Source organism: Bubalus bubalis, chromosome 6, assembly GCF_019923935.1.
Source record: "Bubalus bubalis isolate 160015118507 breed Murrah chromosome 6, NDDB_SH_1, whole genome shotgun sequence".
NCBI lineage: Eukaryota > Metazoa > Chordata > Mammalia > Artiodactyla > Bovidae > Bubalus > Bubalus bubalis.
This window is the reverse complement of record NC_059162.1, coordinates 68,692,512-68,824,571: the sequence shown is the minus strand read 5'-3', so window position 1 is coordinate 68,824,571 and position 132,060 is coordinate 68,692,512. Positions and strand designations below refer to the sequence as shown.

Sequence of the window (132,060 nt, the reverse complement as noted above, 5' to 3'; positions counted from 1 at the left end):
TATTGGTGATGGAATTCCAGTTGAGCTATTTCAAATCCTGAAAGATGATGCTGTGAAAGTGCTGCACTCAATATGCCAGCAAATTTGGAAAACTCAGCAGTGGCCACAGGACTGGAAAAGGTCAGTTTTCATTCCAATCCCAAAGAAAGACAATGCCAAAGAATGCTCAAACTACTGCACAGTTGCACTCATCTCACACGCTAGTAAAGTGATGCTTAAAATTCTCCAAGCCAGGTTTCAGCAATACGTGAACTGTGAACTTCCAGATGTTCAAGCTGGTTTAAGGAAAGGCAGAGGAATCAGAGATCAAGTTTCCAACATCCTCTGGATCATGGAAAAAACAAGAGAGTTCCAGAAAAACATCTAATTCTGCTTTATTGACTATGCCAAAGCCTGTGACTGTGTGGATCGCAATAACCTGTGGAAAATTCTGAAAGAGATGGGAATACCAGACCCCCTGACCTGCCTCTTGAGAAACCTATATGCAGGTCAGGAAGCAACAGTTCTAACTGGACATGGAACAACAGACTGGTTCCAAATAGGAAAAGGAATACATCAAGGCTGTATATTGTCACCCTGCTTATTTAACTTATATGCAGAGTACATCATGAGACATGCTGGGCTGGCTGAAGCACAAACTGGAAACAAGATTGCAGGGAGAAATATTAATCACCTCAGATACTCAGATGACACCACCCTTATGGCAGAAAGTAAAGAAGAACTAAAGAGCCTCTGGATGAAAGTGAAAGAGGAGAGTGAAGAAATTGGCTTAAAGTTCAACATTCAGAAAACGAAGATCATGGCATCTGGTTCCATCACTTCATGGCAAATCGATGGGGAAACAGTGGCTGACTTTATCTTTGGGCTCAAAAATCACTGCAGATGGTGATTGCAGCCATGAAATTAAAAGACGCTTGTTCCTTGGAAGGAAAAGTTATGACCAACCTAGACAGCATATTAAAAAGCAGAGACATTACTTTGTCCACAAAGGTCCATCTAGTCAAAGCTATGGTTTTTCCAGTAGTCATGTATGGATGTGAGAGTTGGACTATAAAAAAGCTGAGTGCCGAAGAATTGATGCTTTTGAACTGTGGTGTTGGAGAAGACTCTTGAGAGTCCCTTGGACTGCAAGGAGATCCAACCAGTCCATCCTAAAGCAGATCAGTCCTGGGTGTTCATTGGAAGGACTGATGCTGAAGCTGAAACTCCAATACTTTGGCCACCTGATGTTAAGAGCTGACTCATTTGAAAAGACCCTGATCCTGGGAAAGATTGAGGGCAGGAGGAGAAGGGTATGACAGAGGATGAGATGGTTGGATGGCATCATCCACTCAATGGACATGGGTTTGGTTGGACTCCGGGAGTTGGTGATGGACAGGGAGGCCTGGCGTGCTGCGGTTCATGGGGTCGCAAAGAATCGTACATGACTGAGCAAGTGAACTGAACTGAACACTGAAATTACAAGTTATGTGTAATATGTATGTTCCAAATATAAATTTGCATTTACCTAAGTTAAAAAATTCACCTACATAAAGCTTCTAGACATCAATTGTATTCTAAAGCCATATAATAATAAAGTACCTTTGATAATAAGTGTTAAGTGATTATATAATTATCAGTTAAGAGATTTTAGTCACAAGTAACCAGAATGAACTTAAGCTACTTAAGCAAAATATGGACAAATGTAAGTATTTTGAAGTGCCTCATGGATCTGAAGGCTGGTATGGAGTCAGTTTTAGGAAGGGACTAAAACCGAAATAGTCTTTAGGAACCCATGAAATAGTACTTTTCTATCTCTCAGTTCTACCTTCTCTACCATGTTGCATTTCTTGATCTATAGACTAGCTTCCTCTACTTTTTTGATCTCAAGATAGAATAAAATCTAGCACTTTATATATTAGATTTCCCACCACTTAGAAAAGTTGACTGGCTAGGACCATTACAGCCTGGATACAGGTCAGATTACAAGAATGATTTTTGATTGCCTACCTCTGTGACTTGATGGTTCCTGGAAAAGACAATTTTATAAAACATCTGGTATATTTTTTTAAGATCTGGTATTTTTATGACAAGTTTAAATAATGTTTAAGGAATCTACCAGAGTAATCAATTTGCATATAGGAAGAAGAGATTGTTCCAAGACCCCTCTGGATTAAAAAAAAAAAATCTTTATATGGCTTCTAGAATGAAATCTATTGATTTGAATATATCCCTGTAATCAGATAATAAAAAGTTCTTTGGGGATTAAAGGTTGAACCCTATAGGCAACAGTGTTTTGTTTTTTTTTTTTTTAAGGTTTCATGTAACTAATGAATGAGAAAACTAAAAAGATGTTAAATTGTATAAGGGAGAACTTAAAGAACAGACATTTCTACAGTTAGAAATGCTTAAAAGAATTTGCTAATATGTGTAAAACTGGTTAATAACCTGTAGGGTGAAAAATAAAGAGAGGGTAATTTTTTCTTTACAGGAGAAACCACTTGTAGTTCATGGTTCATTTCCATAACTCTCTATTTTCTACAATTTAACTTTTAACTTTACAGAGTTGTAAAAGAGTTAAACCAGGCAATAGAAAATCACATATATATACCTGTTCAGAAAATACCCAGAGGATCCATGAGATAATACCTTTATGTTGTTCGGTCACTCAGTCCTGTCCAACTCCTTGCAATCCCATGGACTGCAGCATGCCAGACTTCCCTGTCCTTCACTATCTGCCAAAGTTTCTTCAGACTTGTGTCCATTGAGTCTATGATGTCATCCAACCATCTCATCCTCTGTTGACTCTGTCTCCTGCCTTCAATCTCTCCCTGCATCAGGGTCTTCTCCAATGAGTTGGCTCTTCCCATCAAGTGGCCAAAGTATTGGAGCTTCAATTTCAGCATCAGTCCTCCCAATGAATACTCAGGGTTGATTTCCTTTAGGATTGACTGGTTTGATCTCTTCATTGTCCAAGGGATTCTCAAATCTTCTCCAGTACCATAATTCCAAAGCATCAATTCTTCAGTGCTCAGCCTTCTTTATGGCCCACATCTCACATCCATACATGACTACTAGAAAAACTATAACTTTGACTATACAGACCTTTGTCAACAAAGTGGTGTCGTTGTTTTTTAATACCATATGTAGATTTGACATAGCTTTCCTTCCAAGGAGCAAGCATCTTTTAATTTTGTGGCTGCAGGCACCATCCACAGTGATTTTGGAGCCCCCCAAAATAAAGTCTGTCACTGTTTCCACTTTTTCCCCATCTATTTGCCATGAAGTGATGGGACTGGATGCCATGATCTTTATTTTTTGAATGTTGACTTTTAAGCCAACTTTTTCACTCTCCCGTTTCAACTTCATCAAGAGGCTCTTTAGTTCCTCTTTGCTTTCTGCCATTAGGATGGTGTCATCTGCATAGCTGAGGTTATTGATATTTCTCCCTGCAATCTTGATTCCAGCTTGTGCTTCATCCAGCCTGGCATTTCACATGATGTACTTGGCATATAAGTTAAATAAGCAGGGTGACAATATACAGCCTTGATGTACTCCTTTCCCAGTTTTGAACTAGTCTGCTGTTGCTTCTTGACCCACATATAGGTTTCTCAGGAGATAGGTAAAGTAATCTGGTAGTCCCATCTCTTTAAGAATTTTCCACAGTTTGTTGTGATCCACACAGTCAAAGACTTTAGCATAGTCAGTGAAGCAGATTTTTTTTGGAATTCCCTTGGTTTTTTTTATGATAAAGTGGATGTTGGCAATTTGATCTCTGGGCTGGGAAGTAGGAAATGGAGTAGGAAATGGCAACCCACTCTAGTATTCTTGCTTGGAGAATTCCATTAACAGAGGAGCCTGGTGGACTATAGTCCATGGGGTTGCAAAAGAGTCAGACACAACAGAGCTACTGACACAGACAGACAAGGCTTTAGTTATACAATCAATTTGTTTACTTATATCCTGGTAAACAGGAATAAATATTCCTTTTGAATACTGCCATGAAATGTAAGGAGATTTAGTAAATGTTTCTAAATCCTGGGAAACAGTGAGAAACAGATACCATTTTAAAATTCCAGTTTATAAAAGCAGAGTCTACTAAACTGAAGATGAGACAGCCTAAAAATTAAAAAGGGTTTTCTCATATATCCATAAAAATAGAATATAGCTGCTGCATGCATAAATAATATTCCAAACAAGTAGCCATGATTAAATTTCTCTCATCAGTCCATTAAGTTCTCTATAAGTGCTCTGTTGGATCTTGGGTCAGGAAACTACTTTCAAGAGGCTCTCTGCTTCAAGACAAAAGAGTTCTAGAAATCCTGATTGGATCCACTGGTATGGTGTGAAATCTGTTTAGCTATGACAACTTGAAAATGTGTGCCCGCAAAACTATACTCTGATGTATATGCTGATAGTTCAAGGTACCTGATTCTTTCCATGACACTCTGAGACTCTCCCCTCCTGAATGCACTAATTTTGACCTGTAGGACTATAGGCAGAGCCTTCAAGCTAGCATCATAATAAAACAGAAACTATCTACAAATAACTGTTGTGATTCAGGCTACTGTAACAATACTGCTGCCAACTAAAGAAATGTCACTTGCCACACAGTTCTGTTAAGAATGAAGCTATTTTGTAGGCAGCATAGAAACACAGGTATAGAGAATAGACTTGTGGACACAGTGCGGGAAGGAGTGAAGTTATGAAGTTGCTCAGTAGTGTCCGACTCTTTGCGACAGCATGGATTGTAGCCGACTAGGCTCCTCTGTCCATGGAATTTTCCAGGCAAGAGCACTGGAGTGGGTTGCCATTTCCTTTTCCAGGGGATCTTGCAGACCCAGGGATCAAACCCGGGTCTTCTGCATTGCAGGCAGACACTTTAACGTCTGAGCCACCAGGGAAGCTGGTATGGTGTGAAATCTGTCTAGCGGGAAGGAGAGGGTGGGACAGATTGAATGAGTAGCATTGACATATATACATTACCATAATGTATAAAATAGATACCTAGTGAGAATTTGCTATATTGTGCAGGGAGCTCAACCTGGTGCTCTGTGACAACCTAGTGAATGGGTGGGTGGTTGGAGGGAGGTTCAAGAGGGAGGGGACATATGTATACCTATGGCTGATTCATGTTGATATATGACAGAAACCAACAGAACATTGTAAAGCAATTATCCTCCAATTAAAAATTAATGTTGGTGAAAGTCGTGTCCAACTTTGTGACCCCCATGGACGGTAGCCTGCCAGGCTCCTCTGTCCATGGAATTTTCCAGGCAAGAATACTGGAGTGGGTTGCCATTTCCTTCTCTGAAAAGAATGTTTAAAAAAGATTAAAAAAAAGAATTAAGCTATTAGCCACTGTAGTCACTGACCTTCAACACAACCTGAAAGGAATTAGGACAGAATGAAGCACTCTATGCTTTGGGAAAACTGCCAGAACAGACCTTCAGATAGATAGGTATTTTCAGGAAAAATTTTTTATGATCCTGGATTCTTGCATCTTCTCGTATTTAGAAAAGCACTAAAGCCATTAACTAAGATATCTGTTTCTCATGACTAGCAGCAATTTTCTATGGAGATGTGTACTTGGTTGCACATACCCCTTTCACCAAAATAACATCTATACTGACCTTCCTCCTTACCTCTTCAGAACAGTTTCTCAGAGTTATTTGAGAGGCTGTCATCTGGGCTATAGTCCTCAATAAGATACTGAGTAAATTCAACTCACAGCTTTTTAAAAAAATTAATATTTTAATTGAAGGATAATTACTTTACAATATTGTGATGGTTTCTGCCATACATTGACATGAATCAGCCTTGGGTGCACATGTGTTCCCTCATCCTGAATCCCCCTCCTACCTCCATCCCCACCCCATCCCTCTAGGTTGTCCTAGAGCACCTGCTTTGAGTGCCCTGCTTCATGCATCAAGCTTGCACTGGTCATCTGTTTTGCATATGGTAATATACATGTTTCAATGCTATTCTCCCAAATCATCCCACCTTTGCCTTCTCCTACAGAGCCCAAAAGTCTATTCTTTACATCTGTGTCTCTTTTCCTGTCTTGCATATAGGATCATCATTACCATCTTTCTAAATTCTATAAATTCCATATAATATACTGTATTGGTGTTTTTCTTTCTGACATACTTCACTCTGTATAATAGGCTCCAGTTGCATCTATCTCATTTGAACTGACTTAAATGCATTCTTTTTAAAGCCGAGTAATATTCCATTGTGTATATGTACCACAACTCCCTTATCCATTTGTCTGCTGATGGACATATAGGTTGCTTCCATGTCCTAGCTATTGTAAACAGTGCTGCAATGAATATTGGGGTACATGAGTCTCTTTCAGTTCTGGTTTCCTTGATGTGTATGCCTACCATACAACCCAGTGGGATTGCTGGGTTGTATGGTCATTGTATTTCTAGTTTTTTAAGAAATCTCCCCACTGTTCTCCACAGTGGCAGTATCAGTTTGCATTTCCACCAACAGTGTAAGAGGGTTCCCTTTTCTCCACACCATCTCCAACATTTATTGTTTGACTTTTTGATGGTGGCCAATCTGATCAGTGCAACTCACAGCTTTTATGTTGTATGTTTTTTTCTGTTCACACCATGGACCAAGTGGTTTAAACAATTTATTTCTCACAGTCCTAGAGTTCCTTAATCTGAGGACTAATCTGATTTATTAGTTTACACTGTCCAAAAGTGGGAAGGTACTTCACAAATGTTCAATAAGAGGTCAAAGCCTTCCTCGATTTAATACATACACATTGAGAACTTAAAAGTTTCAGATCTACAATAACTTCAGCCATAGGCAAGTAAACTTACCAGTCCAGATCTCAAAGTTGTTGTTCACCTTTTCAGTGGGCTCTAAATTCTTAGCTGATTAGCTCTGCTTTCACACACAGACAAGAGTGGATAAACAAGATTCTCTATTGTCTCTCATCCATGAGAAAATAGTCTTCTATAGTAGATGAATGGGTCATAAAAACATTGTCTCAATCATTGCTACCAATGAGATTAAATTATGAACTATGCCTGAAACAGAAACAAAAATAAGACATAAAATCAGTAAGGCAGGCAAAACCTACATTAAGGTCCAAAACAGTTAAGGCCTTATTGCCGCATGGAGTGGCTGTGAGAGCCAAGCAAGTCACTGTGAGAGCCAAGAAAGAAAACTGCCCTGGCTTAAGTAGACATTGAGGTGTCATTCTCAAGCAATGCAGTTTACTTGGCTCTATATGTTCTGCTTACATGGGTATCAAGGCAAATGTATAATTTTCAAAATAGTAAAATCATGATGTATATAAATGTAAGATGAACACATGTCAAAAGTTTTATTTAATTATTAATAAAGGAGGGAACCAATAATATATTAAAACCAATTTCCAGCAACCAATTTAAACCTTAAAACCTAGATGTCTCAATATTTCTTCTTTTATAATAAAGGATAGGAATTTACACTTTTAAATGTTTTCATCTCCAACTTAAAAGGCTTCTCTTAAATTGCTCCAGAATTCTAGTCCTATACACCGCATCTTTCCTATCGAGAATCCTTTTATTATTGGAACTACTTAGTTAAGAAGCCCTGCAATTTTAAAACTTTAGACAAGATTCCATTTGCTTAAACTGAATCCAAAAAGGGGGGAATAAGAAAATCAGGGATGTCATAAAACGTATCAGATCAGATCAGATCAGTCGCTCAGTCATGTCCGACTCTTTGCGACCCCATGAATCGCAGCACGCCAGGCCTCCCTGTCCATCACCAGCTCCCGGAGTTCACTCGGACTCACGTCCATCGAGTCAGTGATGCCATCCAGCCATCTCATCCTCTGTCGGCCCCTTCTCCTCTTGCCCTCAATCCCTCCCAGCATCAGAGTCTTTTCCAATGAGTCAACTCTTCGCATGAGGTGGCCAAAGTACTGGAGTTTCAGCTTTAGCATCATTCCTTCCAAAGAAATCCCAGGGCTGATCTCCTTCAGAATGGACTGGTTGGATCTCCTTGCAGTCCAAGGGACTCTCAAGAGTCTTCTCCAACACCACAGTTCAAAAGCATCAATTCTTCAGCGCTCAGCCTTCTTCACAATCCAACTCTCACATCCATACATGACCACAGGAAAAACCATAGCCTTGACTAGACGAACCTTTGTTGGCAAAGTAATGTCTCTGCTTTTGAATATGCTATCTAGGTTGGTCATAACTTTCCTTTCAAGGAGTAAGCGTCTTTTAATTTCATGGCTGCAATCACCATCTGTAGTGATTTTGGAGCCCAGAAAAATAAAGTCTGACACTGTTTCCACTGTTTCCCCATCTATTTCCCATGAAGTGATGGGACCGGATGCCATGATCTTAGTTTTCTGAATGTTGAGCTTTAAGCCAACTTTTTCACTCTCCTCTTTCACTTTCATCAAGAGGCTTTTGAGTTCCTCTTCACTTTCTGCCATAAAGGTGGTGTCATCTGCATATCTGAGGTGATTGATATTTCTCCTGGCAATCTTGATTCCAGTTTGTGTTTCTTCCAATCCAGCATTTCTCATGATGTACTCTGCATATCAGTTAAATAAACAGGGTGACAATATACAGCCTTGACGAACTCCTTTTCCTATTTGGAACCAGTCTGTGGTTTCATGTCCAGTTCTAACTGTTGCTTCCTGACCTGCGTACAAATTTCTCAAGAGGCAGATCAGGTGGTCTGGTATTCCCATCTCTTTCAGAATTTTCCACAGTTTATTGTGATCCACACAGTCATGTATACAAGGTAATAAAATTTTGCAAGTGTAATATGGAGCATGGAGCATGTAATATTCTGCTTCTACATTTGCTATTTCAGAAATAAATGACTCATAGCCAAGACATAGAAGCAACCTAAATGTTCATTGACAGATGAATAGATCAAGATAATGTGATATATATATATATATATATATATATATATATGTACACACACACACAATGGAATGTTGTGGGCATGCTCAGTCAATCTCATGTTCAATTCTTTGTGACCCCATGAACCACAGTCCTTCAGGATTCTCTGTCCATGGAATTTTCCAGGCAAGAATACTGGAGTGGGCTGCCATTTCCTACTCCAGCGTATCTTCTCAAGTCAGGGATCCAAACCCTGTCTCCTGTGTCTCCTGCATTGTCAGGCGGATTCTTTACCACTGTGGCACCTGGAAAGTCCAATGGAAGAATGAAGTAATGCCACTTTCAGCAACATGGATGGACTGAGATTATTATATTAAGCGAAGTGAGTCAGACAAAGTCAATTATATGATATCACTTATATGTGGAATCTAAAAAGATACAAATGAACTTATTTACAAAACAGAAATAGACTCAGACATAGAAAACAAATTATGGTTACTAAAGGGGTAACGAAAGAAGGGGGTAGTGGAGATAAATTAGGAGTTTGGGATTAACACATACGCTACTATAGTACAAGGAACTATACTCAATATCTTGTAATAACCTATAATGGAAAACAATCTGAAAAAGGATATACATATGCATTTATATATATTTATATATATATACATACACACATATAAATATATAACTGAATCACTATGCTGTAGACTTAAAGCATTGTAAATAATTTATACTTCAATTTAAAAAATGAACAACTCAGTTACTATGTTTCATTGATTTCAAATGCATATTTTAAAATTTAATGTCTCAGAAATCTGGATAAATTTTGTTACTAGCCATTGACTATTTTTTTTCCCCTACATTTGATGTCTTGGCAATTGGGATGTTTCTTATAGTCAGTGAAATCTTAGGTAAAATATGATACTGTTGTTTCCTGGAAACGCTATTCCATGACATTATAAAAACTAGAAACAGTTTATATATTGAATGCTAAGGAAACTATGTCCATAGATGCTCCTGCATCTCCTCTGTTTCCTGCTTTGGCAGGAAGATTCTTTACTACTAGTGTATGTATATATGTATATGTGTATATATATAGGCTTCCCTGGTGGCTCAGATGGTAAAGAATCAGCCTAAAATGTGGGAGACCTGGGTTTGATACCTGGGTTGGGAGGTTCTCTGGAGAAGGGAATGTCTACCCACTCCAGTATTCTTGCCTGGAGAATTCCATGGACAGAGAAGCCTGGCAGGCTACAGTCCATGGCGTCACAGAGTTGGACACCACACTTTTCTCTGCAGGGGAGATATTTTTACTTTTGAAGAGGTAAAACATACAAAGTCTCAAAAGTATCAGATTATTCAGTGAAAAATGAAAGTGAAAGTCGCTCAGCCATGTCTGACTCTTTGTGACCCAATGGACTAAACAGTCTGTGGGAATTCTCCAGGCCAGAATACAGGAGTGGGTAGCCTTTCTCTTCTCCAGGGGCTCTCCCCAACCCAGGGGTCCAACCCAGTTCAGTGAAAAGCTTTCAGTACAATGAAAAGCTTTCCTTAAATCCTGTCTACAGCCACATATTTTTCATCCAGTAGGCAACTCTTTGGTTTGTGCTTTCCCAAATATATCCACACATTTTTTTTCCCCCTGTTTCCCACACAGATAGTAGCAAATGGTACATTCTGTTTTTGTTTTCACTTAACATACTTTGTATATCTTTCCAGAACAGTGTTTGCAGAGCTTCTGTATCATTTTTAATGGCTGCATAATGAATACACCATAGTTTATTTAACATTTGATAGTTAAAATATTTGCAATTTTCTGCTATTACAACGACTGCTGCTATGAATATGTTTGTGCATAAGTCACTTCACACCCAAGGGAGTGTATCTTTAGAATACATAGCTAGCAATAGAATTGCTGAATGTAATTTCAAGAATTGCTAGAACATATGCTCCCTATATATATTTCCATTTTGCTGACCATTGTACTCCCAAGAGCCTAGAATAGTATTTGGCACATTCTAGGCATTCAATACATATTTGATGAATGACTTTGTAAGTAGGAATAGAGGCTTACTTTTCATTATTTCAGCAGTTATTGACTCGATCTGAATGTTACTTTTTGGATTTGATGCTTGTGTTATTCTTATATTGAGCATTGCTTTTCCCAAGAGATTTGACCTCCTCCTCTCTCCCTTGGTTTCTCTCACTCTAGAACACTCCTCTCTGATCTAATTTAGAGGCAAAAGAAAGCTGGAGAAATTACATTACTATTGTGATATAAAATTCATATAATATGGCAAGACAAGAAAATTTTAAACATAAAAACATTCTTCTCTGTCCTTTGGGCTCTTCTCTCCTTTCATTGTGTTGTGCCTGTGCATTATGCCTTGACCAAACCTCCCCACCTTAGCAGGAATACCTGCTCAGCCATAAAGAGCAACATTCTCCCAGAATAAACAAGATGACTTCTTAAAAATAACATTCCTTCTTGATCTTGTAAGGGGGTCACATAACGTACCACAATGATGGGTAGACTTGGGTTGAGGAAACTGTCAATAATGTCATTTGGTGTACAGTCCTTTGTCTCAAAAAAAAAAACTTATACAACTGTGTCTAGACTTCTATCTGAGAAAGAGTTCTCAAAGTTTTCTGATATGCTCTTCCTCGCTTGTAATTTGTCTTGAATAAAATTTTCCATAATTAATTTTTTATCGGCATTATTTAACCAAGGCTTCCCAGGTGGCACTTATGGTTAAAGAACCCACCTGCCAATGCAGAAGATGCAGGTTCCATCCCTGGGGTGGGAAGATCCCCTGGAGGAGGGCGTGGCAACTCACTTCCGTATTCTTGCCTGGGAAATCTCATGAGCAGAGGAACCTGGCAGGTTACAGTCCATTGGGTCTCAAGAGTTGAAGCCATTTGGCAGGTATGCACACTATTTAACAAGGCAGACTTTTTAAAATAAAAAATATTAGGGCTAGAGACAGTCATCACTTAATGAAAAAAGTCTCAACTCACCAAACTAATATGCATTTAGTAAAGTACCCTCAAACTATAAATTGGAATATCAACAAAACTACAGGGAGAAATAATAAACTCTATTATCATAGTAGATTCAACACTCTCTTGGTTATTGATAACCCACATATGTCACTGTGTCAGGAACCCTTCTCCAAATCATTACCGAATGAAAGAAAATTTAAGGATGTGGGGGTGCCAGTATCCTCTAATGTGTGCCAAAAGTGCGTAAGTACAAGAATTGATAACAGCTGTGTGATCACACCTAGCAAACCCAAATTCTGTGGAAAGCTCGTAAAAGGAAACTAGGTGTTTCTTTGTTGAAGGTAAGTACCAAATATTTCAGATACCACTGTCTTCCTAAAGAAGTGGGAGGAATAGGTGAGAGACTCAACTGTAATGGCCAAGGCAAACAGGAGGGGAATGTGAACATTTCATGAACATTCACCCCAAAACATTTACTGAACCCTTAACTACATGATGAAAGTGAAAGAGGAGAGTGAAAAAGTTGGCTTAAAGCTCAACATTCAGAAAACTAAGATCATGGCATCTGGTCCCATCACATCATGGCAAATTGATTGGGAAACAGTGGAAACAGTGGCTGATTTTTTTTTTTGGGGGTGGGGGAAGGGCTCCAAAATCACTGTAGATGGTGATTGCAGCATGAAATTAAGAGACACTTACTCCTTGCAAGGAAAGTTATGACCAACCTAGACAGCATGTTAAAAAGCAGGGACATTACTTTGTCCACAAAGGTCCATCTACTCAAGGCTATGGTTTTTCCAGTAGTCATGTATGGATGTGAGAGTTGGACTATAAAGAAAGTTGAGTGCCAAAGAATTGATGTTTTTGAACTGTGGTGTTGGAGAAGACTCTTGAGAGTCCCTTGGACTGCAAGGAGATCCAACCAGTCCATCCTAAAGCAGATCAGTCCTGGGCGTTCATTGGAAGGACTGATGTTGAAGCTGAAACTCCAATACTTGGCCACCTGATGTCAAGAGCTGACTCATTTGAAAAGACCCTGATACTGGGAAAGACTGAGGGCAGGAGGAGAAGGGGACGACAGAGGAAGAGATGGTTGGATGGCATCACCAACTCAATGGATATGGGTTTGGGTAGACTCCAGCAGTAGGTGATGGACAGGGAGGCCTGGCGTGCTGTGGTTCATGGGGTGGCAAACAGTCGGACATGACTGAGTGACTGAACTGAACTGAACTGAGCTAACTACATGCAACTCTGTTAATTACTGTCCATTTCATATCTTAAAAGAGTCTCAAGGATAAATGAGTTCATAAAAGTTATTCCACTGTTTAAATATTACTAGCTTAGTTGCTTCAGTCCTGTCAGACTCTTTTAGACCCTATGAACTGTATGGGATATCATAATGAGATATGAAGGAAATTAGCTACTTCATTCTCATTGGTAATGATCATGACCTACTTAAAATGTAGGTCATCTCTGTCCATGGGCTTTCTTCAGGCAAGAACACTGGAGTCAGTTGCCATGCCCTCTTCCAAGGGATCTATCTGACATAGGGATCAAACCCAGTCTCTTGTTTCCTACATCAGGCAGGTTCTTTACCACTAGTGCCACCTGGGAAGCCATGTGTATATGTGCTAAGCTGAGTCAGACTCTTTGCAAGCCTGTTGACTATAGCCAGAAAGGCTCCTCCTTCCATGGGATTCTCCAGGCAAGAATACTGGAGTGGGTTGCCATTTCCTTCTCTAGGGGATCTTCCAGACCCACTGATTGAACCCAGGTCTCCCACATTACAGGCAGATTGGGAAGGGCCTCAATTCCTGGTAAGTGTTAGTTGCTAAGTCCCACTCAACTCTTTGCAACTCCATGGACTGCAGCCGGACAGGATCTTCTATCCATGGGATTCTCCAGGCAAGAATATGGGAGTGAGTTGCCATTCCCTTCTCCAGGGTATCTTCCCAAACCAGGGATGGAACCTGGGTCTCCTGTATTGCAGGTGGATTCTTTAAAGCAGTATTTCCAGTTCCAGTTCAGTCGCTCAGTCAAGTCCAACTCTTTGCGACCCCATGGAGCACGCCAGGCCTCCCTGTCCATTACCAACGGCTGGAGTCTACCCAAACCCATGTCCATTGAGTCAGTGATGCCATCCAACCATCTCATCCTCTGTCGTCCCCTTCTCCTCCTGCCCTCAATCTCTCCCAGCATCAGGGTCTTTTCAAATGAGTCAGCTCTTGACATCAGGTGGCCAAGTGTTGGAGTTTCAGCTTTAACATCAGTCCTTCCAATGAACACCCAGGACTGATCTGCTTTAGGATGGACTGGTTGGATCTCCTTGTGGTCCAAAGGACTCTCAAGAGTCTTCTCCAACACCACAGTTCAAAAACATCAATTCTTTGGCATTCGGCTTTCTTTATAGTCCAACTCTTACATCCATACATGACTACTGGAAAAATCATAGCCTTGAGTAGATGGACCTTTGTGGACAAAGTAATGTCCCTGCTTTTTAATATGCTGTCTAGGTTGGTCGTAACTTTCCTTCCAAGGAGCAAGCGTCTCTTAATTTCATGGCTGCAATCACCATCTGCAGTGATTTTTGAGCCCCCAAAATAAAGTCAGCCACTGTTTCCACTATTTCCCCATCTATTTGCCATGACGTGTTGGGACCAGATGACATGATCTTAGTTTTCTGAATGTTGAGCTTTAAGCCAACTTTTTCACTCTCCTCTTTCACTTTCATCCAGAGGCTTTTCAGTTCTTCTTCAATTTCTGCCATAAGGGTGGTGTCATCTGCATATGTGAGGTTATTGCTATTTCTCCTGGCAACCTTGATTCCAGCTTGTGCTTCCTCCAGCCCAGCATTTCTCATGATGTACTCTGCATATAAGTTGAATAAGCACGGTGACAATATACAGCCTTGACATACTCCTTTTCCTATTTGGAACCAGTCTGTTGTTCCATGTCCAGTTCTAACTGTTGCTTCCTGACCTGCATACAGGTTTCTCAAGAGGCAGGTCAGGGTGTCTGGTATTCCCATTTCCTTCAGAATTTTCCAGTTTATTGTGTAGTATTTAGAGAAGCCCTAAATATTCCTTAAAACTGTCTTAAAACTGCGGAGATAAGGAGAGGAGAAAATTGGCGCCAGAGACTTTCGGCGCAGGGAGCGAGGACACCTATGAGCAGTCGGTGGGGGTCCTAGGGCAGCCGCGGAACTGCTACTTCCTTCAGGCAAGAACTGTGGTCAGCTATGTCGGGGCAGAGAGGGGGCCTGAGGAGCGCTTCTGCGCAGGCGCTTACCTCCTAAATCCGCCCACTGACGAGTTAAGTTCTCTTTTTGCTCTCAGTCATGGTGAGTGTGGACGTGTTTTGTATTGCTGTCTAGATGTGTCCATAGGAGAATAGATAGGGTAATATTTAAGCTCTTTCGTCACTAGTGGGTTGTTTTCTTAGTGTTGGAGAATGATTGGGTTAAGACGCAGGTCTTGGAAGGTATTTTGAGGGCTCATAGACAATGTGAAGTGTTACTCAGCGTTTTCTGCTGATCTCGCGGGTGCGGTTGCGGCCGGACTTCCTGCTATCGGTCGGGACTCAGGGTTCGACGACCTTCTTTCTTAATCCCCTCGCCCCCCACAAAAGCCAGTTAGTTCTTACCTTCCATGTCGCCGTGTATATATGGCTCGAAATCTTTGGAATTGTTAATGGTATGGTTTCGTTCTAGTAAGTTTTAATGGGATATGAAGGAAATTAACTGCTTCATTCTTATTGGTAATGATCTTGAACTACTTAAAATGTAGCCTCAGTCACAAAGATGTAGCTGAGAAATGTGCCGAATTAGAGCAACAACAGTCATCATCCGGGGGCTTGTTGCAAACGCAGAAACGTAAGACTAAAGCCGGAAAAGAATAGTTAGCCTGGTAAAGAAGTGTTGGCGTGCATGGAAGGTGCTTTGCTGCTGCTGCTAAGTCGCTTCAATCGTGTCCGACTCTGTGGACCCCATAGACAGACGGCAGCCCACCAGGCTCCCCGTCCCCGGGATTCTCCTAGGCAAGAACACTGGAGTGGGTTGTCATTTCCTTCTCCGGTGCATGAAAGTGAAAAGTGAAAGTGATGTCGCTCAGTCGTGTCCGACTCTTCGCGACCCCGTGGACTGCAGCCTACCAGGCTCCTCCATCCATGGGATTTTCCAGGCAAGAGTACTGGAGTGGGGTGCCATTGCCTTCTCCGAAGGTGCTTTGAAATCGGAGTTTTTAAGATTAATGGAATCTTACTAAAGAACTCAATTGCGAATTATGGGACAGATAGGTTCTGCCACGTGTAAACGTAAGTTGAAAATTTTGATAGTTTTACTTAACTGTTCAGCCGAGATGAGGACGGTAGTTTTTTGGGTCGATGATGAGCTGGCATGTATTCTGAATCTAAAGTTGATTATTATTCCTTTAGCTCTAGAATTACTCTGAGACCTGAAGAACACCTGAAACTTTGTGAAAGCTTTAGTTCTTTTTAGTCAGCTACTTTTAAACTAGAAAGTTTCTATATGGCAAGATGAAATGAGTTCATATGTATATTGAAATATATGTTCTGGGGCCAAACATTTAAAAGATAAAAACTTATGAAATCTCTTGTATGTGAAAGGGTACACCGCAGAAAGATGTTATCATTAAGTCAGATGCACCTGACACCCTGTTACTGGAGAAGCATGCTGATTATATTGCATCCTATGGCTCAAAGAAAGATGACTACGTATGTATACTTTTGTGTTGAAAAGTGTTTATTCTGTAAACGTGTCAAATCATTTGGTTAGGATGGTTTGTGTTTCTTAAAAATGGTTTCCAACTCCTGCATACCAGGGACTGATGTCTGGTTGAGAAGCCATGGGAGTTAACCTTGATTCTTACCAGTACTTATGTAGAGGCTTTGGCAGACAGAGTAGATTATCTTCTACCCAGATATGTATGAATTTTGAGACAGCGAATAGATTTCTATTTTTGTAGTTGGGCTAATACTTTCAAGGTCAATGATGTGTTGGCATGTATTACCTGAGTTTATGGTGATGTGTAATAACACTTAAGCTCTAGAATTACGCTGAGACCTTGAAAAAGTTTTATCTTGAAGAATGTTCTCTGTTTTCATCTCTGGGAACCTTAGGAAAAACTGAATTAAACAGCTTAATTAGAAGTAAATATTTTCCGCTATAGTATAGAAAGAGCTGAATTATTTACCATATTGGGAAACATATCTACTAATGAATTCCCATGAATATCTGCAGCTATGGAGTTGTTAGAGCCATATAACAGTATGGGTATTTAGCTTCTGTGTTGAGTATCTTTAAACTGACATCAGTTCAGACTGACCCATTAATTTGTATGTTTTAGGAATATTGCATGTCTGAATATTTGAGAATGAGTGGCATCTATTGGGGTCTGACGGTAATGGATCTCATGGGACAACTACATCGTATGAATAGAGAAGAAATTCTGACGTTTATTAAGTCTTGTCAACATGAGTGTGGTGGAATAAGTGCTAGTATTGGACATGATCCTCATCTTTTGTATACTCTTAGTGCTGTTCAGGTAAATACTAATGAAAATTCAGCAGTCTTGGTAGTGTATTCTGTTACCTGAGTAAGAGAATTGAAAATAGGGATCAGTATCTATGTAAAAAGCTATCCATGTCTTTTCAAATGAGATCTGTTTCAAAGCAAGGTCAATGATGTGATGGCATGTATTAGCTGAATCCAAAGTTGATGTAAATTTTAAAATGGCACTGAGACCTTGGACAGTAAAATGTTTATTTTACGTATATGTAAATGTCTGGAACTCTCTAAGTGGAAGTTTTTTTTTTTTTGAGCAAGAAAAATTCTTTTGGTGTTAAGGCATTGAAATCTGATTTATTTATTGTACAGCATGACCTACCCTATCCCAATAGATTTATACCTTATCCGGATAGAAAACATGGCTTACTGATGATACAAAACATTTTTTAAAGCAGGTAGTGTATTCTAAAGATTTGTCACGTGAAACTTATTCAGAGAACAGTACTTAGCATAATGAATTATATAAACTGCTCAAAGCCTGTGTACAATATATGTGGAAGCCTTCTTCATTCAGCTTTTTTTGTATTGGTCAGACTTCCTGCATGGCATTTGCTTTCTTACATGGCCTGGCCATTTCCTCCCTTTAGTTTCATCTTCTCATCTAATTTCTGGAAATGTCAAGCTACCCATGGTTCCCTGCTTTTACTCTGCCATTTCACAACTTTGCTCTTTACTGTGGAGTTGACTTTTTAAAAATTAAAAAAAAAAAAAAAAAAAAAATTTTTTTTTTTGGCCTTGCTCTGGCTTGTGGGATCTTAGTTCCCTGACCAGAGATTGAACTGGGGGGGTCAAGGCAGTGAAAGCACTGAATCCTAACTGCTGAACCACCAGGGATGTCCGCCTGGAGTTAGCTTTGATTTTGATATTTGTGAAGATTCACAAATAAGGGTTTAAAGTCTGTATAAGTTTCATAAATGAGTCTCAGTGTTCACAATGGTTAAAGACTTGTTGGAAATACCTATAATTTTACTCCGTAATTGAATTGCATATTTGAGAAAAGTTTTCAAGGTTCATAGACAAAAGGACATGCATGCTTGACGACTTAGAAGGTAGTTGAGAAGAACATCATTAGGACAAACTGACCAGTGGCGAGGCATCTACTTACCATGGTTTGTTTCTGTTACAGATACTTACTCTCTATGATAGTATTAATGTTATTGACATAAATAAAGTTGTGGAATATGTTCAGAGTCTACAGAAAGAAGATGGTTCTTTTGCTGGAGATATTTGGGGTAATGTCACTTTAATCCATGGCACCTAGAATACCAATATAAAAATGTTTTGCTTTGGTGTTTATTACAGTAATAAGCTTGGTTGCAGATTTTAAAGTATAATGAGTTGGGGGCTTTGCTAATAGTTTATGAGGAGATTATAAGTTTTTCATTTTTTCAGGTCCCACTAAGCAGCTGGTCTAACTGGAGTTAATGGTCTGCTGGAAGTTCCAGCATGCACTGTGCTAGTTATAGCAGCATACAGGAGTACTGGAACAGAGAGGGCAAGTCTAAGAGATAAGGTAGGTGAAACTTTTTTCCCCAGTATTTGGTGGCTTTGTAAAGTTTTTTAAAAACTTAATTAGCAAGGGGAAAATAATTAAAAAAGAAAAAAACTTTACAAAATTACTGAATATTTGAGTGGAGGGAGGGAGGAGTATTTTACTTGATAAATCTAGATAATCTCTGCTTTAGGGCTGAATACAGTGCAGGCCGGAGAGACCAGCTGCTTCATGGGATGTGAAAATCTACTTATATAATAGGGTAAGTTTATTATCATTCTTAGAAATTAACTAGTTACCTTATCTTTCTGGGCGCTCTGTAAGCAATTAGTTCACTGTACTTTTGAGCCATTTTCTAGTACTTAGTTTCCTTAGAAGTAAAGTAAGTGAATATACACTTCAGATGTAGTTTTCCTCCTGGACAGTCAAAGTACATGTTAGGCCTGAACTTTTGAAAATGTAACTATGGTAATTGTACAGAGATTTTTAATTAACTTTATGTAATATGATTAGAAGCCTCTGATAACACATAATGCTTTGGTTTGCTTTATTTTTAGGAGAAATTGATACAAGATTCTCTTTTTGTGCAGTGGCAACTTTGGCACTATTGGTAAGTTTCAGATGTATTGGAAATGATTAACTTTTGATGATTATTCTGGAACTTAATAGGCATGTTTTCTGATTACAGGGGAAGTTGGATGCTATTAATGTGGAAAAGGCAATCGAATTTGTTTTATCATGTATGAACTTTGATGGTGGATTTGGTTGCAGACCAGGTTCTGAATCCCATGCTGGGCAGGTAATTCATTAATCCAGATTAAAATGTAGTATCAGTTTTGAAGGGATAACCGATATAACTGAAAAATAGCAAGTTAATTTGACTGAATGTAGAAAATAAGAATTGCTTAATTGCTGCATGAGGAAGGCATTTTTACAGTTGCTGACTTTGAGTCCCCTGTTGGTGAAATCCTTTGGCCCAAATAAACATAAGTAGTTTTGTAATTACCAGAAATATATTTTGATTTTCCTTTAGTTTTTATGTGTGGGTGTTAGTCACTCAGTTATGTCCAACTTTTTGTGGCCTCATGGACTATAGCCCCCCAGGCTCCTCTGTCCATGGAATTCTCCAGGCAAGAAGACTGAAGTGGGTTGCCATTCTCTTCTCTAATTTTAAGTAAGCAGATAAAAAACATTCTGTATTTCCCTATCCTGAACACCTGTGTTAGAGGATGTTGTATATGTAAACTATTGTCAAACAGTTTGCTCTTAGCCATGAAAAAACTGATGGTAGTCTTTCATTGCAGAGTTGAATCCTAGTAGTATGCTTCAGATTTGTTCAAATAACTATGTGATGTTTATGTTTGCGATTTTTACTGTCAGCAAATTTTTAGATAGAAAATGGAGCTTTAATAATTAAAGTAGGTTTTTTTTAAATCAGTGTTACTGTTGAAAAACTATTATACACATGTACTTTATGTCTGTAATTTTAGATCTATTGTTGCACAGGATTCTTGGCTATTACTAGTCAGTTGCACCAAGTAAATTCTGATTTACTCGGTTGGTGGCTTTGTGAACGACAGCTTCCATCAGGCGGACTCAATGGAAGGCCAGAGAAGGTATTGTTTTTTAAGATTAATCTTTAAATTTTATAAACTTGAGTGAGGACTGCTTTTTTTTTGCCTTTTGTTTTGTAATGCTCTTATAAATTGATCATGAGCTTTTTTATTTTACTATAATACTTTGCGAAATTTAGTTGTATCTTCTAAAAATGCTCTTGGCAAAAGTAAAACAAGAGTTGAAATGCCTATTAATCTTGATGTCCATTTAAAAGACAATCGTGACAAGATTGCCTGGTACTTTTTGATTTTCCTTGACAGATAACTCTGGGCTTTAAAATGTGTTTGTATTCATAGTATAAATTCTTAAAATTTATACTTATTTATAAAATTCCTTCTGAGGGAATCCTTCAGAATTTTGTTTATAAAAATCCATCTGAAGGCCTTCTATTTTTCACCTACATGAAACTTTGTTCTTTAAACTATACCGGGGACTCACAGTCGTGCATTATACATATCTGGGAATCAAAGGCCACTATTAACACTTGGACCTTGTACAGAAATCTCCATGCTCACTTACAGATGGGAAAGGATAATGGATTTGCCAGAAGAAAGATTTCTTTTTAAAAACTGGGTTATAACATTTTCATTTAAAATCTTGAAAGAAAAACTCAATTCTGTTTAGCTCTCAACATACTCTAAATTGGGTCTGTAAAGACCAGATAGTAAATATTTTTACCTTTGCCGGATGGGCTTGTTGCAACTACACTGCTGCCCTGAAGAACATTGTTGCCACAGACAATTAAAAAATGAATGGGTGTGGTTGTATTCCATTAAAATTACTAATGGACAAGTATGAATTTCATACTGGTTTTCCTTTCACAATATTGTTTTTAAAAATCATTTACAAATACTAAAAGCTGTTATTCGGTTTGGGCCCTTGAGCTAAAATATGATAAAGCATAGTGATGCTTTTATTCTGGATCATTGTATTTTTGTGTAATTTTGCTTTCTTGTTACTTCTGAATAAGTTTAAAAACCACAAGTGGTACCTAGTTAAGACCCATTGAAAAATCTGGGCAACTTTTCAATAATTAGGAAATGGCTGAGGGTGGAGATAGCACTTAGAATCTAGGACAGCTTTTAATGTTCTTGTGGATCACCCTGGGATCTAGTTGAAATTCAGTGTAAGGTGTGGGGTCTTCTGCATTTAAGTTATGATTTGATGAGCAAGGGTGATTTTATTTTTTTAACCCAAGTTGTATACCTTCTTGGACAGCACTTAGGAAAATGCTGCCCATGGCAGTGAAACGTATATTGCCATAGTTCTTATAAGCTTTACTACCAGTTTCTTGGAAAAGGGACTGATGTAGGCATTCATTTCATATAGAAATTAAGGTGGATAGATGGTTATCAGTGACTACTGAAACTGAAACATTTAGCATGGTTTTCTGTGGAATCAAGAATCTGCCTGCAATGTAGGCAGCACAGGAGATGTGGGTTCAATCCCTGGCTCAGGAAGATCCCCTAGAGAAGGAAATGGCAATCCACTCTAGTATTCTTTGCCTGAAAATTTCCATGGACAGAGGAGCCTGGTGGACTACAGTTCATGGGCTTGCAGAGTCAGACATGACTGAGCATGTCTGCGTACTCATATTTTAGTTCTATGGAATGAAGCATTTGATCTCTTTTCCAATGATTATCTTTTAATTCTAAGCAATTTTTGGATTTCAGTGTTTCAAACACTGCATTGTCAATATATCCCTTGATTCCCCTCCTACCCCAGGTATTTAGAAAATACATTTGTGGCAACTTGTGGCTTTTTCCTCCTAGTTACCAGATGTATGCTATTCATGGTGGGTGTTGGCTTCCCTAAAGATAATTGGAAGGCTTCATTGGATTGATAGAGAAAAACTCCGCAGTTTCATCCTAGCATGTCAAGATGAAGAAACAGGAGGATTTGCAGATAGGCCAGGAGATATGGCAAGTATATTTATGACTGTTAACAGTTAAAATTTTCAGTGTAGTTCTGTTTTACTCTTAAGATTCTAAGGGTTCTAAATTTTTAAAACTAGGAATTGGTGGGGAACAAATAGTATTTTTCAAGTGTTGCTTTGAAAGGATGCTTTTAAAATGTCATTTAAAAGTGTACTAAGGTGCTTTTCTGGTGGCTCAGATGGTAAAGAATCTGCCTGCAATGCCTGAGACCCAGGTTCAATCGCAGTATTCTTGCTTGGAGAATTCCATGGACAGGAGCCTGGCAGGCTACGGTCCATGGGGGTCTCAGAGATTCAAACATGACTGAGGGACTAACACACACACAAGAGTGTATGAAAGATCTGAAACACATTTACAGTACTTATTCCTAAGACATGACTGTGTGTGCCAAGTCCTCTGTTTAAAAAGTGCAGTTTGAAACCATTATTTCAGAAAATTTTAAGATAATATTTAAATACAGAGTGCAGTGGGCTCCAGTATAATCCCTGTTCAAAAGCGGGGTTTTAGAAGTTTTCATTTTGTAATATTCTATAAATTCTTGTTTTTTAATAGGTAGATCCTTTTCATACTCTGTTTGGAATTGCTGGATTGTCACTTTTGGGAGAAGAACAGATTAAACCTGTTAGCCCTGTTTTTTGCATGCCTGAAGAAGTACTTCGGAGAGTGAATGTTCAGCCTGAATTAGTGAGCTAGATTAGATCCCTTGATGGAGAAGTTGGTTAATATAGTTTTTATTGTGTTTTAACATTTCAGTAGTTGAAGTGCTTAACAAACTTAATAACTACCGTGTTAATATTTGTACATGAATTGTGTTAATTTTAATAAATTATATAATTATACATATTGTAAATTAAGATCTTTATTGTATCTTTCCTTCTGGAATGCTGTTGTTACTCTGATTTTTTTTGTTTATGCTTCAGTGTATTTGTTTTCTTGTATGTCTTCATAACAGCAAACTTGAACTCTCTTTAGCTGATGAAATCTTGTGTTCTGATTTTCCTGGGTACTCCCTTGATATGTTATATATAACTATAGTTAATGTAGATTGGTCTTTGTCAGTGAGAACGTTACTGATAAAGAGTTCATGAACCACATAGGAATTAAAAGATGAAATAAAAATAAATGGCTGAAATTTGGGAATATTTCATGCTTGTGGTTAATGAGTCGGGTACAGAGTGGGTTAGGTAAATGAAGAGAATTCACTAGGAAGAGGATTGCAATCTAGACTACACTTTACTTACTTTTTAATATTTTATGTCAGAATGCCAAGGGATTGTTGGCATTTTTTTTTCCTGCCCAGTAAGGAAATACAAGCTGATACTTGCCATGTGTTCTTGTATAACCTGTGTTTTCACAAAGATTAGAGCACACTAATGTTTGTGTTCTTGGTGAAAAAGTATTTTAGTGAGCATTTTTCTTGATGGAAGTTGAGATTTGCTGAAGCAAGTTTGCAATAATAACCGTAAGAGTAAAGAATTTTACATGTGAATAGTGATGATTTCTCTTAACACATTGAGCAATATCTGCTTTTATATGTTATGGAAATGTCTGGCATTGTTTGACAGTTCACTAAGTTTGGATTGAATTACCAGTGTTTCTGAAAGTTTGGAAGCCATTGGATGGAACAATTTTATTTAAGTGGTATCATTGGAAGTTTTGAGTACTGCAGTCACTGCACTTGGGTGACTGCAGTGGTTTCGTATTCTGTATCTGATTTCACAGTTGAATGTGAATTCAGTAATGGACATCTAATGGTATCTAGAGTATTTTCTCAATCCTGGTTTCTCTACCATGTTGAATTACTGTGTCTGTATTCAAGAGAATCATGGCATCTGGTCCCATCACATCATGGCAAATAGAGAAACAGTGAGAGACTATTTTTGGGGGCTCCAAAAATCACTGCAGATGGTTACTGCAGCCATGAAATTAAAAGATGCTTACTCCTAGACAGCATATTAAAAAGCAGAGACATTACTTTGCCAACAAACGTCCGTCTAGCCAAAACTATGGTTTTTCCAGTAGTCATGTATGGATGTGAGAGTTGGATTATAAAGAAAGTTGAGCGCCAAAGAATTGATGTTTTTGAACTGTGATGTTGGAGCAGACTCTTAGAATCCCTTGGACTGCAAGGAGATCCAACCAGTCCATCCTAAAGGAAATCAGTCCTGAGTATTCAATGGAAGGACTGATGCTGAAGCTGAAGCTCCAATATTTTGGCCACTTGATGAGAAGAGCTGACTCATTTGAAAGACCCTGGTGCTGGGAAAGATTGAAGGCAGGAGGAGAAGGGGACGACACAGGATGAGAAGGTTAGGTGGCATCACCAACTGAATGGACATTAGTTTGAGTAAACCTAGGAGTTAGTGATGGACAGGGAGGCCTGGCATGCTGCAGTCCATGGGGTCGCCAAAAATCGCACACGACTGAGAGTGAACTGAACTTGGAAATATTAGTACAGAATGTCCTGTGATAATGGGGAATAAGGTGTAGTGGGAATAATGAGACTCCCAAGTTGTATTTGGAGGAAGAACTTGCAACATACTCCAGTATTGAAACTTCCATGGAGGGAGGACCCTGGCGGGCTACATCACAAATAGCATGGGGTCACGACTGAGCACTGGCACACAAGTTGGATTGATGGCCCTGAATTCCGTTTAGTTGAGGGGGTCTACCTCGCATTATGAAAGTGTTAGTTGCTCAGTCGTGACCGACTCTTGGCTCCTCTGTCCTTGGGGTTTTCCAGGCAAGAATACTGGAATGGGTTGCCATTCCCTTCTCCAGGGGATCTGGACCCAGGGATTGAACCCAGGTCTCCTGCATTGCAGGCCATTCTTTAGCATTTGAGCCAGAGAAGAGATTAAGCTTGACTTCGCATTAAGCTTGACCAAATTCTGCAGCAGTTGACGGGACCGGGACACCTGAGAGTACATTCTCCAGTTCTGTCTTTAAATCATTTTAACAAAGGAAGCATTTAATCACCTGTGTGCTCGGTCGCTCAGTCCTGCCCAACTTTTTGCGACTCCATGGACTGTGGTCTACCGGGGATAAATGTGGGTGGGCGTGGTAAACGGGCTCTGCGCCTGCGCACTGCGACTCTGCGCGCCGCGCTTTCGTATTTTCCCCGCGTCGCTTTGTCCCACAGCGGAGTTGCTCTGAAAGATGCTGCGGCCTGACATATCACCAACGTTTTCTTCTGTCCCTGCGGCTTCCCCCTGCTCACTAGAGTCTCGGTCCCAGGGTCCGCGCTACAATTTCGGACTCCAGGAGACTCCTCTGAGCCGCCCTTCTGCCCAAGCCGTCTCTGCGTCTTCCCCACCAGGCACGTCTGGAGCGGCGGGTGACAGGAGCGGCAGCAGCAGTCTACCTGAGCACCCGCCCAGCGCCCTGCCGCCTCAAGGCAAGGAGTTGTGTGAACTTCTGGAGGTTCAGGGAACCGTGGTCTCTGGTTACCACAGAAGTTTCAGTTGGTGTCTGTTTGGAATTTGGGAATGGAGTGCTCTGCGAATTGAGTGGGTCTGAATGATTTAAGGGCTGGACTCTTCCTCACGTTGGTTTTCTTACAAGGCCTTGATGGTGGATGGCTCATTTCTGAGGCAGGCTATATTCATATCCCGGGTAATGTGCCTCCGCCCGCGCCCCATGACAGATGAATGAATTTGTGCACGAGTGTAGTGATTGGAGTGGTAAACCTCTTGGCTCCTGAACTTAAGCCTCCAAGGCCTTCTAGGGATCTTGAAAACAGATAAGCTTTGAGAACAGACCAGATTTAACATTTTCTCTAATGGAGGTGAATAATACATTTAGTGTGGAAAATGTCCTTTAAGGAGTATTCAACTCGTTTTATAGTCAGTGACTCTCCATGACAAAACCGTCACCTTTTGCCCACACAGCATTGCCACTCACTGGTAAGGTAACAAATGCCAAATCCAGTGGTCACTTTTCAGTTCATCTTATGTAAACTTCCCACTGTGTTTAATGTTCTTCACCAGTCTTGTCTTGAACTGACTTAATTTGATTTCCTTGATTCCACTCTTCCCTGTTTTTCACCTACCTTCCATAGAACTAGGCTTACTTTTGTTAGTTTACAAATTATTGGCTTGTCCTTAGAGGTTTTTTACTAGGCTACTTCTATCTGATTGTGATTATCACCACAGCCCAGATCTCATCTTTGCCCCTAGATTCCTGTTTCAGACTGTCTTCTGAAGTTTCTAGTAAGGAATCAGTGGACATCCTCAGACTCACCATATGATTAATTGAATTCATCTCTCTGCAGCTCCTCAACCTGTTTCTCTTATTTCAATCATTGGGTTTTTAAAATCTTTAGGAGACTTCAATGATTCAAATATTCCCTCACTCATAACATCCAAAGTTAACAAGTTCTAGATTTGTCTTTTAAATAGTTCTGTCCTTTTCTCTGTGCCATTACAGGCCCTTTTAATTTTGTGTCTGAATTATTGCCTCAAACTCCTAATGCTTCTTTCTTCTAAGCTTACTTACAGTGTCACTAGAGTTATATGGAAAATGAAAATCTTATGTCCCTTCACTTCAACCAGTGACTCTATTTGCAGGTAAAAAAATGTACTCTTTAGTAGCATATCCAAGTCCACTTGGGATATGTTTTCAGTTTTTGCAGTCTTATATCTCATAATTTCTTAATAATTACCGTACTTTCTAACTTAACTGACCTACTTGCACTTCCTTCAAGGCAACATACATGTTTATCAGTATAATCCCCTTCTTCATGAAATGTTCTGTCACCTATTTATTTTCAACAATAATAACATCCAGTAATTAATGACTGCTCCTCTGTTCTAGTTTCTTACTTAGCATGTTGTATCTCTGATCCTTACAGTAAATCTGTAAGATAGATTTTTCTTTTGTCCCAATTTAAGAGGGAGCCAAGACCCCAATTGATGATATAGTTACCTTAGGTGCTCAGTGCGTGCTCAGTTGCATCTGACTCTTTCTGACCCCATGGACTGTAGTCTGTCAGGCTTCTTTGTCCATGGATTTCTCAGGCAGGAATACTGGAGTGCATTGCCATTTCCTGCTCCAGGATATCTTCCTGACCCAGGGTTTGAACCTTTGTCTTCCATATCTGCATTTTAGATTCTTTACCACCTAGCCACCAGGGAGCTGAGTTATCTTAGGAGCTGAGGATAATAATATTCTGTGCTCTCAAAGAACTTATGGTTCAGTAGGGAAGATAGACTTAAAAATCTATAAAACTTTTAAAAGATAATTATTTTTGAGTTACTTACAGATATTGTGCTTAGTAGCTTCAGTCGTATCCGACCCTCTGTGATCCTATGAATCATAGCCTGATAGGCTCCTCTGTCCACAGGATTCTCCAGGCAAGAATACTGGAGTGGGTTGTCATTTCCTTCTGCATACAGATATTGAGGTATTTAATAAGTAGGGGAACAAAGTAACTAAAGAAATTTTGCAGAGGAAATTCAACTTGAGGTAGTGTTGAAGAAGAAGATTATGCCAACTGAAGGGAAAGAGGAGAAAAAAAAAACTGGAGAAAAAACTTTTATTTCTCTCATAAGAAAGAAAAATATGTGCAAAGGCACAGAAGTATGATATAGCATGTTGTGTTTGTAGACTACAAATAATTTCATTTGGTAGAGCAGTAGGGTGATCTATTTTGTTTCTTCCCGATATAAACTTGGAGTACTTGCAGGTATTTAATCTGGGAGGCAGATAGGTTTTTTTGCCATGCCAAAAACATATCTGGCTTTGATGATTGGAATAGATGATAGTACTTTTCCCTGATAAACCGAATTTTGTAGGAGAAGCAACTTTTAGAGGGAAAAATGGTGAGTTCTTCTGTGGACATGTTGAATGTGAAGAACCTTTGGGGTATCCATACATTCATATTGAGGCAATTGAATATATGAATCTAGGGCTAAGAAAGAAGCCTGGGAGAGATATAAATTTGAGGCCAGAGGGGAGAAGGTAAAGAAAATATAGGAAAATAGAGGTGAAGGAAATTGGAGAAAAACTAGGAGAAGTAAGTTTAAGAAGGGGATTAGAGTCTGAAAGTAACCTGAGAACAAAAAGCAGCCCTGTTTGTCTCCAGTCTCTAGTAACTATCTCCTTCCTTAGCTCCTTTAAGCCTAGGGTTAGTAACGGAGCATACTTTGTCTTGATTCTACACATTTCTTTATGATGATATTCTGTCTACCCCTTTGTAAATATTCCCTTTATCAAACACTCTTCAAATTATCCTAGTTTGAATGTGTTATCTCTCTGGAAACTATACAAAAATGTTAGATGTTATCCTATGGTGGATATGAGAGACACTGAGAAATTGTTAGAAAGGGAGACATGGTGAAATTTCTTTTTCAGAAAGATCACTAGTGATGGATGTGAAGAATTGATTAGAGAGGCATCATGTTGAAGGCAAAGAGAATAATTCAAAGACTTTTGAAAAAGGCTGAAGAAGATATGTGCTTAAAATGGGCCAGATAGGAGTGAAGATGGAGAGAAATTTTAGTGAGATATCTATCTATATAATTAGATTTGGTTACTGATTGGGTGTTTGGATTCATGAAAGAGGAGTTAAGAGTGACTTCTAAGTTTATGACTTGTATGAGGTGCAAGATGCAAGGTGCAAGATGATGTAGTTGACCAACTGGTAGTAAAGGAAGGATAAATTCTGAGTAAAAGTTAATGAGGTAATTCACTTTTAGATATTTAGTAGTTCTGGGAAAATACCTAATGGTTTGTATCCAAAAAGTAGTTTTGGATATTTATATCCAAAAATATAAGGATCTAGAGCCACCCTATCTGTTAGAACTCTCTGTGGATAGATATATTCTATATCTGTGCTAATATAGTAGCCACTAGACAAGTGTGGTTTTTGTGCATTTTAAATGTGGCTGGTGTGAAGAACTGAATTTTAATTTTTATTTAATTTAAATACCACATGTGGCAAGAAGCTCCTATACTGAGCAATGCAGCTATAGACCTAAGAATGGTTTTTGCATTTTTAAAGGGTTGGAAAAGTAAAAGAAGAAATTCATATTATAGTATCCAGAACTAAATATTGGAATATTCACTGAAAGGACTGATGCTGAAGCTCCAATACTTTGGCCACCTGATGCGAAGAACTGACTCACTGGAAAAGACCCAGATGCTGAGAAAGATTGAGGGCAGAAGAAGGGGGCAACAGAGCATGAGATGGTTGGATGGCATCATCGACTCAATGAACATGAGTTTGAGCAAATTCCGGGAGATATTGAAGGACAGGGAACCTTGGTGTGCTACAGTCCATGGGGTTGCAAAGACTTGGACATGACTGAGTGGCTGGACAACAACAAATCCAGAATTAAAGTTTCATTGGAATACACTTATTTATTGTCTTACTTACTTTTTGTCTGTAGCTGTTTCCTGTGATAATGTCAGAACTGAGTAATGGTAATAGACAGTATGACCCACAAAGCCTAAAATATTTAACATCTGGCTCATTATTTAAAAGCTTGCCACCCTATACTTTACAGTGTTGAAGAGGAGTTAGGGCTGTATATGAAGGTTTGAGAGTTGCCAGGAAATAGATATTAATAAAAGCCAAAATAATAGATGAGATGTTCAGAGGAAATGTATAATTTTGATTTGAGAGAGAAAGTAAAGTTTGGAACCATTGGAAGCCAACAGTTAAGAGGCAGATAGAGGAAAAAGGACCTGGCAATGGAAACTAAAAAGAAGTAGTTTAAAGAGAATCAAGACAGAGAGTTGTTATGGAAATCAAGGAGGAGAGGCCAAAAGAGACCCAGGATTTTTTTTTTTTTTAAAAGAACTCCTAATTTAACTTAAAATCTTTTGTACAGCAAAGAAAAGTATAAAGAGATGAAAAGATAACCCTCAGAGTGGGAGAAAATAATTGCAAATGAAGCAACTGACAAAAGATTAATTTCCAAAATATATGAACAGCTCAATATCAGAAAAATAAAGAACCCAATCAAAAAATGGGCAGAAGACCTAAACAGACATTTCTCCAAAGAAGACGTACAGATGGCCAATAAACACATGAAAAGATGCTCAATGTCACATTATTAGAGAAAGGCAAATCAAAACTGCAGTGAGGTATCACCTCATACCAATTCGAATGTCCATCATCAACAAATCTATAAACTAGGGATATAAATGCTGGACAGGATGTGCTCGAGAAAAAGGAATCTTCCTGCACTTTTGGTAGGAATGTAAATTGATACAGCCACTATAGAGAACAGTATGGAGATTCCTTAAAAAACTAGGAATAAAGCTACCATATGACCTAGCATTCCCATTACTAGGCACACACCCTGAGAAAACCACAATTCCAGTGTTCATTGTAGCACTGTTTATAGTGGCCTGCACATGGAAGCAACCTAGATGTCCATCAACAGATGAATGGATAAAGAAGATATGGTACTTGCTGGGCTGTGCTTAGTCACTCAGTTGTGTCTGACTCTTTGTGACCCCATGGACTGTAGCCCACCAGGCTCCTCTGTCCATGGGGTGTCTCCAGACAAGAATACTGGAGTGGGTGGCATATCCCTTCTCCAGGGACTCTTCCTGACCCAGGAATCAAACCAGGGTCTCCTGCACTGCAGGTGGATTCTTTACCAGCTGAACTATTAGGGAAGCCCATAGTACAAATATACAATGAAATAACACTCAGCCATAAAAAAGAACAAATTTGAGTCAGTTCTAGTAAGGTGGGTGAACCTAGAGCCTGTTATAGAGTGAAGTAAGTCAGAGAAAAACAAATACTGTATATTAACGCATATATTTGGAATCTATTAATAGAAAAATAGTACTGATGAACCTATCTGCAGGGAATGAATGGAGATGCAGATGTAGAGAACAAACTTGTGGACACAGAAGGGGAAGGATATGGAGGACAAATTGAGAAATTAACATTTATGTATATACTTTTATCATGGGTAAAATAGATAGCTAGTAGGAAGCTGCTGTATAACACAGGGAGCCTGGCTTGGCTCTCTGTAACAGTGGTTGACTTTATTTTTTGGGGCTCCAAAATCACTGCAGATGGTGACTGCAGCTATGAAATTAAAAGATGCTTATTCTTTGGAAGGAAAGTTATGACCAACCTAGACAGCATATTAAAAAGCTGAGACACTACTTTGTCCACAAAGGTCCATCTAGTCAAAGCTATGGTTTTTCCAGTGGTCATGTATGGATGTGAGAGTTGGACTATAAAAAAGCTGAGCACCAAAGAATTGATGCTTTTGAACTGTGGTGTTGGAGAAGACTCTTGAGAGTCCCTTGGACTGCAAGGAGATCCAACCAGTCCATCCTAAAGGAGATCAGTCCTGGGTGTTCATTGGAAGGACTGATGTTGAAGCTCCAAAATTTTGGCCACCTGATGCGAAGAGCTGACTCATTTGAAAAGACCCTGATGTTGGGAAAGATTGAGGGCAGGAGGAGAAGGGTATGACAGAGGATGAGATGGTTAGATGGCATCACGACTCAATGGACATGAGTTGGGTGAACTTTGGGAGTTGGTGATCTACAGGGAGGTGTGATGTGCTGCGGTTCATGGGTTCGCAAAGAGTCAGACACGACTGAGCGACTGAACTGAACGACCTAGAGGAGTGTGATGGGAAAGAACAGTAAGGCTCTAGAAGGAGGGGATATATGGATGTCATTTTATATATATATAATGATGGCTGATTTGAATTGTAAGGTAAAAACCAACTCAACATTGCAAAGCAAGTATCCTCCAATTAAAAAACATACACTTATTGGAATCCCTGGTGGCCCACTATGCAGTGGATAGGAATCTGCCTGCAGCAATCCCTCCCTCTTCCTGGAAGATTCCAAGTGCCAAGGGGCAGCTAAGCCCATATGTCAGTTACAGAGCCTGAGCTCTAGAGGCTGTGCACCACAACTACTGAGCCTGTGTGCCTAGAGCCAGTGCATCACAAAAAGAGAAGCCACTGCAGTGAGAAGCCCATGCATTGCCACAAAGAGTAGCCCCTGTTCTAGTAACCCCTGCTTGCTGCAATGGAAGAAAGCCTGCGCAAAGCAACAAAGACCTCACACAGCCAAAAATACATAAATAAATAAAAATGAACTTAAAAAAAAATAATGTCTATGTGCCCACAACATTGTGAATCAACTGTACTTCAAAGAAAAAAAAAAAAAAGAAAACAAATCTATGTGCCTAGACACTATGCTAGAGTGTTTATGTACATTCTGTCAGATTTTATGACAACCCTATAAAAAAAGTACTATCTTCACCATATTAACAAATTGGTAAAAACCATATGATAATCTCAATAGATGCAGAAAAAGCCTTTGACAAAATTCAGCACTCATTTATGATTAAAATGCTTCAAAAAATGCGCAGAGAAGGAATCTACCTCAACATAGTAAAGGCCAAATATGATAAGCCTATGGCAAACATTCTCAATGGTGAAAAGTTGAAAGCTAAGGTCAGGAACAAGACAAAGGTGTCCACTTTCTCCACTACTATTCAACATAGTTCTGGAAGTCCTAGCTACAGCAGTCAGAGAAGAAAAAAAAGGAATCCAGATTGGAAAAGAAGTAAAGCTCTCACTGTTTGCAGATGACATGATACTGTACATAGAAAACCCTAAAGATAGTATCAGAAAATTACTAGAGCTAATCAGTGAAATATAGCAAAGTTGCAGGATACAAAATCAATACACAGAAATCACTTGCATTTCTGTATACTATCAATGAAAAATCAGAAATAGAAATTAAGGAATCAATCCCCTTCACCTTTGTAACAAAAAGAATTAAATATGTAGGAATAAACTTACCTAAGGAGACAAAAGAACTGTACACAAAATTATAAGATACTAATGAAAGAAATCAAAGACAACATAAACAGATGGAGAGATATTCTGTGTTCCTGGGTAGGAAGAATGGATATTGTGAAAATGTCTATACTACCAAATGCAATCTACAGATTCAATGCAATCCCTATCAAATTACCAATGGCATTTTTCACAGAACTAGAACAAAACATTTCACAATTCATATGGAAACACAAAAGACCCCGAATAACCAAAGCAGTCTCTTGAGAAAGAAGAATGAAGCTGGAAGAATCAACCTTCATGACTTCAGATTATACTACAAAGCCACAATCATCAAGACAGTCTGGTACTGGCACAAAAGCAGAAATATAGACCAATAGAACAAGATAGAAAGCCCAGATATAAACCCATGCACCCATGGGTACCTTATTTTTGACAAAGGAGGCAAGAATATACAATGAGGCAAAGACAGCCTTTTCAAAAAATGGTGCGGGAAAAACTGGACAGCTACATGTAAAAGAATGAAATTAGGACACTTCCTAACAGCAAACACAAAGATAAAATCAAAATGGATTAAACGCCTAAATGTAAGACCAGAAACAATAAAACTCTTAGAGGAAAACATAGGCAGAACACTCAATGACGTAAATCAAAGCAAGATCCTCTGTGACCCACCTCCTAGAGTAATGGAAATAAAAACAAAAGTAAACAAGTGGGACCTGATTAAACTTAAAAGCTTTTGCACAGCAAAGGAAACGATAAGCAAGGTGAAAAGACAACCCTCAGAATGGGAATAGCAAGAGAAGATAATAGCAAATGAAACAACTGACAGAGGATTAATTTCCAAAATATACAAGTAGCTCATACAACTCAATACTAGAAAAACAAACAACCCAATCAAAAAGTGGGAAAAAGACCTAAACAGACATTTCTCCAAGAAGACATATGGATGGCTAACAAACACATGAAAAGAAGCTCAACATTGCTTATTATTAGAAAAATGCAAATCAAAACTAAAATGAGATATCACGTCACACTGGTCAGAATAGCCATCATCAAAAAGTCAACAAACATGCTGAGAGGGTGTGGAGAAAAGGGAATGCTCTTGCACTGTTGGTGGGAATGTAAATTGATACAGCCACTATGGAAGACGGTATGGAGATTCCTTAAAAAACAAGGAATAAAACCACCATATGACCCAGCAATTCCACTCCTAGGCATATACCCTGTTCATTTCAGTTCAGTCACTCAGTTGTGTCCGTCTCTTTGCGACCCCATGAACTGCAGCATGCCAGGCCTCCCTGTCCATCACCAACTCCCGGAGTTTACTCAAACTCATGTCCATTGAGTCGGTGACGCTATCCAACCATCTCATCCTCTGTCATCTTCTCCTCCGGCCTTCAATCTTTCCCAGCATCAGAGTCTTTTCTAGTGAGTCAGTTCTTTGCATTGGGTGGCCAAAGTATTAGAGTTTCAGCTTCAGCATCAGTCCTTCCAATGAATATTCAGGACTGATTTCCTTTAGGATGGACTGGTTGGATCTCCTTGCAGTCCAAGGAACTCTCAAGAGCCTTCTCCAATGCCACAGTTCAAAAGCATCAATTCTTCAGTGCTCAGCTTTCTTACATAGTCCAACTCTCACATCCATACATGACTACTGGAAAAACCATAGCCTTGACTAGACGGACTTTTGTTGGCAAAGCAATGTCTGCTTTTTAATATGCTGTCTAGGTTGGTAATAACTTTCCTTCCAAGGAGTAAGCGTCTTTTAATTTCATGGCTGCAATCACCATTTGCAGTGATTTTGGAGCCCAAAAAAATGAAGTCTGCCACTGTTTTCACTGTTTCCCCATCTATTTGCCATGAAGTGATGGGACTGGATGCCATGATCTTAGTTTTCTGAATGTTGAGCTTTAAGCCAACTTTTTCCCTCTCCTCTTTCACTTTCATCAAGAGGCTGTTTAGTTCTTCTTTGCTTTCTGCCATAAGGATGGTGTCATCTGCATATCTGAGGTTATTGATATTTCTCCTGGCAATCTTAATTCCAGCTTGTGCTTCCTCCAGCCCAGTATGTCTCATGATGTACTCTGCATAGAAGTTAAATAAGCAGGGTGACAATATACACCCTTGATGTACTCCTTTTCCTATTTGGAACCAGTCTGTTGTTCCATGTCCAGTTCAAACTGTTGCTTCCTGACCTGCATACAGGTTTTTCAAGAGGCAGGTCAGGTGGTCTGGTATTCCCATCTCTTTCAGAATTTCCCACAGTTTATTGTGATCCACACAGTCAAAGGCTTTGGCATAGTCAATAAAGCAGAAATAGATGCTTTTCTGGAACTCTATTGCTTTTTTGATGATCCAGTGGATATTGGCAATTTGATCTCTGGTTCTTCTGCCTTTTCTTAAACCAGCATGAACATCTGGAAGTTCACGGTTCATGTATTGTTGAAGCCTAGCTTGGAGAATTTTGAGCATTACTTTACTAGCATATATCCTGAGGAAACCAAAATTGAAAAAGACACATGTATCCCATTGTTCATTTTCTGCACTATTTATAATAGCTAGAACATGGAAGCAACCTAGATATCCATCAACAGATAAATGGATAAAGAAGTTGTGGTACATATATACAATGGAATATTACTCAACCATAAAAAGGAATGCATTTGAGTCAGTTCTAATGAGGTAGATGAACCTAGAACCTACTATACAGAGTGAAGTAAGTCAGAAAAAGAAAGATAAATATCGTATTCTAACACATATATATGGAATCTAGAAAAATGGTACTGAAGAATTTATTTACAGGGCAACAATGGAGAAACAGATACCCAGAATAGACTTAAGGACATGGGGAGAGGGGAAGAGAGGGTGAGATGTATGGAAAGAGTAACATGGAAACTTACATTAGCATATGTAAAATAGCCAACGGGAATTTGCTGTATGTCTCAGGAAACTCAAACAGGGGCTCTGTATCAACTTAGAGGGATGGGATGGGGAGGGAGATGGGAGGTTCAAAAGGGTGGGGATATATGTATTCCTATGGCTGATTCATGTTGAGGTTTGACAGAAAACAACAAAATTCTGTAAAGCAATTAGCCTTCAATAAAAAATAAATATAAAAAGAAGGTATTATCTTATACCAATAGGTAAGTAACTAAACAAGGAACTGAACCCAGGTAAGCCTAAACTCTATACTAGTTGCCTGGGAGGAGAGAGTTTCAATGAAGAAGTCAACAGAGGAAAAGAAGTATAATTACTATACAAAGGTGTATTTGAAGCTTAGAAGGTAGTTTGTAATTAGCAAGAGTAATCTCAGTGAGCTTGCATAAGAAAAAGCTATATTAGTGAGCACTTTTCATTATATTTTAGTACGATGTTATTTATGTTAACTTTGAATAATTTGTTATATTAAAAATCATTATCAGGTGAAGTTTTTTAATGATTATAGAGATTTTATACCACATTGCATAATTCTGAACTTTAAACTGATACTAAATTTTTTTGAATTTAGGTTCATACTTTAGAAACAAAAGATCTTTTGCAGAAAACACACATGCATCAAATGTTACGCTTGGTACAAGCTCATCCTCTGCACGAGATAGTAATTATCCTCAAATACTAAAATCTCCATTATGTGCTGGAAATCCCCAGAGATCAGGTTATAAAAGTTGGACACCGCAAATGGGATATTCAGGTAAAGTAAGTGGAATATTGACTTAATTGATCTTTGAAACTTTTAAAGTTTTATAAATTATATATTAGGGTAATTAAGGTAATATGAAATTATTTGAAGCTAATATGGAAGACGGAATAATAACTATGTCAATTTAGCCATATCTACAATTTGATGCTAGATTAATAACACTACATAGTTTGTGATATTGTTTGTTTAAAAATGCAGGTCTAAGTTTTCATCATTCTGACAAAAAAAAGGTACTAGAAAGAGAAAGCCCTTCCTTTTATACATATTTGCTTAAATCTGAAGTTGGTCCTGTAATACTGTTGAGTGTTTTTTAATATTTAAATTTTAGTATTTATCTAGATTTAGATTTTCTTGAGGGGAAAATGGGCGAAGTAGGTCTATATGTGTAAGCATCATTTAATTAAAGGTATATGGCTATATAATACAGGGAGCCCAACCCTGAGCTCTGTGACAACCTAAAGGGGTAGGATAGGGGGTTGGATGGGAGGGAGACTCAAGAGAGAGGGATATACGTATACTTATGGCCAATTTTAGTTGTTGTATGGCAGAAACCAACACAACATTGATTAAAATTAAAAATTAAAAAATAAAAATTAAAAACAAAATTTAAAAAGGTATATGAATGTATAGATTTACAAAATAATGGCAAATTATTTTTCTAAGTGATTTTACTAATGTATACTCTTACTGGCAATGTATGAGAGTTCTTGTTGATCTATATCCTACCCAGCATTTGGTACTGTCAGACTCCTTAACATTTAACAGTCAAGCAGTTGTAAAATTCCCTGATAGCTCAGTTGGTAAAGAATCCACCTGTAATGCAGGAGACCCTGGTTCGATTCCTGAGTTGGGAAGATCCCCTGGAGAAGGGATAGGCTACCCACTCCAGTATTCTTGGGCTTCCCTGGTGGCTCAGCTGGTAAAGAATCTGCCTGCAATGTGAGAGACCTGGATTTGATCCCCTAGGTTGAGAAGACCCCCTGGAGAAGGGAAAGGCTACCCACTCCAGTATTCTGGCCTGGAGAATTCCATGAACTGTATAGTCAATGGGGGTCACAAAGAGTCGGACACGACTGAGCAGCTTTCTCTTTCACCTAAGTGTAGTCTGAATGAGCATTTTCCTGGTTATAAATGAGGTTGATTATTTTTCTTAAAATGTGTATCTTCTTTGCTGGACTATAAACTCTATGAAGACAGAGACTGTAGCAGTTAAAATCCAATCTGAAGTAAATCTATACAATGATTTAAACAGGAAAGATTTAATATAAAGAATTATTAAACTGTGGTGGAAAAATAACTATAGGATATAAGAAAACTCTGTGAGGTATCCTAGGGCTGAGGGGGCTCCTAAGAGGTCACACTTGAAAGTGGCCCTCGTCTAGGTCCCATTTCCAAGGTTGGAGTACAGGTCTCTTTGCAGAATGTGAATACTGAATGGCAGTTTCAGTAGTGCCTGTAGATTTGCCAGGTCAGAGCTGGTCTGCTGTCCAGGGCGAACAGGAGGCAGTTGGGGTGGGTGAACTATAGCTGGTGGCTAGCTGTGTAATGAGAGTGAGCTCTGGTGTTGTTTGGAGGCTTGGAGTACACAGTCTCCCTGTTGGGAGGGTTGCCATCAAGAGGACTGTGGGAGGCAGACTTGAGGAAAGAATGAAAGAGCCAAGGGAATTAGTATGGGCAAGAGGCCTGGAATGCAGGATGTGTATTCAGAGGGCTGAGGGAAGGTTGTCACTATGCCATGCTGTAGTTGTGTGATCACCAGAGTACAGCACATTCTGGATGTGTAACTGGGCGCATCACCACCAGATGTCCTCATATCTACACTGCTGACCTACTATACTGTAGCGGAAACTGCAGGAGAGCCCGTCATCCTGCAAGGTCCCCTCCAGTGCCCTCAATTGAGAAAACTTAACATTATGCACACTTTAAGGAGAAATACTTATAGCGGTTCTGTCCATTATTGCTGAACTTATATTGAAGTGTGAATTTGAAGCTGAGTGACAATAAATTGATAGCTGCCATAACTCCTTTGGCTATAGAGATCTGTATATGTCATTCTACACACATCTGGATTTTTTTGACAACAACAAAATGACTTTATGTTTCTACCTAACAGGATGTATACATCTGTACTTATAAGTGAGGGGGTTCTCACTCTTTTCCAAAATGAGAAAATTCATAGTCCCAATAGTCATTGCATATTAATTATCTCAAATTCAGTCATGGTCCCACAGAATATTCTGTTACTTAAAGACTAAACCTCCATTAAGTTGTGAATAAACTTTTTAAAATTGAAAAGAGAGAAAAAAATGGTTAGTTTGTACAAATAACCATGCATATAACAAAGCATAGAGATAACATCCAAAGCTACTGCTGTTTTTATTTCTGTAATTGGTCATGATGTTATAGTTGATATATTTGGTTTTCTTCTTTCACTACCCATTTTGAATTTCCCTAACTTGGAGCAGTAAGGCTGGAATGACCCAGACCTTCATTCCTGAAGGGTCTGAGTCCTTAGTCATTCTGCCATTTTTGCTTGCTGTAGTTTTCCATTCACCTTTACTATTGGAAATACGAAGACTTCCCTGGTGGCTCAGATGGTAGAGTGTCTGCCTACAATGCGGGAGACCCAGGTTCGATCCCTGGGTTGAGAAGATCCCCTGGAGAAGGAAATAGCAACCCACTCCAGTACTCTTGCCTGGAAAATCCCATGGATGGAGGAGCCTGGTAGGCTACAGTCTGGGGTCACAAAGAGTCGGACATGACTGAGCGACTTCACTTTCGCTTTCAAGGGGTGCCTTAGCAAATCCCTGGGGTTCCATTCATAGTCCACTTTGCCTCCTTTGTGTATAGCAGCATAATATCCCCTTGGCAATTAGGATTGACAACACCATTCATAGATAACTCCCCTTTTTTCTTATTGTTTCAGTAGCATAAATAAGGAGCCTAAAATGGACATGTGGCGATTTCATCTTCCAATTCAGTAGAATCGTTGTTAGGTTACCTGGTGGAGCCAATAACCATATGGAGACTAAGATCTCAAAACCAACAGAACTCAACGTTACCAGAATGGGATACAAAAATTCTTTCGGTGGGTTGGGAGGCATAATAGAGAGAGTAGCCACCCCTACATTCTCACATTGATTCTTGGACCTATGTATTCTAGTTGTGAGGACTACAGCATCTATGATTCCAAATATAAACTGCATCCTGTAAGAGAGAATCCCATTTTTCAGGGTGTTGCCTCCCAATTGGCATTGAGTCTTCAGTAAGTTTTTCTGCCTTTAGATTAATCAACTGTATTCACAGTTGATTCAATGGGCTGTAGCCCGTTGATAAATTTTTTTCTTTTGCTGTGAAGTGAGTTCCTTGATCAGATGCAATACTGTACGAAATGCTTTGATGGTGGATAAGGCATTCTGTGAGTTCATAGATGATAACACTGGCAGAGGCATTGTGGACCATTTCAAAATACAGAAAACAAATGGATTTTTAAGTGATGTTCAATTTTGATAGTAATTTTAAAAAATAAATATTTAAGCCTCAGTTCATTAAAGCAGATGATAATAATAATACCAAAAATAACAATACATTGCAGGAATTAGTAATGGTAAGGATTCAGTAAGATTGGTTTTTCTCATATACTGTTGATAGAATTAAAAGTCAGTACAATTATGAAAAGAAATTTGGCAATATATGTGACATCCTTTAAAAGTTTTCTTTTGTTCCATCTAGAAGTAATTTGACTTCTAAGGAGCCAATTTAGAAGTAATATGAGACCCAGAAAAAAGCTTTATGTACTATGATGCTCATTTTAGTATTACTTATATCAGAGAGATAACAGTGCAAATTTTTTTTTTAAGTTTAAGGGAGATGTCTTCTGAGTGTACTGAATTTCCAAGTACTGAAACTTGATATATAGTTTCCAATTAAAAAATGAAAAGATTGTATTTGATTGCAGAACTTAAACTGACTTCTGTAGATCTAATATAAACTCAATTACCAAGAATAACAAAGCCTTCATGGCAAAAAAGGTTCTGAGATTTAGACACATAGATTTTTAAATGAACTCTTAAGTCGACTACTGACTAAGATAGCATAAATGTGTAAATAATTTTGTAAGTGTTTGATAGAAGAACAGAAAAGAAAAAATGATTGTAGATTAGAGAGGGAAAGGAGGGAAAAAAAGGTATATTGAAAGGTTTAAAGGGAATAAAATATGATTTTGCTTCTTTGAAAAAAAATCTTAGATATGTTTAGTTCAGTTCAGTTCAGTCGCTCAGTCGTGTCCGACTCTTTGTGACCCCATGAATCACAGCATGCCAGGCCTCCCTGTCCATCACCAACTCCTGGAGTTCACTCAAACTCATGTCCATCGAGTCAGTGATACAATCCAGCCATCTCATCCTCTGTCATCCCCTTCTCCTCCTGCCCCCAATCCCTCCCAGCATCAGGGTCTTTTCCAATGAGTCAACTCTTTGCATGAGGTGGCCAAAATATTGGAGTTTCAGCTTCAGCATCAGTCCTTCCAATGAACACCCAGGACCAATCTCCTTTAGGATGGACTGGTTGGATCTCCTTGCAGTCCAAGAGGCTCTCAGGAGTCTTCTCCAACACCACAGTTCAAAAGCATCAATTCTTTGGTGCTCAGCTTTCTTCACAGTCCAACTCTCACATCCATACATGACCACAGGAAAAACCATAGCCTTGACTAGACGAACCTTTGTTGGCAAGGTGATATCTCTGCTTTTGAATATGCTATCTAGGTTGGTCATAACTTTCCTTCAAAGGAGTAAGCGTATTTTAATTTCATGGCTGCAGTCACCGTCTGCAGTGATTTTTGAGCCCCGCAAAATAAAGTCTGACACTGTTTCCACTGTTTCCCCATCTATTTCCCATGAAGTGATGGGACCAGCTGCCATGATCTTAGTTTTCTGAATGTTTAGCTTTAAGCCAACTTTTTCACTCTCCTCTTTCACCTTCATCAAGAAGCTTTTTAGTTCCTCTTCACTTTCTGCCATAAGGGTGGTGTCATCGACATATCGGAGGTTATTGATATTTCTCCCGGCAATCTTGATTCCAGCTTGTGCTTCCTCCAGCCCAGCATGTCTCATGATGTACTCTGCATATAAGTTAAATAAGCAGGTGAGAATATACAGCCTTGACGTACTCCTTTTCCTATTTGGAACCAGTCTGTTGTTCCATGTCCAGTTCTAACTGTTGCTTCCTGACCTGCATACAGGTTTCTCAAGAGGCAGGTCAGGTGGTCTGGTATTCCCATCTCTTTCAGAATTTTCCACAGTTTATTGTGATCCACACAGTCAAAGGCGTTGGCATAGTCAATAAAGCAGAAATAGATGTTTTTCTGGAACTCTCTTGTTTTTTCGATGATCCAGCAGATGTTGGCAATTTGATCTCTGGTTCCTCTGCCTTTTCTAAAACCAGCTTGAACATCTCGAAGTTCACAGTTCACGTATTGTTGAAGCCTGGCTTGGAGAATTTTGAGCATTACTTTACTGGTGTGTGAGATGAGTACAATTGTGTGGTAGTTTGAGCATTCTTTGGCATTGCCTTTCTTTGGGATTGGAATGAAAACTGACCTTTTCCAGTCCTCTGGCCACTGCTGAGTTTTCCAAATTTGCTGGCATATTGAGTGCAGCACTTTCACAGCATCATCTTTCAGGATGCCGTATAATTTCATATGCTTTATAAAGCTGTTCTGTATTACATTGAATTCTTATAACAATTTTGTTTAAAATGTTTGGTATTTAAAAAGGTTAAACTACTTACCTGAATATTTATGGTCTGTGAGGCATAAATTTCAAAATCAGTAATACATGTAGTGGTTAAGAATGCCAGGTCTGGATTCAGACCACCTGTGTACACATTCTACCAGTTCCATTAGAGCTTCAATCTCCTTAGAAATAAATGGAGAAATTAATGATGTCTATTGATAGAATCAAATACAAAAAAGGTCTTAATCACCTGTATAACCTCGATGATGTGGTCACTCACCTGGAGCCAGACAGCCTGGAGTGGGAAGCCAAATGGGTCATAGGAGGCACTACATAAACAAAGCTAGTGGAGGTGATGGAATTCCAGCTGAGCTATTTCAAATCCTAAAAGATGATTCTGTGAAAGTGCTGCACTCAGTATGTCAACAAATTTAGCAAACTCAGCAGTAGCCACAGGACTGGAAGATGTCAGTTTTCATTCCAGTGCCAAAGAAGGGCAATGCCAGACAATGTTCAAATTATCATACAGTTGTGCTCATTTCACATGCTAGCAAGATAATTCTCAAAATCCTTCAAGCTAGGCTTCAGCAGTGAACCAAGAACTTCCAGATGTATATGCTGGATTTAGAAAAGGCAGAGGAGCCAGAGATCAAATTGCCAATATCTGTTGGATCATAGAAAAAGGAAGGGAATTCCAGAAAAATCTACTTCTGCTTTATTGACTACATGAAAGCCTGTGACTGTGTAGATCACAACAAATTGTGGAAAATTCTTAAAGAGATGGGAATAACAGACCACATGACTTGCCTCCTGAGAAATCTGTATGTAGGTCAAGAAGCAACAGTTAGAACTGGACACTGGTTCAAAATTGGAAAGGAGTATGTCAAGGCTGAATATTGTCACCCTGCTTACTTAACTTCTATCTGAGTACATCATGTCAAATGCCAGGCTGGATGCATCACAAGCTAGAATCAAGACGGCCAGGAGAAATATCAACAATCTTAGATATGCAGATGATACCACTCTAATGGTCAAAAGTGAAGAGGAACTAAAGAGCCTCTAGATGAGTGTGAAAGAGGAGAGTGATAAATGCTGGCTTAAGACTCAACATTTAAAAAACTAAGATCATAGCATCCAGTCCCATTACTTCATGGCAAGTAGATGGGGAAAAAGTGGAAACAGTGACAAACTTTATTTTCTTGGGCTCCAAAATCGCTGTGGATGGTGACTGCAGCCACAAAATTAAAAGACCCTTGCTCCTTGGAAGAAAAGCTATGACAAACCTAGACAACAAATTAGAAACAGAGACATTACTTTGCCAACAAAGATCCATACAGTCAGAGCTGTGGTTTTTCCAGTAGTCATGTACGGATTTGAGAATTAGACCATAAGGAAGGGTGAGTGCCAAAGAACTGATGCTTTGAAATTGTGCTGGAGAAGACTCTTGAGAGTCCCTTGGACTGCAAGGAGATCCAGTCCAACCTAAAGGAAATCAACCCTGAGTATTAACTGGAAGTACTGATAATGAAGCTGAAGCTCCAGTACTTTGGCCTCCTGATGTGAAGAACCCAACTCACTGGAAAAGATTGATGCTGGGAAAGATTGAGGGCAAGAGGAGAAGGGAGCAACAGAGCATGAGATGGTTGAATGGCATCACTGACTCAATGGACATGAGTTTGAGGAAACTCTAGGAGTTAGTGAAGGATAGGGAAGTCTGGTGTGCTACAGTTCATGGGCTTGCAAGGAGTTGGAGATGACTTAGCGAATGAACAGCAACAATTGATAGAATCATGGTGACAAAGTTAATTCAAGTAAAGAACTTTGAACATTCTTGGCACATTAATAAAATATCCAACCTTATACAGGTATCTAGTTACTACAGTTTGTAGCTATATGATTTGTACTATATAAAATGCATTTGTGTATATTATCCCATTTGATCCTTTCAGCTACCTCTTCAGTCAGATAGGGCAGTTGTTACATTGTATTTTTTGATTTTTTGATTACTTATTATGAAATAATTTGCTCAAATTCAGATAGCTTTTAAATGACAAAATCAGATAAATAATGTTTTCTTATCCCAAATTTAGTGTTTCTTTATGATTTCATTCCAGTAAAATGCAAAATAAGACAATATGTAATTTATTATTTCTAAATGTGAAGTTAAGTTTTGGCAAAATAGAGAATTAACATTTTTATTTGGTCTGGATATGGAAAGATTTTATTTTGATGAGGAAAATAAGATTTTTTATTGGATATTAAAACTCTGCCATTGATTTGGTACTTTGAGATCTTATGAGAAAGAACTACAAATTATTATGTTTATATATTTTCTTTCAACAATTTTGACAGCTACATCCTCATCTGCAGTTTCTGCACACTCTCCTTCAGTTATTGTAGCTGTTGTAGAAGGGAGAGGACTTGCCAGAGGTGAAATAGGAATGGCAAGTATTGATTTAAAAAGCCCACAAATTGTATTATCGCAGTTTGCGGACAATACAACATATGCAAAGGTAAGTATTTATACACCTAGAAAATGGTTCATCTAAGGGTACTTTGAAGATTTTCAAGTCAGTGCGTCCCTAATTAGTTTACTTTTTGTTAGAATAAGATTATTCATTATTGCACCAATCTAGGTTACTATGAATTAAAAGAAACATTTTTTACATCTGATTTTAATTTTTAAATATTATTTTGTTCTGAAATAACATGTTTTGCTGTTATTTGAATATTCCAAATTACTATTAATGTTTCTAAAATTAATATCTTCTAATAATTCCTGGACTTATTCCAAAAATAGCATGTGTCATAATGCTATCTCCAAAGGGTTGTTTCCACAGAAATGTATTTTAATTTTATTTTCTAGAAATAAGGGAGCCTAGTGTTTTAGATCAGTGATAACTTAGTCCCTCAACTTCTTGCCTTCACTTCCTATCACTCATCATTAATTTGAGCCACTGGTCTGTTGTCATGGGAATTTGTATGACTTGTCAGGTACAGGAAGTCTATTCCTAATGTCTATATTTTAAAAAGTTATTTGACTCAAATTCTGTTATGAAAAAATATTAAATACTATGTTATTTTTAATGTTTTATTATTCCTTATTTCTTTCTCACATTCCCTTTTTTGGTTCCCTAATATGTAGATTTCCTCTCTCTACCTAATAATTAACTTTTTAGTATGCTTAACAACCTAAATTATATTAGTACTATGTATCTGGGTGTTTCACATTTCTTTGCAAAATAAAAATGATAGGATAAAAGTTTTTTGTTTTTAAACTGGAATGTTTGACATATTAAGAATTTTTGTGTCTAGGGTAGTTCTAATTTACCTGACACTGTGAAAAGCATCAGTCATAAAACAGATGTTTCTCATCTGTGTTTCTGTACTTTTCAGATTCTAAGCTATACCAATGTGGCCATACTGATTGAGTCACCGTAGTTAGCTATTGAATGTTTATGTTTTTCATGGAGATGAATAAAATACCGAGTAGATGATTTTACTAAAAACATTGTTTTTAAGGAATGCCTACTCGATAAGTTCAAATTATTTGGGGGCTTACAGCTGATACAAACTATTGTGAGTAAAATACAGCCTATGTTTATGATAATATATTTATAATTTTATAGAATGTATGTTTAACATAGCACCATTAGAAATATGTTTAACTGAAATATAATTAGGACAGTTGTGATTTTGTATATCTCTGAATTAATTATAAGCACTTATCTCTCAGAAAAATATGAAACATTTTTGGTTTTAGAGACTCCTAAGCCTACATTTAAGAGATTATTTATTCAAACAATTTTAGGTGATCACTAAACTTAAAATTTTATCACCTTTGGAAATAATAATGTCAAATACTGCTTGTGTTGTGGGAAATTCAACCAAGTTGTTTACTCTTATCACAGAAAATTTCAAGGTAAGTGATTTTTAAATTCTCAATAGTAACATTCAAGATCTTCATATTTTTAAAAATCCATTTTAAAATATATTAAAGAACAATAATTTGACTAACTTTATATTTACCATAATGTACTCACTAAGTACAAGTCCTAAGCTAAGGGACTACTAATACATATAATTAGTAGTGGGAAAGATCAAAGGCAGAAGAAGGGGACAACAGAGGATAAGATGGTTGGATGGCATCACTGACTCGATGGACATGAGTTTGAGCAAGCTCCGGGAGTTGGTGATGGACAGGGAAGCCTGGCATGCTGCAGTCAATGGGGTCATAAGGAATCAGACACAACTGTGCGACTGAACTGAATACATATAATAAAGATGATGAATTCACTTATTTAATTTGGTACTCTTGATATACTTTGAAAAAAGAAAAATGTTTTAGGTAATAAGGGGTTTTTCCAGAGTATACAGGAGGCAAAAAAGTAACTTCTTCCTTCCAGTGTCCATATATGAATTCAAGAGAAGGACCCTGACTGTTCCTGTTTTGTTCATGCTCCCACATGTTATATTAATCTCTGTTTCTGGGGGTAGAAGCACTATGATTGATTAATCCCTGGTCATTGACTTTTTGCTTTGGGGCACAGAGTACTGTAATTGACAGTCCTAAATGGACAGAGCAACATAGAATGTGGGATAGATAAATCCTCTGAAGATGAAAACAACATATATCTACTACCCTTGAGATGTAAGGCGATATAGCCTAGTGCTTAAGGACAGATGAGCCAGACTGTTGTGGTTTCAAATCCTGATTCTAAATGACTGTGTGCAAGTTAAGTTACTCAACCTTTTTCATTTCAGTTCAGTTCAGTCGCTCAGTCGTGTCTGACTTTTTGTGACTCCATGAACCACAGCATGCCAGGCCTCCCTCTCCATCACCAACTCCCAGAGTTCACCCAAACCCATGTCCATTGAGTTGGTGATGCCATCCAACCTCTTTAAACTTCAGTTTTTATTTGTCAGTGAAATAGGGACAATAATAGTATCTACCTCCTAGAGAGCTGGTATTTTATATCGGGTAATCAGAAATGGTCTCATTGGTGAGGTTTCATTTGGGCAAAGTCTTGAAAGGAGTGAGAATGAGAGCCATAAAAGTATTGCATGCATGCTTAGTCACTAAGTCTTGTCCAACTCTTTGCGACCCTGTTGACTGTTGCCTGCCAGGCCCCTCTGTCTATGGGATTTCCCAGGCAAGAATACTGGAGTGTGTTGCCAATTTCTTCTCCAGGGTATCTTCCTGAACCAGGGGTTGAACAGGTGTCTCCTGCATGTCCTGCATTGGCAGGCAGATTCTTTACCACTGAACCACCTGGGAAGTCCTATAGAAATACTGAGTTGGCCAAAATGTTTGGTCAGGTTTTTCCATAACATGAAAAATCCCAACGAACTTTTTGGCCACCTCAATATTTTGTATGAAAGAATCATAAGCAGAGGGGGGAAAAAAAAACAATGTTATTATTGTTGTTAACATTATTATCACACTTACCATAAAAAGACCTCAATTAAATAAGCAGTATGAAATGGAAGAAACATGGACTTTGTAGTCAAAGAAATCTAAATTCAAGTCTGAGCTCTGGCATATGTCAGTTCTTTGATATTAAAAAAGTTACTCGGCTTCTCAGAATTTGACTTAGAGGAAAACTGTAGATAAGTATGACTTATGTCATAGAGTTATATTGGGAAGATTAAATGAGATAACTATTCAAACAGTCTTGAGACCTATCAAATTCCATACCTGCTTGTGACTTTATTTTTTCAGTCTTACAACTCTTTCAGAGTCCATTGCTAATATATTGCCTTTTTACCTAATACTTTTATTCAAAATAAGCAGACCTTCTATTTTGCGATTGCATGCTTTTTAAAATTTTGCTCTTTTTTAAAAAGTTCCATTATCTCCTTTTCTTTATTCTGTAAATTAAATTCACCTCATGTAGATAATATTTCATAGATTTGATATCTGGAATTGGTATTTTTTGCTTTCCCAACTAGTATATTATAATATTTACCCTCTCTCAATTATGATAATATATTGAAAGTGAAAGTCACTCAGTCGTGACTGACTTTTTGTGACCCAATGGATTATATAGTCCATGGAATTCTCCAGGCCAGGATACTGGAATGGGTAGCCTTTTCCTTCTCCAGGGGATCTTCCCAGCCCAGGGATCGAACTCAGGTCTCCTGCATTGCAGGCGGATTCTTTACCAGCTGAGCCACCAGGGAAGCCCAATATGATGCTGAATGTAAAACCTTTGTTGTTGCTGTAGAATAAAGTTAGTAGAAGTCAGAGACTCATTTTTTTTATTATTGTACTTAAATTTCATGCGAATATAGATTAATAAGAGCTACAGACTACTCAAATTCACTTAGCAAATAACTAGAAAAACTTATTTAACTCTAGAAAATAATAAATAATAAAAAATAAGCTTTGCACAATATTTTAAGCCACCTACCCATGTATGAGCATGTGTTTAAGAAAGCAGTTTTGGGCAAGTGCATGAAACTTAAAATTTATTTTGAAATTAAAAATTCTTTTCAGAATGTTAATTTCACTACTATCCAAAGGAAATACTTCAATGAAACAAAAGGACTAGAATACATTGAACAGTTATGCATAGCAGAATTCAACACTGTCCTAATGGAGGTTCAGTCCAAGTAAGTTAAGATTTGGGGCAAGTAGTAAGTCCCTAGTGTGTATTCCAGGAGGGAAAGGTCTTTTGTCTGTTTTGTTCTTTGCTATATCCCTACCACCGAGAAAAATGCTGAGAAAAGTTTCATAAAACACATTCAGTAATTACTGAATAGTAAAGTAATTAACTGAAATTTATACACAGGGCATATCTTGCTGACTTAATTTATATAGAATTTCTCCAAATTAGTCATAATCTATTGCCCTAATCATTGCTGCTCACTTTACTTTGAAATGAAAAGCTTAAATAGCCAGAGCTACTAGAAGTGTGAGGGCACAGAAGTGAAACACAGGTAAAGCTGTGTTCCTATTACCTCACTCCTTTACCCCTTCGAAATGAGACAGGAAATGATACTTTTGGAATGGATATTTTTTAGAACTTGCTGAACAGATACTTTCTTTGAGCCAGGGAGGACTATTTGTTCACTAAGTTAATCATGATGATCTTTTCTCACCAAGATCCTATACATTATAGGATGTATATAGGAATGAGGTACGTTCCTATACATTATGATCTCCTGACTGTACCTTTTAAACCCTCAGACTGTCTCAATATTATTTGAATATGTACTTAGAATGGTACCATTGAGTGTTGAATTCTAACGTGACTTACTGGGAATCCATTTTTTATTCTTTTAACTTTATTCTTTAAGACTCAGACTTCAGAGAATTGTCTGTTTTTATCAACTTTTATGCATTAGAGGTAATTTAACTAGTCATCCAAAATGAGGAACACTTGGAGTGCTTTTTCCCTTTGAATTTAAGCAAAGCTATGCAAATATTTATAATTTTGCTATAAAAGTAAAATTAATGTTTTCCTTTATAGCAATACTTTTATTACAGAGATTTATAGTGGTGTATCATCGGTTACCTTACAGATATTACTGCCTTGCGGCTGTTGCAGCTTTATTAAAATATGTTGAATTTATTCAAAATTCAGTTTACGCACCAAAATCGCTAAAGATTCGTTTCCAGGGTAGTGAACAGACAGCCATGATAGATTCATCATCAGCCCAAAACCTTGAATTACTAATTAATAATCAAGACTCTAGGTAAGATTATCCATTTTTTATTAGGAAATATATCAGTATATTTTATTATCATATTTTTCTATGAATAGTTACTTTATATTTTTTAAAGTTGTTCAGTGGAGAAATATTGAAAATAAACATTTTTAATATTTATACCATTGTTGCTGAATTGCTCAAATGTTTTCACCAAAATCAAGTTTTAAAAAGATATTTTTACAAAATAAGAAAAAAAAATCTGACAACCATTTCAAAATTAAGCAGAAGACTTGAACAGATGTTTCTCCAAAGAAGATATACAGAGGTACAAGAAGCAAGAGCTCAACATCACTATTTGTTAGGGAAATACATATCAAAAACAGTTATCACTTCCCACTGTTAGTATAGTTATTATTAAATAAATGGAAGATAAGAATTGGTAAGGATGGAGAAATTAGAATCCTAATCCGTTTATGGTAGGGATATAAAATGGTGGAGGCACTTTGAGAAACCATGTGGTGGTTCCTCAAAAAGCTAAATTTGGCATTACCATACAATCCAGAAATTCTGCTTCTTGGTATATACCCAGAAGAACTGAGAGTGGAGATTCAAACAGATACTTGCACTCAAGTATTCATAGCAGCATGATTCACAGTAGCCAAAATGTGGAAACAAACCAAATGTCCATCAACCAGTGACTAATAAAGTGTATACAAATAAGATGTATACATATAATGGAATATCATTCAGCTTTAAAAAGGAATGAAATTCTGCCACAAGATGTATGAACCTTGAAAACATTGTGTTAAGTGAAATACGCTGGACACAAAAGGTGAAGTACCTAGAATAAGCAAATTTATGGCAACAGAAAGTAGACAGGTTATCAGGGGCTGGGGGAACTGGGGAATGGGAGAGTTATTGTTTAATGGATTCAGAGTTTATATTTGGGATGATGAGAAAGCTCTGGAAACGAATGGTAGTAATGGTTGCACATTATTGCAAGTATACCTAATGGCACTGAATAGTGAGCGTAATATGGTTAAAATGGTAAAATTTGTGTTTTGTATGTTTTACCATAATAAAAAAGAAGTTATTGTGTGCAGAATACTACAATGCTGAAATAACCAGTTTTAAAAGCATTAAATACAGGAAATTCAAGGGGCTACATAATCATTTGAGAAGGTGAAGTAGTTGAAAATGATAAAAATGGTCTTTGTGTATGACTAGATTGCTGGTTTTATTGGTTTATTATTAGCTTCAGTTAGATGAATATTGATGGTAAACATGAATGAAAGGGAGAATGGGAGATTGCTCATGTGTTTGTGCATATGTGTGTGTTGTCCATGCACATACACACTGTAAACATGAGGTTTTATAAGATTTCATAATGGTTGAATAAACTAGAATCAAAATGTCATTAGAAGATAATGTAATCAACCTGTGGTGGTGTTTATAGTAGGAATAAACTATATGGTTTAATATGGGTTCAATTTGGTGCAAAGAATTAGTGAGTCATGGTTTATCTCCTTGAGGAATTATAGTCCGGAGGAAGAGACTATAGTATCATAGGTCATTAACATGTACTAAGTACATCAGGCCCTCTGTAACCGAGGGACCCACCGTTGGTTGAATTCACAGATATGGAACTTGTGGATATGGAGGGCCCACTGTAGTAGGCCATTTTATATAAAGGATTTAAGTATCCACGGATTCTGGTATCCGTTAGAGGTCTTAGAGTCAATTGCCTATAGAAAGGGTTGACTGTATGGTGATGAAAATTTGCATAAAAAATGACGGGCTCGTAGCAGAGAGAGAAAGTTAATTTGGCTTAGTTAAGGAGTAAAAGAATTATTATAGAAACGGTTTTCTAGAGGGGATAATACCTTGACTTTTTTTTTTTTTAGCCCAGACATGAGTTTTGAAATATAAATAGAAGTTTTCCAGATTAAAGAGTAAAAAAAGTAGTAAGACAGTGTATAAAAAGGTTTTGAAAGCATGATTTTCAGTATAGTAATATGATATGTGCAAGGAAACTTAAGCTATTTAGTTTGGTAAAGTGCAGGTTGGGAGTAAGTAAGCTTGGAGTAAAATCTCAGCTTTTAGTAATTAATATATCGATAACCTCAGATATCAATAAATACAAATTTTAGTATTAAGAGTATTGAATAGAATAAAGAGTGCTTTAGACAATTGAAGCCTTAAGGTGCTTATGCCAGTTTCAGAGCTTCAGTGTAAATATTTCTGTCGCTTTGTGCATTCTTATCTTGGCTTTACTTTCCACTATATGAAATCTCCAGACATATATAATTTTATTATTTACTTCAGTCATCAAGAACAGTTTAGATCTATCTAGGTACTGTTGGTACTACTTTTAGTAAAGTAGGAATACTACTGTATATACTACTTTTTGTCATCCATCAGTGTAGTGACCTCTGCACCTTTGCAGTTCCACTGGATAATGGTGATCTAAAATTATAACCTTTTAAAGGAGAATGTAATTAATAGTAGTTATTCCTTTCCAGCTTAGTGAATAAGTAATATTTTTTCTGTTGCCTGGGAAAAGATAAAATAATATCTGGATAAACTACTCTGTTGTTGACTTTCTAAGTTAAAATAACATAGGGTAATATAGACAGTCAATAACTAAGGCTGGTAATTATTACAAAGGGTTTTATAATCAGTTTTACTTTGTCACATGTCATAGTTAATCATTGTTTGACCATTGTCATCATCAAACATTGCTTGAGTTTCTGCCATATATTAAATGATAAGATATTTGACCTTCAAGAGTTCATATTGTAGTTGAGAGGAGAAATTGAGGTCTTTTCCCTGACTTAAACCAAAGAATATTAGGTTGAAAGATGAGCATGCTACCTACTAAACTATCTGAATAGCTCTAATGCTTCTATGGACTTGTCACTTGTTCAGTATAGTTTCCATCATTGATTTCTATAGCAAATGGCAGGTTTAGGTGTGCTCCCTACTTTTGTTCCTGCAAAAGACCAGTTCTCAAAATTGTACCTGTGACTTACCTATGATAACCTCCTGACTCCCAGCCAGGGCTTGATTTGAGTAATTTCTTAAAAATATGTTTAAATTGATATACTAAAAATTTGATAGTCTGATAACTTAAATCATTTTTATTTCCTTTCTTCTCTTAACCCAAATTCAATATGTCAGTAAATCCTCTTGACTCACCCTTTAGAGTACGTTCATATTCTGGGTCTTATCATTTCCAAGTCTACAAACTTAACACCATACTTTTACTGCTCAGTTGCTGAGTTGTGTCTGACTCTTTGTGACCCTTTGGACTGCAGCCTGCCAGGCTCCTCTGTTCATGGGATTTTTCAGGCAAGAATACTGGAGTGGGTTGCCCTTTCCTCCTCCAGGTTATCTTCACAACCTAGGGATTGAAGCTGCGTCTCCCGTATCTCCTGCATTGCAGGTGGATTGTTTACCTGCTGAGCCACCAGGGAAGCCCCCACAACTCTAATCCATAACTCCATCATTTTAGCCTGGACCCATCACTTCATGGGCAATAGATGGGGAAACAGTGTCAGACTATTTTTGGGGGCTCCAAAATCACTGCAGATGGTGACTGTAGCCATGAAATTAAAAGACGCTTACTCCTTGGAAGAAAAGTTATGATCAACCTAGATACAATATTGAAAAGCAGAGACATTACTTTGCCAACAAAGGTCCATCTCGTCAAGGCTATGGTTTTTCCAGTGGTCATGTATGGATGTGAGAGTTCCAGTGGTCATGTATGGATGTGAGAGTTGGACTGTGAGGAAAGCTGAGTGCCGAAGAATTGATGCTTTTGAACTGTGGTGTTGGAGAAGACTCTTGAGAGTCCCTTGGACTGCAAGGAGATCCAACCAGTCCATTCTGAAGGAGATCAGCCCTGGGATTTCTTTGGAAGGAATGATGCTAAAGCTGAAACTCCAGTACTTTGGCTACCTCATGTGAAGAGTTGACTCATTGGAAAAGACTCTGATGCTGGGAGGGATTGGGGGCAGGAGGAAAAGAGGACAGAGGATGAGATGGCTGGATGGCATCACCTACTCGATGGACGTGAGTTTGAGTGAACTCAGGGAGTTGGTGATGGACAGGGAGGCCTGGCGTGCTGTGATTCATGGGGTCACAAAGAGTCGGACATGACTGAGCGACTGAATTGAACTGAACTATATAGTATAATAGCCCCTAACTTGTCTCTCTGTCTTCTTCCTCTCCCTACAATTAGTCTAGTCTCAACCTAGTGGCCAGAAAGTGATCCTTTTAAACCAGAAATTACATCTTGAAACTTTAATGCTTAAAAGTCTTCCAGTGCTCCTGTTACCTTTAGAGTGTAATTCAGACTCTTTACCATGTCCTACAAGGACTTCTGTGTTCTGATTTCTTTCAACTTCTTTATTCATTTCTCTTAATTCTTTCCTTGCAGTGCTCCACCAACCTTGATCTTTCTGGTTCTAGAGCCAGAAAGACTGGTGGTGGTTTAGTTGTTAAATCTTGTCCGGCTCTTGTGGCCACATGGACTGTGGCCTGCCAGGCTCTTCTGTTCATGGGATTCTCCTGGCAAGAATATTGGAGTGGGTTGCCATTTCCTTCCCCACCAGGAAGACTACCTGGGCTTAAATTGCTATTCTGTTTTGCCCCTTTAAACTGGTAACTCTTTTATTATTGTTGTTCACTTATTTGGAAACCTCAGGCAGATTACTTAATTTCTTTGTGTTTCAGTTTCTTCCCTTATAAAATGTGGTTAATAATAGCATCTAGCCCATACCATTGTTATTAGAATTAAATAATATATGTACATTTCTTAGAATAAGGCCTGGCATATACTTTGTGTTCAGTATGTTAGCTAGTCTCACCATCATTGTCATAATTATTCCCGTCTCATCATCATCTTGGTATGGATGTCTTAATTCAACTGTCAGATATAAATACAGGTCTTTCTCAACCTAACTAAAGCAATCCTTCTTGTCATTCTCTGTAGAGTCCTATTTGTTTATAATAGTTTCTGTACCTGATATTATTTTCTTTCTTTCTCTTTTATAATTCTCTAACTTCATAAATTAGAACAGAGTGATTATGTTAAATACATGTTTTATCAGTGTAAAGTTCTCTTCCCCCTTAAGTATGTATTATTGATATCTTGTTATTATTGATAGAATGCCATGGACTAGAACATTTTATATTAGTCTGAGTATTGTAACTGGTCTATGAAAAAAAGTCATTCACTGATGCAAGAGGATGCTGTAGATCCTTGTTAATCAAAGTGTGCTTCACTGACTGACAGCATACCTGAGAGTTTATTTAAAATGTAGATTATCAGGCCTCATCCCAGACTGAATCAGAATCCTCATGTGATTTGTATGAATATGAAAGTTTGAGAATCACTATTGTAGATTATAGGATTATTTTAAAACTACATGGGAGAAGGCAAGGGTGGGACAATATGAGAGCATAGCATTAAAACATGTATATTACCTTATGTAAAATAGATGACCAGTGAAAATTCAATGCATGAAGCAGTGTACCCAAAGCTGGTGCTCTGGGACAACCCAGAGGGGTGGGGTGGGGAGGGAGGTGGCATTGGGGTTCAGGATGGTGGGACACATGTACACCCATGACTGATTCATGTTGATGTATGGCAAAAACCACAGTATTGTAAAGTAATTTAAATAAATTTTAAATAGTTAAATTACAGTTTTATTGGTTTCTCCTTTGTATACTTAATGAAATTTTCCTAACTTATGCTTTTAAAGGAATAATCACACGCTCTTTGGTGTTCTAAATTATACTAAGACTCCTGGAGGAAGTAGAAGACTTCGTTCTAATATATTAGAACCTCTAGTTGATGTTGAAACCATTAACATGAGATTAGATTGTGTTCAGGAACTGCTTCAAGATGAGGAACTTTTTTTTGGACTTCAGTCAGGTAAACATCATCTATTTTTACAAACACAAATTATTAAAAATATATGTCTTTCTAAAATGATACCAGTCCTGTTGGATTAAGGCTCATCCTAATGATGTTATCTTAATTTGATGACATCTGCAAAGATCTAGTTTCCAAGTAATGTCACATTCAGATACCAGGATTTGGGATTACCAAATTTCTTTTGCGGGGATGCAGTCCAACTCATGAGGTAAGAGAATTGCCCTTGGCACCTGTTCACTGGCATGGCAGTGCAATATTTTTCTTAAATCTGTAAGTGAAAGGGCAGTTAATCTGCACTGATCCTAGTCTAGTTCCTGGATTTTAGCCACTTTTTCTGTCTTCTATATCCCCACTGTTGTTCTGGTGGTCTAAACTGAAGTAGTACATGAAAATCTAGAAGGCATTGACAGTCTTTAGGTTTCTTCAGTCCAATTCTAAATATCTTTTAATTAGTATAATTTCTTCAAAATTCTCACATTATACTGACTGTGACTGCATTTCCAATGTTGCTGAGTATATTCATTTTTTTCTATGTATTCCTGTGTATTTTGTGAGGCTTTGGAAAAAGTGTGAAAAGGCTTATTTTTAACTGGTCACCGTTGTGGTTTACAGCAACATCTTATCTCTATTCTACCATTAATCACCTGTTGAAAAACAGATTTTATGCACATACTGTCTTCTCTTCATCACCCCATTTCAATCAGTCTTCTTTCTGTGCCTACTACTGTGCTGAGACTGCTCATCAAGGTCAGTATAGCAGACATTGTTGGTTTTCCGTCCATATCCTGTCGGGTCTCTTTTAATTTTCTCTGTGCCCCTTTTCCCTGTTCTGTGTGGTTTTGCTTCTAATGGCCTGCACCTGGACTCACTTTAGAGGTCTACCCTCAGGCTATTAGAGGGCTGTGCTCTAAGCAGAGAGGGTCAAATATGCCTTGTGGGCCCTTAAATGACTGAATAGTGTGGGAATATGAAAGCCTAACTGCCTCACACTGTTTTGGCAATAACCATGAATGTAATGTCCAGAAGGTCTTCTACAGCATGAACTGAAGTTACCCTCCGTAGAATTTTGCCTGAAATTATGTTTTTGCTTGGCTTTTTCCCCTTTCCTGTCCTTCTCTTCTCTATTGGTTTCTCATGGAAGCAAATTCTTAATCTAATACTTGCATATAAATCCTCATTTCAGAGTCTCTTTCTGGAGAATCAAGCCTAAGACATTCCCATAGTCTCATTGTTGTTAAATTTAATGGGCACATATTAGTTCTATTTGGGGCTTCCCAGGTAGCTCAAATGGTAAAGAATCTGCCTGGAATGCGGGAGACCTGGGTTCTATCCTTGGGTCAGGAAGATCCCCTGGAGAAGGGCATGGCAACTCACTGCAGTATTCTTGCTTGGAGAATCCTGTGGAAGGGGAAACCTGTCAGGCTACAATCTGTGGAGTTGCAAAGAGTCAGATATGACTGAGCGACTAACACACACACAGTTCTATTTGAAATCCAACTTCTCTGGTACTGCCAAAATCTCTCCTTATTGAATTACTACCTTTCTTTGCTTCTGTGATTATACAATTTGATTTTCCTCCTACTTCTTTGGAGTTTCCTTTTTTTAAAGCTCTGTCACTCACTTCTTTAAAAAGTTTCTGACTGTCCATCTCCCTTGTAATGTTATCTTTATAATTTACAAATAGACTGCAGGACTGTAGACTGTCTTGGAATGTCTTTAGAAAGTTCTGTCATTGATCAGGTAACAGAGTGAAAACCCCAGATTCCTTCCTTTCAAATGGAAGAGAGAAAGACTCCTGAGTCTTCTTTTTAGGCTTGTTTTCCTTTGCTCATTCCCTGAATGCTGTGGTGCTTCAAAACTATGTCTTAGGTTGCCTTTTTACTCTGTATTTTCTTATTATATGATTTACCCATTTTCTTGGTCTTATAATTATCATTCACATACCTGTAACTTCCAAATTTACATTTCATGCCCAGATATCTTTATAGACCTTCAGCCCCATGTATCTTATTGCCTACTGAGCACTTATTAGATTTTTCCTAATCACCTCAGATTTAATGTATCCAGACTGTGGATTTCCTTCTAAATCAATCCCTTCTGATTTCAAAGAATAGCTCTACATCCAAGCTGTTAACCAAACCAGATGACCAACTGGAAGTCATTCTTGACACTTACCTTCTCTGAAATTAATCATCAAATTCTGTAAAGTCTCTCTTCTATATATATCTTATAGGTATTAGCTTCTATTTCCCAGTGCTGCTGCTCCAGCCCAGAGTACCATTTATCTATAATCTGATTTATTGCTGCAGCCTTCTATTTGGCCTTGTCCTCCAGCCTTGTTCTTTATAGTCTCTTCTCTATATTGGAGCCTGAGTAATCTTTTGAAAATATAAATATGAACATATTACTCTTTATTAGTTTCTTCCTGTTGATGTAACAAATTTTGAGGCTTAAAACAGCATGAATTAATTATCTTACAATTTTGAAAGTCATAAATCAGTTTTACTGGACGAAAGTCAATGTGTTAGTGGGTCCATTTTTCTTCTGGAGGTTTTGGGACAAAATTGTTCCCTTGCCTTTTCCAGTTTCTAGAGGCCTTCTACATTCCTTGACTCATGGCTCTTCCTTCATCTTCAAAGCCAGGAGAATAGTTTCTTCTCTATTTTTTAGCTTTTGCTTTTGTCCTTATATCTTCTCTCTTTGACCGATCCTCCTGCCTCTCTCTTAGAAGGACTCTTGTGATTGATTACTTTGGGACTAACAAATAATCCAGAATAATCTCTCCATTTCAAGAAGCTTAAACTTCATCTCATCTTCAAAGTCCCTGTTACCAGATAACATATACAAACGTTCCAGGGATTAGAACGTGGAAATCTTTGCAGAGCTACCACATACCCACTTGCATGAAATCTTTCAATCTCTTTCTAATGCTTTTAGGATAAAACCCAAACTCTTCTGGACGGCTTTCTTTCTCGTTTCCCACAGCACGTCTTGTTACTTGTCACTTTTCATTCTGCCTTCTTCTAGTATAATTGAACTTCTTTTAGTTACTTGAACATAGCATGTCTCATGTTCTGCTTTAAAAACTTTTAAAAATTTAAGTAGTTAATTAAGTTTTGTGGCATGCAGGATTTTAGTTCCCCAACCAGGGATTGAACCTGTACTCCCTGCATTGGAAGTATGGAGTCTTAACCACTGGACTGCCAGGGAAGTCCCTAAATTTAATTTATTTTCACAGGGATATGGTTGATTAACAATATTAGTGTCAGATGTACAATGTAATGATTCAAAATTTTCATAGATTATACTCTGTTTAAAGTTATTACAAATTTATGACTATATTCGCTATGCTGTATAACATATGCTTTATAACTTACTTATTTTATATATAGTAGTTTGTACCTCTTAATCCCCCATCCATCTCTTTTCCCCCCTCCCTACTTTCTCCCCATTGGTAACCACTAGTTGGTTCTCTGTATCTGTGAGTCTGTTTCTGTTTTGTTATATTTGCTTATTTGTTTTAGTTTTTAGATTCCACATATACTAATTTGTCTTTCTCTGCCTGATTTATTTCACTAAGTGTAATATCCTCTAGGTCCATTCATGTTTTCACAAATGACAAAATTTTACTGTTTTTTTTTTATGGCTGAGTAGTATTCCATTGTGTGTGTATACATGTATACATATATGTGTGTGTGTGTGTGTGTATCACAACTTCTTTATTCACTGTCTCTTGATGGACATTTAGGTACAATATCTTGGCAATTATGAATAATGCTGCTGTGAACATAGGGGTACTTGTATCTTTTTGAATTAGTATTTTTGTTTTCTCTGGATATATACCCTGGAGTGGAATTTCTAGATCATATGGTAGTTCTATTTTTAGTTTTTTGATGAACCATCTCATCTTTTAAAAGATGAGAACAGCTAAAGTTCAGAGAAGTTAGGTAACTCCTGGAAAGTTACATGGTTAGTGGTTGACTGATGCTTTTAGACTTTTAATCTTATCTTTTAAGTATCATGAAGAAAAGTTGGAGATCAAAAAAGTGGGAAGAAAATTATGATAAGCAACATATTTAAGTCAGAGAAGTAAAGTTTCAAGAAGGAAGGGGTGATCAACAGTGTCAAAATTTGAAGACAAATTCTGAGTAATCAAATTTAGGAAAAGAACACTATAATTTATTATTTTATCCCTGGTAAATGTAAAATAGATGAAGACAATTATAACAAGTGGTATTTGCAGGTAAAACTGTGCTATATTATTATTTGGGGATAATACTTTATATACTCTATATTTTAAACTGTAACATAAAGTTTAACTGCTCATATTTTCTGTTTGTTTCAGTTATAGCAAGATTTCTTGATACAGAGCAACTTCTTTCTGTTTTAGTTCAAATTCCAAAGCAAGATACGGTATGTTAATGTATACATGTTATTTTATTATATATTATATGATATAACTTGTCAATATGATGTAATAATTGGAAAATATGAAAGTTTTTTGGAAAAGTACTTTGTCATTACTATCTGAAATATTTTTATGCCTTTTTAAAGGAAGCTTTTCTCCTCAATGTGTTATCATATATGATCTACTTAAAATTAAAAGTTTATTAATTGAGGAATTGACATATTTCATTTATCAAATATTTATTTAAAGAGTTTGGACATAGTTTTCAAAAACCTTAGATTGCAAAACATTTGTTTAATAAACTAGATAAAAATTATGTTAGTTCCAAGGTCCTTTAAAAGATGATCATTATGTGAAGTTTGATTAGTTAGTTTTCAAGTATGCTTAACCTTTAAATATGAAACAAGGCTTTGGATTTTTACAAATTTAAATAGTGCCTGTAGGCACATTCTATAAAGAAAATAATAGATGGTTTTCATTTCTCTTTAAAGTGAATTGAGAAATATTTGCTTTTATCAAATACATTTACAAGTTAACCCTTGAACAGTGTAGGGGTTAGGGCACCCTCTTCCCCATCCCGAATGCAATCGAAAACCAGCATGTAACTTTACAGTCAGCCTTCTGCATCTAAGGGGTCTCCATCTGCAGATTCAGCCAATTGGATTGTGTTATACTCTATTTATTGAATAAAATCCACTATGAGTGGGCCTGCACTGTTCAATCCTGTGTTGTTCAAGGATCACCTGCATATTTTTGCTCATGTGCTTAAAAAGGAAAGAAGTCCTGTATCAGTAGAATTTTATTTGAAATTTGATTACTTTGCAAATCCACTGAAGGCTTACCTATATTTAGGAAGCCTTTTCATATGGTAGAGGAAATCTCTTAAGGTTCATTTATAATAAAAACATCATCATATGGAAAAGTTTTGGCTGTTAGACAGGAGGAGAATTGGGAGTTTCCTTAAATAATTGAAACACTTTAAAATTCAATATATACAAATGAGAGGTAACCTAGAACAACTGAAATCTGAAACAAAATTAATCGATACCATACAATGAGGTTAGAGGCATTCCTTCCACTTCAGTTTCTCATAGTGTTTGTGTATAACTGGTGTTAATATTATTTCTTCCTTAAATGTTTGGTGGAATTCACAAATAAAGCTGTTAAAACTTGGAATTATTCTTTGTAGGGAGATTCTTGAGTATAAATTCAATTTCTTAAATAGATATGATGCTATTCAGGTTACCTGTTTCTTCTGGAATGAACTTTTAATTAGGGTATTTATTTCATTTGTACTTAATTAGATTATTGGTATGTTACAATTTAAATCTTCTGTTATGGTACTTTTTTACATTTATCTCACTTATATTCTCTTTTCCTTTTCTTCTGACTTCTTTTGGTTTAAATGGATACTTTTATGATCCCATTTTACTCCTCTGTTGATTTATTGGATAAGTTCATTGTTTTTTTTATTTTAATGGTTGCTTTCAGGTTTATAGAATACATCTTTAGCTGAGTTCAGTCTACCTTCAAATAATATTACATCACTTCTCATGTGGTGTAAGAAGCATAGAGTAGTGACAACAAAAGCAAAAATAACACAAGCTGGGAATATATCCAATTAAAAAACTTCTGTTCAACAGAATATATAAAGGCTTTTTCACTTTACTTCCGGATATGTTCTTGTTAACATGTGTCATTAACCTTTATTTTTTAACCTCTGTACTGGTTTAGCAGTGTTTTTGGAGCCATCAAATATTTTCAGACTTTCAGAGACTTAAAAATGAGTGATCAATTATGAATATAAACCCAAAGGACCAGTTAGCCCTTATGATCTTTTGCCAGATGTCCTGCTTTGAATGGTATTTTCAAATGAAAAGTATCTTAAGTAACAGTTTTACTTATGAATGCCATGTTTTAACACAGAAAAAATGCAACTCAGTGTAGGAATAGGAAATGGCTACTCTGTACTTACAATTAATACTAGTTTCCTGGGCCTGCTGAAACAAATTCTATACACTGCATGGCTTAAAACACTATAATTTTATTGTTGCAGGTCTGGAGGGTAGAAGTCTGAAATCAAGATGTTGGCAGGGCTATGTTTCCTCTGAAACCTGTAGGAGAATCCTTTCTTACCTGTTTCTAGCTTTTGGTGGTTTGTTGGTAATCTTTGGTGTTCCTTGACTTGCTATATACATTTAATCTCTCTTTTCCTTGTCACATGGTGGTTTCCCTGTGTCTGTGTCTTCACGTGGCTGTCTTTTTCTTATTTGTTTATTTATGTTTTTGGCTGTGCTGGGTCTTTGTTGATGCACGCAGACTTTCTCTAATTGTGGTTAACAAGGACCACTGTTTATTGTGGTGCATAGGCTTCTCATTGCAGTGGCTTCTCTTGTTGCAGAGCATGGGCTCTAGGGTATATGGGCTTTAGTAGTTGTGGCTCATGGGCTTAGTTGCTCCACGGCATGTGGGATCTTCCTGGACCAGGGATCAAACCCACATCCTTTGTATTGGCAGGTGGATTCCCAGGGAAGTCCTTCACATGACTGTGTTTTATTTGAAACCAGTCATATTGAATTAGGAGTCTACCCTACTACAATATGATGTCATCTTAACTCGTTATTTCTGTGACCCTAGTTCCAAATAAGACTGTGTTTTGAGGTACTGAGTGTTTAGACTTCAAAATATCTTTTTTAGAGGGGGACACAATTCAACTCTCAGCTGTGTGTAAGCAAAGACTTTGTTTCAATTTTATTATAGGAAAGAATTAATTATCAGGTTATGCCTGAGAGCAGTCTCATTGTTGTCACATTGTGTAATGTGTAATATGTAATATTACATAGTCATACATATTCATGCTTTAGCATCACTAGCTATAAGAATTAGTAACATACAGTTGACCTTTGGACAACATCAGGCTTAGGGGTGCTAACCCCTCTGCACAATTGAAATTCCTCATATAATTTTTTACTTCCTCCAAACTTAACTATCCCTGATAGCTCAGTTGGTAAAGAATTGGCTTGCAATGTGGGAGACCTGAGTTCGATCCCTGGGTTGGGGAGATCCCCTGGAGAAGGGAAAGGCTACTCACTGCAATATTCTGGCCTGGAGAATTCCATGGACTGTAATAGTCCATGGGGTCACAAAGAGTTGGATATAACTGAGCAACTTTCACTTTCACTTAAACTTAACTACTGATAACCTACTGTTGATTGGAATCCTTACTGATAAACCTAGTGAAGTGAAGTTGCTCAGTCGTGTCCAACTCTTTGCTACCCCATGGACTGTAGCCTACGAGGCTCCTCAATCCATGGGATTTTCCAGGCAAGAATACTGGAGTGGGTTGCCATTTCCTTCTCCAAGGATAAACCTGATAAACCTAAGTAGCTACTTAATACATGTTTTGTGTACAGTATGTTTTTATACTGTATTCTTAAATAAAGTAGGCTGGAGAAAAGAAAATGTTAAGAAAATCATAAGGAAGAGAAAATACATCTCCAGTACACATATGTGTTTATTTTAAAAGATCCGAATTTAAGTGGATCCATGCAGTTCTAACCTGTGTTGTTCAAGGGTCAGCTGTACATATTTTTGCATTAGATCATTTCTGGTTTTATTAAGAAAGGAATATCATTTTAGCCAACTACCTCTCTGAGAAATATCTGTGATTAACTAACCAGCTTCTGTAATCAATTTGACTATCAGATTTTAGAAAAGCCAGAAATTTTGGTATAAGGTAATTCTGCACACTGAGAATCCGAAATCTTTCTTCTTGTCCAAAAAAGGCAATCTGTAACTAGCTCCATAAGGTTATTAAGGGCCAGTGTTACTTATCATCCTTTTTAGTTTTGGGGGGACCAGTCATAGTTGTAAATTTTTTCCTAACCAGCACATATGTCCTTTGTGGAGGTTTTTTAAAAAAATACTTTTCAGATGAGATTTACTAACTTTTAAGGAAACTTAAGCAATATATTGACTTCATACATAATTCATAAATTTCAGTCTTCCTTTACTGTTTCTCAGTTGATGTTTTCCTAACCATCTGGAGATATATTTAAATGAGACTTTAAAGTAATTTAATATAAGCATCTATATCTTAATTAAACACAATATTTACTAAATTAGTTCAGACTTGTGCTGGTTAAATGGCATGATTTGCTTAAACTTGTGGATGAACTAAATGTTCTGTTGGCTGAATTTTATGATTGGCTTAAACTTCTGAATGAACTAAATGTTCTCTGAAAATTTCTGGTGTGAAATTGTTTACCCAAGATGAATTCTTATATTTTCTGTTAAGAACATTGATTTTTAGAAAATGCATATTTTCCAATCATAAGTATTCATTGAAAATCAAACTTAAATTTCTTTTTAAAATTAATCCAGATGTATTTTCTTTTTATGTAGTCTTTATAACCTTACTATTTAATGTATTTCATTAAGAATGTTTGTATTTTCCATTATAAAACATCCAAAGTACTTACTCCCACATTTGAAAACTTTGATATTAAATAATTTTTTCAAGTTTTACCTAAGTTTTAAAATTTTTCCATTGATTTCAGACTGCCATAAAGAGTATCTGGGTCATAGCTCTTTCTTTCATTAATTCAACAAGTTATTTTACCAAGCATTGTGGTGAGTGCTAGGGATATAGTAGGAAGTAAGTCTCTAATCCAAAGGAATTTAAAATTCATTTTGAGATTTTGTTTTCTTATTTTTTAAAAAAAGCAATTACAGCATAGTGTTATCAGTAACTGTAAGGGATACGATATTCTATCCTACTTCCAAAGTGACAAGGTAGCCTGCCACAGTTTGATAAATGCTAACAGAAGACACAGACTCCTAGATCAGAGAGAAAAGACTTGATACTCATAACAATAGCCACAGCCAGAATATCAACATTTTCTTGCACTGCTTCCCCAAGCTCCCTTTCCAACAGGATGATGTGAAGAGGGCTATGTGACACCTGCACATACAGTGTTTCACAGGAGAGAATTGCTGATCTTAGGGAACCTGAATCTTATGGGCAGTAAGCATATGTGCTCAGTTGCTCAGTTGAGTCTGACTTTTTGCAACCCCATGGACTATAGCCCGCGAGGCTCCTCTGTCCATGGAATTTTCCAGGCAAGAATACTGGAGTAGCTTGCCATTTCCTACTCTAGGGGATCTTCTTAACCCAGGGGTTGAACCATATTTGCCTGCTATTCTGCAGGGAGGCCCCATCTTTATTTTCAAGAACTGTGAGCAAACCTACCCTTTGCCCTAGAAGTAGACAATATATCTTTCAAGTGTGTTCACTATACAAACATCCTTGAAAAGTCTGTGTAGAACAAAGGCAGTCAGTGCCTTTGCTCATTAGATGTGCAAAAATGCAAAAGGCTAATAGAGAGTTGTCTCCCAGTTCTCCTTGGTGAGACTCTCTTCTTCACTTTGAAAAAGCAAACTGTAAAGAGACTTTATATGTGTGTGTGTAAGTTGCTCAGTCAGGTCTGACTCTTTGCAACCCCACTGACTTAGCCCACCAGGCTGCTTTGTCCATGGGATTCTCCAGGCAAGAACACTGGAATGGGTTGCCATTCTCTTCTCCAGGGATCTTCCTGACCCATGGATCAAAATTAGTGTTCTATTGTAGCATAGCAAATGACCTCAGCTATAGCAGTTTAAAACTATACATATTTATTACCTCTCAGTTTCTGTGGGTCAAGAGTTTAAGGTCTTACAAACTGCAATTAAAGTGTCTTTTGGGGTTACTCATCTGGAGTACTCACCTAGGGCAGGGTCTGGTCTGCCTCCCTGCTCATGTGGTATGGACAACAGTTAGTACTTTGAAACTGTAAAGTTTATAGCAATTTAATTTTTTCAATGCTGTCAAGGTTAGGAGAAATTGAAAAGAGACAGAGAAAGAAGAAGCAGGAAGGAAATCACCAGTGATGTAAGAGATTAAGAGAGTACTTGTATAATACAACTCCTCTACAGCAGAGTTTCTCAACTTTGTACTATTTATGTGTTGAGATGGTAATTCTTTTACTGTTCTATGCATTCTAAAATGTTTAGTGGTATCCATAGCTTCTACCTACTAGATGCTTCCCTGCTAACTCAGACAGTAAAGAATCCTCCTGCAATATAGGAGACCTGGGTTTGATCCCTGGTTCGGGAACATCCCCTGAAGAAGGAAATGGCAACCCACTCCAGTATTCTTGCCTGGAGAATCCCATGGACAGAGGAACCTGGTGGGCTACAGTCCATGGGGTTGCAAAGAGTTGGACACGGCTGAGTTTCTAAGCATGGAGCATAGCTTCTACCCACTAGATGCCAGTAGAATCCAATTGTTACCTGTTGCGGTCTTTTACAGACCAAGACCTGCGGACTGGAGTTGACAAAAAGAAAGAGAGAAAGAGCAATATTCCTCGGGTTACGTGGAAAATCAATAAAGCCCATGCACTGGACTTGTAACGCTCACGAAGGCACAGGGCGTCTTCTCAAGAAGGTCTTGAAAGCCCGGGCAAGAAAATGAGCTCAGTAGGTTTCCACGCTCTAAAGAATTAGTGGGAGACAGAAAGAAGGACGTGGGGGACCCAAGTCTCTAGTGGAACAAGAGTACTTTATTAGCAGAAATGCATATTGCCTGGAATGCGGGAGACCAGGGTTCAATCCCTGGGTTGGGAAGATCCCCTGGAGAAGGAAAATGGCAACCCACTCCAGTACTCTTGCCTGGAGAATCCCATGTAGGGAGGAGCCTGGTAGGCTACAGTCCATGGGGTCGCAAAGAGTCGGACACGACTGAGCAATTTCACTTCGTTTCACATGCTTATATATCTTCAGTAAAATGATTACTCAGCAATTAAAAAGAATGAAATTCCACCAGTTACAACAAAATGGATAGTCCATTAAGTACAAGGTCGCTGAAGAGAGTCACTGAAGGGAGTCACTTGAAGGGAATCCAAGCAGGTGCTCTTTCCCATGATCTCAGTCCTGAGAACTGCATGCAGCTCTACTTGTTCCTGTATTCCAGGAACTGATAAGGAACAGAGAGTCCTTGAGAAATGGCACACAAAGGAAGAAAGTGCAACATATTGGATCCCTTAAAGTTGAATGTCCCCTGACAGTTACCCCCAATTGTTACAGCCAAAAATGTCTTCAGGCATTATGAAAGTGAACATTCACATGATGACCAGTCAATATTCTGCTGGTACTTCTGAAATTCCCCTCCTGGGCTTTTCTGGTGGTCCAGTGGTTAAGAATCCACCTGCCAATGCAGCGGACATGGATTTGATCCCTGATCTGGGAAGATCCTACAGTCCATAAGGCAACTGAGCCCATGCACCACAACTACTGAGCCTGAGTGCCACAACTGCTGAAGCTTATGCAGCCTAGAGCCCGTGCCCTGCAACAAGAGAAGCCACTGCAGTGAGAGGCCTGGGCACTGCAACTAGAGTACAGCCGTGTGCAGCAACAAAGACCCAGCGCAGCCAAAAATAGCAAAATAAAAACAAAACACGAAGCTCTCCTTCCGCTTCTTCCTGTTCATTATTTTCTACCTCCTTCTGAAAAGAAACCACTTTTTATTACTTTTTAAGTTAATTTTTCTTTATAACTTAGTTTTACCAGTTTTTTAAAAACTTGACATATAAGGAATTATTCAGTGTATATTTTTAAATCTCTGGCTTCTTCTATCCAACATTATGTTTGTAAGATTTAATCATGTTGTCACATGTAGCTATAGCTCATTTAGTTTCATTGCTATATAATATTCCACTGTATGAATATACCATTATTTATTTCACTGTTGTTGAACTTTTGAGTTGTTGGCAGGTTATAGCGATTAGAGATAATATTGCTTAACAATTTTATATCTGTTTCTTAATAGAATTTTGGACATCTTTTTATTGGGTACATAGGAATGGAATTTGAGTCATTAAGTATACCTTCAACTTTAGTAGATAATGACAAAATATATGCCAAAATGTTTTTTAAAATGATTATATCTACTAATTTACACTTCCATCAGGAGTATATGAGAAGTCTTATTGCTCTTTTCCCAAACCTGATCTTGTCAGTTTAAAATTTTAGCTATAGTGGTTGGTAGATAGTAGTACTTCATTGTGGTTTTAATTGGCATTTTTTGTTAATGAGGTTGAATGTGCTTTCATATGTATATTTACGTTTTGAATATCTGCTTTTGTGAAAGTCTTGCCCATTTTTCTATTGAGTTATCATTGTTTTTGATTTGTAGAGCTTCTCTTTATATAAACCCCTTTTTGATTCTGTGTGTTGCAAATATCATTTCCCATTTTGTAATTGGCTTTTTTTACTCATTATTGTGGAGTAGACCTTGTTGGTGTGCCACCTACATCCTCTTGGTATTCACTTTTGTGTAAGGTATGCTTCTTTTTGCAAGCAGCTAAAACTTTCTACCTGAGGACTTTTCTCTGGTCCCAGGGAAACTAGTGAGTTGCCTCACTAGTTGTTGCCTCAGTGCCCCAGTGATAGGTCTTGACCAGTACCGAATAGGAGTTGATGAATAAATACCCTATTTTCCTTACCTCTGGAAGTAGTTTCTTTAAAAAAAAATGTTTATTTTCTTATTTGGTTGCACCAATCTTAGTTATGGTCCTCAGGATCTTTAATTTTTGTCACAGCATGCAGAATCTTTAGATGCTGTCAGTGCAGACACATTTGAGAAAGTGGTGGCCTTCAATAATTGCTTCTATTCTTTGTATTCACTTTTTTCTTTTGAAAAACTCCAAAGGCTTGTCTTTTAATGCAGGGTGCTAGGTCTTCATGTGGCGAAGCAGTTTTGAAGGTTTCATGGCTTCATTGAATAACCTGTTGCCACATATTATACAAAGCAGACTTGGAGAATGTGAATCACCTGTTGCAGTGAACCCAGTAATTTCAATTACTGAAATTGCAGCAATTTAAGAAGGACTCTTGGTATTTTGGAGAAGGCAATGGCACCCCATTCCAGTACTCTTGCCTGGAAAATCCCGTGGATGGAGGAGCCTGGTAGGCTGTAGTCCAGACCCGCGAAGAGTCGGACACGACTGAGCGACTTCCCTTTCACTTTTCACTTTCATGCATTGGAGAAGGAAATGGCAACCCACTCCAGTGTTCTTGCCTGGAGAATCCCAGGGACGGGGGAGCCTGGTGGGCTTCCGTCTATGGGGTCGCACAGAGTTGGACACGACTGAAGCGACCTAGCAGCAGCTTGGTATTTTAAATGCAGCTTTTTTTTGTTGGCAGTCTTATTAGAGTCTTCTGCTATCTCATCATTGGGTCTTTCCCATTTTTCAAAGAAGCTCTTCAGCGGGGTTTGCTTTTTCACTCATCTTGGCTAGGGTTAGCTTGTGGGCTTACCAAAACTGTGATCAAGACAAGTGCACAGTGTGGGAAATAGGTGTCGATGGAAGTGGTAAATAAAATAATGTGTGCCCATGCTCGGATTGAAATAAGTGTTGGATTCTGACTTAGAGCCTGCTACCAGATACGGCTGTGCAATTGAAGTACATCAACTCATTTGCCTCTCTAAAGCCTGACACCAGATGCAGCTTGTCGCTTGCTACTCAATGATAGGGTTTTGATGAGTCTGCAAGCAATTGATTTATTATGGTGATTTCCCTGGTGGCTCAGATGGTAAAGAATCTGCCTGCAATGTGGGAGACCTGGGCTTGATCCCTGGGTTGGGAAAATCCCCTGGAGAAGGGCTAGGCTTCCCACTCTAGTATTCTTGCCTGGAGAATGCCATGGACAGAGGAGCCTGGTGGGCTACAGTCCTTGGGGCCTCAAAGAGTCGGACATGACTGAGAGACTTAAGCACAGCACATCATGCTTGCTTCATATCATATATATATGTTCTGTGCAGTCAAACCTATCTGCCAATGATAATCTGTATTTGTTGCCATTCCCCACTGCTAACATCACCATGTCAGCTCTTCCTCAGATCACCAGGCACTGAGATTCTTATAAAGAGTGCACAACCTAGATCCCTTATACTCGTAGTTCACAGTGGGTAGGGTTCACACTCCTATGAGAATCTTAATGCCATCGCTCATCTGACAGGATTTAAAGCTCAGAAAGTAATGCAAGCAGTGGAGAGTGTCTGTAAATACAGATGAAACTGCTTGCTTACCCGCCAGTCACTTCCTGCTGTGTGGCCTGGTTCCTAATAGGCCTGGTTCCTAATAGGACCATTAGTGGTATGGGGCCCTGGGATTGATGACCCCAGACCTAGGTGGTTTTCCTGCCTAGGTTAACAAATAAAAATGTTTGGAAAATGTAGGTGTAGAATGTTCCAAAGGAAAATTCATTCATGTATTAAGTATTTATGGTGTCCACATTTGGATTTTTTGTCTGAATAGGTTAATGCAGCTGAATCAAAGATAACAAATTTAATATACCTAAAACATACCTTGGAACTCGTGGATCCTTTAAAGGTAATTTATATGTGTGTGTCTTATATAAAACATGTCTAGCATCAGTTTTTTAAAAGTTTTTGTTTTGAAAAAATTTCACATTTAGAGTGTTTTAAGAATAGAATAATGAATTCCCATCTTCGCTCTCTTCCCACACACAGCACACACACATATTATTATCTTTGTTATTACTCTTAATGAACAATTTGAGAATGAATTGCATTCTAAAGTGCATACATCCTATGAACAAAGATGTTCTCTAGCATCACTGCAATATAATTAAAAAATTCAGGATATTTAACACTGATACAATACTATTGCAGTTGACTATTGCACAACATGAGGGTCAGGGCACCAACCTTCCCTACAGTTGAAATTCCACCTGTAACTTATTATTGCTCTTTGTATACTCAGTTCCTCAGTGTCCACAGTTCCTCCATATCTGCAGTTCTACATCTATAAATTCAGTCAACTGCAGATCATGTGGTACTGTAGTATTTACTATTGAAAAAAATCCACCCATGAGTGGGCCTGCACAGACAGTTCAAACCCGTATTGTTCAAGGATTAACTGTAAACTATGTGTAGCCTATACTGTATTCATATTTTTCCAGTTGTTCTAATATTGTTCTTTATGATAATTTTTTTTTCCCCTGATAGAGGATCCAGCCCAGGACCAGGCATTGTATTTAATGTCATGGTTCTTTATACTTCTGAAAAGTTTTTCAGCCTTTTTTTGTCTTTCATGATACTGACATCTTGAAGAGTAAGGGTCAGTTGTTTAATAGGATATTCCTGTTTGTGTGATTGTTTCTTCATGATTAAATTTGGGTTATACATGTTTGACAGTAGTACTCTGTGAGCAATGTTGTATCTTTCTCAGTATCAAGAGGCACATGTCACTTTTTCCTTCTTGGTGATAATACTTTGATCAATTACTTCACTATAAAGTTATAGGTAATCTGTAGAGAGATACCTTGAGACTGGGTAAATTTACTGGTCCTTGTCAAACTTTCACCCCTTGATTTTGGTATTTATTAATAACTTTTACCTGACATAACTGTGATGGTTACAAAATAGTGATTTTTCTCATCTATTTTTAAATTCTATATGGTGTAAAACATTTGAAAAACTTTGAATTAAAAGACAAAGAAGAATCACTTTATAAAAATAAAAAATAATGAAAAGTGTAGAAAAATTTTGTTACAAACTTTATTCTACTATAGACACATACAACAATTTGGCAAAATATTTCAAAAGTGTTGTCATCTTTCTTAGAATGAAAGAAGTATAATAAATCATCCCCCCAAACTGATAGTTGATGAAACACAAAATTTCAAACTTTGATATGTCTAAGGCAAAGTCAAAATGACAAAGTTAGGAAAATTTGATCACAAATGACAGAAAATCTTTCTATTATCATAAAACTTGTATAATTTTATGAGAAAATACTGGTGTGCCAGTGGAAATGTGGAAAATGACAAAAAATGGAATCAAGTAGTTAATCAGTTCAGTTCAGTTCAGTCGCTCAGTCATGTCCGACTCTTTGCGACCCCATGAATCGCAGCACGTCAGCCTCCCTGTCCATCCCCAACTCCCGGAGTTCACTCAGACTCACGTCCATCGAGTCAGTGATGCCATCCAGCCATCTCATCCTTTGTCGTCCCCTTCTCCTGCCCCCAATCCCTCCCAGCATCAGAGTCTTTTCCAATGAGTCCACTCTTTGCATGAGGTGGCCAAAGTACTGGAGTTTCAGCTTTAGCATCATTCCTTCCAAAGAAATCCCAGGGCTGATCTCCTTCAGAATGGACTGGTTGGATCTCCTTGCAGTCCAAGGGACTCTCAAGAGTCAACCTTACTACTAGTCAAAGAAATGCAAATTAATAAAGCAAAGTTTTTTTTCTTAATGGATTCAACTTACTGCTAATGTGAGAACAATGAGACAGGTAATTTCACAGATAGCTGGTAGGAGTAAAAATTATGCATACCTTATAGGAATGCTTTATGACATATATGTTTTGATGCTGTTCAAAACATCAGACATCAAAACATTCTAGAAATCTATTCAAAAGAACTGTTAAGAATTGTTGACCAATATTTATGTCCAGTGATGGTCATTGCAGCATTGTTTATATTACTGTACATAGTGTAGAACTCAATAATTAGGGGAAATGACTATTTGCTTTCCACAGGTGGAATATTATGACTTATTAAAAATTTTTACCATGAAGGGTTGCTAATGCTTATGATGTAGTATTAAGTGGTAGAGAGAAGAATCATATAATGATGTAAATTTTTGATATGAAAAAATGACAGGATATATACCATAATACTTGTCTTTGGAGGTATGATAGAATAATAAATGTGTTTCTTTATGCTTTTATGAATTACTTGTTTTTGTTGGTATATAAATACTATTTTTCTATTAAAAACCAAAAAAGTTATTATTGCCATATTCTCATAGAAAACTAAAATAAAGTAAAAATCAGATTACCTATATTTTCTACTGTTTTCTGTTTATTCAAATAATGACCACACATGGTTTCCATTAAGCAAAATAAGAATCCCTACTTTTGTCATATAAGAATGGAGAACTTGCTCTATTTACCAACATACAAAACACTTTTTTAGTTTCATGTACATTTAACCCACATTTTGGAATTATACATAGAATACTCAGAATATATAATGATAACTGTTTAAGTTACTATTGACAATAAGTAGTTTAAAGTTAATGATTAGTTAGGAGACAAGAAAAGTAAGTCATAATAGTAAACCAGTGGATGGTACTATTTAGCCATGTGCTCTTTATCTGGAAAACGGGCCAGATACAATCTGTTTTCACCTGCATACATAAAATATCTTTTATGAATATATAAATGAGAAAATGAAGCAAGAAAGTACTTGGTAAAATGTAAAGTACTAAACAAGTCTAAATGTTTTGTTTCAATAATGTTGTAATTTATTATCTTTAACTATGTTTATCTTATTCTTTAATAGATTACTCTGAAGAACTGTAACACACCTTTATTAAGAGCTTATTATGGTTCCTTGGAAGATAAGAGGTCTTTGTCATTCAACTGTTAATAAAATAGCAAATTATTCCTTTCTTCCTGATCTTTACTGATTTTAAGAACTCTATTTGTATTCTGTAGGACAATTACTTAAGTGTTGGTTAACAAAAACTTTATTTATTAAAAATTTATTTATATATTACATTTTATAAATAACAATAGATAGGGTAAGAGCATAATTTTTGTTAGTGGACAATTAGAATAGCATTAAAATTGGAATCATGCAAAATTTTGATGTTTCTTTTTTAAGCTATTCTCCCTGGAAAAACTTGCAAATCTAAAAATATATTAGTCTCTTATGTTAAATCATAAGGACCTAATGTAACAAAAATAGTTTATATGAATACTGAATAATATCTAGTTACAGTTTCATTTTAGTATTGCATTTAGCAGTAGCACCTTGTTTCTTGACCAAAAAGACTCATGATACTTAAAAACTGTTATTTTATTGATTCAAGATTCTCACCTCGTGTGAGGTCACAAAATGAGGTTAATAAAAATAACTGAATTATTACAGATAGATATATAATAGAATAAAAGCTTAGGAAAATAGGTATTACCAGACCTATAGTTTGCATGATCACTATAGTAAGTTATTATACTGTCTCACAATATGTTTGGTCTCTCTTGCCCCAGCTGAGGGCAAAGACCATATGTTAATTCTTCTTTGACTCCCTGCACTTAACACAATGCTCATGGTATAAGTAAATGTTAAATGAGCCAACGAACATGAAACCAGAATTTTATAATAGTGATTCAGGGATATATTTTTATATTCACACACACAATTAGTATGTATAGTTTGGGAGATCTACTAGCCATTGTAGGATTATCCTTGGTGATGTCATTTTTTTTTTTTAGGAAAGTACTTAGGACTGACAAAATAGTTTAAAATTGATGTAGTCAGAGTCCTAACTTATATAGTTTCATATATATATATAATTTATTTATTTGCAAAATAATTTTAAGAAGATATGGTATTTGCTACATTAACATATTCAAATTGCAAATTAAAATAACTGACTTATTACCTGTAATTTCATTTTCAGGTTTGGGATCATACTTGACAAGATTAAAACAGTAATTAATGATGATGCAAGATACATGAAGGGATGCCTGAACATGAGGACTCAGAAGTGCTATGCAGTGAGGTCTAACATAAATGAATTTCTTGACATAGCCAGAAGAACATATACAGAGATTGTAGATGACATAGCAGGTAGTTTAATTACTTGAGCATATGTTTTCTGATTTTTAGAAATAAAGCAAACTGTTTTAGGACATGCTTTTTTTTTGCTGATGATATTAACCAGGCATATTTTAATTTTATTGTTTGTTACCAAAACAACAGATAAGATTAAAATGTATTATCATCTAAGGAGCCTTAAAAAAAAAAAGATCTCAAAGCGTTAAAATGTATCACTTCTTTTCTCCAAAGTTAAATATAGAATGCCTTCAAATTTAAATATAGGGCTACATGAAGGCTTGGAGAGTAGTTTTTACCTTAGTACAATGTTGCATATAAATTATGTGAAAAATACTATCAGTGCTAATGGGTTTCAGTGGAGGAAGAGATATTTTTGTCTGGGAGAGGTAGCATTTGCAAGCCAGTACAGTAATTCATTTAATGAGTTTATTAATCTCCTAGTAAATATAGTAAAAAATCCTAGTAAAATCTAGTAAAGTCTCTTAGTAAAAAATCTCCTAGGTACTGGGAATACATAGTGAACAGGACAAATTCCCTGTCTTCATAAAGCTATAATAATAGTAGAAACAGGTAATAAACACACAAACATATGTATGTATATATATGTGTGTGTCCATATTGCTATATAAAGTATATTAATATATATAGTGCATAATTTCACATAGATGTAAGGTAAATGAAGAAAAAATAGATTAGAGGGATCAGAGAATGACTGGGTGTGGAGGCATAGAAGATGGGAATGTTTTTAGTACATAAAATAGCCTAAAAAGGAATTCCAGACTCCCCCCCCTCCTTTTTTTTGTACTTTAGTTTAGTACAAACTAAAGCACAATGGCCTGAAGAAACCTTAGGGGATGAGTGAGGAAATTTGTTAGGGTGGAATAAGGAATTTCCTTACAGAACTAGTAAGAGATAATATGGTCAGAAATGTAGACTGGGGATCCGAATTTTGTTTTTGAAGGTCAGTTTGGAGGTTTTTCCCAAGGAGAATGTAGAGGCAGTGAGATATTTTTGCTCTGTGGAGTGAAATTGATCAGGAAGATGTGTTGAATGAATTTGAGTGGAGCAACGGAAAGAGGAACTATTTTAAGCTACTACAAGTAAACACAGCAGGTGTATATGAGAAAAGAGAAATATGAAGGGTAAAGGAAGAATTGATAAGAGTTAATCATTGAGTAGATATGGCCATGGTAAAGTAAAGAGAAATGTAGCCACTGGTGCTAATTGAAATGATTAGCCTGAGAATGGTGATACTACTGAGAAAAACAGGAAAATTCTTGGAGGAACCATTTTGAGGAATAAAGATGTTAGTTTTTTCAAGTAATATTCAAATAGTTAATGGTCATCATGTTAAAAATATAAAATTTAGAAATTTAAAACTCTGTAGTGAGTGTGCAATTGATAGGAATATTTGGATGTTTTAGGAATTTTATGTGATGAAACACCTATTTCCTTTTTGGAATATTTTGCCTTTGTAAAGTATGCTTTTTAGGGGGAATTTCTTATTGTGAATTAATTATTGCAATAATTTATATAACTTTTTTCCTTTTATTTTCTTTCTAGCTTTATTGAGATAATTTTTATACAGCACTGTATAAGTTTACAGTATACATAATAATAACTTGATTTATATACCTCATGAAATGACTATCACAATACATTTAATGAACATCCATCCTAATATGGATATAAAATTAAATAATAAAATAATATTTTTTCCTATGATAGGAACTCTTAGGAATTAACTCTGTTAATTACTTTCATATATAACGTGTGCGGATGGCTATGTGCGTCCATGTGCTCAGTTGCTTAGTGGTGGCCTCTTAGTGGACTGTAGCCAGCCATATACAGCAGCGTTAATTATGCTTATCATGTTGTTCATTGCATCTTTAGTACTTACTTATAACTAGAATTCATGCTTTTTGACTGCCTTTGTCTAATCCCCTCTCCCCTTACCCCTGCCTCTGGTAACCTCAAATCTGATCTCTTTTTTTCTGAGTTTTTTTTTTTTTTTGAAGAATAATTGAGTTACAACATTATGTTAGTTCCTATTACACAAAATAGTGATTCAATATTTCTATATTCAAAATGATCACCATGTCTAGTTATGATCTGTCACCATACAAAAATATTACATAGTTATTGACTGTATTACCCACAGTGTACACATTTCATACTTGTGTTGCACCTGGAAATTTATACCTTTTAATTTCCCTCGTTATTTCTTTCCTCTCCTTATCTCTGACAACTACCTGATTGTTCTCTGTAGCTATAACTATGTTTCTGTTCAGTTATGTTTATTCATTTGTTTTGTTTTCTAGATTCCACATATAAGTGAAATCATACAGTATTTGTCTTTCTATCCATGTTATCACAAATGACAAGATTTCAATTTTTTATGGCTGGTGTTAACCAGATGATAGCATAATACACACACACATATGGGCTTCCCTGGGTGGTTCAGTGGTAAAGAACCTGCCTGCCAATGCAGGAGATGAGGGTTTGATCCCTGGGAAGATCCCCTGGAGAAGGAAATGGCAACCTACTCCAATACTGATTACCTGTGAAATCCCTTGGACAGAGGAGGCTGGTGTGCTGTAGTCTGTGGGGTCACAAAAAAGTTGGACATGACTTATCTATTGAACAACAACAAATACACATACCCACACACCACTTCTTTATTCATCTATTGATGGGCAGTAAGATTGCTTTCATATTTTGGTTATTGTAAATAATGCTGCAACAAACAAAGGGATGTGTATTTTTTTTTAATACCTAGGATTGGAATTGCTGGATCATATGGTTAGTTCTATCTTTGATTTTTAATAATATTTATTTTTATTGAAGTATAGTTGATTTACCTATTTTTAATTTTTTGAGAACTCTTCACACTTTTCCGTAGCAGCTGCACCAATTTACATTCCCACCAACAGTGTACCAGGGTTTTGTTTTTTCTACATCTTCACCAACACTTGTTCTTTGTTGTCTTTTTTGGTAATAGTCATTCTATAGGTGTGAGGTGATATCTCATTGTGATTTTGATTTGCATTTTGGTGATGATTACTGATGTTGAGCATCTTTTCATGTGACTGTTGGCCATCTGTGTGTCTTCTCTGGAAAATGTCTATTGAGATCTTCAGGCTGATTTTAAATGAGTTTTTTTTTTTTTTTATATTAAGTTGTATGAGTTAATTGTGTATTTTGGATATTAACCCCTTATCAGATATATCATTGCAAACGTCTTCTCCCATTCAATAGGCAGCCTTTTTGTTTTGTTAATGGTTTTCTTCACTGTACAAAAGTTGTTAGTTTGGTATAGTCCCATTTGTTTATTTCTGCTTTTATTTCCCTTGCATGAAGAGACACATCCAAAAACGTATTACTAAGACTGATGTCAGAGCTTACTGCCTGTTTTCTTCTAGAAATTTTATAGTTTCCAGTTTTATATTTAAGTCTTTAATCCATTTTGAATTTATTTTTGTGCGTGGTGTGAAAGTAGTCCAGTTTGATTCTTTTTTTTTTTTTTTTTTTTTTATTTTTAAATTTTATTTTATTTTTATTTTTTTTTTTTAATTTTATTTTATTTTTAAACTTTACATAAGTGTATTAGATTTGCCATATATCAAAATGAATCCGCCACAGGTTTACATGTGTTCCCCAATCCTGAACCCTCCTCCCTCCTCCCTCCCCATTCCATCCCTCTGGGTCGTCCCAGTGCACCAGCCCCAAGCATCCAGTATCGTGCATCGAACCTGGACTGGCAACTCATTTCATACATGATATTTTACATGTTTCAATGCCATTCTCCCAAATCTTCCCACCCTCTCCCTCTCCCACAGAGTCCATAAGACTGTTCTATACATCAGTGTCTCTTTTGCTGTCTCGTACACAGGGTTATTGTTACCATCTTTCTAAATTCCATATATATGCGTTAGTATACTGTATTGGTGTTTTTCTTTCTGGCTTACTTCACTCTGTATAATAGGCTCCAGTTTCATCCACCTCATTAGAACTGATTCAAATGTTTGATTCTTGTAGCTGTCTAGTTTTCCCACCCACCATTTGTTGAAGAGGCTGTTTTTTCACTATTGTATATTTTTGCCTCCTTTGTCATAGGTTAATTGCCCGTATTAGTGTGCATTCATTTCTGGGTTCTCTGTTCTTTCGATCTATGTGTCTGTTTTTGTGCCGGTACCATACTGTTTTGATTACTGGAGTTTTGCAGTATAGTTTGAAATCAAGAAACATGATACTTCCAGCTTTGTTCTTCTTTTTCTAGATTGTTTTGGCTATTCAGTGTCTTTTGTGTTTCCATACAAATTGTAGACTTATTTTGTGAAAAAGGCCAGTGATATTTTGATATGGAATGCAGTGAATCTATACATTTTTTTTCAGTAGTATAGTCATTTTAACAATATTAATTCTTCCAATCAGTGAACATGATATATCTTTCTATCCATGTTGTCTTCAGTTTCTTTCATCAGTGTCTTATAGCTTTCTAAGTACAAATTAACATATTTATGTATATTAATTTTGTATCCTGCAAATTTATTGAATTCATTGGTGAGTTCTAATTTAACTCATCAATGTGTTTTTGATAGAGTCTTTAGGGTTTTCTATGTATAAATCACACAAGTGAAACAAATATTAAGTAAACTCCAATATTCCTAATATAGAGGTTATACTGGGGGAAAACCACTAGACTATTCAGGTATTACCTAATCAAATCCCTTATGATTATAGAGTGGAAGTGAGAAATAGATTGAAGGGACTAGATCTGGTAGATAGAGTGCCTGATGAACTATGGACGGAGAATGGTGGCATTGTACAGGAGACAGGGATCAAGACCATCCCCATGGAAAAGAAATGCAAAAAATCAAAATGGCTGTCTGGGGAGGCCTTACAAATAGCTGTAAAAAGAAGAGAAGTGAAAAGCAAAGGAGAAAAGGAAAGATAAAAGCATCTGAATGCAGAGTTCCAAAGAATAGCAAAGAGAGATAAGAAAGCCTTCCTCAGCGATCAATGCAAAGAAATAGAGGAAAACAACAGAATGGGAAAGACCAGAGATCTCTTCAAGAAAATCAGAGATACCAAGGGAACATTTCATGCAAAGATGGGCTCAATAAAGGACAGAAATGGTATGGACGTAACAGAAGCAGAAGATATTAAGAAGAGGTGGAAAGAATACACAGAAGAACTGTACAAAAAAGATCTTCACGACCCAGATAATCACGATGGTGTGATCACTCACCTGGAGCCAGACATCCTGGAATGTGAAGTCAAGTGGGCCTTAGAAAGCATCGCTATGAACAAAGCTAGTGGAGGTGTGATGGAATTCCAGTTGAGCTATTTCAAATCCTGAAAGATGATGCTGTGAAAGTGCTGCACTCAATATGCCAGCAAATTTGGAAAACTCAGCAGTGGCCACAGGACTGGAAAAGGTCAGTTTTCATTCCAATCCCAAAGAAAGGCAATGCCAAAGAATGCTCAAACTACTGCACAATTGCACTCATCTCACACGCTAGTAAAGTAATGCTCAAAATTCTTCAAGCCAGGCTTCAGCAATACATGAACCGTTGGAAAAACATTCTGTAAAGAGGAAAAAGCCCAGTGTGAAAGCTCTAAATCAGGTCAATGTACCTGAATGAACTTCCAGATGTTGAGGCTGGTTTTAGAAAAGGCAGAGGAACCAGAGATCAAACTGCCAACATCCGCTGGATCATGGAAAAAGCAAGAGAGTTCCAGAAAAGCATCTATTTCTGCTTTATTGACTATGCCAAAGCCTTTGCCTGTGTGGATCACAATAAACTGTGGAAAATTCTGAAAGAGATGGCAATACCAGACCACCTGACCTGCCTCTTGAGAAACCTATATGCAGGTCAGGAAGCAACAGTTAGAACTGGACATGGAACAACAGACTGGTTCCAAATAGGAAAAGGAATACATCAAGGCTATATATTGTCATCCTGTTTATTTAACTTCTATGCAGAGTACATCATGAGAAACGCTGGGCTGGAAGAAGCACAAGCTGGAATCAAGATTGCTGGGAGAAATATCGATAACCTCAGATATGCAGATGACACCACCCTTATGGCAGAAAGTGAAGAGGAACTAAAAGGCCTTGTGATGAAAGTGAAAGAGGAAAGTGAAAAAGTTGGCTTAAAGCGCAACATTCAGAAAACTAAGATCATAGCATTTGGTCCCATCACTTCATGGGAAATAGATGGGAAAACAGTGCAAACAGTGTCAGACTTAGTTTTTTGGGGCTCCAAAATCACTGCAGATGGTGACTGCAGCCATGAAATTAAAAGACACTTACTCCTTGGAAGGAAAGTTATGACCAACCTAGATAGCATATTGAAAAGCAGAGACATTACTTTGCCAACAAAGGTCCGTTTAGTCAAGGCTATGATTTTTCCAGTGGTCATGTATGGATGTGAGAGTTGGACTGTGAAGAAAGCTGAGCGCCGAAGAATTGATGCTTCTGAACTGTAGTGTTGGAGAAGACTCTTGAGAGTCTCTTGGACTTCAAGGAGATCCAACCAGTCCATTCTAAAGGAAATCAGTCCTGGGTGTTCATTGGAAGGAATGATGCTAAAGCTGAAACTCCAGTACTTTGGCCACCTCATGTGAAGAGCTGACTCACTGGAAAAGACCCTTATGCTGGGAGGGATTGGGGGCAGGCTGAGAAGGGGACGACAGAGGATGAGATGGCTGGATGGCATCACCGACTTGATGGACGTGAGTTTGAGTGAACTCTGGGAGTTGGTGATGGACAGGGAGGCCTGGCGTGCTGCAATTCATGGAGTCACAAAGAGTCAGACACGACTAAGTGACTGAACTGAACTGAACTCTAGTTTTGGTTTTATTATTTTGTTTTTTGCAGTTTCTTTTACTTTCAAAATATTTATCTGAATAACCACCTTTTTACTATAATGTTTTTTTCTTAAAAGAATACTTAACCACATATTTTAGATGTTAAAAATTGTTAGAGTTTAAATGTGTAACAAAGGAAACCTCATACCCTGTTGGTGGGAATGTAAATTGGTGCAGCCATTATGAAAAACAGTACAGAGCTTCCCTGAAAAAAACTGAAAATGGAGCTACCATATGATCCAGCAATCATACTTCTGGGCATATATCCTGGAAAAACGAAAACTCTAATTTGGAAAGATATATGCACTCCAGTGTTCCTAACAGCATGTTCCTAACAGACATGGAACAAACACAAGTGCCCATCTAGCTTAAGAAGATGTGGTATATATACAATAGAATATAATTAAACCATGAAAAAGAACAATATTGGCAGTTGCAGCAACATGGATGGACCTAGAGAATATTAGCCTTAGTGAAATAAGTCAGACAAAGGCAAATACTATATATCACATTTATGTGACATCTAAAAACTAATACAAATTTATTTGTATGCAAAATGGGAGCAGACTCACAGACAGAAAACAAATTCATAGTTACCAAAGGGGAGAGGGAAGGAGAGAGGGACAAATTAGGACTGTGGGATTAACAGATTCAAACTACTATACATAAAATAGATAAGTGGTAAGAATTTACTATATAACAGAGAATTATATTCAATCTGTAATAGCCTATAATGGAGTATAATCTGCAAAAAACCCTACTGAATCACTATGTTGTACATATGAAACTAATGCAGTATTTAAACCATGTGTGTGTGTGTGCGTGCGTGCGTGTGCGTGCATACTCTGTTGCCCAGTCGTGTCTGACTGCATCCCCATGGCCTGTAGCCTGCCAAGCTCCTCTGTCCATGGGATTTCCCAGGCAAGAATACTGGACTGGGTTGTCATTTTCATATTTCAGTTAAAAGAGTAATAAGAGCTTCCTACTTGTATATAAATAACGAAGAAATGTTCGTGATTTTTTTAAACATGAAGAGTAATTTACTCACACAATTGTTTTTGTTTTTCTTGTTTCTGGCCACTAGGAATGATAACACAGCTTGCCGAAAAATATAGTCTTCCTTTAAGGACAAGTTTTAGCTCTGCTCGAGGATTTTTCATTCAGATGACTGCAGATTGTACAGTCCTACCCAGTGATCAACTTCCTTCAGAGTTTATTAAGGTTCATTTTAGAATTCTGGTTAGGGAATTATTGTTTCTGATTTTACAGAATTGCACTTACATATTTTCAGGCACTTATTGAGTATTGCATGATAGGTTTCTGAATGTTTTGTATATTACTTCTCTTACTTCTACCCACCTACCTAACAACTTTACTAATCTAAGAGTGATTGAGAAGAGTTTTTAACAGAAATACCAAACACAGTGTTTCCCATAATTCTGGGAGCTTGATAAGGGTAGTAAAGGAAAATTAAGAAAGAAAATCCAAAAGGAATTTTTGATCAAAGAAGTTTGAAAAGTACTGTACCATTTCCTGTTTTAGGTTATTCTCAGTGCACATCTATCTATTAAAGCTTTAAAAGTCCTAAAATAAAGAAATCTGCTTATTTTTTAAATATCCAGTATTGCCAAATCTTTAGACCGGGGGAGTATTTTTTTATATATACGTTAATTCCTCCACAGGATACTGATTTGGGAAAGTCTAACCCACTTTAATCTTTCTCTACCTGCAGGGAGTACCTTATGACAAAAACAAACCTTTCAGGTCTTTAAATATTATCCAGTAATAAGGGATGGATGAAGTAAAAAAAATGGGTCAAGAATTGGTAATGGGGTTAGAGACTGAGTGAAGTTTGGTTATGAGGCAAGGGCTAAGACAGGGGGTCACAGATGGAGTGAAGGTTCCTATCTACCATACATATTATTACTTGATAATGAGGTGTAATATTTTTGTTAACATTTCTACATGGCTACTTTAAGAGCTGTAAAAATAGTCATGTCAGACAGACGAGGTTAAAATATTCTGTTTTAACTTGAGAAGTGATCTTTTCTCTTCTAAAAACATTATTTGAGACTTTTTTGATGATGCAATTATCTCAAGAATTAAAGTGATTAACCTAAGTACCTATAATTGTGTTGTTTAAAATCTGTATGTTTTACTTCATAAGAGTATGTATCTTGACATTTTTTTTAATCTCCTAGCAGATTTCTAAAGTGAAAAATTCTTATAGCTTTACATCAGCAGATTTAATTAAAATGAATGAAAGATGCCAAGAGTCTTTGAGAGAAATCTATCACATGACTTATATGTAAGAGCATTTGAAATGTTTGAATACTGATTTAAATTGACTTGATTTGAGATACTATGATACATTTCATTAACTGACTTTTTTTCTGCAGAAAATTGTAGTTATGAATGTTAACAAGGAAAGACTATTTCCTAGAAAAACAGTTAAAACTTTAAAGTCTGTCATTGTGATTGAGATCACTGAGCCTCACAGAACATTCAGGGCAAATCTAATTGCAACCGCCCCTCCCCCAAAATAAATCCATTATACTGGGTTATAGAAAAAGCTTGATACCCAGCCAAATATCCACATTTCATCAGTACTTCACTCATCCTTTTAATACAGTTTTAAGAAATGTCATAATGACATGAGCTTGAAATATCTCTAGTACCACTGATACTTCTGTAGTGTATACTCCATCATGATATAGAAGTTGGCACATATGGGCTTATTTGGGACTTCATTCAGTTTATTCTTTTTCTTTAACATGTAAGCAGTCAAATTCTCATGACTTAGTACATTTATAACAACATAATGATAGTGCCAGTATTTTATTGTTCATAAACCAGTAGCAATGTGTCTAGAAATAAGAACTAGGAAATTCAGAATTGCTGAGCTGAGATGATGAAGATAAATGTTGGATTTTCAGAACAATTTCAGAGCATAAACCAAAAAGGTTATAAGATATAGTAAGTTGCAGAACATATTTTCCCATGTAAGAGAAAAACTTTTATATTATGTCACAATATGGTAACTACCACATGAAAGCATAAATAATTATGTAGTTAGGGTTGTGTATGAGAGAGAGAAAGAGGAGAAGAGAGAGGATGGGTGAGAGAGAAAATACATAATAGCTTTTGTGTTAAATTTAACATTGCAAAAGCAAAATTATTAGTAGATGGGGTCTACTGATTGAAGTATAGTGAGGGCTTCATTTGACCTATAGAAAATATTTCTAATACTAAAACTTTATTCTATTAATATTTAAGAAAAGCAGTCTTTAAAAAAAACTTGGCCCTAACACATCAGAATATGGATTCTCTGCTACTAAATAACTATGACCTTGATTATGAGCTTCAGTTTCCTCATCTCTGAAATAAGACAATAGAACAACAGATTTTATCTAGTGTACAACTCAACTGTCAATGTTATTTTACCTCAGGCAATGAATTTTATATTGTTTTATAATTATGTTGTATGCCCCTCTTTTAAAAACACTGTTTCTCTTATCAAACATGTACTTTCAGGATAGTGTGCAAACTGCTTAGTGAGATTTATGAGCATATTCATTGCTTGTATAAACTGTCTGACACTGTGTCAATGCTGGATATGCTACTGTCATTTGCTCATGCCTGTACTCTTTCTGACTATGGTAAGTTATTTTCTTTGGAATAAATAGGTTGCATACTGAAATTTGTATTCCATTCAAGCAACTTTATGTAGCAATTATGAATGTTTTATATTTGTTTCCCTGATAGTTATCAGTCTCTTACCTATGGTACTAGACTAAGACTCAAAATATAGAAAGTGAAATTACCCTTAAAATTTCTTTTAGAAGTCAAAAGATTATTTACTGAGAAATTAGAAAAAAATACTGCAAGAAACTTTAAAGTCTTTCCTAAAATAAGAAAGACTACAGAGCTGTCTCTTTGGTGAAAATAATGATGATCCAAATTCATAAATTTCAAGTCTGAATAAGCAGTGTGATGCTAATAATAACAGACATGACAGAAATAAACTCTTAAAAGTGAGCATATGTGAGCATCCCAAGATCAATTATATCACTTATTTTTGTCTCCCAAGTCTGTACTACAGGTCTTGAATATAAATGTTGAGCAATTTTCTAATGTTAAATGAATACTTCAAGTTAGCCCCCATCCCTTAAAATTTCTGATCCAAACTATCAGTAGGTAAATTTGCATAACTTGTATATGATAATTTGGTTGAGTAATTGTGAGCTTAATAACATTAAATTTCTAGTTAAAATTAATAGTAGTATTTCCAAAACATTCTGTTAATTAATCTTTATGATGGAAAAGGTATTTTACATAGGTTTTTTCAGTTTTGATATTTCAGTATTTCTTATGGAAGTATTAAATTTTTCAGCTGGTATTGTATAGGCCAAAACTTAATAGTTTTCTCAACTATTAAGATATTTGATCTTGTTCCATTTTGAGAAGGACTACCCTAAAACTCCAAACTTATAAGTAGTGAATTTTTGGTATTAAAAATGATTTAAATATAGTAAAAGAATCTTTTTTACTAATCAACCTCACTTTTATAATGAATACTTTCAAGTTTATCCATGTGGTTCCTCGAGAGACATGTAGCATTTTAATTTTTACTTGTTTCTCACCTTCTTTCTCCTCTCTTCATCTTCAGTTCAATTCAGTTCAGTCGCTCAGTTGTGTCTGACTCTTTGTGATCCCATGAATCACAGCACGCCAGGCCTCCCTGTCCATCACCAACTCCCGGAGTTCACCCAAACTCATGTCCATCGAGTCAGTGATGCCATCCAGCCGTCTCATCCTCTGTCATCCCCTTCTCCTCCTGCCCCCAATCCCTCCCAGCATCAGGGTCTTTTCCAATGAGTCAACTCTTCGCATGAGGTGGCCAAAGTATTGGAGTTTCAGCCTCAGCATCAGTCCTTCCAAAGAAATCCCAGGGCTGATCTCATTTAGGATGGACTGGTTGGATCTCCTTGTAGTCCAAGAGACTCTCAAGAGTCTTCTCCAAAACCACAGTTCAAAAGCATCAATTCTTCGGCGCTCAGCTTTCTTCACAGTCCAACTCTCACATCCATACATGACCACATGAAAAACCATAGCCTTGACTAGACACACCTTTATGGCAAAGTAATGTCTCTGCTTTTCAATGTGCTATCTAGGTTGGTCATAACTTTTCTTCCAAGGAGTAAGCGTCTTTTAATTTCATGGCTGCAGTCACCATCTGCAGTGATTTTGAAGCCCAGAAAAATAAAGTCTCTCACTGTTTCCACTGTTTCCCCATCTATTTGCCATGGAGTGATGGATCCAGATGCCATGATCTTTGTTTTCTGAATGTTGTGCTTTAAGCCAACTTTTTCACTCTCTTCTTTCACTTTCATCAGGAGCTTTTTAGTTCCTCTTCACTTTCTGCCATAAGGGTGGTGTCATCTGCATATCTGAGGTTATTGATATTTCTCCCGACAATCTTGATTCCAGCTTGTGCTTGTGCTTCTTCAGCCCAGTGTTTCTCATAATGTACTCTGCATATAAGTTAAATAAGCAGGGTGACTTAGAAAGCATCTACATAAACCTGATCATTACTTCTTTCTACAAAATTAACAATATCTTTTGTGTCTGTTTTTTCTATCCTCTTTTTAGACAAAATTTCTATAAGTTTGGGCATAAAATTGTGTTTTTATTTGGTTTTGCTCTATTTTCAGGCCTCATTTGAAAAGCTAAGTATGCCAAATTTGAAATAATGCTTTAGGCAAGGATTAAGTAAATGTGCGATTTTAGAGTCCTTGAAATTAATTGTTATTTTTAAATGGTTAGTTTATTCCTTTTAATTTTTGCAAATCTGAAAATGTTGTGAACTATTTTGGAGCCCTGCACAATGACAGGACCAAAATCATATTTTTTCTGGAAAAGAATATAAGTTCTGATGTGATTAGACTATGCTACTTATCATTTAGAGGGACTGAAGATAAAATAATAACAATGATATTGTTCCAGATTGACTGTAGTAAAGTCACTAAAGTATAAACAGTATGTACACACCACAAAATCTTTAAGTATAAATATATTAATCTTTCAAAACCATTTTATTTTTCTCTTTAGTTCGGCCAGAGTTTACTGATACTTTAGCAATCAAGCAGGGGTGGCATCCCATTCTTGAAAGAATATCTGTGGAAAAACCTGTTGCTAACAATACCTACATTACAGAAGGGAGTAATTTTTTTATCATAACTGGACCAAATATGAGTGGCAAATCCACATATTTGAAACAGATTGCTCTTTGTCAGATTATGGCCCAAATTGGTAAGTTACATGTTTACTTTATGGTTATCAGTTCTGCTCCCCATTTAAAATATTTCATGCCCAATATGGACCATAACTTTTACAATTTGGTATTTATTATGCTCCATCCAGATTGGATTACGTTGTACTGAAAATCTTGTGGGATATAATAGAAGTAGAAGCTTCTTTATTAGAGTTATTAATGTTGTATCAACTATTACTAAATTGAATTGTATAATTATCTGAAATTCAAAAACTTTGTTGAGAGAGAAAGTGGTACAAGTAGCAGAAACTACTGTCTTTAATAACTCATATAAGATTTTTCCCAAAATTGTAACATTGGGCACAGAAACATTTCCCTTACTTAATTTAAGGTTTACCAATAACTTAGTTTTAACAACTGCTGTGTCACACCTATGTGTGCATACAGTTCAGTTCGGACGCTCAGTTGTGTCCAACTCTTTGTGACCATGTAAATGACTGTCACTGTCCCAACATTGTTATGGATTTCTTGGCATCGAGACACAACTCACCTCTTATCTCTGAAAATTGGGTTCCTTGAGACCAATGTTAATCAGAAACCAGATGACTGGTCAGTCTGGGATGATTTTGGTTCACCTCATCCTCTGGAGTTGGCAATGTCTGGAGACATTTTTTGGAGAAGGCAATGGCACCCCACTCCAGTACTCTTGCCTGGAAAATCCCATGGATGGAGAAGCCTGGTAGGCTGCAGTCCATGGGGTCGCTAAGAGTCGGACACGACTGAGCGACTTCACTTTTCACTTTTCACTTTCATGCATTGGAGAAGAAAATGGCACCCCACTCCCGTGTTCTTGCCTGGAGAATCCCAGGGACGGCCGAGCCTGGTGGGCTGCTGTCTATGGGGTCGCACAGAGTCGGACACGACTGAAGCGACTTAGCAGCAGCAGGAGACATTTTTGGTTGTCACAACTGAGGGGAGTATAAAATCCAATTCAGTTCAGTTGCTCAGTTGTGTCCGACTCTTTGTGACCCCATGGACTACAGCACTCCAGGCTTGCCTGTCCATCCCCAAATCCTGGAGCTTGTTCAAACTCATGTCCATCGAGTCAGTGATTCCATCTAACCATCTCATCCTCTTTCGTCCCCTTCTCCTCCTGCCCTCAATCTTTCCCAGCATCAGAGTCTTTTCTAATGAGTCAGTTCTTTGCATCAGGTGGCCAAAGTATTGGACCTTCAGCTTCAGCATCAGTCCTTCCAGTGAATACTCAGCACTGATTTCCTTTAGGATTGACTGGTTTGATCTCCTTGCAGTCCGAGGGACTCTCAAAAGTATTCTCCAACACCACAGTTCAAAAGCATCAATTCTTTGGTATTCAGTTTTCTTTATGGTCCAACTCTCACATCCATATATGACTACTGGAAAAACCACAGCTTTGACTATATGGACATTTGTCAGCAAAGTAATGTCTCTGCTTCAATATGTTTTCTAGGTTTGTCATAGCTTTTCTTCCAAAGAGCAAGCTTGTCTTTTCATTCATGGCTGTAGTCACCATCTGCAGTGATTTTAGAGCCCCCAAAAATAGTATCTCACTGTTTCTATTGTTCCCCCATCTATTTGCCATGAAGTAATGGGACCAGATGCTATAATCTTAGTCTTCCGAATGTTGAGTTTTTTAAGCCAGCTTTTTCCCTTTCCTCTTTCACCTTTATCATGAGGGTCTTTAGTTGTTCTTTGCCTTCTGCCATAAGGGTGGTGTCATCTGCATATATGAGGTTGTTGATATTTCTCCCAGCAATCTTGATTCCAGCTTGTGCTTCAGCCTGGCATTTCACATGATGTACTGTGCATATAAGTTAAATAAGCAGGGTGACAACATATGGCCTTGACATACTCCTTTCCCGATTTGGAATCAGTCCATTGTTCCATGTCCGGTTCTAACTTTCTTCTTGACCTGCGTACAGGTTTCTCAGAAGGCAGGTAAGGTGGTCTGGTATTCCTATCTCTTTAAGAATTTTTCATTTTGTTGTGACGGCTCAAAGGTTAAAGCGTCTGCCTCCAATGCGGGAGACCTGGGTTCGATCCCTGGGTTGGGAAGATCCCTTGGAGAAGGAAATGGTAACCCACTCCAGTATTCTTGCCTGGAGAATCTCATGGATAGAGAAGCCTGGTAGGCTACAGTCCACGGGGTCGCAAAGAGTCGGACATGACTCAGCAACTTCACTTTCACTTTCATGCAGTCAAAGGCTTTAGCATAGTTAGTGAAACAGAAATAGATGTTAATGGAATTCTCTTGCTTTTTCTATGATCCAATGAATGTTGACAATTTGATCTCTGGTTACTCTGCCTTTTCTAAATCCAGCTTGAACATCTGAAAGTTCTCGGTTCACTATTGTTGAAGCCTGGCTTGGAGAATTTTGAGATACTTTACTAGCATGTGAGAAGAGTGCAATTGTGTGGTAGTTTGATCATTCTTTGACATTGCCTTTCTTTGGGATTGGAATGAAAACTGATCTTTTCCAGTTCTGTGGCCACTACTGAGTTTTCCAAATGTGCTGGCATATTGGATGTAGCACTTTCATGGCATCATCTTTTAGGATTTGAAATAGCTCAACTGGAATTCCATCACCTCCACTAGGTTTGTCTGTAGTGATGCTTCCTAAGGGCCACTTGACTTCACATTCCAGGATGTCTGGCTCTAGCTGAGTTAGTGATCGTACCATTGTGGTTATCTGGATCATTAAGATCTTTTTTGTATAATATCCAGGGTTGCTGCTAAAGATTCTACAATTCACAGGACAGCCATCTTCCTTTACCCTCCTCCCCTGCCTCAGCCCACATTCATGCTGAAGAAAGAATTATGCAGCCCTTGATGTGATTGAAAAAGCTTGGTTTAATGTAATGGATTTTAAGGGAAATGCAGAATAGTAATATCGATCATAGTGCAAATTTCCCTTACTACTGGGAAAGAAAATCAGAAGTGAGTGAATGAACGAATAAAGAGTATATATTTTATTAAATTTAAAAGGCTATCTTAGGTAACTTCCATTCCCTTATAAGAATACTGATTCATATCTGAGACAATAATCTTACTTCTGTTTGAATAGTTATGAGTTCCGGCCTTTAAAAAACAGGCTGTCTAATTTCTGTGTAGTTATAATTGTTAAAACATAAATTATACTGAATTAAAATTTGACTTTTTATAACTTCTACTCATTAGTCCTAATTCTTAACTTCTATGCATTTCAGAACAATCTATTATATCCTCAGAACAGGCCTTCAGATATTTGAAGAAAATTACTATTACTCTACTTCTCTTGCCACGGTATTCAAATACTTTTGAATTCCTAAAAGTATATGTAGTATCTTATAAAATCTGATTATAAAGGAAATAGTAGGACTCGAAAAGCATGGAAGTTGAGAATATAGGCTTTGGAGCTAGACCTAGCTTTTGTAGTTACTGGCTGTGTGATCTTAGGCAAATACTTAACCTCCTTAGTTTTTCTATCTGTAAATGAAGAATATAATAGTACCTATGTCTAAGAAGTGTTGTAAAGATTAAACTACTCTTTGTTCTACAAAGCGAAAAAAACCCCTAAGCCTCTGTACTCCTTGTAGCTCCTTAGGAATATCATGCTGTTCACACACACACACACACACAGGGCTTCCCTGATGGCTCAGATGGTAAAGTGCAGGAAGGAGATCCATCCGGGTTCGATCCCTGGGTCTGGAAGATCCACTAGAGAAGGAAATGGTAACCCACTCCAGTATTTTTGCTTGGAGAATCCCATGGACAGGGGAGCCTGGTGAGCTACAGTCCATGGGGTCGCAAACAGTCGGACATGACTGAGCGACTAGCATTCATATACACACACACACACACACACACACACACACATACACACACACACAGTGCTATGGTTTTAAGGGAAGGGTATGAGAGAAAATAGAGGTAAGGGCATCTTCTAAAGCATAGAAGCAATAAACAGCATGATATTCCCAAATAGCTACAAGGAGTTCAGAGGCTTAGTAGTTCTTTTGCTTTGTAGAATAAAGAGTGACCATGAGAAGTGGCAGGCTTAAAGCTGGAGAGATGGGCAAGAGTCAGGTTGTGAAGGGCCTTAGGCGTTTAATGGAGGAGAGAGAACCTTAATGCTCAAAATTCTCCAAGCCAGGCTTCAGCAATACGTGAACTGTGAACTTCCAGATGTTCAAGCTGGTTTTAGAAAAGGCAGAGGAACCAGAGATCAAATTGCCAACATCCGCTGGATCATGGAAAAAGCAAGAGAGTTCCAGAAAAAGCACCTATTTCTGCTTTATTGACTATGCCAAAGCCTTTGACTGTGTGGATCACAATAAACTGTGGAAAATTCTGAAAGAGATGGCAATACCAGACCACCTGACCTGCCTCTTGCGAAACCTATATGCAGGTCAGGAAGCAACAGTTCGAACTGGACATGGAACAACAGACTGGTTCCAAATAGGAAAAGGAGTACGTCAAGGCTGTATATTGTCTCCCTGCTTATTTAACTTCTAGGCAGAGTACATCATAAGAAACGCTGGGCTGGAAGAAGCAGAAGCTGGAATCAAGATTGCCGGGAGAAATATCAAGAACCTCAGATATGCAGATGACACCACCCTTATGGCAGAAAGTGAAGAGGAACTAAAAAGCCTCTTGATGAAAGTGAAAGTGGAGAGTGAAAAAGTTGGCTTAAAGCTCAACATTCAGAAAACGAAGATCATGGCATCTGGTCCCATCACTTCATGGGAAATAGATGGGGAAACAGTGGAAACAGTGTCAGACTTTATTTTTTTGGGCTCCAAAATCACTGCAGATGGTGATTGCAGCCATGAAATTAAAAGATGCTTACTCCTTGGAAGGAAAGTTATGACCAACCTAGATAGCATATTGAAAAGCAGAGACATTACTTTGCCAACAAAGGTCCGTCTAGTCAAGGCTATGGTTTTTCCAGTGGTCATGTATGTGAGAGTTGGACTGTGAAGAAGGCTGAGCCCTGAAGAATTGATGCTTTTGAACTGTGGTGTTGGAGAAGACTCTTGAGAGTCCGTTGGACTGCAAGGAGATCCAACCAGTCCATTCTGAAGGAGATCAGCCCTGGGATTTCTTTGGAAGGAATGATGCTAAAGCTGAAACTCCGGTACTTTGGCCACCTCATGCGAAGAGTTGACTCATTGGAAAAGACTCTGATGCTGGGAGGGACTGGGGGCAGGAGGAGAAGGGGATGACAGAGGATGAGATGGCTGGATGGCATCACTGAGTCGATGGACGTGAGTCTGAGTGAACTCCAGGTGTTGGTGATGGACAGGGAGGCCTGGTGTGCTGTGATTCATAGGGTCGCAAAGAGTCGGACAAGACTGAGTGACTGAACTGACTGACTGACTGACTGACTGACTGAGAACCTTACCCAGATACCTATAGGGAGCTATAGATGTTTTAGCAAGAGAATGGCATAATTGGATTTGAGTTTTAGATACATTACTCTCGCTATTGTAAGGTTAGAGAAGAGCCAGATTAGAAGCAAAATACCAGCCAGCAGGCTTCTGTGATATGATGATAAGATATGTTATGAGCCTCTTTGGTGGAGGTAAGAGAGAAGGGAAAATATGAATGATATGCACCATATACGCTATATCCTATACTTGGTACTTTCACATTTATTTTTCCTATGTGATCATTTTGGCAGTCCTGTGAGAATGTTGTATTTATTTGCTCTCTGAGATGTCATCATAATTGCTATTGTTATTATTATTATCTGCATTGATATTAATATTATCTGAACTTTTGCCTTCTCTTCCTGCTATTCCTTATTATGCAAAAGTAGATCCTATTCTTCACCCTTGTCTTTGTTTTAAATTCCGGAATAATCTGGCTTTGTTTCTTCACTTCCCTTATTTCACATTTTGTCTATACAGAGTTCTGTATATTTGACACTTTTTTCATTTAACTATTTATATATTTTTATCTTCTTATGGTTTTAGAATGCTTTTTGTATCCCATTTTGTATAGCAATAGATATAAATAATAATATTAATCTGTTTTCAAGAGATGAATAGTTTAGGTTAGTTAGCCTGATATTTCTCACACAGAAACCATCTTGTGAATAAAAATTCACCTTCATAAAAAATTTAATGTTTTGCATTCATTCTAATTGTGGATGGTTCTGTACTTTTCTAATAGCAACTATTTCTTAATATGCCTTTCTATAATGATTTTTATCAACTTGAGCTTCATAAGCATTTCCTTCAGATTTTCATACTTTGAATATTCTCATCTGACTATACTATTTAATAATTTTTATCAAATTTATAGCAAATCTTTCTTATGTACTCAAATATGTATTATCCTTTTTTCACTTCCAAATAACTTTATACAATTGGTAGGGTAAGCATTTCCATTTTATACGTGAGGAAGATGAAGCTGGGAGAATTTAAGTACTGTCCAAGGTTGTAAAATAAATGACAGAGCCGGGGCCATGCCTTCTAATTCCATATCTTGTGACCTTTCTACCACATTAATCCTTAGATAGGCTACTAAATAATCTGAGTTGATAGGAAGAGCAAAGTGTTAGTAGTGCTTATATTTTATAAAAGCATCTCAGTTTACTTTGACTTATATTTTATAGGATCATATGTTCCAGCAGAATATTCTTCCTTTAGAATTGCTGAACAAATTTTTACAAGAATAAGTACTGATGATGATATTGAAACAAATTCATCAACATTTATGAAGGAAATGAAAGAGGTACCTGATTTCAACTTTCCTTATGTTAAAAAAATATTGAATTATCCTACTAATGGTCAATTATAACATAAGAAAGTATTTTTATATTAAAGCTTGCAGATGTGTTTATACTCCTCTACAAGAGCCAGAGGGCAGTCAAAGACAGCTTCCTAATTTCTGTCTTGTGGAAATGGAAGTAAATGTTTTATTGAAAAATACAGCTTTAAAGAAAAAGCTAGTGTTACTGAATAATAAAAACATTCTTTCATGTTTTTCTATGGAATATATAAAAGACTTCAGAAAGCAACGACCTGTTCAGAAACATTTTGCATAGTTAGGCTTGATTTTAAAATAAAAGATCACTGTGTTAAAAGGTTTTTTAAAAATCACCCTTTTAAAAATAAAAAAATAAAAAAAATAAAAATCACCCTTTTTGTGGTCTTGTGGAATTTTCACTTCCTGTGCCAAAGTATGTATCAGCACCTATTTTTGATCTGAGCACATGTCAAATAAACTTGAAGGGTTAAAGGAATTCAGTATAGCTTTTGGCCTATAGTACTTATGGGTTATTGGATCACTGTACAGTTTACTAAATTTCTTTAGATAGGGAATAAAATTATCATTTGCTCACCATATGTGATATTTATATAATTATTTAGTATGTATTGAATAACTATGGGGGAATATAGCAATAGACTAGGTGCTTGAGACATATTTTTAAATGGTCCTAGCTCTCAAGAAGCTTAGTCCCATGGAAAGGTAAAATGGCCATGATGGTTAACAGTTGTGTCATAACATACGTCTGTATCAGGCATGATTTAAATTTATTTTACTCAGAAATCAATGGACTTGGATGCTTTTTTCTAAATATTTCTTTTCATTTTTACTGGCTACAGAGATGTTAACTGAGAGAGTTTAGAGTGTTTGTGACAGCAGTTGATTCACCATAGCTCAGTTGGTAAAGAATCTGCCTGCAATGTAGGAAACCCTGGTTGGATTCCTGGGTCAGAAAGATCTGCTGGAGAAGGGATAGGCTACCCATTCCAGCACTCTTGGACTTACCTTGTGGCTCAGCTGGTAGAGAATCTGCCTGCAATGTGGGAAACCTGGGTTCAATCCCTGGGTTGGGACGATCCTCTGGAGAAGAGAAAGGCTACTCACTCCAGTATTGTGGCCTGGAGAATTCCATGGACTGTATAGTCCATGGGGTCACGTGTCAGACATGACTGAGCAATTCTCTCTTAAACAAGAAAAGGACCATCTTTGTGTTTATTTAAACATTTAATTAATTGCTTTATTTCACTGTATCTGATTCATCAATATTTTAGATGATGGTTATTTACTCTATGCATATGTCTATTTATGTACACATCAGCTATTCTATTAGAATTATTAGTAATGAGATTTTTAGAAAGAAAAGCAATGTGTTAGTTTCTGCTCAGCAGGTTTTCTCTGTCAAAATATATTTCAAATGAACTAATAAAAGGACCTGGACTTTTCTTTATTTTTTGCTATAATAGTGACAGCTATTTGGTTGCAATAAATAATTTTGGAATTATATTTTCAGATAGCATATATTCTACATAATGCTAATGACAAGTCACTCATATTAATTGATGAACTTGGCAGAGGTACTAATACAGAAGAAGGTATTGGCATTTGTTATGCTGTTTGTGAACATCTGCTGAGCTTAAAGGTATTCCTCTCTATTTTAAATACACTAATTTCGAGTCCTTTAAAAAAACTTTTTTTATTGAAAGAAAAAATTTTTAAATTGTATAGTCTTTAAACTTGTATCAGTTCAGTTCAGTTCAGTCACTCAGTCGTGTCCGACTCTTTGTGACCCCATGAATCACAGCACGCCAGACCTCCCTGTCCATCACCAACTCCCGGAGTTCACTCAAACTCATGTCTGAGTCAGTGATGCCATCCAGTCATCTCATCCTCTGTCGTCCCCTTCTCCTCCTGCCCCCAATCCCTCCCAGCATCAGGGTCTTTTCCAATAAGTCAACTCTTCGCACGAGGTGGCCAAAGTATTGGAGTTTCAGCTTCAGCATCCGTCCCTCCAATGAACACCCAGGACTTATCTCCTTTAGGATGAACTGGTTGGATCTCCTTGCAGTCCAAGGGACTCTCAAGAGTCTTCTCCAACACCACAGTTTAAAAGCATCAATTCTTCGGCGCTCAGTTTTCTTCACAGTCCAACTCTTACATCCATACATGACCACTGGAAAATCCATAGCCTTGACTAGACGGACCTTTGTTGGCAAAGTAATATCTCTGCTTTTGAATATGCTATCTAGGTTGGTCATAACTTTCCTTCCAAGGAGTAAGTGTCTTTTAATTTCATGGCTGCAATCACCATCTGCAGTGATTTTGGAGCCCAAAAAAATTAAGTCTGACACTGTTTCTACTGTTTCCCCATCTATTTCCTGTGAAGCAATGGCAACACATGCCATGATCTTCGTTTTCTGAATGTTGAGTTTTAAGCCAACTTTTTCACTCTCCTCTTTCACCTTCATCAAGAGGCCTTTTAGTTCCTCTTCACTTTCTGCCATAAGGGTGGTGTCATCTGCATATCTGAGGTTCTTGATATTTCTCCCGGCAATCTTGATTCCAGCTTCTGCTTCTTCCAGCCCAGCATTTCTTATGATGCACTCTGCCTAGAAGTTAAATAAGCAGGGAGACAATATACAGCCTTGATGTACTCCTTTTCCTATTTGGAACCAGTCTGTTGTTCCATGTCCAGTTCGAACTGTTGCTTCCTGACCTGCATATAGGTTTCTCAAGAGGCAGGTCAGGTGGTCTGGTATTGCCATCTCTTTCAGAATTTTCCACAGTTTATTGTGATCCACACAGTCAAAGGCTTTGGCATAGTCAATAAAGCAGAAATAGGTGCTTTTCTGGAACTCTCTTGCATTTCGATGATCCAGTGGATGTTGGCAATTTGATCTCTGATTCTTCTGCCTTTTCTAAATCCAGCTTGAACATCTGGAAGTTCATAGTTCACGTATTGCTTGTGAGATGAGTGCAATTGTGCGGTAGTTTGAACATTCTTTGGCATTGCCTTTCTTTGGGACTGGAATGAAAACTGACCTTTTCCAGTCCTGTGGCCACTGCTGAGTTTTCCAAATTTGCTGGCATATTGAGTGCAGCACTTTCACAGCATCATCTTTCAGGATTTGAAATAGCTCCACTGGAATTCCATCACCTCCACTAGCTTTGTTCGTAGTGATGCTTTCTAAGGCCCACTTAACTTCACATTCCAGGATGTCTGGCTCTCGGTGAGTGAGCACACCATCATGATTATCTGTGTCGTGAAGGTCTTTTTTATACAGTTTTTCTGTGTATTCTTGCCACCTCTTCTTAATATCTTCTGCTTCTGTTACATCCATACCATTTCTGTCCTTTATCAAGTGCCTTACAATTTTCAAAAGTTTCACACAGATGATTTCATACAATCATATAATATCTGCTTTTGTATTCCCTCTGCCTATATTTTGCCTCTGCCTCCTTCCCTCTTCCCACTAGTAACTACTAGTTTGTTCTCTGTATCTCTAAGTGTGTTCTTTTTATTTACTAGTCTGTTGTATTTTTTAGATTCCATTTATAAGTGATATCATACAGTAGTGTCTTTCTCTGCCTGATTTTATTTCACTTGGCATAATGCCTTCTAAGTCCATCCGTATTGTTGCAAATGCCAAAATTTCATTCTTTTTTCAGACACAGAGAACAAATTTAAGGTTACCAAAAGGGAAAGTGGGGAAGGGTAAACTAGGAATTTGGGATGAACAGATTAACACTACAAATACAGGATAGATAAAAATAAGGACCTATTGTATAGCATAGGGAACTGTATTTAATGTCTTGTAATAACCTATAATGGAAAAGAATATTAAAAAAGAGTGTATATGTTCTCTTGCTATACATCTGAAATATTATAAGTCATCTGTACTTCAATTTAAAATCTTTGATTTTTTTATGACTGTGTAGTATTCATTTATATATTTGTACACATAGCACACACACACACACATATATATAAATATCTCACATATTCTTTATCCATTCATCTGTTGATGGATACGGGTTGTTTCCATACCTTGGCAATGGTAAATAATGGTGTTGAGTCCTTTTTTAATGTATCCATTATAGATTTATCACAAGTGAATTTTATAGGCACCTGTAGATAGCTCTTTAAACCATGTAGGTAAAAAAAACATACCATAGCATTTATATTTTTGTTACTTTATTTCTGATGGAAGCAGAAACAGTTACTATAATAGTCATGATATAGAAAAGGAAAGAAATCAAGAATTAACAATAATATCAGAACTAGTCACTTGGCTTTAATCAAATTAAATAGCAAAACATGAAGACATTTCAGTTGACTCCATGTATAATAACATTGACTGCAATATCACAATATGAAGTAAACTAGGCATCGGAGAAGGCAATGGCACCCCACTCCTGTACTCTTGCCTGGAAAATCCCATGATTTTCCATGAGGAGCCTGGTAGGCTGCAGTCCATGGGGTCGCTAAGAGTCGGACACTACTGAGTGACTTCCCTTTCACTTTCACGCATTGGAGAAGGAAATGGCAACCCACTCCAGTGTTCTTGCCTGGAGAATCCCAGGGACAGGGGAGCCTGGTGGGCTGCCGTCTATGGGGTCGCACAGAGTCAGACACAACTGAAGTGACTTAGCAGCAGCAGCAGGCATCTGAAGTCACTTTATGGAAAATCTTTACTTCAGATTTCATTCCTTTAGAAAAAATGTTTTTTTCATAAATCAGCTGTGTAAAACAGACTATGAATTTTGTTCTGTTATTAAGGTAATTTGTAAAACAGTATTTTAGATAATCAAAATATATATTGGTATGAAAAAGCTTAAAAATATTTTTATATAATTAAAGTACCTTAAAATATTCCTAAGATGAGTTTCTGTACCTTAAGTAAGAGCCCACAGTGATTTAGTATATATAGAATGAGAAAAATCTTTTTTGCCTTTGTTTTCTTTTTTTAAACATTTATTATTATTTTTATTTTTAAAACTTTTGGCCACCCAGTGCGGTATGTAGAATCATAGTTCCCTGACCAGGGATGGAGCCCATGGCCCCTGCAGTGGGTTAGTGGTATGGGCCTAACCACTGGATCACCAGGGAATCCTCCCCTTTCAAGTTTTTATTTTCTTTTTAAAAATTTTTCTTTTGGGACTTATGTGGTGGGTTAGTGGTTAAGAATCCACCTGCCAATGCAGGGGACAAAGGTTTAACACCTGGTCTGGGAAGATCCTACAGGCCATGGAGCAGCTAAACCTGGGCACCACAACTACTGAGCTTGTTGTGCTCCAGGGTCCATACTCTGTAAAAAGAGAAGCCACCACAATGAGAAGCCCATGCACTGCAACTAAAGAGTAGCTCCTGCTTACCACAGTTAGAGAAAGCCCTCGTATAGCAAAAATAAATAAATTTTTAAAAGTCTTTTTTCATTCTTCTTTGAAAAAAAATCTTAACTTCATACTTGAACAAAGTTATGTGATAAGTTAAAACTAATGTTCATAGATAACATTAGCCTTTGTAATTCTGAATCTATTTCAGTTGATAAGAATTTCACATAGATATATATATATATATATATTACTTATTAAGAGTAAAAGCTAATTAGTAATAATGATGCTTAATTTTATATGTCAGCTTGACAGGACTATGGAGTACCCAGACATTTGGTCAAACATTTTTTTTTTTCTGGGTGTATCTGTGAGGGTGTTGCTGGATGACATTAGTATTTGAATTAATAGTAGAATGAGTAAATCAGATTCCTCTTTCTAATGTGAGTGGGTCCTATCCAGTCACTTTTGAGTGGGGCCTAGTTGAAGGCCTGAATACAACAAAAAAATTGGCCCTCTAGAGTATGAGGAAACTCCTGCCTGACTGCTTCTGATCTGGAACATCAGTTCTTTCCTGCCTTTGGTCTTGAACTGAAACATCAGCTCTTTCTGGGTTTTGAGTCTACTAACATTTAGACTAGAACTACACTGTTGGCTCTCCTGGTTTTCAGGCCTTTAGACATGGAGCAGAATGACATCATTAGCTTTCCTGAATCTCCAGTTTGATGATTGCAGATTTGGAGACTTGTCAGACTCCATAATCATGTGAGCCCATTCCTTATAGTAAATCTTTTTTCTTTCTCTCTACAGACAGATACACACACACATACACACACACACACACACACACACACACATCCTGTTAATTCTGTTTCTCTGGAGAACCCTTATACAGATTGTTATCAAGAGTGGTTCTAGGGGAACAAATATTTAAGAATGAGTGTTTTGAGTCTGTTCTAGACTTTCGGGAATTGACTTTCTAATCTTATTAGATTTTAATACTAATAACTCCATTTCCAGTAGTAGAGCAGGTACTGATAGTTCATAGTGTAATCTACCAGTACAAATGTGCAAAATATCATCATGGATACTCTTAATCAATCACTTATAAGAAACAAGGAGAATGACTTTGTGAAATGAGGACTATTATGGTAGGAGAGAACAAATGGAAGCTACCAGTACTGTTCCTGGATCATATAAAAAGCAAGGGAATTAAAAAAAAAAAAATCTGCTTCTGCTTCATTGACTATGCTACATCTTTGACTCTGTGGATCATAACAAACAGTTAAAAATTCTTAAGATATAGGAATACCAGATCACCTTACCTGTCTCCTGAGAAACCTGTATACAGTATAAAAAGCAACAGTTAGAACCAGGCATGGAACAACAGACTAGTCCAAAATTGGGAAAGTAGTATGTCAAGGTTGTATATTATCACCCTGATTATTTAACTTATATGCAGAGCACATCATGTGAAAGGCCAGGCTGGAGGAAGCACAAGCTGCAATCAAGATTGCTGGGAGAAATATCAACAACCTCAGATATGCAGATGATACCACTCTAATGGCAAAAAGCAAAGAGGAACTCAGGAGTCTTTGATGAAGAGCAGAGTGGAAAAGCTGGCTTAAGACTCACCATTTAAAAAACTAAGATTATGACATCTGGTTCCATCACTTCATGGCAAATAGATGGGGAAAAAGTGGAACCAGTGACAGACTTTATTTTCTTGGGCTCCAAAACCACTGAAGACAGTGACTGCAGCCACGAAATTAAAAGAGACTTGCTCCTTGGAAGAAAAGCTATGAAAAACCTAGACAGTCTTAAAGAGCAGAGACATCACTTTGCTGACAAACGTCCGTATAGTCAAAGCTATGGTTTTTCCAGTAGTCATGTATGAATGTGAGAGCTGGACCATAAAGAAGGCTGAGTGCTAAAGAATTGATGTATTCGAATTGTGGTTCTGGAGAAGATTCTTGAGAGTCCCTTGGACAGCTTGGAGATCAAGCTCAGTTCAGTTCATTTCAGTTCGGTCACTCAGTCGTGTCTGACTCTTTGCGACCTCCGTGAATCGCAGCACGCCAGGCCTCCCTGTCCATCACCAACTCCTGGAGTTCACTCAGACTCACATCCATCGACTCAGTGATGCCATCCAGCCATCTCATCCTCTGTCATCCCCTTCTCCTCCTGCCCCCAATCCCTCCCAGCATCAGAGTCTTTTGCAGTGAATCAACGCTTCACATGAGGTGGCCAAAGTACTGGAGTTTCAGCTCCAGCATCATTCCCTCCAAAGAAATCCCAGGGCTGATCTCCTTCAGAATGGCCTGGTTGGATCTCCTTGCAGTCCAAGGTACTCAAGAGCCTTCTCCAACACCACAGTTCAAAAGCATCAATTCTTCGGCACTCAGCTTTCTTCACAGTCCAACTCTCACATCCATACATGACCACAGGAAAAACCATAGCCTTCACTAGATGGACCTTTGTTGGCAAAGTAATGTCTCTGCTTTTCAATTGCCATCTAGGTTGGTCATAACTTTTTTCCAAGGAGTAAGCGTCTTTTAATTTCATGGCTGCAGTCACCATCTGCAGTGATTTTGGAGCCCCAAAAAATAAAGTCTGACACTGTTTCCACTGTTTCCCCATCTATTTCCCATGAAGTGATGGGATCAGATGTCATGACCTTCGTTTTCTGAATGTTGAGCTTTAAATCAACTTTTTCACTCTCCACTTTCCCTTTCATCAAGAGGCTTTTTAGTTCCTCTTCACTTTATGCCATAAGGGTGGTATCATCTGCATATCTGAGGTTATTGATATTTCTCCTGGCAATCTTGATTCCAGCTTGTGCTTCTTCTGGCCCAGTGTTTCTCATGATGTACTCTGCCTAGAAGTTAAATAAGCAGGGAGACAATGTACAGCCTTGACGTACTCCTTTTCCTATTTGGAACCAGTCTGTTGTTCCATGTCCAGTTCTAACTGTTGCTTCCTGACCTGCATATAGGTTTCTCAAGAGGCAGATCAGGTGGTCTGGTATTGCCATCTCTTTCAGAATTGTGATCCAGCTAGTCAATCCTAAAAATCAATTATGAATATTCATTGGAAGGACTTATGCTGAACCTGAAGCTCCAATACTTTGGCCACATGATGTGAAGAGCTAACTCAATTTAGGAAGAGACTCTGATGCTGGGAAAGACTGAGAGCAAGAGGAGAGGTGGATGGCAGAGGATGAGATGATTGTATGGCAGCACCGACTCAATGGACATGAGTTTAAGCAAACTCCAGGGGATAGTGAAGGACAGGGAAGCCTGGCGTGTTGCAGTCCATGGTGTCACAAAGAGTCAGACATGACTCAGTGACGGAACATCAAGACTATTGTTCTTAAATAGGAAAATAGTAATCCAAGGCAGGACCCTATTCCTAGAGAGATTGGAGAGATTATTGCCACCATCAAGGACTTGAAAGTTGCAGGGGTGGTAATTTCCAGCACATTCCCATTTAATGCATTGATTTGGCCTGTGCAGAGGACAGATGGACCTTGGAGAATGACAGTGAATATTTGTAACCTTAACAAGGTGGTGATTGTAATTGCAGCTGTTTGTACCAGATGATGTTTCATTACTTGAGCATATTAACATATTCTCTGGTACCTGGTTTGTGTGGCTAATTGATCTAGCCAATGGTTTTTTCCTCCATATCTGTCAATAAAGATCACCAGAATCAGCTTGCTTTCAGTTTGTAAGGATTTTGATTATTTCCCTTCTGACAAGATATCATACTGGTCCATTACATTGGTAACATTATTTTGATCAGACCTAGTGAGCATGAAGTAGCAACTACTCTAGACTTGTTGGTAAGACATCTGCATGTCAGAGGAGGGAGATTAATCCTACACAAATACAGGGGCCTAAAGACCTGTACTCCAAAAACTGTTAGATGTGATGAAAGAAATTGAGGATGACACAAACAGATGGAAATATATACTGTGTTCTTGGATGAGATGAATAAATATTCTTAAAATGAGCATTCTCCCCAAAGCAATCTGCATATTCAGTGCAATCCCTATTAAATTACCAATGACATTTTTCATTGAACTAGAACAAAAATCTTTTAAGTTTATACGGAAACACAGAAGACCCCAAATAGCCAAAGCAGTCTTGAGAAAGGAGAACAAAGCTGAAGGAATCAGACTCCCTGACTCCAGGCTATACTACAAAGCTACAGTAATCAAAACAGTATCAGTTCAGTTCAGTCGCTCAGTCGTGTTTGACTCTTTGCGACCCCATGAATTGCAGCACGCTAGGCCTCCCTGTCCATCACCATCTCCCGGAGTTCACTCAAACTCATGTCCATCAAGTTGGTGATGCCGTCCAGCCACCTCATCCTCTGTCGTCCCCTTTTCCTCCTGCCCCCAATCCCTCCCAGCATCAGAGTATTTTCCAACGAGTCAACTCTTTGCATGAGGTGGCCAAAGTACTGGAGTTTCAGCTTTAGCATCATTCCGTCCAAAGAACACCCAGGGCTGATCTCCTTTAGAATGACTGGTTGGATCTCCTTGCAGTCCAAGGGACTCTCAAGAGTCTTCTCCAACACCACAGCTCAAAAGCATCAATTCTTCGGTGCACAGCTTTCTTCACAATCCAACTCTCACATCCATACGTGACCACTGGAAAAACCATAGCCTTGACTAAATGGACCTTTGTTGGCAAAGTAATGTCTCTGCTTTTCAATTGCTATCTAGGTTGGTCATAACTTTACTTCCAAGGAGTAAGCGTCTTTTAAATTCATGGCTGCAGTCATCATCTGCAGTAATTTTGGAGCCCAGAAAAATAAAGTCTGACACTGTTTCCCCATCTATTTCCCATGAAGTGATGGGACAAGATGCCATTATCTTAGTTTTCTGAATGTTGAGTTTTAAGCCAACTTTTTCACTCTCCTCTTTCACTTTCATCAAGAGGCTTTTGAGTTCCTCTAACTTTCTGCCATAAGGGTGGTGTCATCTGCACATCTGAGGTTATTGATATTTCTCCTGGCAATCTTGATTCCAGCTTGTGCTTCTTCCAGCCCAGCATTTCTCATGATGTACTCTGCATAGAAGTTAAATAAGCAGGGTGACAGTATACAGCCTTGGCGTACTCCTTTTCCTATTTGGAACCAGTTTCCTATTTGGAACCCATTTTGTTCCATGTCCAGTTCTAAGTGTTGCTTCCTGATACAGGCCAAAGCAAAAACAAAACCTAGTTGTGGATGTGATAGAAGCAAGGTCCGATACTGTAAAGAGCAATATTGCATAGGAACCTGGAATGTTAGGTCCATGAATCAAGGCAAATTGGAAGTGGTCAAACAGGAGATGGCAAGAGTAAATGTTGACATTCTAGGAATCAGCGAACTAAAATGGACTGGAATGTGTGAATTTAACTCAGATGACCATTATATCTACTACTGCTGGCAGGAATCCCTTAAAGATATGGAGTAGCCATCATGGTCAACAAAAGAGTCCAAAATGCAGTACTTGGATGCAATCTCAAAAACAACAGAATGATCTCTGTTCGTTTCCAAGGCAAACCATTCAATATCACAGTAATCCAAGTCTATGCCCCAACCAGTAATGCTGAAGAAACTGAAGTTGAACAGTTCTATGAAGACCTACAAGACCTTTTAGAACTAACACCCAAAAAAGATGTCCTTTTCATTATAGGGGACTGGAATGCAAAAGTAGGAAGTCAAGAAACACCTGGAGTAACAGGCAAATTTGGCCTTGGAATATGGAATGAAGCAGGGCAAAGACTAATAGAATTTTGCCAAGAGAACGCACTGGTCATAGCAAACACCCTCTTCCAACAACACAAGAGAAGACTCTACACGTGGACATAACCAGATGGTCAACACCAAAATCAGATTGATTATATTCTTTGTAGCCAAAGATGGAGAAGCTCTATACAGTCAGCAAAAACAAGACTGGGAGCTGACTGTGGCTCAGATCATGAGCTTCTTATTGCCAAATTCAGACTTAAATTGAAGAAAGTAGGGAAAACCATTAGATCATTCAGGTATGACCTAAATCAAATCCCTTATGATTATACAGTGGAAGTGAGAAATAGATTTAAGGGCCTAGATCTGATAGATAGAGTGCCTGATGAACTACGGACGGAGGTTCGTGACATTGTACAGGAGACAGGGATCAAGACCATCCCCATGGAAAAGAAATGCAAAAAAGCAAAATGGCTGTCTGGGGAGGCCTTACAAATAGCAGTGAAAAGAAGAGAAGTGAAAAGCAAAGGAGAAAAGGCAAGATATAAGCATCTGAATGCAGAGTTCCAAAGAATAGCAAGAAGAGATAAGAAAGCCTTCCTCAGAGATCAATGCAAAAAAAAAAAAAAAAAAAAAATAGAGGAAAACAACAGAATGGGAAAGACTAGAGATCTCTTCAAGAAAATTAGAGATGCCAAGGGAACATTTCATGCAAAGATGGGCTCGATAAAGGACAGAAATGGTATGGACCTAACAGAAGCAGAAGATATTAAGAAGAGGTGGCAAGAATACACAGAACTATACAAAAAAGATCTTCATGACTAAGATAATCATGATGGTGTGATCACTGACCTAGAGCCAGACATCCTGGAATGTGAAGTCAAGTGGGCCTTAGAAAGCATCACTACGAACAAAGCTAGTGGAGGTGATGGAATTCCAGTGGAGCTATTTCAAATCCTGAAAGATAATGCTGTGAAAGTGCTACACTCAATATGCCAGCAAATTTGGAAAACTCAACAGTGGCCACAGGACTGGAAAAGGTCAGTTTTTATTCCAATCCCAAAGAAAGGCAATGCCAAAGAATGCTCAAACTACCGCACAATTGCACTCATCTCACACACTAGTAAAGTAATGCTCAAAATTCTCCAAGCCAGGCTTCAGCAATACGTGAACCGTGAACTTCTAGATGTTCCAGCTGGTTTTAGAAAAGGCAGAGGAACTAGAGATCAAATTGCCAACATCCGCTGGATCATCGAAAAAGCAAGAGAGTTCCAGAAAAACATCTATTTCTGCTTTATCGACTATGCCAAAGCCTTTGACTGTGTGGATCACAATAAAACAGTATAGTACTGACACAAAAACTGATTAATGGAAGAGGATAGAAAGCCCCCAAAATAAACCCATGCATTTATTGTCAGTAATCTATGACAAAGGAGGCATAATATATAATGCAAAAAAGACAGTCGCCTTAATAAGTGGTTTTGGGAAAACTGGACATCTACAACCAAAAGAATGATATTAGACCAGTCTGTAACATCATACACAAAAATAAACTCAAAGTGGATTGAAGACCTCATCCTTAGGCCAGATACTATAAAACTCCTAGTGGAAAATGTAGGCAGAATACTCTTTGACATAAATCATGGCAGTATCTTTTGGGATTTGTCTCCTAGAGTAATGAATATAAAACCAAAAATAAACAAATGGGACCTAACTTAATTTAAGGGTTTTTGCACAGCAAAGTGTGAAAGTGTTAGTCGCTTAGTTGTGTCTGACTGTTTGCAAGCCCATGGACTGTAGCCTGACAGGCTCCTCTGTCCTTGGAATTTTCCAGGCAAGAATTCTAGAGTGGGTTCATTCCCTTCTCCAAGGGATCTTCCTGACCCAAGGATCAAACCAAGGTCACCTGGATTGCAGGCAGATTCTTTACTGTCTGAGCTACCAGGGAAGCCCAGCAAAGGAAACCATAAACAAAACAAAAAGACAACCTACAAACTGGGAGAAAATGTCTGCAAATTGATTCAGTTGACAAGGGCCTAATTTCCAAAACATACAAATGCTCATACAGCTTAATATTTAAAGAAAAAAAATCAAAAAAAGGATAGAAGATGTAAGTAAATATTTCCCCAAAGAAAACATACAGATTGCCACCAGGCAGATTAAAAGATGCTCAATATTGCTAATTATTAGAGAAATGCAAATCAAAACTGCAATGAGTTGTCACCTGTTACCAGTCAGAATGACTTATCATTAAAAAATCTACAAACAATAAATGCTGGAGAGGATGTGGAGAAAAAGAGCCCTCTTACAGTGTTGGTTGGAGTGTAAATTAGTGCAGCCGCTAAGAACAGTATGAAGGTTCCTTAAAAAACTAAAACTAGAGTTAAATATGATCCAGCAATCCCACTCTTGAGCATATATCCAGAGAAAACTCTATCACTGTAAAACTTTGATAAAAGATATGCACCCCAATGTTCATGGCAGCACTATATATACATTAGCCAAGGCATGGAAGTAATCTAAATGACCATTGGCAAATGAATGGATAGAGAAGATGTGGTGTGTGGGTGTGTGTGTGTGTGTTTATATACATACATACATACAGATGGAATACTACTCTGCCACCAAAAAGAATGAAATTATGCCATTTGCAACAACATGAATGGACTTAGAAATGATCATATTAAGTGAAGTGCATCAGAAATAGATAAGTGTCATATGTGTGGAATCTAAAAAAAAAGAGAAATATACTCACAGACATAGAAAACAAATTTATCGTTACCAAAGGGAAAGAGGGGATTGGGGGAGAAATAAATTAGGAGTTTGGGATTAACATATACACACTACTAATATAAAATAGGTAAACAATACGGACCTCATTTATAGCACAGAGAACTATCCTCAAAATCTTATAATAACCTATAATGAAAAAGAATCTGAAAAAGAATGTGTGTGCATATATATATATATATACATATTTAGTCACTAAGTCATGTCTGACTCCTTTGTGATCCCATGGACTGTAGCCTGCCAGGCTCCTCTGTCCATGGGATTTCCCAGGCAAGAATACTCAAATATATATATGTACAATGCAATTTCTTTGCTATATACTTGAAACTAACACAACACTGTTAAATTGTTGTTGTTGTTGTTCAGTCGCCCAGTCGTGTCCCACTCTTTGCAGCCCTGTGGACTGCAGCACGCCAGGCCTCCCTGCCCCTCACCATCTCCTGGCATTTTCCCAAGTTGATGTTTATTGCATCGGTGATGCTGTCCAGCCATCTCATCCTCTGACATCCTCTACTCTTTCTGCCTTCAATGTTTCCCAGCATCAGGGACTTTTCCAATGTTGTCTGTTCTCATCAGATGATCAAAATACAGGAGCTTCAGCTTCAGCATCAGTCCTTCCAGTGAATATTCAGGATTGATTTCCCTTAATATTGACTGGTTTGATCTCCTTGCTGTCCAAGGGACTTGCAGGAGTCTTCTCCAGCACCACAGTTTGAAGGCCTCAATTCTTTGGTGTTCTGCCTTCGTTACAGTCCAGCTCTCACAACTGCACATGACCACTGGGAAGACCATAGCCTTGACTATATGGACCTTTGTCGGCAGAGTAATGTCTCTGCTTTTCAACACACTGTTTAGGTTTGTCATCGCTTTCCTGCCAAGAAGCACTAGTCTTCTGATTTCATGGCTGCAGTCACTGCAGTGATTTTGGAGCCCAAGAAGAGGAAATCTGTCACTACTTCCACCTTTTCCTCTTCCATTTGCCATGCAGTAATGGAGCCAGATGCCATGATCTTAGTTTTTTTTAATATTTAGTCTTAGGCTGGCTCTTTCACTCTGCTTCTTCCCCTCATCAAAAGGCTCTTTAGTTCCTCTTCACTTTCTGCTGTTAGAGTGGTATCATCCGCATATCTGTTGCTGTTGATGTTTCTCCTGCCTATCTTGTAACTCATCCAGCCTGGCATTTCTCATAGTGTGCTTAGCATATAGGTTAAACAGAATGACAGCAGACAGCTCTGTCATACTCCTTTCTCGATCTTGAACTAATCAGTTGTTCCACAGAGGGTTCTAACTGTTACTTCTTAACCCCCATACAGGTTTCTCAGGAGACAGATTAGATGGTCTGGTATTCCCATCTCTCCCATCCCTATCTCTTATATATAAATTAATTATGCTTCAATTTAAAACAATTTTTGAAAAGAAAAAGTACAGGGCCTTCTTCCTCAGTGAACTATCTGGGAGTTGAGTGGTATGAGGCATGCTGAGATATCACTTCTAAGGTGGAAGGTAAGTTGTTACATCTTGCCCCTCTAAAAAGACGCAAAATGCATTGTTACCCTCTTTGGATTTTAGAGGCAACATATTTCTTCTTTGGATGTGTTACTTCAGCCCATTTACCAAGTGATCTTAGTGTGTTAGTCTACAACAGGTTCAGCCTTGCAAGCTGCTCTTCTACTTAGGCCATATGATCAAGCAGACCCAGTACTGTCTGAAGTGTCAGTGACATATAGAGGTGCTGTTTGGACTCTTTGACAGGTTGTTTGTAGGTGAATTTCAGCACAGGGCATTAGGACTTTGGAGCATAGCTCTGCCCTCCTCTATAGATAACTACTTTTCTTTTGAGCAACAGCTTATAGCCCAGCTTCTGTGCCTTAGTAGAGACTGAACGATTAACCACAGGCCATCAAATTATCATGTGCCCTGAGCTGCCCATTATGAGCTGGATGTTGAAGTTGGGCATGCACAGCAGCACTTCATCATCAAATGGAAGGGGTGTTATATACACAATTGGACCAGAGAGGCCCTGAAGTCACAAGTAAGTTACATGAAGAAATGGCCCAACTGCTCATTCCTGTTACACTGCCTTCTCTTTCTCACTTTGTACCAGTTGCCTCTTAGAGAGTTGACAGGGGAGGAGAATTGCCTTGTTTTATATGGTTTTGCATGACATTCAGGTGTCACCCAAAAGTGAACAGCTTTAGTACTATAGTCCCTTTCTAGTCCCCAAAGGGCACTGGTAAAGGAAAATTGTCTGATTGGGCAGAACTTCAAGCATTGTACCTGGTTGTTCATTTTGCTTGTAAGGAGAAATGGCCAGATATGTGATTATATATCAATTCATGGGCCGTGGCCAGTGGTCTGGCTGAGACTTCAAAGGAACATTTTTAGAAAACTGTTGGCAAGGATATTTGAAGAAGAGGAATGTGGATAAATCTCTTACAATAGGTAAAAAAAATAAATAAAGATATTTATCTCATGTGAATATTCACCAAAGAGTGGCCTCAGGAGAAGAGAATTTTAATAATCAAGTGAATAGGATGACTTGTTCTCTGGATACCAGTCAGCCTCTTTCCCTAGCCACCCTGACATCACCAATAGGCTCATGGACAAAGTGGCCATGGGTCATGGATGGAGGTTATCCATAGGCTCAGCAACATATATTTCCATTCACTGTGGCCACCCTGGCCACAGCCATCCCTGAATGCCCAGTCTGCCAGCTGCAGTGACCAAAACTGAGCCTCTGATACATTGCCATTCCCTGAGGTGATTAGCCTGTTGCCTGTTGGCGGGTTGATTATGTTAGACCACTTCCACTGTGAAAGGGGCAGCAGTTTGTTCTTACTGGACTGGGATACTTATGCTGGATACAGATTTGCCTTCCCTGAATGTATGGCTTCTGCAAAAGCTGCCACCCATGAACCTAACAGAATGCTTTATCCACTGTCATGATATTCCACACAGAACCGCAGAACTGCTTCTGATTAAGAAACTCACTTCATAGCAAATGCAGTGCCATGGGCTCATGTTCATGGAATTCACTTGTCTTACGTTCTCCACTATCCTGAAGCAGCTGGCTTAATAGTAAAAATATAATTACTGCTACTTACATTTAAGAGGCTTAAAGTTAATTATTATTTTTCTAACCTAGTATCTTTACTGCCTAGTACAGTTTTTGCAATATAAATGTTCTGAATAATTATTTGTTAAATTAACTTGAAATAGAATTTATGGAGTTACTATAATAGATTGATTTGATATATAAAATTTGATAGACGACGACATAAGAGCCCCTCTTACAGGGGGTGAAATATGAGTACATCACAGGAAAAGTGTGAGGATTCATCTGGTCGACGATGTGTACAGAGCAGGACCCAAGACCAGGGTTGCTGTCCACAAGCTGACATTTCTTAGTTCAGTTCAGTTCGTTAGTCGCTCAGTCGTGTCTGACTCTTTGCGACCCCATGAATCGCAGCATGCCAGACCTCCCTGTCCATCACCAACTCCCGAAGTTCACCCAAACTCATGTCCATTGAGTCGGTGATGCCATCCAGCCATCTCATCCTCTATCATCCCCTTCTCCTCCTGCCCCCAATCCCTCCCAGCATCAGGGTCTTCCCAAATGAGTCAACTCTTTGCATGAGGTGGCCAAAGTATTGGAGTTTCAGCCTCAGCATCAGTCCTTCCAATGAACACCCAGGACTGGTCTCATTTAGGATGGACTGGTTGGATCTCCTTGCAGTCCAAGGGACTCGCAACAGTCTTATCCAACACCACAGTTCCAAAGCGTCAATTCTTCAGCTCTCAGCTTTCTTCACAGTCCAACTCTCACATCCATACGTGACCACTGGAAAAACCATAGCCTTGACTAGACGGACCTTTGTTGGCAAAGTAATGTCTCTGCTTTTCAATATACTATCTAGGTTGGTCATAACTTTACTTCCAAGGAGTAAGCGTCTTTTAATTTCATGGCTGCAATCACCATCTGCAGTGGTTTTGGAGCCCAGAAAAATAAAGTCTGACACTGTTTCCACTGTTTCCCCATCTATTTCCCATTAAGTGATGGGACCAGATGATCTTAGTTTTCTGAATGTTGAGCTTTAAGCCAACTTTTTCACTCTCCTCTTTCACTTTCATCAAGAGGCTTTTTAGTTCCTCTTCACTTTCTGCCATAAGGGTGGTGTCATCTGCATATCTGAGGTTATTGATATTTCTCCTGGCAATCTTGATTCCAGCTTGTGCTTCTTCCAGCCCAGCGTTTCTCATGATTTACTCTGCATATAAGTTAAATAAGCAGGGTGACAATATGCAGCCTTGACGTACTCCTTTTCCTATTTGGAACCAGTCTGTTGTTCCATGTCTAGTTCTAACTGTTGCTTCCTGACCTGCATATAGGTTTCTCAAGAGGTAGGTCAGGTGGTCTGGTATTCCCGTCTCTTTCAGAATTTTCCACAGTTTATTGTGATCCACACATTCAAAGACTTTGGCATAGTCAATACAGCAGAAATGGATGTTTTTCTGGAATTCTCTTGCCTTTTTGATGATCCAGTGGATGTTGGCAGTTTGATCTGTTTCCTCTGCCTTTCCTAAAACCAGCTTGAACATCTGGAAGTTCACAGTTCACGTATTGCTGAAGCCTGGCTTGGAGAATTTTGAGCATTACTTTACTAGTGTGTGAGATGAGTACAATTGTGTGGTAGTCTGAGCATTCTTTGGCATTGTCTTTCTTTGGGATTGGAATGAAAACTGACCTTTTCCAGTCCTGTGGCCACTGCTGAGTTTTCCAAATTTGCTGGCATATTGAGTGTAGCACTTTCACAGCATCATCTTTCAGGATTTGAAATAGCTCAACTGGAATTCCATCACCTCCACTAGCTTTGTTCGTAGTGATGCTTTCTAAGGCCCACTTGACTTCACATTCCAGGATGTCTGGTTCTAGGTGAGTGATCACACCATCGTGATTATCTTGGTCATGAAGATCTTTTTTGTACAGTTCTTCTGTGTATTCTTTAGAGCAGGCAGCAAAGTTGAAGTGATAAAGCCAGAGAGTCTGATTAAACAGCCCACAATGCTACTTTCCAAAGGGCTGTTGCAGTTTATAATGCTATCAGCTATGATGAGGGAACTAAATTTACTGTCTTAATAAAAAAAGATATTATAGTATATATAAGATGATACTTCACAATTTCTTTAATTTGCATGTATCTCATTAATAGTATGGGCCTCCCAGGTGGCACAGTGGTAGAGAATCCACCTGCCAATGCAGGAGACACAAGAGATGTGGGTTTGATCCCTGGGTTGGGAAGATCCTCTGGAGTAGGAAAGGGCAACCCACTGTAGTATTCTTGCCTGGAAAATTCCATGGACAGAGGATCCTGGAGGGCTACAGTCCCAGGGGTCACAAAGAGTTGGACACGATTGAGCAACTGTATGCAGCCATAAAATTTGAGGACATAATAGTTATTGTGAACATCGTCTCTAGCTTCTAAATAGTTTACTGGGTTTCTAAATATTTTCTTGGGACTAGCCTGGTTTTCTAGTGGTTAAGAATCTGACTGCCAGTGCAGGGAGCATGGATTCAGTCTCTGATCTGGGAAGATTCCACATGCTGCAAGATAACTAGCCCATGCGCTACACCTACTGAGCCTATGCACACTAGAGCCCATACTCTGAAACAAGAGAAGCCACTGCAATGAGAAGCCCATGCACAGCAACTAGAGAGCAGCTCCCGCTCACCATAACTAGAGAAAGCCTAATTTATTATTAGAAAATAAATTTCTAAGAAATAATTTTCCTGTTGCTTTATAAACTTTGTTTTATACCCCCTTTTGATTTGCTTAATAGTTGAGATTTATTACATATTTTTCTGTCATATACAAAACCTTGCTAACTGCTTTCCATAACTGATAGTCATTTGCCAGTCAAATATTTTCTTTTTAATGTTTTACTATTTAAATTTTCCACTTATCTCATATTTCATTTCTCACTGGTGTCTTAAAACATAATTAGTCATATCTGCCTCAGTAACTCTGAACACAGGGCAGGAAGCCACTGTGCTGGTCTTAAGTCACTTGAACCATCTCCATCAAAATCACCTAAAGTGCTTAGGGAAAATGCAATTTCCTGGGGCCCTAAATTACAGTTGCTGATTGAGAATGTGAGGGGGATAAGCATCAATAATTTGCATCTTTAACAAGCTCCCCAGGGGATTACTAAACTTGAAGAATCATTGTACCAAGCAGTGTTCTCAACCTTTTTTTCCCCCTGTATAAGTACCTAACCCTAACATAATGCAAATATAAAAGCAAAAACCTATGCAGTTTCAAATACATAAGATGATCCACTGATTTCACTTTCCCTAAACTGCTTATATGGGAGGAATGTACTTTTAAAGTAAAGTTTTTTAAAGTGAGGGAAATGTTATGATTTTGTTTGTGGGTAACTTCTTTAATAAATGATTACCTCAGTTAATAGCTATATTTCTGGTAAACTTCATCCTTTCAATATCATCAGATTCTTTCTTTTAGGATTTTTGCATTTGTTCTCTTTTCCATAATGTAACATACATGTGTTTCTGTAAACATAATAAGTGTTTCCCTCATTGAATATAAAATTTAAAAACATTTTAGGATGAGTTGACCATGTTAGCCTCAAAGTTCACCAGTTTCATTACATTTCTGTGAAGCTACTTAATAAGTTAAAATAAATTTTATGTTTAAATAGTTAAAATTTTCTAGTGCATTTAAAAATACTGATATTCATTATATATTTTAGGCATTTACACTGTTTGCTACACATTTCCTGGAACTGTGCCAGATAGATGTTCTGTATCCTAATGTAGAAAACGTGCATTTTGAAGTTCAACATGTAAAGAACACTTCAAGAAATAAAGAAGCAATCTTGTATACCTACAAACTTTCTAAGGGACTCACAGAAGAAAAAAATTATGGTATGCTTATAAAAATTTTATATTTTTATACTATATATACATCTGTGTATATAAAGTGTGTATGTGCTGAAATACTATGTATTCTCATAAGATAAACTTTCTTTCCTGTTTATTTGACTATCAGTCTAAGCAGTTTTATCTTTCATTCTTTTGAATGCTTATGTGCTCTAAGACTGTATTTTCTATGTCAAATTCACATTTTTATGTATTAAGCTTGTTTCAAAAACATATTAACAGTAACTATGTAGAATTATAATACATGGGAGCCCCAGAAGTATAGTTTCTATACTTAGGAAAATGTAATTTAGTTGTACTTGAATGTTATATACTGAATTGGAAATTATATATTTCTTAGACACTCTTTTAGTAACAAGGTCCTTCCTCTGTTTTCTTCAAATTTGGAGAACTTGATAATTAAATCTTAAGTCTTAAAATGGAATGTGTTGCCAAATTATGTGTGTTCATAAAATTGGTTAGATATTTCCTAATGATTAATCATAAATCATTATGATACATGTAAAGTTGACAGATTCAGGGAATTTTCAATTGACTTTTACATTTGTTGTTGTTCAGTCGCTCAGTCATGTCAACTCTTCATGACCTATGGACTGCAGCACACCAGGCTTCCCTGTCCTTCACCATCTCCTGGAGGTTGCTCAAACTCATGTCCACTGAGTCGGTGATACCATCCAACCATCTCGTCCACTGTCATCCCCTTCTCCTCCTGCCTTCAGTCTTTCCCAGCATCAGGGTCTTTTCTAGTGAGTTGGCTCTTCTCATCAGGTGGCCAAAGTATTGGAGCTTCAGCTTCAGCATTAGTTCTTCCAATGAATATTCGGGATTGATTTCCTTTAGGATTGACCGGCTTGATATCCTTGCAGTCCAGGGGACTATCAGGAGTCTTTTCCAACCCCACAGTTCAAAAATATTAATTCTTCGGTGCTCAGCCTTTATGGTCCAACTCTCACATTCATACATGACTATTGAAAAACCACAGCTTTGATTATACAGACCTTTGTTGGCAAAATAATGTTTCTGCTTTTTAACATGCTGTCTAGGTTTGTCATAGCTTTTCTTCCAAGGAGCAAATGTATTTTAATTTCATGGCTTCTGTCCCCATCTGCAGTGATTTTTGAGCCCAAGAAAATAAAATCTCTCACTGTTCCCATTGTTTCCCCATCTATTTTCCAAGAAGTGATGGGACCAGATGCCATGATTTTCGTTTTCTGAGTGTTGAATTTTAAGCCAGCTTTTTCACTCTCATCTTTGTCCTTCATCAAGATGGTCTTTAGTTCCTCTCAGCTTTCTTCCACTAGGGTGTGTCATCTGCATATCTGAGATTATTGCTATTTCTTCTGTCAATCTTGATTCCAGCTTGTGCTTTATCCAGCCCAGCATTTCACGTGATTTACTCTGCATAAAAGTTAAACAAGCAAGGAGACAATATACAGCTTCTATGTACTCCTTTCCCAATTTGGAACCAGTCTGTTGTTCCATGTCTGGTTCTAGCTGCTGCTTCTTGACCTGCATACAGATTTCTCAGGAGGCATGTAAAGTGGTCTGGAATTCCCATATCTTTCAGAATTTTCCACAGTTTGTTGTGATCCACACAAAGATTTTAGCCTGGTCAATGAAGCAGAAGTCGATGTTTTTGTGGAATTCTCTTGCTTTTTCTATCATCCAGTGGATGTTGGCAATGAGATCTCTGGTTCCTCTGCCTTTTCTAAATCCAACTTGAACATCTGGAAGTTCTTGGTTCACGTACTGTTGAAACCCAGCTTGGAGAATTTTGAGCATTACTTTGCTAGCATGTGAGATAAGTGCAATTGTGTTATAGTTTGAACATTCTTTGGCACTGCCCTTCTTTGGGATTGGAAGGAAAACTGACCTTTTCCAGTCTTATGGCCACTGCTGAGTTTTCCAAATTTGCTGGCATATTGAGTACAGCACTCTCACAGCATCATCTTTCAGGATTTGAAATAGTTCAGCTGGAATTCCATCACCTCCACTAGCGTTGTTTGTAGTGATGCTTCCTAAGGCCCACTTGGCTTCGCACTCCAACATGCTTCCTCTAGGTGAGTGATCACACCATTGTGGTTATCTGGGTCATTAAGATCTTTTTTGTGTAGTTTTTTATGTATTTTCGCCACCTCTTCTTAATATCATCTGCTTCTGTTAGGTCCAAACCATTTCTGTCCTTTATTGTGCCTATCTTTGCACAAAATGCACCCTTGGTATCTCTCATTTTCTTAAAGAGATCTCTAGTCTTTCCCATTCTGTTGTTTTCCTCTATTTCTTTGCATTGATCACTGAGGAAGGCTTTCTAATCTCTCCTTGCTATTCTTTGGAACTCTGCATGCAGATGGGTATATCTTTCCTTTCCTCCTTTGCCTTTCAATTCTCTTCTTTTCTCAGCTATTTGTAAGACATCCTCAGACAACCATTTTGCCTTTAGCATTTCTTTTTCTTGGGAATGGTTTTGATCACCACCTCCTGTATAATGTTCTTCAGGCAATCTGTCTACCAGATCTAATCCTTTGAATCTGTTTGTCACTTCCACTGTATAATTGTAAGGGATTTCATTTATGTCATACTCAAATGGCTAGTGATTTTTCCCTACTATCTTCAATTTAACTCTGAATTTTGCAATAAGGAATTCATGATCTGAGCCACAGTCAGCTCCTGTCTTGTTTTTGCTAACTGTATGGAGCTTCTCCATCTTCAGTGACAAAGAATATAATCAGTCTGATTTTGGTATTGATCATCTGGTGATTTTCATGTGTAGAGTCATCTCTAGTTTTGTTGGAAGAGGGTGTTTGCTATGACCAGTGCTTTCTTTTAGCAAAACTCTGTTAGCCTTTGCCCTGCTTCATTTTGCACTCCAAGGCCAAACTTGCCTGTTACCCAGGTATCTCTTGACTTCCTACTTTTGCATTCTAGTCCCCTATAATGAAAAGGACATCTTTTTTGGGGTGTTAGTTCTAGAAGGTCTTGTAGGTCTTCATAGAACTACTCAACTTCAGCTTCTTTGGCATTAGTGGTTGGGGCAAAGACTTGGATTAGTGTGATATTGAATGATTTGCCTTGGAAATGAACAGAGATCATTCTGTCACTTTTAAGATTGCACCCTAGTACTGCATTTTGGGCTCTTGTTGACTGTGAGGGCTACTCTATTTCTCATAAGGGATTCTTCACCACAGTAGCAGATGTAATGTTCATCTGAATTAAATTCACCCTTTCCAGTCCATTTTAGTTCACTGATTCCTAAAATGTTGATGTTCACTCTTGCCAGCTCCTGTTTGACCACTTCCAATTTACCTGGAAACACAGACCTAACATTCCAGATTCCTAAGCAATATTGTTCTTTACAGCATTAGACTTACTTTCACCACTAGACACACCCACAACTGGGTGTTGTTTCTGTTTTGACTCAACTTCTTTATTCCTTCTGGAGCTATTTCTCACTCTTCTCCAGTACCATATTGGGCCCTACTGACCTGGGGAGTTCATCTTTCAGTGTCATATATTTGCCTTTTCATACTGTTCATGGGGTGTGAAGGCAAGAATGCTTAAATGGTTTGCTGTTCCCTTCTCCAGTGGACCACATTTTATCAGAACTCCCCAGCATGACCTGTCTGTGTTGAGTGGCTCTACACAGCATGGCTCATAGTTTCATTGAGTTAGACAAGTCTGTGATCCATGTGACCGGTTTGGTTAGTTTCCTGTGATTGTGGTTTTCATTCTATCTGCCTTCTGATGGATGAGGATAAGAGGTTTATGGAAACTTCCTGATGGAAGGGACTCCCTGTGTGGAAAACTGGGTCTTGCTCTGATGGGTGGGACCATCCTCAGTACATCTTTAATCCAATTTTCTGCTGATGTGGTGTGGTTGTGGTCCTTCCCTGTAGTTTGGCCTGAGGCCAAACTATTGCAGGAGTAATGGCGGTAATGGTGACCTCCTTCAAAGGACTTACCCCAGTACAATGCAGCTCCCAGGACTGTTGTAGTCAGTGCCCCTGACCCTTGGCAGGCCACTGTCAACCCACACCTCCATCAGAGACTTCTGGACATTCACAGGCAATTCTGGTTCAGCCTCTTGCGGAGTCACTGCTCCTATCTCCTAGGTCCTGGTGCACACAAGGTTTTGTTGTGCCCTCGAAGAGTCTGTTTCCCCAGTCCTTTGGAAGTTTTGTTATCAAATCCCTTCAAAGTCAAATTCCCTCAGGGTTCTCAGGCCCTTTGCCAGGTTCCCAGGTTGGGGAATCTGTTGTGAGCCCTAGAACTGTGCAACAGTACAAGAACTTCTTTGGTATAATCTAAATCTAAGGTAGTGGCAGAGTACATCATGAGAAACGCTGGGCTGGATGAAGCACAAGCTGGACTCAAGATTGCTGGGAGAAATATCAGTAACCTCAAATATGCAGATGACACCACCCTTATGGCAGAAAGTGAAGAACTAAAGAGCGTCTTGATAAAAGTGAAAGAGGAGAGTGAAAAAGTTGGTTTAAAGCTCAACATTCAGAAAGCTAAGATCATGGCATTCAGCCCCATCACTTCATGGCATATAGATGGGGAAACAGTAGAAACAGTGGCTGACTTTATTTTTTGGGGCTCCAAAATCACTGCAGATGGTTATTTCAGCCATGAAATTGAAAGACACTTACTCCTTGGAAGGAATGTTATGGCCAACATAGACAGCATATTAAAAAGCAGAGACATTGAACGGATAAGAAAGCTGTGGTACATATACACAATAGAGTATCACTCAGCCATTAAAAAGAATACATTTGAATCAGTTCTAACGAGGTGGATATAACTGGAGCCTATTATACAGAGTGAAGTAAGCCAGAAAGAAAAACACCAATACAGTATACTAACGCATATATATGGAATTTAGAAAGATGGTAACGATAACCCTGTATGTGAGACAGCAAAAGAGACACAGATGTATAGAACAGGCTTTTGGACTCTGTGGGAGAGGGAGAGGGTGGGATGATTTGGGAGAATGACATTGAAACATGTATAATATCATATATGAAACGAATTGCCAGTCCAGGTTCAACACATGATATAGGATGCTTGGGGCTGATGCACTCGGATGACCCAGAGGGATGGTATGGGGAGGGAGGTGGGAGGGGGGTTCAGGATGGGAAACATGTGTATACCTGTGGCAGATTTGTGTTGATGTATGGCAACACCCATACAATATTGTAAAGTAATTAGCCTCCAATTAAAATAAATACATTAAAAAAAAAGAAAAGTAGAGACATTACTTTGTCAACAAAGGTCCGTCTAGTCAAGGCTATGATTTTTCCAGTAGTCATGTATGGATGTGAGAGTTGGACTGTGAAGAAAGCTGAGCACTGAAGAATTGATGCTTTTGAACTGTGGTGTTGGAGAAGACTCTTGAGAGTCCCTTGGACTGCAAGGAGATCCAACCAGTCCATCCTAAAGGAAATCAGTCCTGGGTGTTCACTGGAAGGACTGATGCTGAAGCTGAAACTCCAATACTTTGGCCACCTGATGCGAAGAGCTGACTTATTTGAAAAGACCCTGATGCTGGGAAAGATTGAGGGCAGGAGGAGAAGGGGATGATAGAGGATGAGATGGTTGGATAGCATCACCGACTAAGTGGATATGCGTTTGGGTAGGTTCCGGGAGTTCATGATGGACAGGGAGGCCTGATGTGCTGCAGTTCATGGTGTTGCAAAGAGTCGGACACGACTGAGCGACTGAACTGTACTGAACTGAAGATAGTGGAGTGGAAAGAACTGCGCTCATCTTTTCCTCCAAGTACACCAAAAGTGCGACTAGTTGCTGAACAACCATCTGTAGGAGAATGTTGGATCCACCAAAAAAACATATCCTGTGTCCAAGGGCAAAGTAGAAGTTCCAACAAGATGATAGGAGGGATGCAATCATGTTTTAAAATCAAATCTCAGACTTGCCAGAGAGACTCAGAGGGAGCGAACAAATGCACCAGAACCCAGGGAAAGGAGCAGCAACCTCACAAGAAACTGAGCCAGACCTGCTTTTTGAATGTTTGAGTGTCTGCTGTGGAAGAATAGGACAGCAGTGACCTGCTGCAGGGACAAGGGCTCTGGCTACAGCAGACCTGGGAGGCATGGCATATGGCATAAGTCCTCTTGGAGAAAGTTGCCATTAGCCCCACTGTAGAGCCACCATGCAGACGACCCACAAAGTGGACTTTTACAGATAAATTTCCCAAAATTATTTTAGCTATGACTGTTCTTTGTGAGAGTAAAAAAAAGCATCTTTCCTTTGCTATTTGAAATGGGAAAATCAAATGTATAACTTAATTTGTATTAGATGTTTAATCTTTATAAGCCTCAGCTTCATCTATTAAATGGTGATATGTGTGGATTTGTGAGGATTAGATGAATTATCAAATATGAACTGTCTAGCACAGTGCCTAGCAGTTAGTAACTTTTAAATAAATGTTGATGTTGCTTCTATTGCCTCTAAAGCAATAAATAAACTATTAGCATAAAGTAGAAAATCTGTGAGACACTGATACAATAAAAATCTAAGAGCATGAGAATATTACTGGTATTTGAATTTCCATGGAGTAGTCACCTACTGTTATGACTTCTGAGAAATCCCTCTCTCATTAATCTACTAAATATATGACTACTCAGCTGTAAGCTTATCTGTGACTACACTTTCTTCTATCCTGCAAAACCCATTATGTCCTTTGACTTATAAACCAACTGAATTTGTAGTTGGAATTTCAATGTTATTACTATTATCTGATTTTCTAATTACCTTTTTCTTTTCCCTTTCATATTTTCTGTCTCAGAGGTATCTTGAGAGGTAATTGATATTCTAATTTGTCTTACATGTCTTAGCAAGTAATTAAATCTAATAATTGGTAAGTTGTCACCCAGAACTTGGAAAAAAGTAATTTTAAGAAGTAAGTAGTTCATAAAAGCCTAAGAAAGGAAGTTTAAATCTGTGAAGAAAAGATTAATACTGATTAAAACAAACATAGCAAAACTACAAGTAATAATATTGACGCCCCATTGTTTATAATTTTAGGATTAAAAGCTGCAGAGGTGTCATCACTTCCACCATCAATTGTCTTGGATGCCAAAGACATCACAACTCAAATTACCAGACAGATTTTGGTAAGGAAATTTTAGCAATAAGAATTATTTTTCAAATTAAGAAAATACTTGTAGTGTACATGTTTATTATGGTCTTGGATCTAAATATATAATAAGTAATAATTAAAACATTTAAAACAAAACCTATTTCCTAAATAAAGGAAATCCTTTTTACTTCTCAAAACTAAATGATTTGATGTATTATAACTGTCCCTAGAAAATCTACTAATAAGATAGGAAACAAAAGTTAAACAGTTCAGTTAATCTAGTACTTATTGCTACACTGACTTTATGATAAGAAAAGAAATCTCTTTAAATAAGCATTAAAAATAAAAATCAAAGTACTTCTCTAGTGGTCCAATGGTTAAGGCTCCACGCTCCCAGTGTAGGGGCCTGGGCTTGATACTTAGTCAGGGAACTAGATCCCAACATGCCACACTGAAGATTCCACATGCTGCAATTAAGATTTGGCACAGCCAAAAAAAAAAAAAAAAGAAACACTATGCACAACATTTCATATCTTTTAAAATAGTTTTCAAAGCTCTTGTATCCATTATCATATATAAGCCTCATAACTCTTCATGAAGTAGTTAGGTTTAATTAAAGATAAATAATAAAGTTATCATTTTTACTTACATTTTTACAGCTGAGGTTCACAGAGATTAAGTGATCTGCTAGGAAGAAGTAGATCCAACACTGAATTTATATCTGGTAACTGAAAATTTGGAAATCTTTTTTTTTTTTTTTGCATCAGGTTGCTTTATATTGTTTCAAGAATCCATCCTGTTCAGTAAACTAAAGTAGGTGCAGTATAAATTTTCTTCAGTATTAACCTTTCTTTTATCTTTTACTCTTTCTTAACCTGCCTTCAGTTTTTTTGTTTGTTTGTTTGTTTTTTTACATCCTTCAGTCTTTTGACCTCAACTGCTTCTATGACTTTACTTGCCTAGTTATTCCATTGGAATTTTTCACCAGTGATTTTGGCAGTGGTCCAGTTCTGAAGAGCCTCTTATTACCTAGTTCTTCAGAATTCCTCTTGCCAAATCCAATTATGGACAACCTCTCCATTAGTCTTCCAGTTTTTAGATTTCCTGATGCTGCTCAACATATATTCAAGACAGGCTAATTTTATCCACTGAAAATTAATATAACCTCTCTTTAGCTGAATATTTTACTGAGTAATTCTCATTCTTCTACTTCTTTGGTGATTACTTCTTTCCCTTCTTCACTGGTGCTTTCTATTATTCCATCTACCAAATAGAAGTATTCCTAAGATTTTACCATTTCTTTGTTTAGAATTCTGTACTCTTGGTGATTCTCATCCTTTCCTCAGCCTCCATTTTCATTTCTTTTTGACTCAATCTGTATATTTTTCTCCATATTTCTTCTTAAAACCTTAACTTACATTTTCTCTTCAATAGGTCCAAAATTAAATTTCTCATCTTTTGAAAAACCTTTTCTTCTCTTCACTTTCATATCTCCCATGGATGCTTGAGTCTATGAATTCTTCTTCTTAATTATATCTCAGTAGGTTCCCTTCCTTTTCTACATTTCTGCCACATTGAGTTACTTGTCGTTTCATCATTTTGACCTGATTGTGTACCACATTTTCTAACGTGTTTGCTTTCTCTGTTTCCTCCATCTGGAATATCTTTCCTTCGAGGTTCTTCTGTCCATCAAGATTCATATTAAATGGGGCTTCCCTGGTGGCCCAGACAGTAAAAAACTGCCTGTAATGTAGGAGACCTGGGTTCGGTCTCTGGGTTGGAAAGATCACCTAGAGAAAGGAATGGCTACCCATACTCCATCCTATTGAAGCCTTTCTTGACCCAAGCTGGAAGTGAACTTTCTTTCCTCTGAACAATTTTGTATCTCCCTTATGGAACTTTTCATGATTAATCAATTGCTTGTAAACATGTATGTTTCACTGTAAGACTGAGCTTTTTGAGTTCCATTGTCATGTCAGGATGACATTTTGTATCCCCTGTAGTCGTAAATACAATTTATGGGATCTGGAATATAGATAATAATAGCTATAATTGTTGTTTAAATGATAAATGGATAGTTGATCAGTCAGTATATCAGATAGATGGATGGATCAATGTTCTATCTCATGGAGTTGTATGCAGTTTTTCTATAGTGACAGTAAGAGAGAGAAGGAATTCCTGGCTACCTAAAATTCATGGCTATTTAGAAGGAGTTGAAAGGATTGTATTTCCCTTAGAGGACGGAAACCAAATCTTTACATAAAAAGTTAAGATTGAAAAAATGCTGATTCCTCTATCTAGCTCAGGCAAAAAAGGGAATGAAGAATTTTCTAGTTGTACTCCCAACCCTGAAGGGAGATATTCAAGGACTGAATATCCAAAGGTCCTCCAAAGTATTAGAAGAATCCCATTTTAAGCATTATTTCTTGGGTATCCTTAAGTATAATTTGTTAAGAATTAAGGCATAATTTTAACTAGCTATTTGTGTTGCTTATTTTAAAAATGTAATTTATCCCTGAAGCAGTATTTTCTTTTAGACTCTAGCAATTTCTATATATGAACCCTATTGAGGGACAGTTTACTGATGACCCATTCTGTCCACCAGTTTATCTGCTGGGGAATTAAAGTAGGAGATAGCAGAGTAGTACTCTGAGTGACATTTAAAATTATGAACACTGCATAGTAATTAGCAGAATGTTATTTTCCCATAACTTTTCAATGATAAAGTGTTTGTAGGACATAATTCTAGTGGATTTTCTATTATATTTTGGTGTCATATTGAGAAACTTGAACCATTTAGCAGATTTTTTTCATCGAAAAATGGTTTTCAAGGATTAGGATCTGTCATAAAGTCGTAAATACTCATGAGAAATTTTATTCTCCAAAACAATATTTATTTTTTCTGGTATATTATTTGCTAGTTGGATGGGACTGACTTATCCAAAAATATTGGTTAGCCATTGAATTCTTATTTCTATGAAAGGAGATAGAATATTGCCAAAATAAGAATCATATTTTAATTTTTATCTATATTTTTTTCAATAACAGCAAAACCAAAGGAGTACTCCTGAGATGGAAAGACAGAGAGCTGTGTACCATCTAGCTACTAGACTTGTTCAAACTGCTCGAAACTCTCAATTGGATCCAGACAGTTTACGAACGTATTTAAGTAATCTCAAAAAGAAGTATGAAGTAGATTTTCCCAGGACTGAACAAGATTCAGAAAAGACTGAAGAATAGTAACAATTCACATCTTATACTAATGAAATAATGTCTTAATATGAGAAACCTAGAATTCATTTTTCCTGTGAACAAAAGAAAATATTTGCTAAATTTTATATTTTAATTGAAAATTACATTGTATTAACATCAGCATTATCGTCCATATATTCTGTATAAGAAAATGTTTGTTATATAACTTAAGAAAGAAATGGGAACTATTTAAAGAACTGATTTTTATGTTAGAAAAAATCTAATGTGACACTTTTCTCATTTATGAAACTTCATGTTATAAGTTATGGTTTCACATGTTATCATATATAGTTTAGCTAAAAGAAATCTTTCTTTGTGGGCCTGGAAACTTAGGTGAGGTTTTCTTTTATACTCTTATTTGGAACCAATATTTCTTTTACATTCTTATTATGATTCAATAATTTCTTAATTAATGCCATCAAATTCCAACACTGGATACATCTGAAGTTTGTTAGAATAGCATTGAGAGTTTCAGAGTATTCATTTTGGCATTCAGTATAATTCTAAAGGTTGAAATTCAGCAAATGGTATTTCGTAATGCAGAGAGTGTTTCTGGAAGGAGTAGTTACCTAATAGCCAGGTGTTCTGTTTCCTACTCACCAACCCCTTCCCTTTTCCAAATTTTCATTTTTGACCATCTTTTTTAAGTAACCAATGCAGCAGAGAGATAATATTGATATGTTTGCCTTAATTGTTGATTCACAAGGAAACATTATGTAGAATTATTTTTGCACAGGCATGTGGCTCACAACACCTTTTAGAGTTTACCCAAAGTTTATTCTATAAATGGACAGAAGAAAATGGAAAACTGTCAGTTATTCAATAACTGCAAAGAGCTTCTCAAACACCTTATTTCTACAGTTCCATCTCAGTAAAAGACTTAGTCACATAATCTCAACCCAAAGGCCTAACATGGGGAAATTATTAAATAATTTTAAAGTATTTTTGTTAATATATGCATATTTTATTTTACAAAATGTAATAATTTTGACCTTATTAAATTCTCAGTATTCTAAGTACATATTCGTAGCCAGGTATACTGAAAAGTTATAATCTGAATGACACATATTCTTTTTTTTTTTAATTACTGTAAATTAGTGTTAGTACTTACATTGCTGCTGCTGCTGCTAAGTCACTTCAGTCATGTCCGACTCTGTGCGACCCCATAGACTTACATTAGATATATGTTAAATGTCCTATTAGACTACTTATATTTCCTATTATCATGTTTTATAAATAGAGCTCTGCAGTATTTGAATTTTATTATTAACCACATTTTAATTCACAGCCTTTGAGATGAATTGTATTTTGTGTGGTCATTCCTAAAAGCAGGTAGATAATTTAGACTTATGGCAAGTTTCTAGGAGGCATTGAGGAGCTAAAGGGCATCATACACTGTTTAGGAGGGCAGGGAAGAAAAGGAGGAAGCAATAAAAGTCAGAAGGGGAGCAGGGCTGTGGAAGAAAAGCAGGCAGCAGAGACAAGTGCAAACTACTAAATATGCTAGATATCATTTCCTCAGATGTATTAGCTTCCCTTTACATTTAATGCCAAATTAAATTCCACTAGACTTTTAAGAAATTGTTCATCATTTAGAGCTTTTGATGTGAAAACTTTGGCCAGCTGATTAATCCCTTTTATTTTAGATTTGAAGTACTGAAATAAAAATGGATTTATATCTTCTTAAAATTAAATTGCTTTTTCTTCAATCATTTTGTGTGTAGCAGAAGCACATAAAAAAGCAAGTCAGATGAATATAGAATTATTAAGTCATGGTGCTATAGGACAGAGGTGAAAGGTAGGGAGATGATCCATTCTTTAATTTTCAGGTCTATTTGGTCTCCTCTTTAGTACCTCTTCACCTTTGTCTTTCTCTAAAATTATAGATCATTATCTCATAATCCAGTCTTTTAAGATAAATATTCATAATGTTGTAGCAAACTCCTTGATAATCTACCTCAAAGCCATTTTTTTAGTCTGCTTCACCTTTCTCCTCACATAAATTAATCTTTCTCAAGTCTAGGGCTAAGGTACATGGGAGTAGAGGAAAAAGGCAGCTAACCCTCATGCCTGGGAAGTAATATGTATATTTTTAAATTTACATCCAGTAAAATTAAATTTTCATTTAAGTCTATAATTTAATGAATTTTGGCACATTTATGGATTTGTGGAACCACTACCACTACCACAGTCGAGATGCAGAACAGTTCAGTCACTACCAGATGATTCCCTCAGTACTGGCCTTTTGTGGCCAAATTCTTCCCTGACCTCTGTCTTCACTGGGAATAGTTCAGGATTTCTTCCCTATAATTTTGTTTTTACCAATTAGATAGCATGTGACCTTTAGAGACTGGCTTCTTTTACTGAGCATCATGTACTTTAGAATTTATCCATTGCTAGCTGGTATTCCATTGTTTGTATTGAATATGTACCATGGTTTATTCACTCACTGAAGGACATTTAGGCATTTTGTTTTTGACGATTACAAATAAAGCTGTTATGAACATCTGGATACAGATTTTTGTGTTGAGTGTTAAGTTTTCATTTATTAAAATTTACTTAATTTAGTGGACTGGCTCTGTCATATTGTAAGTATATATTTAACTTCAAGAGAAGCTGCTAAACTCCTTCTGAAAGGGTTTATACCATTTTGCATTCTTGTCAACCATGTATGAGAGGTTCAGTTGTCCTACATGTTCTTTAGCACTGGTCAGCTTTTTAAAAAATATTAGCCATTCTAATAGATGTGCAATGAGTAATGTATTTAAGATATTTTAAAGTTATTTTGATCATTCTTTCACAAGCAGTGATTTTTAAAACTCTTTTTTCCAAAATTATTTTTTAGCTGCTTTTTAGTTTCACTGCTGTTGGTAACATGTTAAATTGCCAGGAGCCGGCGAGAGACATTCCACTCGTGACAAAGGTCATGAGGAAGGAGGCTCGGCATACGCAAAGGCGGGATCGAGCCTCAGGAGTCCCCCCGGATATTCTCGAGCATCTACCCCCAAAAAACCAGAGTCTGCCTATTTTATTGCTTTGTGCTCTCACCTCTGACTTTACTGGGGGCTGTCCCCCACCACCATCTCACTCTCTCTGTCAAAGAGCTAACTTACAGCTCCAATTAATAAAGTTCCTGGGCAACTAGGAGTGTTTAAATCCAAACCCCTCAGATGGCTCTCTAACTCTCCTGACAAGTTTACCCGGACTCCTACAGCTATGCATACGATTGTTTACGGGAAGCTTAAGATATTCAAATAGCTTAGAGCCTCTCAGAGAGTTAGAAACTGTCAGAATAAAACTAGTAAAAGATTTCATTGATGAGCCAATGTGTGTTGCCAAGTTTCCACATCCCCTGAATTGTATCCTTGAATGTGTATTAATTAATATAGTTGATATGTAGAAAAAATAAGTAGTGGCCTTGGTGTTAGTAACTTTAGACCCTTAAGGTAATAAATTCTTTCCTTTGTTGTAAACCCATTACACATCTGCCCTATAGGAATGTAATATTATCTAATACCTTCAGAAGATGGTGCCAAACCTTAAAATAATTACTCTTAGAGAAAATAAGTCTTTGTTGATAAGTCTTTGTCAAGAGTCATAAAATGTTAATAGGCCTTCTGGCCAGAAGATGATGTAAATCACCTAAACCATTTGTATACGATAAATTTACAGGAAAGAAACCCTGGTTTTTGATAAGGATCAAAGACTGCTGACTTTGCATCCCCTATTATCCTCTATGTGTAACTTAGGGTATATAAGCCCCTGTTGAAAATAAAGCTACGGGCCTTGCTCACCAAAGCTTGGTCTCCCCATGTCATTTTTCTCCTTAACCTCCAGCTGAGTCTCCATTTGGAGCGCAGATATCCTCTGCGACCATTTATTTGCCTGGGCTTCTAAGACCCACTCAAGAAGGTGTCTAAGGTGGGGCACCTTCCGCTATTCGAGAGGGCGCCTGCAGCCTCCGTGGTCAGAGCTAACCTGGTGTCACGGGTTATATTGATTTTCCGCGTAAACCAAGCTACTCAGCTTCTTTTCTCCACTGAATTTTCCTACTGAGCTATCCTCATTCTATTACTCTTTATATCTTTGATAAATAAATAAATAAATAGGTCGCCGAAGCCGCCTCTCCTTCGAATACCCTGGATCAGCCGGGGCTGGACCTCGGCATTAAATGTTTCCCTTCAAGCGAAAGTTTCAGAGTAAGTCTTACTGTAAAAAGAAAAAAACTACTGAAAAATCTAGTTCAATAATATTTACTATGGAACAGACAACATGCTGTGTGCTAGGTGCACAAAAGATGTCTGACCTTGAGGTAGACTTCAGGTGTAGTTAACAGAAAAAAGCAAACTTAGAAGGGTTGGAATACCATGTGATAAGTACAATAGTGGAGGAAAATAAGAAGGGTAATAGCACCAAAAAATGTTTGCAATTCTTTGTGGCTCAAGGGAGTTTAAAGGTAGTAAAATATGTCCAGTGCTCAGGAACAGAGCATTTTAGTTAAGGATCACCATGTGTAAAAGCAAAAAGATGTGACACCAGAAGCAGTTTGGTTTATCTGGGGGATAGAGTGCATATGAGAGTGGCAAAAGGTTGAAGAAGGTGCTTTATATAGTTTCTCCTTTAGATGACAAAAGAGTTTGCTGGAGAGTAGAAGAGGATGGTGGTAGTAGAGGAATAACTTGATTAGATTTTTCTTTTGAAAGATCGTCTGGGTGATAGCATTAAATGGTTTGGAGATGTTTGGTTGAAACCAAGCAGATGAGAGAGTTTAAGAAACTTTTAAGTAGTGCAGAAGAGAATTGATTAAGAGTAGAAACAGTGAGAATGGAGTGAGAACGGTGTATTGTGTGACAGTGAGAATGGAGAACAGGTGTGTGTGTGTGTGTGTGTGTGACAGAATGGAGTGAGAACGGATGTGTATGTGTGTGTGTGTTTGTGTAAAGGAGACAGAACAGTGAGAATGGAGTGAGAACAGGTTGTGTGTGTGTGTGTGTAAAGGAGGAGAATGGAGATGGTGGAGTAGAGAAAACATTGATTTGAAAGATATTGAGATTTTGTGCTGATTAACCAGATTAATGATTCATGACTTATCTGATTTTTTAGTGAGGAAAAGGTGTTACTGGTTGAAGTGTGTCTTTTTGAAAAAGAAGCATTAAATCCTAACCCCCTGCACCTCAGAATATGACCTTATTTGGAAATAGGATCATCTCAAATGTAGTTAGTTAAGATGAGATCATACTGGAGAAGGGTGGGCCCCTATATGACTGGCCCTTATAAGATTACTATGTGATGACAGAGACTCAGAGAACATCATGTGAAGACAGAGGATTGGAGTGATATATCTACAAGCCAAGAATACCAAAGATTGCTGGGAAACCAACAGAAATTAGGAATAGACAAGGAAGGATTCCCCTACAGGCTTCAGAGGGAGTGTGGTTCTACTAACACCTCAGTTTGGACTTCTGGCTCCAGAACTATGAGATAATAAATTGCTGTTGTTTTAAGCTATCTAGTTTGTGTACTTTG

At 37.6% G+C, this 132,060-nt stretch overlaps 2 protein-coding genes and 3 non-coding genes across 8 annotated transcripts; all 5 read left to right on the top strand.

Annotated features, from left to right (window-relative positions):
- The first annotated feature begins 15,150 nt into the window (after positions 1–15,150).
- RABGGTB (Rab geranylgeranyltransferase subunit beta) lies at positions 15,151–23,630 on the top strand. Of its 4 annotated transcripts, none has more exons than XM_025288436.3 (9): positions 15,153–15,198; positions 16,482–16,589; positions 17,222–17,419; positions 18,569–18,674; positions 19,525–19,544; positions 19,623–19,733; positions 20,425–20,550; positions 22,324–22,473; positions 23,041–23,630. In XM_025288436.3, exons 1-9 carry the CDS (start codon positions 15,196–15,198, stop codon positions 23,179–23,181), a joined length of 963 nt encoding a protein of 320 aa, XP_025144221.1. In that variant the 5' UTR covers positions 15,153–15,195; the 3' UTR covers positions 23,182–23,630. The 4 variants fall into 4 exon arrangements, with proteins under 4 accessions (XP_006060299.1, XP_025144221.1, XP_006060297.1 ...); XM_006060235.4 differs by having other exon boundaries at positions 15,155–15,198; positions 19,492–19,544; XM_045166124.1 differs by lacking the exon at positions 15,153–15,198 and adding an exon at positions 15,983–16,169 and having other exon boundaries at positions 19,492–19,544.
- LOC112585860 lies at positions 16,234–16,312 on the top strand. Its single transcript, XR_003110435.1, has one exon. It is a non-coding gene; the product is annotated as a small nucleolar RNA SNORD45 (small nucleolar RNA).
- On the top strand, positions 16,859–16,941 carry LOC112585859. Its single transcript, XR_003110434.1, has one exon. It is a non-coding gene; the product is annotated as a small nucleolar RNA SNORD45 (small nucleolar RNA).
- LOC112585858 lies at positions 17,551–17,622 on the top strand. Its single transcript, XR_003110433.1, has one exon. It is a non-coding gene; the product is annotated as a small nucleolar RNA SNORD45 (small nucleolar RNA).
- A 1,145-nt stretch (positions 23,631–24,775) lies between the features above and the next one.
- Positions 24,776–129,052, top strand: MSH4 (mutS homolog 4). The gene is made up of 20 exons (XM_006060238.4): positions 24,776–25,885; positions 36,796–36,978; positions 45,072–45,232; positions 46,531–46,641; positions 49,219–49,334; positions 50,247–50,420; positions 56,144–56,316; positions 60,665–60,732; positions 71,083–71,157; positions 74,136–74,200; positions 75,259–75,428; positions 83,377–83,513; positions 84,497–84,600; positions 85,827–85,951; positions 88,404–88,604; positions 95,208–95,326; positions 96,873–97,001; positions 115,994–116,168; positions 123,228–123,316; positions 126,331–129,052. The coding sequence occupies exons 1-20, from the start codon at positions 25,648–25,650 to the stop codon at positions 126,520–126,522; spliced, it is 2,805 nt and encodes a 934-aa protein (XP_006060300.3). The 5' UTR covers positions 24,776–25,647; the 3' UTR covers positions 126,523–129,052.
- The last annotated feature ends 3,008 nt before the right edge of the window (positions 129,053–132,060 follow it).

Excerpts from the sequence above, each read along its gene's own strand:
- RABGGTB (XM_006060235.4), top strand. Across the intron at positions 19,545-19,622 it reads TGGCAACTTTGGCACTATTG|GGGAAGTTGGATGCTATTAA; the intron begins GTAAGTTTCAGA and ends TTCTGATTACAG. Across the intron at positions 19,734-20,424 it reads CTGAATCCCATGCTGGGCAG|ATCTATTGTTGCACAGGATT; the intron begins GTAATTCATTAA and ends CTGTAATTTTAG.
- MSH4 (XM_006060238.4), top strand. The coding sequence starts at position 25,648 with ATGCTGCGGCCTGACATATCACCAACGTTTTCTTCTGTCCCTGCGGCT. Across the intron at positions 74,201-75,258 it reads GGTTCCTTGGAAGATAAGAG|GTTTGGGATCATACTTGACA; the intron begins GTCTTTGTCATT and ends TTTCATTTTCAG. Across the intron at positions 97,002-115,993 it reads AACATCTGCTGAGCTTAAAG|GCATTTACACTGTTTGCTAC; the intron begins GTATTCCTCTCT and ends TATATATTTTAG.